This window comes from Gorilla gorilla, chromosome 11, assembly GCF_029281585.2.
Source record: "Gorilla gorilla gorilla isolate KB3781 chromosome 11, NHGRI_mGorGor1-v2.1_pri, whole genome shotgun sequence".
Classification (NCBI taxonomy): Eukaryota; Metazoa; Chordata; class Mammalia; order Primates; family Hominidae; genus Gorilla; species Gorilla gorilla.
Window position 1 is genome coordinate 137,643,833 of NC_073235.2, and position 142,636 is coordinate 137,786,468.

At 49.5% G+C, this 142,636-nt stretch overlaps 1 protein-coding gene across 4 annotated transcripts; it reads left to right on the forward strand.

Annotated features, from left to right (window-relative positions):
• Positions 1-2,122: 2,122 nt before the first annotated feature.
• On the forward strand, positions 2,123-106,478 carry SH3BP4 (SH3 domain binding protein 4). Of its 4 annotated transcripts, XM_004033400.5 has the most exons (6): positions 2,123-2,309; positions 46,396-46,469; positions 85,912-86,161; positions 91,940-94,299; positions 103,388-103,576; positions 104,418-106,478. In XM_004033400.5, exons 3-6 carry the CDS (start codon positions 86,044-86,046, stop codon positions 104,640-104,642), a joined length of 2,892 nt encoding a protein of 963 aa, XP_004033448.2. In that variant the 5' UTR covers positions 2,123-2,309; positions 46,396-46,469; positions 85,912-86,043; the 3' UTR covers positions 104,643-106,478. The 4 variants fall into 4 exon arrangements, with proteins under 4 accessions (XP_004033448.2, XP_055236592.1, XP_063551371.1 ...); XM_055380617.2 differs by lacking the exons at positions 2,123-2,309; positions 46,396-46,469 and adding an exon at positions 78,243-78,892; XM_063695301.1 differs by lacking the exons at positions 2,123-2,309; positions 46,396-46,469 and adding an exon at positions 79,040-79,250.
• Positions 106,479-142,636: the final 36,158 nt, after the last annotated feature.

A 142,636-nucleotide genomic window follows, 5' to 3' on the forward strand; every position in this document is an offset into this window, starting at 1 on the left:
GGTTTGAGGATGCTTGAGGCATGACTATAGCAAGCACTGCGCATACATACGTGGACATCGTAAGACACGCTCTCTGCTTCCCCAGGCGAAATCTGTAATGCTTTGTTTATTCACGTTCTATCCTGCGTTTCCACGGCACTTTGTTCTTTGTGGTTTTTAGGGTATCTTTCTCCCTCTCTGCTCAGTGAACTGAGCTGCCTGGACAGGCCTTGAGTTTTCTTATTCGATTGTTTTTTGTGTGTGTATGTTTTGCCGTAGCTCCCTCACTAGTATAGTCAAGGAGCTTTTCATGCTTTGAGCCATTTGTGGCGTTTCAGGAATTACCTTCATAGCTTTTGTCCATTTTCTACTGGCTTGTCTTTTTCAATGCTTTTATAGGCATTTTTTAAAAAACACAGTGTGGATGTCATTTGGGATAGCAGTACTAATAGCAGCTAAAACTTACTGAAAGATACTGTGTGCCAGGCAGTCTGCTGAGCACTTTACATGCTGCCTTTCATTTTTACACTCATTTAGGAAACTGAGTCACAGAGAGGCGAGATAACTTGCCAGAGATTCAAGCACACTCCAGACACATCCCTACACCAATCAGACCTCCTAGCCACCCAGAAACTCTCCTCTGCTCGGAGGCTTCTCTGCTTCCTCCACCTGCCCCTTCGCCTCACTGCCTCCTTTTAAAATCTGCGGCATGTATTTTAGGGATACTCGTATCCATTTTCAGGAATTCCATGATCTACACACAGATGACACCAAAATCGGAACAGCAATGTCCACCCTTCTCCCGAGCCCTAGGTCGGTGCCTCTGTCCACCTGTGTCTCCTGAAACTTCAACACAGACTTCAAATGGAGTGGCAGAAAACCAGATTCCTTAGGGAAAGGAAGGTCTCCCAGACGGCAGGAGCGGCAGGGCTTAGGGGCAGCCGCAGGGGCTCGGGAGTCTGAACATACCCGGTTTGAATTCAGACTCTGGCACGCCCCATGCGATCATAACATAGTGCTGCACGTCTCAAGCCACCTATAAAACAGGGACAATAACAGTATCTGCCTCGGGGTTAATGGTGAGGACTGACTGTGTGTGTCTCGCTCAGGACCAGGTGCAACAAATGTTGGCTTCTTCCCCGGCAAAGACCCGCGCTTTCTCCTGGGCTCCGGGTTCCCGGGGTGGGGGTGGGCGCAGTCCCGAGGGCCCCAGGCAGTGGCGCAGTGGTTAGACCCCAGCCTCTGGAGTCGGCCTCGGTTCAGATTCTGGTTCTACCCTTCTCCTGCTGTGGCGAACCAACCCTCCGAGCTCTAGTTTACTCGTGTGAAATGGACTAGCCAAAATTGGGATTTTTTTTTTTTTTTGGGATTAGATGTGTCGGTCCATAGACGTTGCTGGCCACATAGTTAAGTGGTGCGTTCACTCACTGGGCATTGATGGAGCGCCTACTACGTGCTAGGCCTGTTTTACGCGCCGGGGGCCCAGAGGCGCCCAGGTCAGACAAAGTGTAAACGATTCGGACCAGAGCCCTTCAATCTGCATTCCGCTTCGCAGGAAACTCTCCTCCTTTTATGATTTTCAGCCGGACTGCCTTCCCTGTTGTTAGTTTGTAACTTTCGCGCCGGCCCCCGCAGCCTCGCGCCTGCCTTCCCTCCACTGTCCTCGGCCAAGGTGTAGTAGTAAAGCGTCTCCGAACGCGGCGCGACCCTCGCCCACGCCCGCTCGCGGGGGGACCGCACCGCCCCAGGGGTCCTCGCTAGGGGTTCCCGGAGAAGGGGTGTGAGATGGGGGTGCGAGGGGGCACAGGAGCGCGGGCCAGCACCCAGACCTGCTCGGTACCGGGGACCCAGACCCGAAGATGCCGGGCGGCCAAGGCCCCGCTACCCTGGCCGGCTCCGGGCAGAGGAAGAAGAGGAGGCGCCCAGACTGGATACCCGCCGGGACCCGGAGCCGCGGCACCACCCCCAGCCCGCCCCACGCTCGCCAGCCTCAGACGGCCGCGCCCCGCCCCGCCCCTCTCCCGAAGCCCCGCCCCGGCGCGGGACCACCCCCTCCGCGGCCTCAGCTCCGGTCCCGGCCCCGCCCCCCGCGCCCCCGCCCCCGCCCCCGCCCCCGCCCCCGCCCCCGCCCCCGCCCCGGCTCGGGACCACCCTCCGCCCGCCGAGGCGGGGGCCCAGCGCGCCCGGCACTCTCGGCGGTCCGGGCCCCTCGCCACTACCGCCGCCGCCGCCGCCGTGAGTCCCGCGGAGCCGCGCGCGCCCCCGGCTGGGCCGAGCCGCTGGCCGACGAGCGGAGCCGCAGGAGCCGGCGGGGACGCCATGCGAGCCAGGTAGGCAGGCGGCGGCGGGGAGCGCCTCGGGCGGCAGGGCCCTGGGGGCCGGCGGGGGCGCGGGGTCGTGCTCGGGGGCTTTGCACTCCCTTGCGGGCGCAGATCCTGCCCCGGCGCCGATCGTGCCACCGCCGCCTGAGTTCGGGGCTGCGCGGGTGCCTGGGCGTGGGGCGGCTTCGGGGAAGCCTCGCGCGCCCCTCGCCGCTCCCCCGGGCGCTCGGGTCTCCCTGGTGCTGGTGGGCAGGGACCCGGCCCGGGGTTCCGGGCGCCGCGCCGGAGCCCTCCGCGTGCGCTCGGGCCGCCCCCCAACCCCGGCTCTGGCCACTTCCCGGCGGGCGGCCCTGCGGGGTGGCCTCCCTGGGCAACCGGACGCGTCCTCGGGCGCAAATCGGGGGGCGCGCTCGGCTCACGGGGGCCGTGGGGGCCACGGGAGGGCGTGGAGGGGTCGGGGCGCCCCCCTCGAGCGGCGCTGGGGAGGAGGGAAGGGCGCGCGGTCTCCGGTTAAACTTGTTGGTGACAATGCATATTTCAACTTCTTCGGAGATCCCTCCTGTGAGGATGAAATTGAAAACTCCGGTTTCTGGCTTGGCGATCGGGTGACCGAGCAGCCGCGAGGTGACAGCGCCGGCGGCCCGCGGGTGGGGACCGGCTGGGATAGAGGCGCGTTGTTCTCTGAGCGATGTTTACCGAGAAGCCCGCTCCGCGGCACGGGCGGGTGTCTGTTGGGACCCCAACCCTGGGTCCCGCGGCTCCTAGCCCGGGGCCTGCGGTGTAGACGGGGGTTGGGGACAGGCCCAGCTGACCCTGACCGGGTGTCGGGCGCCCAGAGATGCCGCGCGGGAGGAGCCGCGGGAGAGCCGCCGGACTCAGCGAGCAGAGGGTCGTGGAGCCTGATGGATCGATGAGATCTGAAAAAGAACACTGTGCGAGATTGTATTCCTGCTTATTCTTTCCAAGTTAGTAGGCAGATTGGAACTATAGAATTTATCCGTGATAATAATAAAGTTCGCATAACTTTTGTTCTGATTACAGAAACAATGTATGCTCAGGGCAGAAAGCTAGAGATAAAGAGAAATATAAACAGCAAACAGGAAACCATCCCCAATCCCACATTTTTTACCAGCCTTGTCACAGCCTGGCAGATTTGAACATTAAGTTAGAACTGGAGCCATTCTTGCCTAAACCAGAGAATCCCTGAATGCAGCCGCCCCTTCTCACCCTTGTGACCGTCTGTGAGCTCCAAAGTTTGGGTTTTTTCCTTGCTCCCTACCCGGGCAGAATCTCTGCTGACCACGAGTCCCCTTCCCAGTGGGCTGGGGGCTTTCCTTGAGATCCGTGGCCCAGATGAAATGATGGGAGAGGCCTGGATCCTCACCGCCCTCTGTGGTTTTGGTTCCTTGCCTTGTAAAAATGAAGGTAATGATTCTCAATCTGCTTCTCAGGCCACCATAAAAATTAATGGGTGGTTTGCAGAGCGTTTTGACATCCGTGGATGGACAGCGGCTGTACTTTAAGGCGCTGGGGAACATTCTACTGTTCCTCATTGCAGTGGTCATGCAGTGTAATAGGCTGCCTCTCACCTGGCCGTCCTGCCCAGGAAACAGACTCCAGGAATGTCCAGTGGAGCCCTGAGGACAATATTCCTGGTTCCTTGCTCAGTGCCCTCGGGACTCGGCCAAATCCCTCAGAGTGGGAAGCTTGGGAAGAGGCAGCGCTCTCCAATCCCCCTCCCCCACCTCTGCTTTCTGCATGTAGGCGGATTTCTTAAAGTAAGGGGGCAGTGATATTTAGGCGGGACCCCAGATTGCCCACTGCCTGATGTTTGTGGGTCTGTGGAATGCCCGGGCCGTGCTTATCCAAAAGAACAGTTAGTTCTGGGAGGACGCATAAACTGAACAAACCTGGCTTCCTAGAGATTTGTATGGCTCACTTGTTTACTGAATGAACAATGACCGGCTGCGGAGAAGCCCAGGACACTTCTGTGAGCTTTATTATTATTTTTTTCCTGTTGTCCCAAGACTACATTTTAGTGATCTTATAAAACAATAAATAAGAACCCATGCCATTTGTTAATTCTGGGTACCAAAGGCCCAGGTGGGGAGAGGTACTTCACAGCATGCCTTTTGTCCCCAAGCACCCACGCCACCCCCACAACAACAAAGTAATCAGGGTAGAAGATCCTCTTTCTGTAACCGTCTGTCGTTTGATAGTTTCATTTTTTAAATTGTCCTTTCCACCAGCACGTGGATCTGATCAGGGTCTGCCTAGTTGCAGATCACAGCTCAAGAGGGGGTTTTGGAAAGACCCAGAAAGTGGGCTGAAAAAATTGCTGATAAAGTATCCTTCACCGGGTGCCTTGTCTGTTAGTGTATTGTGCTCTTACTTTTCTCTGCGGAGGGAGGACCTTCCTGGATTTTCTCCCTTGCTCTTGTTTGCTAATCCGGCAGCCTGGAATTATTTCCCTCTGGGCTGCTTGAATAGACTTTCTTCTTATTCTAATGCTGGATTCTAGTCTGATCATAAGATATGCGAATGGTGAATGTGGTTTACGCCCTTGAATCCTGGGAGGTGTTCCTGGTTTTAAATCCTGGGATCCTGGCCAGTTAAGAGCCCTTGGCTCCCCTGAAATTGCGTGGGAGGTGTGTGTGCTTTCTCTTCCTGGGGAGCTTCTTACAGAGCCCTTGACCCAAACAAGGTTGAGAGCTCCAGAGTGCGGCCCTGGCAGACCTCGTCCCTGGTCCCTGGCTCCAGGCAGACCTCCCAGTTCCAGCCTTGTTTCAGGTACCAGCCTTGTTTTGACCGAGTAGGAGCTGCTGTTTACAACTGGCCAGCCATGTGGATTTCCCTTAGCTTTATTATTTTCAAATTCCACACCTAAATTGGGCTGTGTTGTGATTTTTCTTCTGAAAATTGGAGTCAGGCCCCTGGGACATTTCCTAAGGCCCTGGAGGTGGGCATCAGGTCTTCTCTGTTGCGAGATAGCCGCCTGACAACCAGGAATCCGAAAAGGTCACCGATCACTAAACAGAGTTCTCAGAGCACTCTCAGTGCGCGGGTCAGCTTTGCTCCTGGCCAGGAGCGAGCCTCAGGCCAAGCAACGTTTACACTCAGCTTCTGGGGAGCTGGGCTAGGTCTCTGGGCTCCCCAGCTATTTGCACGGAAGAAGCCTCACATTCTGCCACCACCCTGTGGAGCAGTGACAGAAAATCAATTCATCTAGCCCCCAAATACCCAGGGAACAATCCAGCTACTTGATTCAGTATCCTCCAGGAAGCCGAAACCAGCTCCTCGGTGGGCCCTGAGGGCGTCCGCGTGTTACATAACCCAGCACCTGATGCCACCGTGACCTCGCTAAAGGGAAAAAGTCTCAATAATCAGTCTTCAGAGGGCGAGGGAGTGCAGAATACGCTTTAGAAAGAGGCTGTGTGCCGTGTTTTAAGAAGGGTAAAATCCCATGTAGAACATCGCAGCCTCCCATCTTCCAGGTGAACAGTGCCTCCTGAAGTCATCAGGAAGCATGCGGATTTGAGGAAGTAGAACTGCTGTACGGAATTCCTCTAATTTAAGGTTTGGGGTATTTTGAGGGATGGAAATAGGTACCACTCGTTGAGGGCTTACCATATGCTAGGCTGCGTGTGTGCCCTTTTGAATCCTCACGAAAACTACCAGGGGTTTCATTTTACAGGGAAGCTACAAGAATTTAAGAAACTCCTCCCACCTTAGACTTTAATGAGTGCTTGAGTTGGGATTTGAACCTGGATCTGTCCAAGTCCAGAGCTCGTCATCACATCTCCCAGGGTGCTGAAATTAAAGAAACAAACGGCTCTCAGTCACACATTGGAGCCTGAAGATACAGGCATGCAAATAGCAGAGTGCCAGCCTTCCTCACACAATTAGAAAATAGCTTTTACTCTGAAGGTGATGAGATCTTTAAAACATGTGACGCTTTCTCAGCCTAAATGGAAGGCAGCCATTTTGCACCTCTGTTCGTGAAACCCTCACCCCGTCACCAGGGCGAAGCAAGGTTTATTTGGAAGATTGTGACTTTGAAGTTGGGATAACCCAGGATTTGGTACGACGTCTTTCCTTGTCCCGTGAAAAGAGGGTGTTTGGGCACATGGGGTCACTAGAATGAGATTAAGATTATAGGAAGGCGGTTAAGTAAATGAACAATAAGGGTTCCACCTTCCTCTTTACAATCAAATAAATGACATACTAATGAGATTATTCTTATCTGCGCAATAAAAGCTTATCTCAGGGGAGCTCTCTTTGCTGAAGCCTGTTAGCCCAACTCTTCTGTAGAGATTGAGAAGAATACTTCCTTTGAAAGGATTTTATGGTTCCAAGTTTTTATTAAATGTGCATAACTGAGGACAACCCTGCCTCTCTTTTTTTTTTTGAGTTGAGATTTCTCTGTTGCCCAGGCTGGAGTGCAGTGGCTCAATCATAGCTCACTGCAGCCTTCAACTCCTGGGCTCAAGCAATCCTTCTTCCTCAGCCTCCTGAGTAGCTGGAACTACAGGTGCACACCAGCACGCCCGGGTAGTTTTTTTTTTTTAATTCTTGTAGAAATGGGGTCTCGCTATGTTGTCCAGGCTGGTCTTGAACTCGTGGTTTCAAGTGATCCTCCAGCCTTGGTCTCCCAAAGCACTGGGCTTACAGGTGTGAGGTATGTTGCCCTGCCCTTGCCCCATTTTTATGAGCAGGCAGGAAGCTTTTCTAGCCCCTCCAATGTAGGAGGTCCCTGAGCTCATAGTGTGCCGGTAAACCTGCTCTCTGAGGAGAAAGCAGAGCTTCGATTGCAGTATCTGCCAATGTGACGTAAATATTCCCACCATGGCTAATTTCTTTTTCTTTTCTTTTTTTTTTTTTTTTGAGTCTCACTCTGTCACCCAGGCTGGCTGGAGTGCAGTGGTGCAATCTTGGCTCACTGCAACCTCCACCTCCCAGATTCAAGCTGTTCTCCTACCTCAGCCTCCTGAGTAGCTGGGACAACAGGCATGCGCCACCACGCCCAGGAAGTTTTTGTATTTTTAGTAGAGACCGGCTTCCCCATGTTGGCTAGGCTGGTCTTGAACTCCTGACCTCAGGTGATCGGCCCACCTTGGCCTCCCAAAGTGCTGGGATTACAGATGCGAGCCACCATGCCCAGCCTGATTTCAAACTGCCAGTTTGGGCTGGGAACATTACTAAATAGTTAACAATCTGTGTGAGCCAAGAAGAGCTGGGTCCTGCTCACCATTCATTGCACTGAGCCCACCCACACGACACCCCTGCTTCCCCTTCCGTCACCCCCATCACTTTAATGGAAGAAATTGTGGCTTCACTTCTGCTTGGTCCATGTCTGCCTAGGAGCAGTACTGAAAAAAGGATTTGGGTACTACTGAGTAACCGAATTTGGCCAGCAAGAGTAGAAGGCTTCAAAACTCAGGCTGCATTTTAAAATCACCCGGGGGGCTTAAAAAAACAACAATCTATGTTCCAGGCCCATCCCCAGTTGAATCAGAATGTCTGGGTGTGGGGCCAGACGTCTGTAGATTTGGAAAGCTTCCCGGGTGACTGTAATGTATATCCACGTTGAACACCAGGGATGTGGTGATGAATTTGTTCAAGAAGAAAGTTGAGGGGGTGCAATTTGGGGCAGGGCGTGGCAGACCCTGTATTTGAGCCCAAGGAGGTGAGATCTCCCTTGCAGAGCAGGGAATGTTTTTCCTTGAAGCCTCGTAGAGGGTGAGGAAGTGCTGGGCTAGGAGGGGCAGGCGGAGCCCATCTTCCCCCCAACAGTTCTGTCCTCCTCCAGGGGCACGTGTCCTATACTGATGAGGTCCACATACTTGTTTGGCTTTGGTTGCTTCTGCTGGTCTAGAAAGGAAAAGAGTCTTCCTTCCAGGAAGTCAGGGGGTCAGGATGAAGCCAGGCAGACCCCCTGGGTGGGTGTGATGAGCTGTTCTCAGATATTAAAGCAGAGGGGCTTACTGGGACCACCCAGATGAAGGAAAGAGAAACCCTACTGCTTAAGGACCATAGCCGAACACTTCGTAAGAGTCCTTGAGCTTGGGTGCACACATAAGCTGATTATTTTTTCTCCATCATAATTACCAGTAAAATTATTTTAAAATGTGAGAGCTTTCTTTGGAGGCAGTAAGCATGTGGGAGGGAAAAGTCATTCAACTTCAGAGCCAGCCATGGTGAGCGGGGCTGGGACTGGGGAGAGGCACACGAGGCCCCTGGGGTGCAGGATTCAAGGAGGTGCTCGCCCTGAGGGGGTGTCTGGGGAAGGGTCTGTCCTGCTGGCCAGAAGAGGGCTGCTTGAGAGAGGGCGGTCCTGGGCTCACTTCCTTAGAGTTGGGCAGTGAATGTGGAAGAGCTCATACATGGGAACCTAGAGCGAAGAGCAGGGGCCAGGATCACACTGCTGGATCACCCCCGGAAGGGGCAGGAAGGCTAAGGGGGAGCCAGTGGAGGAGCAGCTGGGATGGGAGAACAAGTGCCCTGCGGGGCCCTGAAGTCAAGGAGGAGAAAGATGGGGGTAGCGGGAGAGGGGGTTGAGAGCTCAAAGGAGACGGGACAGTTCTGGGTCTATCATGTGCAGAGGATTTATGAACGGGAGGACTGGAACCCTGTCACTGTGGTAGTGGAGAAACTCCTATAATAGAAGAAATAGCGCAGAGTGGCGGCCACGCAGAAGAACGTTGGTGATAAAAGAAATTGGACTGTATTTGATGGTGTGGAGACAGGGCAGGAGGGAGCCAGGGTTGGGTCAGAGGGACTGGGATTCTAGCAGGGGCGGAAAATTCTCCTTGGGGTACCCGTGCAGTGGGGAGTGGCCGCAGGTGCTGAGAGGGAAGCATTGGGTGTGAATAGCTGATCACCAGGAGCAGCTGGTTAAAAGACCTTCCCCAAATGCTTTTTCAGATCATAACATCTGCAACTTTTTCCCACTAGCCTTTGTGGAGGGCTGGCTGGGGGGCCCATTTGTCCTTAAGACACAGTTCAGTGGACTCACTTGCTCTTCCAGGCCCAGTTCACACTCCCTTCTCAGACACACCTGAGTGATCGTGCCCCTGGGTCTGCGGTGTCCTAGCTTTCTTACCTGTCTGTTGTCCCCCTAGGCAGGGTGCTGCTTGGGGGCGGTTGCATTTTATTATCTCTGCATCCTCCATACACAGGAGCCCCTCAGACACCATGCCCAGTGCATGAAGGAGCTGGCAGAGAGAGAGAGAGAGAGAGCCTGGGCACGGTGAAAACTTAGGGTGGTGACTTCATACAGCCATGTAGTGACAACTCCAATATTCTCTTCTTGACATCTTGGCAGTAAAACTTACAATATATGATAGAAGTAATTCCTCCCTATGAATAATAAACAGCTTACTTATAAATACTGTCAAGTGGCCGTCCCCGTAGTTCTATGCAATTTAATTTTTAATTCAGGTAGGTTTACCTTGCCTTTGTTTACCCATTTTCTACTGTTGCCCTTTGTAAGAGGATATGATTTTTTTTTTTTTTTTTTTTTTTTGAGACGGAATCTCACTCTTGCCCACACTAGAGTGCAATGGCACGATCTCGGCTGATTGCAACCTCTGCCTCTTGGGTTCAAGTGATTCTCCTGCCTCAGTCCCCCAAGTAGCTGGGATTATAGGCGCATGCCACCATGCCTGGCTAATTTTTGTGTTTTTAGTAGAGATGGGGTTTTACCATGTTGGCCAGGCTGGTCTTGAACTCCTGACCTCAGTTTATCTGCCCACCTCGGCCTCCCAAAGTGCTGGGATTACAGGCATGAGCCACCTTGCCCGGCGAGGATTTGGTTTTTTAATAGCTTTAAGATTAAGAGATAAATGGAGTATTATTAAAATGCATGTACATTTAAGCATTTTTAAATCCTCCTAACAATCATAGTTGATGTACAAGTGCCGTCAAATATTTGTATGTGTCCTGGGCATAAATGGGCAATAAGGTTACTGTGTTCAGATCTAACTGAAAAGAATGATTGGAGCTGATGTAACACTTATACATAATTCATGTAGAATGCTAGGCCCAGGGCCTATGCCCCATTGCAAAGTGGTGAATACAGATATGGTTGTGGTTCTTCCTGCTGTGGTCTGGTCTCACGTTTCCTTACCCCTGTCCCAAATATCCCCTCGAGAAAGTTGGGTTTTTGTTTTTATCTCGTGGTTTGGGGAATCGATATTTCAAATGTTTGTAAGAGGAATGCTCTGTTCCGGTTCAGTACAGAGCAGCAGCCATTGGTTCTCTCCTTTACAGTGTGGGACTAGGACATCAACACAATTTTGAATTTTCGTCTCATTTCAGGCCTGTGTGAGGGGGTGCTGACTCTGGGTGACATCAGGAGATCAGGCACTGGCTAGTCATCACAAACAGAATCCCAAGAGTTCACTTAGTGCCCATTTTAGCTTATATGTGTATCTTATTGGAGCCACCTGTGATTTTCAGAACTGCTGAATTGGGGGAAAGCAGACGCTACTGTTTGGGGCCACATGCACACACACTTGAAATGCTCAGTTGCACTGTGTAATGTAGGATTTTTCCGTGGTTTTGGATTCTTCCCATTTTTGTTGGCCTTTTCCCTGTGTTATGCACTGAGACACTTCTGTACACAGCTGTTTCTTCGAAATCAATCAAATATGAAACAGCCTGATTTGCAAAACTGAAAGGTGTTGCATGGAGGAAGATCCTTGGTAAGAATTACATGGCTCACGTATCATGTTCTTCTTACATTGTTTTTTGTTTCCCAGCCATTGTCAGGGAACAATAGCTGGAATGACGTTTTCACAGACCGCAATATGAGAAGTTCCTTTTTCCAGTGGCAGCTCCATGGCTCTTTGTTGGGACCTGGTTCATTGCGGGGACATCACAGTGGGAAAGAGCAGGGGGTGTCTCAGCCCCACACACCTGTCTGTGTCCGAATATTTGGCTTCTCTTCCTGTTATGACCTCGGTCACGTTTTTGGACATCTTTGAGGCTCAGCCTTCTGATCTCTAAAATGATGACTATCGTACTTCGCTCCTGGAGTTGGGCAGTTTAAACGAGATCACACTCAATGCCACTGTACTGCTAGCTGTGGATTTGGCTGCATCATTGTCCCTGTGGTTTTTGTTTGTTTGTTTGTTTTTGAGATGGAGTTTTGCTCTGTCGCCCAGGCTGGAGTGCAGTGGTGCGATCTTGGCTCACTGAAATCTCCACCCACTGAGTTCAGGTGATTCTCCTGCTTCAGCCTCCCAAGTAGCTGGGATTACAAGTGTGCGCCACCATGCCCAGCTAATTTTTGTATTTTTAGTAGAGACGGGGTTTTACCATGTTGGCCAGGCTGGTCTCGAACTTCCAACCTCAGGTGATCCACCTGCCACAGCCTCCCCGGGTGCTGGGATTCCAGGTGTGAGCCACTGCGCCCGGCCCCCATGTTGGTTTTGAGCCCCGTGCTTGTCAGCGTGCAGTTCTTCATGCCTTGCTTCTTTTGTCTTGTGTACATGTACCATAGTTTATTCTTAGATACTGAGTTAATAGAATTTCTGTGATGTTCCAGCATCTGAGTTGAACAGAGTGTAAGGGTTTGATATTCTTTTGATGCTCAACTTGACCTTTAAAAAGCTCGTAGGTGTGGACCAGGGGCTTGATGCAGTCCTAAGTGTCTAAATAAGGTTTAGGGCTCATCCATGCCGACTTTGCCCAGTTCCTGAAGTTCCTGGAGGAAGTAGGGTGGTGGGGGTGGGGGTGAGGAGGGGGATGTGTTTGATGAGGCTACAGGTCCCTAGACCTGGGGTGGAGTGTGGCTCTGGCAGGTAGCATAGAAGGACCAGCAGCAAGTGCTGGAGGCCCCTGTGCCTTTGTTTGCAAGAGGTCTTTACCTGCCCTGACTTCTTGGGTGGGGTGGGGAGGTGATAAGCATCTTTTGTTCACTGTAAGTACTTTATAGACATATGAGTTGTTTTCAGAATTGTTCCTTGTGATTTTCTTTCAGCTTTTGGTTTTTTTGGAGACAGTCTCTCCCTCTCTCACCCAGACTGGAGTGCAGTGGCCCAATGTCAGCTCACCACAACCTCCGCCTCCCAGGTTCAAGCGATTCTTGTGCCTCAGCCTCCCTAGTAGCTGGGATTAGAGGTGCATGCTACCAGGCTCGGGTAATTTTTGTATTTGTAGTAGAGATGGGGGTTTCACTGTGTTGGCCAGGCTGATCTTGAACTCCTGACCTCAAGTGATCTGCCCGCCTTGGCCTCCCAAAGTGCTGGGATTACAGGTGTGAGCTACTGTGCCTGGCCTCTTCTTTTCAAAAAAAAAAAATAATAATAAAAAAAACTTTTCTGCTTATGTATTTTAAATTACTGAATAAATTACATGTTCGTACATGTTTGTTTTAGAAACACTAGAAAATGTAAAAAGAAAAAAAATCACATCAGTGGAATTCTACCACCCATGATGACCACTCTGGACACTTTCATATGCGTCTTTCAGATATTTTCACTTGAAGTATAGAGCTTCCAAACAAAAACAGGCTGAGACAGTGAGTGGTCTTGCCTGTGTACCTGGTACATAGCAATTTTTCAATAAGTATTTATTGAATGAATACTATGCTTTTTTTTTTTTTGAGACTTTTTAGGCTGGAGTGCAGTGATGTAATCTCAGCTGACTGCAACCTCCACCTCCTAGGTTCAAGCGATTCTCCCGCCTCAGCCTCCCTAGTAGCTGGGATTACAGGCACTTGCCAGTAATTTTAATATTTTAGTAGAGACACAGTTTATACTAATTTTAATATTTTAGTAGAGACACAGTTTCACCACGTTGGCCAGGCTGGTCTCAAACTCCTGATCCCAAGCAATCCATCTGCCTCAACCTCCCAAAGTGCTGGGATTACAGGCGTGAGCCACCACTCCCAGCAATACTGTGCTTTTAAAAACAGCTTTTTATCTAAAATTGTTGACATATTTTCAGATCAATAAATACAGATTTACATCCTCATTTTTCATGTCAGGTTTGTATAGGTACAGTACCCTGTTTGTTTAACAAGTGTTTATGAATAGATACTTCCCAGTTATTCTGAAATTATAAACAACACTGCAATGAACATCTTTGATATATAGATTTTTCCATGCATGTTAAGTTTCTCATTTGAATGAATCTTTTACTTTTATTGTGCTTAAAATCTATGAAGAACTTGTAATTATATTAATTGTTGGGTGACTGTATAATTACTATACAGAAAAGCACCTCAAAAGGGAGTGACGTTGGGAAGAGTTCCAGAATCTGTTGTATAAAACTTGGTGAACTTTAAGAGCAGCCATACTTGTTCCCATCCTTTTTTGGGGAAGGCTTTCTGTTTCTCCAGATCCTGAAGTGCTTTGCGTCCTGCGCTTTTGGAGTAGGAGGGTGGGTCAACAGAGTAATGTTGATGCCTTAAGCGCATACTTCAGTTTCAGGATGCACACATACATGCCAGCTTCAGAAGCATTAACATCTGGGAGTAACTGTATATTCTAGAGTCCAGGAGGTGTTTCTGTTGGGAGGTCTTCAGGGCCCACTCCCTCCTAGAAGGGGATGAGTGATGGTTTTCATGCATTCAGCTTCGGAACTGTTGTTGTAAGCTTCTCCAGGGTCATGTCGTCATGGGTGTCCAGAGTGATTTTGTGGCTGTGTCACTTGATCAGCTGTGACAAGACGGACTGCAGTTGGATCTGGCATCTGGTAAAAGCACAGACTTGGTTTTCAGGACCTCTGGGTTCACTAAGGGGAGAGTTTGTCATGCCTCCTGCTGATTGCAAGACTGTAATTTGGATCTTTGACTGCGGTCTGGTGTCGCAAGCCTTCTTTCTGGCAACAGAGGAAAACTAATTTATGGGCGGAATATTTTTTGGCCTGTCTCCTGTAGTTTTGCACAGGGGCCTGGCTGCCTCCTCAGGTCTTGGCACCGCAGTATTTGTGAGTCATCCACCTATAGGTAACATGAGGCAGCACTTTGGGGCTTCGTGAAACCCCAGCTAGGGGGATAAGGGACTGGCCAGCATTCCCAGCATGCCCTAGGGGCTGCTTAGAAGCAGGAAACTGTCCATGAGTTCTGGTTTTTTGTTCTGAGTGTGGAGGACACCTTCAGGAGGCTGGGGAGGGGCCCTGACATCAAGCCTGAGAGCTGACCCCTTTTCTAACTCTCTGGGACATGGTCCTGGCTCTTTCCCTCTTCTTGTTCACGCTTTAATGCCTTTTAATTCCTTGACTCACTGCTGAGCCCCTCTGCATTCCGGGTGGGGGAGATAAATGGGGAGCCCACCAGATGCAGCATATGCCCACAGGGAGTTCACTGCCCAGCAGGGGAGAAGGGGCATTCAAGTGCACCAGGGGAAAGGTCAGGGTTCATGAGGTTGTACTGGGGGTCAGGACAGGATCCCTAAAGAAGCCCCACTAAGTAGGGGGGCCTGAAAAATGAGCAGGCCAGGAAGTGCATGGTGATTTAGGGGGGCAGTGGACTGGTGGGTTCTGGGCATGGTGGCTTGGTGAGTCCAAGGAACCAAAAGAGGGCCATAGTGAGACCCCCTTCCCAAGAGCACGTGGGAGGGATTCCGGGGCAGGTGGCTGGATAGGACAGGTCCTTCTGCACTTCCCTCGCTTTGAACTTGTATCTAAGGGCACCGAGAAGACGCGATTAGATGTGTAAGCGTGACTTGAAAGGGGCCGGGTGACCTGCCTGGGGTTCCCTGGCACAGGGGGTGACCCATCCATCATCGAGGCCTGGCAGGGAGGCTACCCTGTGCACCACATCCTGTTCCAGACCCCCGTCTTCACAGCCCTGGCACTACGTGTAGCAGAGTCGGTCTCCCAGCCTGGTGCTCCCGTGACCCACATGTGGTACTTCTCCCTCCCGGCCTGCTGTGAGATTCTTATAAAATTGTCTCCTGATTAATCACCCTGTACAGCTTTTAAAAGTTACTTTTATTACCCAAAACAACACTTCAGAAACTAAGCTGACGGTTGAATCACTGAAGGAGTCGCAGCATTCTTTCATCCCAGAGAGAAAAAAGGTAATGAAGAAGAGGAGACTGTCCAGTGAAAACCACGTGAGAGGCACCCAGCATCAATGCACCTCTCTCTGGTCAGCTGAGTCCTTGAACTCCTCGGCAGTTCCCCCTCAGGGAAGGTCAGCGGACAGGCTGTGTCCTGGCTTTAATTGTCAGTTTGTGAAACTCACCAGGCTGGGTAGTCAGACTCCTGACAGCCACTGCCTCTGCACCCCGGTGAGCTGCTGAGTTTACTGGCCATCCGGAGAGACTTCTGTATTGAACCCACATTAACCTGGCTAATCCCATCTCTTCTGTGAAAACTTGAATACAACCTTTTGCAATAGGAAAACCGGCTGTCCTCAACTGGCTCAGAGGAAAACCATTAGTTTTTCAGGGTGAAAAGGAAATAGTGAAAAGCTGGGAGATGATGTCATAAACACTGATTTTTTTGTCATTAGTCAAATTGTCTAGAAATTGGCTGCTTGCTAAATTGGGAGTGGGATCGTTATTCTGGGAAGATGGGGGTTATTTTCATGAGCAAGAAGATGGGTAAAATGGCAGTGATTTCCACAGCGAACCTGTGTTGGAGGGCTGCGACTAACAGGTGAGTAACATTCGGGACAAAATTCTGATTTACTGCTCAGCCGATGATTGCCAATTAAGCATGATGGGAAAAACTTGCGCTTGTGTGACTTCGAATGTCAGGTTGTTTGTGGCTGTCCTCTTGTGCTACTAGGAATTACAAATAGGCAATGCAGTAGAGCTTGCAAATGGGGTCTGGAAGGGAATGTACAAAAATAACAATTGTTGTTTGGGTTGAGATTTGGCCTGGCGAGGTTGAGGATGGTCATCTCCTGCTCACTACACCTGACCCCTCCCATTGTCTTTAAGGAAACAAAATAAACTTCGGGAGAAAGAGGAGAAAGAGGCTGGGCACGGTGGCTCACACCTGTAATCCCAACACTTTGGGAGGCCGAGGCAGGTGGATCACTTGAGGTCAGGAGTTCCAGACCAGCCTGGCCAACATGGTGAATGCCCATCTTTACTAAAAATACAAAATTAACCGGGCCTGGCCTGTAATCCCAGCTACTTGGGAGGCTAAGGCAGGAGAATCGCTTGAGCCCAGGAGGTCGAAGTTGCAGTGAGCCGAGATTGCGCCACTGCACTCCAGCCTGGGCAACCAGAGCGAAACTCCGTTTAAAAAAATGGTAATTAAAAAAAGAGGAGAACGGGAGGTGGTGGGTAACATTTGTAGAGCAGCTACAGGCAGTCACTGTGCTAGGTTATTTCACTTTCTTAATCCTCAGGAAACTCAGTGGAGTAAATGGTTTTGTTTCCATTTTATGATGAAACTAAAGCCAAGAGGATAATTAATGTGTCCGTGAACATAGCAAGTATCTGAAATACCATGCAGTAAATCTTGTGTGTGGCACTTAGGTCTGGATATTAACCGAGGGGAACTGGAGACACAAGGCACCGGCATGTTGATTTTAATTTTCTGCAAACTCTATTTCACATTCTGCATTTGAGGATGCCTGTGACTTGGACACCATTTTGACTCTCTGATATTCCTTTGAATTATAAGGGTCTTTTGAAACTTTGGAAATAGTTATTTTCATTGGCGGCAAATGGTCCTGGTGTCAAACTAATGTGAACATTGCCTGTCTGGCAGAAAATGTAAAAAAAGCTTTGCTTAATTAAGGTAACATTATTCTTGATAGTAGAAATATTAAAAATACATAATCCTGCTTCGCTAACTAATCACATTTATGTATTCCCTCTTTCTGATTCTTGTTTGGTGTTCATGCATAACACATATATTATGCTTACAGTAATAATAGTAATAGAATAGGGCTGCATGCCATCCTGTGTTTTCAGTGCTTTACAACCTTACAACCATAGGAGGGGAGGGACTCTTACTGTCTCTGTTTAACAGATCGGGAAACTGAGGAACCATGGGGTTTAGGGACTTGTGTGAGCTGGGAAGTGCAGAAGCCAGGAGTTAAGTCCAGGCTGTCTCAACTGTGATACTGTTCTCCCCTACACGGGGGGCCAGGTCTCAATTCCAGGGTGAACAAGGTGCTTAACCGGGACCAGACTGGGGAGCAGGATGGGGCTGTGTTGTGGGAGGTAGGGAACCTGAGGTCGCAGATGACGTGTGAGGGTGGGCGGGAGGTTCCCAGGTGGGTAATCAGGAGGATGAGTTCAGACCTACAGCAGGAGCCACTCCTTGGAGGATGAGGGGAAGGCCCTAACACCAAGAGGGTGTGGAGCCGCGGTCTCACCACTACACCCTGACACATGGGCTCCCCATCTTCCCTGCCTGCTTGGAGTCTCCTGCAGCAGTCCTCGACCTTCCAGCCCTGCAGCTTCTGCTGCAGCCTTGCACTTCCCTAAGTGGTATTGGAGCTGCGCTCATTGCACAAGGAATTATTCTCATGGCTCCATATCCGTGTCAGGTTACCTCCTTCCCGTGCCTCCCTGGCTCCCTGGGTCCTTGGTTCTTGGTGCTCACCTCTGCACAGACAGGTGTCACTGAAGCCCCTCACCCAGTGACCCGGTGATGCTGAGTCCTGCTTTGGGAGGTGTGGCACAGGGGCAGCCACAGTGGACCCTTGGTGGAGAGGATCAGAGCCAGGATCCCTGCCACCCTGAGTGGCGGATGCTGCAGAGACAACTCTTTATACCTGAGAAGCTTGCCCTCAGGTATCTGTACTTTGTGGGGCTTCTCTGATTGGCCGTTGTGTGTTCATCTTAGAGTTAGTGCAGGACGGGAAGCTCCCACCCAGATGGTGAAGGCACCTGCTGGGTTTCCTGCCACCTGTGGAGAAGCCCGCTCCTTCCCTTGCTCAGGTGAGGGCGACCACACCCAGGTCCACCTGGTTCCACCAACCAGTCCGTAGCTGATGGAATGAAGGGAGCAGCTGGGCTGTAGCCAGGTGGTTAGCGATCTGGTCAGCTCGGTGGTAGCAATGATAATAGATGGAGTGGTCTAGGTTTTCCCCTTTGGAAATCTGAACTCTACTCAGGGAATATTTGTTAGTAGCAACATCAGTAGACTCATGAGGTGGGGACTGGGGGCTTGTGTTTCCATGAGGGGCTGCAGAAACATGGCCACCTGATGCCCAGTGAGTTTGTAGAACCGGATGGACCCTGGGGTGTTCTCCGTGTACCTTCTAAGGAGTCTTTAACTCAACAGAGTTGTTCTTTTTTTTTTTCAAGTTGTTTACTCTTATTTTCTAGTTACCTTCTAGAATTATTGCATTGGGGCCAGGTGGTGTCTAGTACAGTTTTTTACTTTGGAGAATTTATTGAAATTTTCTTTGGCTGAGAATGCCTTCAGTGTTTGTGGTTATTCCTTGGATACTTGCAAATCGATTGTATTTTCTCTGGGACACGGGGTTTCAGATAGATCAGTTAAATGAAGCTTGATTATATCGTATTTCACGTCGCATGCCATGTGTCTTGTCTGTTGGACTGTCAGGTCTCAAGAGACGGGCTTGGGTTTCCCTGTGTGGCTGCTGCCTTGCCCCTTCCCCGATCCACACTCACGGCTTTTACCATATGTTTTAGTCGTTCTTTCGGCATAATTGGATGTTTCCGTTGCTTTGCAATTTTACCAGTAGAGAAATCCTGTGTGTGTGTATTTCATACTTTTCCTGATACCCTTTTATTGCCTCCCTTTCTAGGTCATTTCATTGTGGTTTTATTTTATGCAAACAGTGTGCAAGTGATTCTTTCTGCCGGTTTTCATATTTGGTGTTGTAACTCACACAGTTGATCACTGCCCTCTTCTTTGAAGATGCTGTCTTCTAGAGCTCTTTCTTCCTTTATGATTTGGAAGTGAGACCAGCCACCCTGGTTCCAGGCGACTTTGCTGTTAGCTTTAGAAAGGAGAGCATTCAAGCTAGTCCTAGCCCAGGGCTACTTCCCCCAGGGCGCCTCTTCCCCGTAGCCACAGGGGAGCTTTCATTTGAGAGGTTCTAATTTTGTGTTGTTGAAGTTGCCAGTCTTGTTAGGCAGACTGACAGCTTAGGCTATCTCACTTACTGGCTTTTTGCAGAATTTTGTGGGTGGTTTTGGTTTTGTACGTTCAGTGCTCTGATGTGCGGGTGGCTTTGGGGAACGGTAGAGTCTGGGTCTATGCTCCTTCCTCATGGTCAGAGTCCCCTCCCCTGAAGTTTGGAAGTTGCATGTCATCACGTGCAGCCCTGGGACGTCCCAGTGTGTGCTGGCTCTGAGTAAGTGGCTCTGTGACCCTGACCTCTGACTGGGAGGCCACCCTTGTTCCTCCTGCCCATTCATTCATTGATTCGCTCAGCAGACACGCACAGGCTGCCTTCAGCGCCAGTTGTCGCCTTCCAGCTATTCCAAGGACTGAAAACACAGATCTGATCGTGCCTCTTCCTGGCCTGCAGACTTCCAAGGGCTTCGTGGTTCTACAGAAGAAGCCTCTGCTTCTTCTCCACACAGCACACGGACTTTTTTCTCCACACAGCACACGGAGCCTGGCAGGCTGAACTTGGAGGGTTTTATCCCGAGCCTGCTCCTGCCCTGCCTCCTCTGGTGGGCCCCTAGGATGCCTGTGGGTCCCCTCAGGGAAGCGTGTGTGTACCCCAGCCTTTCCCTTACTGCCTCTGCCCAGCGGGACCTTCCTTCTCAGCTTTCAGGCTGAGACACGTGCGTGCGCGTGCGCGTGCGCGCACACACACACACCCTCTTTCTCTGTCTCTCTCACACACTCGCTGTTTCTCTCACACACACACACACTCACACACACACTGTCACACACTCACACACATTTACGTACACACACTCTCGCTCACACACTCACACTCTCACACACTCCCACATACACACACTCGCTGTCACACACACACACACAGTCACTCTCACACACTCACAAATACACTCACACACTCTCACACTCATACACACTGTCACTCTCACACTCACAAATACACTCACACACACTCACACTCTTACACACACACTCTCACACTCACTCACACTCCCCCTTTGTTTCTAGAGCGCTTCTGCTTTAGTTGTAGCCGTGTTGGTCAGAACTCAAAACATTTGGGAACGCTGATGCCGAAGGACTGGCCGGATGGAATCTTAAATGTAGAGAAGCCTTAACCCCTCTGTAAACCTTGGCAGGACTTCTCCTTCTGTGCATCAGAATCAACTGTGAAGGTTAAAGATACTGCTCAGGTCCTTCCCCTAGAGATTCCATTGGCCTGGAGCTGGGACCTCTGGCTTTTTAATTTTAAAAGCATCCTAGGTGACTCGATAGGCCCAACTGGGATTGAAAATGAGCAGTTTAGACAGTTACCTCCTTTGGAATACGTGTCTTGAGTGGTATCATTTCTGAGATCATGGTTTTACAAAACTTCGGGTGTGCATAACTCTTTTTATTGTAGGAATAATAAAAGCCTTTGTAGTCATTCCAAACATTACAGACACATAGAAAGTGAACAGTGAGTCACCGTCCTTTCCTGGAGCGCCTTCCCTCGGGGCGCCCGCCTTGCATTCCGCCGCTAATTCCAGCTAATTGGGGTGCACTCTTCAGCTGACTTCTGTTGCGTAGGTTTCCATGTCTGTATTCCCAGATGGGATTTATGTGTCGTTTTCTTTTTTGTTTATTAGCGCTGGGGATCAGGATCACTTTTTGCCTCGTAAAAGCAATTGGAGAGAGGGCTGACTTTTTTTTTTAACTGCTTTGGAGTTGTTCTGTAGGTTATCAGGCCCAAATTGAAAGAAGGTAGATGTGGTGATGGCTGCAGCGTGAGTTACCGGACACAAATTTCTTCAGAGACTACATGAAGACAACAAAATAGGCTACTCATTATGGCCTTCCCCCACTGCCTTTAAAAAAATTCTAAAATTGTGGTAAAAGACATAATATAAATGTTATCATCTTAACCATCTGGAGCATACAGTTCAGTTGCCTTAGTGTTGTGCAGCAGAATCTTCACACCTTTTTCATCTTGCAGAATGAAAATTCTGTCCCCGTTTCCTCCTCCCCCAGCTCTTGGCACCCACCATTCCACTTTCTGTTGCTATGAATTTGATTACTACAGGTACCTCGCATAGGTGGAATCATACAATATTTGTCTTTTTGTGATTGGTATGTTTCACTTAGCATAGTGTCTTCAAGGTTCATCCATGCTGTGGCCTATCATGTTACAGTTGAAGGCTGCATAATATTCCATTATATGTATATGTTATATTTTATTTATCCATTCATCTGTCCATGGACATTTGAGTTGTACCTCATGGCTATTGCGAATAATGCTGCCGGGAACCTGGGTGTGCAGATATCTCTTCGAGACCCTGCTCTCAGCTCTTTTGGGTATATTCCCAGAGGTGGAATTGCTGGATTATATGGTAATTCTATTTTTAATTTTTTGAGGAACTTCCATATTGTTTTCCGTAGCAGTCACTCCATTTGGCATTTCCGTCGACAGTGTACAAGGGTTCCGGTTCCTTCACATCCTCACCAGCGTTTGTTATTTTCTGGTTTTTTGACAGTAGCCGTCTCAGCAGGTGTGTGGTGGTCTCTCACAGTGTTTTTGATTTGCATCTCTCTGATGACTCATGATGTTGGCCAGCTTCCCTTCCTTAAACTGCATTTATTAACTTAAATTTTCTGTAAAGTTTTCCTTTTTCTTTTTTTCTTTTCTTTTTTTTTGAGACGGAGTCTCGCTCTGTCGCTAGGCTGGAGTGCAGTGGCGTGATTTTGGCTCACTGCAACCTCTGCCTCCCGGGTTCAAGCGATTCTCCTGCCTCCGCCTCCAGAGTAGCTGAGACTACAGGCGTGTGCCACCATGCCCAGCTAATTTTTGTATTTTTAGTAGAGACGGGGTTTCACCATGTTGGCCAGGATGGTCTCCATCTCTTGACCTCATGATCCACCCGTCTCAGCCTCCCAAAGTGCTGGGATTACAGGTGTGAGCCACCGTGCCTGGCCTTTTTTTTTTTTTGAGACAGTGTCTCAATCTGTCGCCCAGGCTGGAGGGCAGTGGCGCCATCTTGGCTCACTGCAACCTCTGCCTCCTGGGTTCAGGTGATTCTCATGCCTCAGCCTCCTGAGTAGCTGGGATTATAGGCACGCACCACCATGCCTGGCTAATTTTTGTATTTTTTTAGTAGAGACAGGGCTTTGCCATGTGGCCAGGCTGGTCTCGGACCCCTGACCTCAGGTAATCCACCTGCCTAGGCTTCCCAAAGTGCTGGGAAGCATGGTGGCTCATACCTGTAATCCCTTCAGTTTTTTTGTATTTTTTCTTTTTTTTTGGTAGAGATGGAGGAGGGAGGAGGGAAGCTGAGGCAGGAGGATCGCTTGAGCCCATCATTCTGAGACCAGCATGGGCAACATAGTGAAACCCTGTCTCTACAAAAAAATACAAAAAATTAGCTGGGCATGGTGGCATGCACCTGTAGTCCCAGCTACTGGGGAGACTGAGGCAGGAGGATGGCTGAGCCCAGGAGGTGAAGCCTGCAGTGAACTGTGATCATGCTGCTGCACTCCAGCCTGGGTACAGAGCAAGACCTTATTAAAAAAAAAAAAATTAAAGCTCAAGTGAATTGTTTTAGATAGTGTGTGTTTTCTTTCATTGCATGTTTGCTTGGGGAGCTTATTTCTGAACAGACTGCAGAGAGAAGTTCCTTCCGTGGAAAGTGGGAACAAGCCTTTTTCCCGGCTTCACTCTTCCAAAGCCACCTTTACCTTCGCAGATTGTTGAGAGTGAATGTAGTTGAAGTATGCTGTGTTGAAAAACACGTGCAGAACACAGACATCACCGCAGACCTGAGGGCTGAGACTCAAGCCTCCTGGTGACTCTAAAGTATGGCCAGCCATTGTCCTTTTGTCTGTTGGTGAGTCACATGTGTATCATAGAAGATGTAGAAAATAGAGCCTCGGAAAGAAATTAAAAATCACCTGACTTCCCTTAAGTCCATTACTGTGAGCTAAATCACAGAGACATTCTTTTTAGATGGGGTCATTTGTGTTCGTATCTGCACCCTGCTTCCTTCACTGGGTGGGTTCACTGGCAGTGCTGACGTCGCCCACACACCATCCACCTGTGAGCCATCCCTGGCGGGAGGTGGAAGGCCATCTTCTGGGGAAATTATTTTCAGTGCTGTTTCGTGATCCCTCGCTGATGGAACACAGTGGTTCACCTACCCCTGTGCCCTCCCGGTTTTAACATTTCCCTTCCAATCTTCCTTGCTAAGATTGGCATCTTTGCAGCATTTCTAAGCAGTATGTACAGCCTCACTTTGAAGAAGTCATTCCAGTGCTCTGTCCTGAAATCAAGTCATCGAGGATTTGTTGACCACTTCTTATGCAGGAGGCACCAGTCCCAAAGCAATTTGACTTTCTGAGGCAGTCGTATGCAATACGTACCCCCCTGAACAGACAGTACCTGCCCTTTCTCACTTAATTCAGCTGTAGGCTCCCAGAAGCCCTTCTATGTAAAGCCTGGATTTTTTCTTTTTAGGCACGGTCTTGCTCTGTTGCCCAGGCTGGAGTGGAGGGCACAAGGATGAGTGACTTCTGGGCTCAAGGGATCCTCCTGCCTCAGCCTCCTGAGTAGCTGGGCCCACAGGCGTGTGCCACCACACCCAGCTAAGTTTTACAACTGTTTTTGTAGAGAGTTCCCTATGTCGCCCAGGCTAGTCTCAAACTCCTGGGGTCAAGGGATCCTCCTGCCTCAGCTTCCCAAAGTGCCGGGACTATAGATGTGAGCCACTGCACCTGGCCAAGCCTGGATTTTTGGGGGGCTGTGAGGCTGCACTGCCAACATGAGCCAGTCTCCAAGTGCTCCGGGTCTAGTAAGTCAACAGGGGAGGCTTTCAGAACTCAGCAGCTCCTCACTGGCTCTGGGAAAACTCATTTAGCGATTTGTGAAGGACCTGGCGCAGTGGCTCACCCCTGTAATCCCAGCACTTTGGGAGGCCGAGGCAGGTGGATCACCTGAGGTCAGGAGTTCGAGACCAGCCTGGCCAACGTGGTGAAGCCCCATCTCTAATAAAAATACAAAATTAGCCAGGCATGGTGGCGCACACCTGTAATCCCAACTACTCAGGAGGCTGAAGCAGGAGAATCACTTGAACCCGGGAGGCTGGGGTTGCAGTGAGCCAAGATCGCGCTATTGCACTCCAGCCTGAGCAAAGAGCGAAACTCTGTTTAAAAAAAAAAAAAAAAAAAAGAGAGAAAGAGAGATTTGTGAAGGTCATGAGCTCCAGCCCATTTCACTGCTCCATAAAATGCTACGTTGGTGAAATGGGCGGGATGAGTTGCTCTGTGGACATGCAGCTCTGGAGCTAACAGGAGTATCCTGCATCCCACCACAGGATGTGCTGAGTCCACTCGGAAGCCCAGAAAAAGCCTCTGTGTTTAGCCCTTCAGTTTCTTGCCTTAGTGTTAGGCTGGCGCGGGCCTTCTGGTGCTCAGGGCCCCCGTTCCCTGGTCGCATTTTACACTAACAAGGGCTTCATGCAGCCCGCGGCCCAGGGCGTTCACAAGCTCTCTTAGCTCCGAAAAATCGAGGGGTTCCTTGCCAGCTTCTCTGGCTCCTCTCTGCCTCCTCTTTGTTCCCTGGCTGGTGTTGGGGTGCTTTCTGGACAAGGGTGAGGGGAGGGGAAGGAATCTGAGTCAGTCAGTGTGCCCACACTGGGGGTGCTGCAGGTCGCGTTTCACCCTGGCACGCCCTGCCTGCCCCGTGACATGTGGCGATTTGTGATGGGGATCATAATAAAACTTAGCCTGATTAGAGGCATGTGGGAAGCATGCCCAGCACACGTCTCAGTCCCGTCCCTCGGAGCAGGCCAAGCTCGGGCGGCAGGCAGCTGCCTTGCAATTCTCGGAGTTTCAGGAACTGGACAGGGGAAGGTTGGCTTGCGATGTATTTCTCTGGGTTTGTTTGGTGCCGGGATTGAGTATTTCTGGTGGAGACAGTTGTTGGAGAGCTCCCGGGGAGACAGGCATTTTGTGGTTGGTTGCATTGTTATCCCACAGGGAATTGGTTTCTTGCCTCCAGGAAATGGCAGTAACATCGGGGACAGCAGCAGTTGCAGGACGACAGACGTGTCACTGAGGGTGCAGGGTGCTATGGCTGGAGCTGCTGCTGTTCTCCCTTTCACTGGTGGAGAAGCCAGGCCTGGCGAGGTGCAGGCACTTGCTGAGGTCACAGCAGCCAGACTGGAGCCCAGAACTCTGTCTGCACCTAAGCACAGTGTCTCTTACCTCCAGCATCTGAGTCCCATCGTCTAATATGGCTTTAACCTCAGGATCGGGCCTAATTCTAGAATCCTACCTGCGAGACAAGCACTGTAAGTGGCTTCATTTCATATATGGGGAAACTGAGGCACCGAGCAGTTCGCTCAAGCTTTGAGGGTCAAAAATTGAATGAAAGTTGTTTGAGCCTGGGCGCCGTGGTTCATGTCTGTAATCCCAGCACTTCAGGAGACTGAAACAGGAGGATTCCTTGAGTCCAGGAGTTCAAATCCAGCCTGAGCAACATGGTGAAACCCCGTCTCTGCAAAAAACATGAAAATTAGCTGGGCATGGTGATGCATGCCTGTAGACTCAGCTACCCGGGAGGCTGAGGTGGGAAGATCACCTGAGCCCAGGAGATTGAGGCTGCAGTGAGCTGCAGTCATGCCATTGTACTCCAGCCTGGGCAACACAGCAAGACCCTCTCTCAAAACAATAAAAAATAAATAAAAGTAGTTTGACCAGAAACATTCAACCTTAGCTTCCCTCTAACCTCCAGTGGCTTCCCCACTTCTCTGCTTAAAAGAAGCTATTTCTTTTCTCCAGCCTCAGCTTCCTGTCTCGTCAGCCCCATAGAAACTGAGCTCTCCAAATTGAACGAGGACCCCAGAACACGGGAGTCTGTGCCGAGTTTGGCGCCAGGGATGATGTGTGTGGTTGTATCTTCTAGGGACAGGGGCCCTGGCTTTCATCTAGTGACCCCTGTGGAGGACTCCTGCGGATTCCCCATCTACCCATGAAGAGCGGCTCCTGCGGGGCGGCCCGGGTTACCCCAGCAGCAGCCCACCTGGCCAGGTTTGAAGGGCTTGGGCAGGACAGGTGGTATCTGGGCCCTTCTCCTAAAAATTGCCTTTTTATAAATGCAGGCCAGGCTGTCACCTTTATTTATTTATTCATTCAGTCACTTAGATTTTAAACTTGTGTTGACCTTATAGTCAACTGATAGTTCTCAGTAGTTGTTAGATCCTTATGGGGTGACAGGGCAGGTGTGTACCAGGTTAAGGTCTCTCTTGCATTTTGTGGGTGGCTGCCTGCAGTTAAGCAGGGCTACCGTCTCTCGGCCCGGGGCTTCTTGTTTCATGATAAGTACAGAAGCCGATGTTTACCCGCCTCTGGTAGCGGACATAGGGGCATCTCTGAGCAGAGAGCAAGCAGGGGCCTGCGGAAGGGGTTAAGAGGGGCTGGGCAGGTGACCAAGGTCACCATGGCAGGGATAAGTCACGCTGATGGCATTGTGTGGTGAGAAGGACACTTGCCTCTGGTCTTCCTCTCAGTAACACACAACCCAGTCTAACTGGGAGAAAAACATAAGACAAACCCCAGCTGAGGGGCGTCTTACAGAATACCTAACCAGGCCTCCTCTACTGTCAAGGTCACCCAAAACACACAATGTCTGGGGAGATGCCCTAGACAAGAGGAGCTTAAAGAGACACGACACCTAATGTCATGTGGTGATCTGGATGGGATCCTAGAACAGAAAAAAGGACCTCAGGGACAAACATAGGAGACCCGGATGAAGGACAGGCTTTATTGTTTGATGATAGTGCACCGACCTCCATTGTGACAAAGGTGCCGTCCTCCTGTAAGACACTCACAGGGAAGCCGGGTGGCGGGAGGCCTGTGGGAATTCTCTGTATTATCTCCACGACTTTTCTATGAATTTAAATCTATCCTAAAAGAAAAAGCTTATTTAAGAAAATAGGTAAGAGTGGTTAGGAAGGCTCGTTGGAGGCTGGGGTTCCAGGCCTGACCCTCTGCACCCATGTCTGCTTCAGGCAGGTGACACTGGGCACCTCCTGCCGGGGAGAAGCTCAGGGTCCCCATTTCCTGGCCGGGAACTTCCCTTTCCTACAGACCCTCGCTTGGTGCGCCATGGCAGCTGGGCCCAGGCCTCCCAGTTGGGCCGAGGGCCATCTGTTTTCCCAACAGCACATCCTTTGTTCTCTCCAGCCCAGACGTGTAGAGGTGAGCCACCCTCCTGGCCAGTGAGGAGCTTCTAAACACGGAGGCAGATCAGCTTTTTGCCGAGTGAACTTGAGAACCGGAGCAGAGCTGCAGGGACAATGGTGCATTATTAAACTGCTCTGAAACTCAGAGCCTAGAGCACCCGGCTCTGGGGTGATTGGCAGGTGTTGGACCTGTGGCCGTGGCGCCAGCCCCTACTAATCCCATTAGCGACTTAGGGGTGAGTGGATGGAAAACAGGATGAGAGTGTCTCTCCCCCAAAGAGGGCTGGTTCAAGTATGAATATTCACAGCCACACCGAGGCACCTGCTCCTTAGATGTTTTTTTTGCTTATGCAGTTAGTGCACAGAGTGAGCCCTGCGCTGGGAAAGACACGCACACGCATATGCACACACATGGGCACACACACGCAGACCCTGAGACCCTGCACTTGAGTTTCTAGTCTTAAGCAAGAAGGGTGTCACTGAGGTTGTGTCCTGCAGCTGCTAGTGGCAACTGTCTGTCCCACTTGGATGGTCTGTTTCTATTTTATTTTATTTTTTACTTTTTTTGAGACAGAGTTTGGCTCTTGTTGGCCAGGCTGGAGTGCAGTGGCGCCATCTCTGCTCACTGCAACCTCTGTCTCCTGGGTTTAAGCAATTCTCCTGCCTCAGCCTCCCGAGTAGCTGGGATTACAGGCATGAGCCACTATGCCGGCTAATTTTTGTATTTTTTAGTAGAGAAGGGGTTTTACCATGTTGGCCAGGCTGGAATCGAACTCCCGACCTCAGGTGATCCGCCTGCCTCAGCCTCCCAAAGTGCTGGGATTACAGGCGTGAGCCACCATGCTGGCAGTCTGTTTCTATTTTGGCATTTCCTCACTGCACCTGGAGAAGAGCTTCATTCATTCATTCATCCATTCATTCATTCATTCAACAAGTACCTGACAGCCTGTACAGCAGTGGTGCCAGGTGAGGAGGGTGGGTAAAAATGCAGGGTCCCCCTCACTGCAGTCACTGTGGGACCAGGTACTCTTTTCCTGCGCCCCACACCGCCCCAAGGCCCCACTGGTCATCCGTCCAGCACTCTGTGCTCGCTGACTGGTGCGGTGAACTCTCCTGCTGGGCTCCTTTCCTGCTGCAGGTGCCGCATCTCTTTCTTAAGCCTGTGTAGAAAGTTCTTTTGTCCGGGTGACATTGGCATGATTGAATCAGTGCCAGAGCCAAACAGGATGTGGTTCTGGGCGACTCCCAACTTCCAGCAAATCCGTGGTTGTTTTCAGTTACCTTAAGAGGGACAACTGAAACAGAGACAAGCACCCCAACAGTAGGGTGCTTCGAGGTCCTGGAGGGGAGCCCTGGCCCTGTGGAGAGAGACCGAGTCGTGCAGCATCCGTGGCCTGCATTTGAAACTGAAGGGCAAGAAGCTGGTGAGATCTGAGAGTCATGCCGCGGCGCGGAGGAACAGGCTGAACCTCTGGAGGAACGGCTCTACCTCCAGGTCAGGCTGGAGGCTTTTGCATTTGGTTTGGCGAGGAGAGACAGCAGGATTTCTGGGTGCTGGACATGCTTCTGGGTCAGAGCTGGTGCGTTTCTTTGCAGGGCAAGGTGGACAGGAGGCGGGGATGCCGGGGAGGCATCTGCTGCATTTCTTGAGGTTTCACAGGGTGCAGAGCCCCTGTCCTCACTGTTCCGTGGGGTGCCAAGGGAGCAAGCCATGTGGTCCCTGAACTTTGAGTAGATACAGGTAATATTTGAAAATATTTGGGAATGTTTACACAATCACAAAAACAATGAACACTTGTGTAGCCACTACTCAGGCCAAGAAATGGAACTTAACTTTGAAATTCCCTTTGCCCCTCCCAATCCCAGCTTCCAGCTCCCGATCCTCTCCCCTTCCTGCAAAAATGTGTTTATCAGATAAACCTGAAGCATTTAAGGGAGTCCCTGTCCTGAATTTCGCAGTTGTCATTCTCTGCTGTTTTTTAGTTTTATCACATGCGGTTGTGTTTCTAAGCAACATCATTTGTTTTTGTTTTTAACTTTTATATACATGGAGTCATGCAGTATCTTTTGTGGCTGGCAGACTCTGAGATGGCCTTCAGTGATCCACACCTCCTGGTGTTCATATCCTGTGAAGTCCCCTCCCTTTGGCGTGAGCCGAGCTAGCAACTTGCTTCTAACCAGTAGGATGCATCCAAGTTGATGCTGTGCCTTCCTCCCGTGATTACGTTATGTGGGCTTAGAACTTCTTCCTTGACAACAGATGGTCTCCCCTGCTGGCTGTGGTGGAGCAGGCTGCCATATAGAGAGGCCATGTGGCAAGGAACTGAGGGTGGCCTCCCCCGGCAGCCAGCATGCAGTTGAAGCCTCAGTCCCATGGCCACGAGGAACTGGATGCTACAACAAGCAGGTGACCCTGGAGGACCCCTCCCCAGTCTAGCCTTGAGATGAGACCCCAGCCTGGGCCGAGACTTTGATGGCAGCTCTGTGAGAGGCCCTGAAGAAGAGAGTCTCTTCTTCACCAGTTAAGCCACATCTGGATTCCTGACCTACAGAAACTGTGCGATAATAGAAGTCTGTTGTTTGGGGCGATTTGTTACACAGCATTAGGTAGCTAATACATAGTCTTGCAAGAGTTCCTTTTTTGGCTGAGCATTATGTTCTTGAGGTTCATCTGTGTTGATATCTGTAGTTGTAGTTATCTGTTTTCATTACTATGTGCCTTTCCCCTGTAAGTAGTCTCCCCCTTATCTGCAGGGGATACAGGGCCCCCAGAAGGTGCCTGAAACTTCAGATAGTACCAAACCCTATATGTACTATTTATTTTTTCCTATGTATACATGCCTATGATAAAGTTTAGTTTGTAAATTAGGCACACTGAGAGATGAACAATAATGAATAATAAAATAGAACAATTATAGCACTATATTGTAATAAAAGTTGTGTGAATGTGTTTTCTCCCTGCCAGAATATCTTATTGTACTGTAGCACCTGTTTTGGGACCACAGTTGGCCAGGGGTAACTGAAACCATGGAAACTTGGGGTGAGGGGGGACTGCTGTATGTTAATGCCTTAGCTTAATTATTCTTTCTGCTCCTGAAGGACAATAGGTTGTTTACAGCCTTTGCTATCAAAAACCACACTTGCTGTGAAGGTCTTTGTACATGACTTCCAGCTCAGCGTGCAAATGTTTATCTAGGGAGTGCGGCTGGGCCTTGGCTGCCAGTCCAGCTCCACTTCCCACAGCAGCCTTCAGGTTCGCCCAGGCTCCTCCGCATGCTCCCCTCCCTCAATATTGTCCGCCTTTTTTTCACTTGGGGGGATGGTCTGATGGGTGTGAGATGGTATCTGAGTGTTTTTATGTTCTGCCAGAAGCTAATGTTCACTGACCATTCTGATTTCCTCCCGTGCGGAAATCCTTTTTGTGGTTTTTGCCCGTTTTTCTTACTGAATTGTAGGAGTGCTTTTTGTTTTTGTTTTTTTGAGACAGGGTCTCACTGTGTCGCCCAGGCTGGAGTGCAGTGGCGCACAAGCTCTGCCCACTGCAACCTCTGCCTCCTGGGTAGCTGGGATTACAGCCTTGTGCCACCAGGCCTGGCTAATTGTAGGAGTGCTTTGAATTTTCTGGAAAATAAGCCTCTCTTAGTTACGAGCATTGCAGACACTGCATCCCAGTTTGTCCCTTGCCCTCATGGGCTTTTAAAATCAAATCAGGCACAATTCTGAATTTTTCTGTCCCGGGAGGATAATTTGCAGAATTACACTTTTGCGGCATTCCTAGTCCTGGCCTGTGTGTCCTGGTCTTTGGGTCATGGACTGGTGCCTGTGGACTCGGCCCCTGTTTATCGCTCTTGCTTGATGCTGCCTTCCTGAGGTGGAGACTGCTGGGCTCTGTTCCCGTCTGTGGCTCACCCTCTAGTCTGGGAGTGCTTTCCTGTTCAGATAGCTCATTCCAGCCTCTTAGTCACTTTGGAGAGCCTCGTTCAGTGACTCAGCACGGGACCTGGAGCCCAGGGACCCCTCACAGCCAGGCCAGTGCGCACTTGGAATCTGCAGTTTGTCTTAGGCCCCTGAAGGTGATTGCTTGACCGCAGAGGAATGCACGGGTCTGGGGAGAATTTGCCCAGCGTGTTTAGAAGGAATGCATTCCTGGAGAAAGTTAAAATTAGAAAAAGCTGCTACATTTCCTGCCATTCAGTCGCAGTTGGCTGGTGTTTGTTTGCACAAGGATTCTTTGGTAACAATCTGTAGTCGGTTTCTGGCGGAATGTGAGGTGAAGTCACGATTTTCGGGATGGAGGTGAGCGGTTTCCACCGGGATCTTTATTGTGGGAGTGACTGCTTTGTTTTCCGAGTTGTTGCAGAATCATACCGGAATGGAAAAATATTACCGAAACAATCCCTTGTTGATAGTTAGCAAGAAGATTATTTTATTTATTCTAGAAAACAGCTCTTTAGTGGGAAGCACATATCGTGGAGCGCATCTCTTTGTAAGCTCGGCTGCCATTTTCCCGTCCCCACCTCCTTCCTGGGTGGCCACCTCTGATGTCGCCTCCTGAGGCTGGGCTTTTTGGGAAACTCCCTCTGACTGGCACAGGCAGTGGGGTCCAGGTTGAGCAAATACAAATGCAGAATACCCGGGTCCATTTGAATATCTGGGGTGATGTACACTAAAACATTATTAGTTGTGCACCTGAAAATTCGATGTAACCGGGTGTTCTGGGTTTTGTCTAGAGACCTCTCCCGGCCCAGCTACACTTTGAAGCCCCCTCTGTCCTGGTCTCTGGTGGTGCCTGGGCCTCTCCCAGCTGAGCTGGGCATCGCTGGCACCAGGCGGGCTATTGGCACCAGTGGGCACACCTGTGGCTTTGCAGGGTTTTGTCCACTTCTGTGTTGGTGCCCTCCTCCTGCTGGTGCTGGGCTGGGGTCGTGTGCCCACTTTATGGAGGCGGAATGGAGAGGCCGGAGGGTTACCAGCCTGTCCAGTAGTGTGCAGCTCGTAAATGGAACTCTTAGTCTGTAGGTTTCAAAGCCCAGCAGCTGGAGGGCACAGGAGAAATTAAACCATCTTCTTCCCTGGGGAGCAAAAAAAGATGGTCAGAAACTCACGCACAGGGAGGAGGTGCTGTGGGACTGAGAGTCTGGGTGGCAGGTGGGCTATCCCCGAGACCTGGGAACACAGGCTGCGGGGAAGCCTCAGTGTGGGGCTTGAGGGAGAGGCAGTTTTTGCACAGGCAGGGAGGGGACCAAGGAGGCATTCCCTAGTCACAGGGGCAGTGGGCAAATGGGAGGAGGTGGGATATGTATAGGGGAGTTTGAGGGTGGGGCCGCTGACCTGGCTGGAGTGACCAGTGGATGCCATGGAGTCTGTCCACGTGGGGTAGGGCAAACTGCAGAGAACCCCGAAATGGGGCAGGGAAGCCTGGCTCCAAGGGAGGAAGGGGCAGGAAGGAGCAGGGCACCCTGTGCTCTTGAGCCGGGGATAATACAATGATGGTGAGGCAGTGGGGCTGTAAATTTGGTGGAGAGATGCAGCTGAGACCAGCGGGGAGGTGGTGGATCGGTGGACCTGAGACCAAACTGTCGATTACAGGTGCTTGGGAAGCTTCCTTTTCTGTTCAGGCAGCAGGTGCTATTGATGCAGCTGCTGCTGAGCACTAGTGCAGGCCTAGGGGCTGGTGGGGATACAGAAGTGAGCAGGACAGGTGGGTTCCTGCCCGCAGGCCATACAGGCCAACTTGCCAAACACCCGGATGCCAATTCCCCAGGGCACTCCACACAGCCCGTTCAAGGTGCTTCTTGTTCTTGTCCACAGATTTGTGCTTGAGAAGCTCTGAGTTCCCGTCTGTCCACCTGCATTGGCGTATGGGTACTCTATAAATCATCCATCCATTCAAACATTGGCTGACTGCACCTGCTATGTTCCAGGTTGTTCCTGGTGAACAGGACAAAGTCCTTGCATTCATGGAGCCTGTTCTGGTGGGAGAAAAAGGAGAGAAGTAAATGATAGATACAAGAATGTCAAAAGCGGTGGACGAGACCAGGGGAGGGAGTGGGCAGCAATGGTGTGCTTGTGTTTTTGATACGGTGTGGTCAGCTGAGTAATCTCTTCCACAAAAAACATATTTCTATCCTAATGCTCAGAACCTGTAGGTGTTACCTTATTTGGCAAAAGGGACTTTGCAGGTGTGATTCATTGAAGGCTGTTGAGATGGTGAGATACCCTGGATTACCCAGATGGACCCTAAATGTTATCACGAGTCTTTTAAGAGGGAGATGGAGATCTTACCACAGCAGGAGGCCCTGGAATGGTGGGAGCAGAAACTGGAGTCCCGAGCTTTGAAGATGGAGGAGGGGCCCTGAGCCAGGAATCCAGGCAGCCATGGGATGCAGGAAAGGGCAGGGCCACAGAAGCAGCTCGCCCCTTCGGAGCCTCCAGAAGGCACTGGCCCTGACGTCAGCCCAGTGGGCCTGGTTTCAGATTTCCGGCCTCCAGAACTGTTGGAGAGTCAATGTGTGTTTTAAGCCACTAAGTTTGTGGTGATTTGTTACAACATCGATAGGAAAGTCATGCAGGGTTCTGCGGCTTTGAGGGAGTTAGGTTTGAGCAGAGCCGTCTGAGGTTGGGGCTGGGCTTCCCTGCTGACACGTGGGCTGGGGCCACACAGAGCCTGAACCAGGATCCAGGCCTAGCTAAGGGTCAGGAATCCCTGCTCTGGCAGTTGTCCTCAGCCTGGAAGTGACCCACAGTGCATATACATGTGTATGAGTTTTTGTTTGTTTGTTTGTTTGGTGCGGGGCAGGGTCTCATTCTGTCTCCAGGCTGGAGTGCAGTGGTGCAATCATGGCTCACTGCAACCTCGACCTCTGGGCTCAAGTGATCCTCCCACCCCAGCCTCCCGAGTAGCTGGGACTGCAGGCACACATCACCATGCGTAGCTGATTTTTTTTTTTTTAACTTTTTGTAGAGACGAAGTCTTGCTGTATTGCCCGGGCTGGTCTCAAACTCCTGGGCTCAAGCAATCCCCCTGCTTTGGCTGTCCAAGGTGTAGAAATTACAGGCATGAGCCACTAAGCCCTGTCCTTTTCAATGTAAAAATGTCAGATGAGGAATCAATCCCCTTTGCTGAGTATAAGTGTATCTTATTGACAGAAGAAAATATTTGCTTGGCTTTCTAAATTGGGAATTTCTAACAATCCGTAACAGCCCACTGGCTTTGACCAGAACCGACTGAGTGCTCAGGACCAGAACAGACCGAGTGCTCAGTTACATCACTCAGCTGAGTGCCTGTGTCGTGGACAGAAAACCCAGTGGTCTAGCACCATTTACCATCTGTCCTGGTTTACAACCCCTGAAAGCAGAGCCTGAGACAAGGACTTGGGTGCTGATGTTTTCGGGGAGATGACTGGTCCCAGCAGTCCATCCAAATAGAAGAGGGTGAGAAGAGGGAAGAGGAAAAGCTAATCGGGGGTCAGCTACTGAGCTAGTGGCCACTGTTAACCAACTATTAGGGCTCCATCATGCTGGAGACGCATTTGAGGAGCCATGAGACTATGCGCTAGAATTGTCTTTCTGGAGGCCAGGAGGCGGGGGCGTCGACCCCAGGGCAGCCCCGGGGGCTATATGTCTGCAGCGCATCCTCCATCCTGCAGGCTGACCCGGGCTTGGGGCTGTGGTGTGCTGGGATAGCGGAGCACCTGCAGATCACAACCCCCATTTGGAGAATATCTTGACAGCGCAGCAACAGAGTAGTGAGTGTACAAAGATCTACTATAGCTGGCCTTCCACTTCCACGAAGTCCTCACTTTGTGGCTGTCCCCTGGGAGTCATAAGAAAGGCACATAGTTTAGCTCCATCCACCAAGACTTGAGTCACCTGCCAACATCTGCCTTAATGACTTCACAGACAGTCAGTGTGGCGGAAGCTGTTTAGAAGAATATGGGAGAAAGTCAAAAGTGTGCATGAATGAAGGGGAATGAAGTGGGAAAATGCATCTCACCTGCACACACATTTTTGACTCTTGTGCACAAGCATTTTTGACCCTCTGTGCACAGCTGTTTTTGACTCTTGTGCATAAGCATTTTTGACCCAATGCACACAGTCGTTTTTCACTCTGCGCACAGGTGTTTTTGACCCTCTGTGTGCAGTCATTTTGACTCTCCGCGCACAGGTATTTTTGACCCTCTGCGCGCAGATATTTTTGACTCTCTGCACACAGGTGTTTTGACTGTCTGTTTGTAGCATCCTCCCTTGATGTATGTTCGGGTGAAGCAGCCCTCGATGCACACCTATGAACTCAGGGACTGTGCGCAGGTGAACCAGCATGTGACACACGCCTACGAGCTCAAGGAGCACGGTGCAGGTGAACCAGCCTGTGACACAAGCCTACGAGCTCAAGGAGCACGGTGCAGGTGAACCAGCCTGTGACACACGCCTACGAGCTCAAGGAGCACGATGCAGGTGAACCAGCCTGTGACACATGCCTACGAAGCTCAAGGAGCATGGTGCAGGTGAACCAGCCCTTGATATACGCCTATGAGCTCAGGGTCCATGTGCAGGTGAACCAGCCCTTGACACACACATAGAACAGGGACCATGTTCAGGTGAACCAGCCCTTGATATACACCTATGAGCTCAAGGACCATGTGCAGGTGAACCAGCCCTTGATATACACCTATGAGAACAGGGACCATGTGCAGGTGAACCAACCCTTGATATACACCTATGAGAACAGAGACCACAGTGAAGGTGAACCAGCCTCTGACACTCATCTACGAGAACAGGGACCATGTGCAGGTGAACCAGCCCTTGATATACACCTGTGAGCTCAGGGTCCATGTGCAGGTGAACCAGCCCTCGATATATACCTATGAGCTCAGGGTCCGTGTACAGGTGAACCAGCCCTTGATATACACCTATGAGCTCAGGGTCCCTGTGCAGGTGAACCAGCCCTTGACACACATCTATGAGAACAGGGACCATTTGCAGGTGAACCAGCCCTTGATATACACCTGTGAGCTCAGGGTCCATGTGCAGGTGAACCAGCCCTCGATATACACCTATGAGAACAGGGACCATGTGCAGGTGAACCAGCCCTTAATATACACCTATGAGCTTAGGGTCCATGTGCAGGTGAACCAGCCCTCCACTCACATCTATGAGCACAGAGACCACGGTGCAGGCGTTATCTCTCTTATTCCTGAGGAGGCCCAGTCGTTCCCTCCCTACCCTGAGTTGAGGAGGAAGGATAAGACTTAACTGTGGTCCCAGCATTTAGTGGCAGAGCCAGGATTTGAGTCCATATTTAAATAAGGTCCAAGTCTTCAACATACTGATGTTTCCCAGATATTTTCAGCCTCCTAAAGGTTTATTAGGGGGACAAAACTCTTTCAAGACTCCATCACAAACATTCTTAGTCTGATTCAGGCAGGAATGTTAACTTCTACTTTTAAAGACTTGTGATTTTATAACCTGCCATGGGAAAAGGAAATGCAGGATTGGAGCCTGGTCTGGAATCTTACACCCTCACTTATCCACGTCCTGTCTTACTGCAGCCTGTGTGGTCTTGGGATTGTTCTGTTTGTGTTTGTCGTTACTCTGCATATCATGGCTGGTGGCTTTGGGTTAGGATCCCAGCTTTTCACTTCCTGATCTCGGGTGAGTCTTTGAAACCTGGTCAGCCTCAGTTCTCTTATCTGCTAAATGATGGCATGATGATACCTGTCTGGTCTACCTCATAGGGTTGTGAAAAGCGACCGAGAGGCCAGATGGGAAAGTATGTTATCAACTAGGATACATTATGCTAATGATTTTATTTTATTTTTTTTGTGATGAAGTTTCACTCTTGTTGTCCAGGCTGGAGTGCAATGGCTCAATCTTGGCTTACTGCAACCTCAGCCCCCCAAGTAGCTGGGATTACAGGCATGTGCCTCCATGCCCGGCTAATTTTTTGTATTTAGTAGAGATGAGGTTTCATCATGTTGGTCAGGCTGGTCTCTAACTCTTGACCTCAAGGGATCCACCCGTCTCGGTCTCCCAAATTGCTCGGATTACAGGCATGAGCCACCCCGCCCGGCCTGCTAATGGTTTTCAGAGGTAGCATCAACATCAGCTGGGAGCATGTTAGAAATGCACATTCTCAGGCCCACCCCAGACCTACAGAATCAGAAACTGAGCGTTGTTGGGCCCAGCAACCTGTGTTGTAATCAGCCCTCCAGGTAATTCCAGTGAATGCTGGTGTTTGAGAACTACTGCCTTAGTCACAGAATTTCACGGGTGTTGTATGCAATTTCTACTATGTATTTGGCACTCAGTGTCTGGTATGTTTCAAAGAAAAAAGAAAAAAGACAGGGTCCCTGCCCTCAACATGGTCTACAGGCTGGAAGAAAAATTAAAGCAAGAGAAACCCACATGAACTGGATGTACGGTAGAGCCCCATGTTACAGTTGAGGAAAACGAGGCCCAGGAAAGATGAGTCATTTAGCAAAGGTCGTGGAGCTGGTGTGAGAAACGTGAACCCACACGTTTGACTCATGACAATCTCCAGACCCTTCATTCCCCAGGCCGCCTCCCCCCAACATGGGTGGCTCATGGTGTCCCCCTACTTATTCATGCGAGAGAGTTCCGAGGTCAGAATCAAAGCCTAGGACGCCTTCCTTGAGACGCTCTCCTTGGCTCGCTTTTAGGTGGTGATTTTCGAAACCTTGGATTAAAACCTTCACCCCCCACAGCCACGGTAGAGTCCAGAATGATGAACTAGATCTTGTGAGGCTCCAGAAGTGATTGGTCAGTGAGCTGAAAAAGTCAAAGTCTAGAAGAATCATTAAAAATACAAGGAAAAGCCGAGTGTGCGTGGGTCTTCCAGTCTTTCTGTTGGGTGCAGGTCTTTTCTGAGTGTGGGTTTGGCCATGGTGTCTCCTGTGTGACCCACATGCATGATGATGTCATTGATTTCCAGTCCAAGATGGCGCCATGACACAGGGACACTGGTGAAGCCATCCATGCCCAGAGTTCTCCTAGAGTTGACTGCATTTTCCTCAGGTGTTTAATGTCATTTAGCTTGCCAGCCACATTTTTTTTTCTTTGAGTCAGAGTCTCACTCTGTCGCCCAGGCTGGAGTGCGATGGTGTAATCCCAGCTCACTGCATCCTTCGCCTTCCGGGTTCAAGCAGTTCTCCTGCCTCAGCCTCCCAAGTAGCTGGGAGCCCACCACCACGCCTGGCTAATTTTTTGTATTTTTAGTAGAGACGGAGTTTCACCGTGTTAGCCAGGATAGTCTCGATCTCCTGACCTTATGATCTGCCTACCTTGGCCTCCCAAAGTGCTGGGATTACAGGCGTTAGCCACCACGCCCGGCCCGCCAGCTACATTTTTAAGTGATTCACCTTTAGCGAGTCTTTCTGAAACATTCCACTTGAATTGCCAAGGGAGCTGCCCTTGTCTCACCCCTGGCCATCAGTTTATGTAGTAATTAAATATGTAAAATTTCCACAACAAGGACCCCAGCTCCAGCCAGGGGAGCAGAGCCCAAAGGGGAATGAGAAAGTGGTCTTCCGGCCACACAGGTATAGTGGGCCCTGTGTCTCATTGTCGTCCCGTCTTCATACTCAAAGGCAGGGGGCCTCCGCCTCCTCCACCGCCCTGCCAGGGAGGAAGGGCGTTCGGAGAAGGCAGCCACTTGGTGCTGCGCGGGTGCCAGGAGGAGCTCACGGTGTGTAGGGGGGACGCATGAACAGGTGAACAAAGCCGTTGTGGGTGCTGGGTGGGTGGTTGTCTCAACGCCCCTCCTCCATTTTTATGCTTAGTATTCATTCTAGGTTTAACACAGGAGAGAGGAAGGTTATATCCCATTCCTTATCACATTCTCTGTAAAATTGGAAATTTTATGTAATTACAGGAAAGGTAAGTGAAGCAGTTCTGTGTTCTGCATAAGAAAATGTAACGTCCATCAGGTGAGATTTCAGGCCCTCTCACTTGGCTGCTTCATCCATCTGTTGCCCAAATACGTTGTCAGTGTGTAAGTTTTAATAGTGTTGATTTTGATAGCATGAAGTATAAAGGCTTTTGTCCGTCTATCAGAGTGTCGCTTTCTCAGTTCTGTAAATTGGTTGTCTCGGAGTGGAATGATCTACCCTCATAGAGAATGAAAAACCTGGGGTTGGGTCCATGGCCAGGCCGTGAAGTCTCTGTGTAGTCTTGGACGTGCTGTGCATGAGGACTGATTGTGCGAACCCGAAGCTGGAGGAGGATGGCGTCACTGTGCTGCCAGAGTGGGGCCAGAGATGCCTCCCCTCTTTGTGAGGTTGGAGCCACCTCTAGAAAGAAACCTTGAAATGGATGTTGGGCCCGTTCCCGTCTCCCTTTCTGACCACACCTACGTCTGCTTTTCTTTCCTTCCCTCTTGCCATCTCCTACCCTAGCTGGTCTCTTGGCAAACACTCCTGGCATGCAGCCATGTACCCGGGTGAATGCCCACTTCCGTTTGGCCTGAGCCTACATCCCGCCTGGCCCTTTGCCCACTGCGTAAGTAGGAAGGGTAGAGAACAGGGCTTGGCACACTTTTCTCTGTAAAAAGCCAGAGAGTAAATATTTTCCGCCTTGTGGGCCATGAGGTCTGTGTCACAGCTACACTGTTTTGGTTGCACAGAAGAGCTATTGATAAACTGGTGGGGCTGGGCTCTGTGCAACTTAGGTAAGGATACTGCGACTTAAATTTCCTATCATTTTCACGTCGTGAAATATTACTCTTTTTATTTTCCCCCCAACTGTTTAAAAATAGAAAGACATTCTTTGTTCATGGGCCATACAAAGATAGGTGGCCAGGTTGGATTTGGCCAGCGAGCTGTAGTTTGCCTCTGGTTTGGACAAGAATTTTCAGGGTGAACACCCCTCATCCAAAAATTTGAAATCCAAAATGCTGCAAACTCTGAAACTTTTTCAGCACTGACATGATGCCACAACTGGAAAATTTCTCACCTAATCTCACATGACAGGTTGCAGTCAAAACTCCAGAACAAAATTATGTAAAATGTTATATAAAATCACCTTTGGACTATGTGTATAAGGTACGGATGAAACATAAATGAATTTAGTGTTTAGACTGGGGTCCCATCTGCAAGATATCTCATTGTGTATGTGCAGATGTTCCAAAATCTGAAATCCAAAGCACTTCTGGTCCCAGGGATTTTGGATAAATGGTACTCAGTGTGTATTTAGTTCTACTTTGTAGTTTGGTTCTACTGACTGGCTCTGATGTATGGTGGTGGGTGAGGCTGGAGCGACCCCAGTCATCCAGCTGTCGGGGATGCAGGCTGTAGAGGTTCCTCTGGCCGATGGCTCCATTGATGTCCACTGTGGAGGCTTAAAAAATCTAAGAAATAGGCTTACACGTTTTCCAATTTACTCAACACCAGCCTAACATTGCTTCACCTCAACCCTTCAAGAATGTGTCCCATAGCTAAGTGGGTTGGACTTTTGGGCCCATACCTGAAGTTGTTGGAACAAAATTAGTTTTGTGTGTTCCTGCATATTCCCTGGGAACTCATGCGGGTCTGGCCCTGAAAGACTCAGCTCTGCAGTGTGGACCAGCTCTTGGTGTGGTCAGCACAGGCCAGCCTGTAGGTTGAGTTGGGTGAAGAGTTCACGGAGCATTTTCAGATCTGTCACTCCCTCAGCAACCTCTGAGATGGGCAGAGCCGTGAGAATTCCTTTTCCCAATTTGCAGATGAAGACTCTGAGGTCTGATGAATTACTTTGACGGGGCTATTGTCAATGAACCACAAACTGCTGGGTGGTTTGCACAGTGGAAAGGGATTGTCTTACAGGTCAGGAGGCTGGAAGTCCAAGATGAGTGTCAGCAGGGCCGGTTCCTTCTGAGGCTGAGGGAGAATCAGTTCCAGCCCTTTCTCCCTTAGCATCTGGGGGTTTGCAGGTAGCTGTTGGCTTGTAGAAGCCTCACCCCCCATCTTAGTCATCCTGTCACCTGTCCCTCTCTGTGTGCATGTCTGTTGAAACTCCCCCCTTTTATAAAGTCACTGGGTCATATTGGATTGGGGCCCACCCTGGTAATCTCACTTTAGCTTGATTGCACCTTGAACACTCTGTCTCCAAATAAGGTCACTTTCTGAGGTACTGGTGATGCATACAAATTTAGGGGGTGCAATTCCATCTATACCATTGGGAAATGGGGTGAATAGCTGTCTTGGTGACTGTCCTGGAATGAGGATTTAGGATACGATGGTCATCTCTGTGTGTGAATATAGCTTCCTGTCTGGATGTGGTAGGGTGAGGACCATGAGCCTCATATCACTTATCCACTCGCCCTCCCAGACCCACTGAGGTGGGATGAACTCTGCAGATTTGTCATCAGCTGAGACTGTCAACCATTGTTAAAACAGCTACTCAGATGGACAGAGTGACATAACTGCCCTTCTCTCTGCACCGTGGGAGAAGACACTTGTGTTTTGAGCTGCTGAAAACAACAGAATCTTGTCTTCTTGGCATTGTGGTTTTTGGAGATTTGCCCCAAATCATGGTTAATGACAACACTGATGTTTCTTGAAACAACCGGAGAATAAGGCATCCTCTAGACTTTATGCTAATTCCATCTACCCACGCTAAACTATGTGGTTTTCTTGGGGCCCCTGAAGACTGACGGGTCCACACTGGTGTCTGGTGGTGCCCACAGGAGAACAGTGCTTGACTGAAAGATCGTACCCCCCTCTTCTCAGCAAGGTGGTCCTTGTCCAGAGACCTTGGGCCTCTGGAGAGGTTGATCAGGAGTTGGGGAGGTGGAAAGGGGCCAGCGGTCTTGTCCACTGAATCCATCGACTGGGACCTCCCGGACATGACGAGCCAGATTCTCTCCTCCCTCCACTCCAGCACTGAGGGGCTAGTGGTGCCACATGTGCACCTGTCCCCGCCCAGGGTCCAGTTCTGGCGTCTCTGAGCCCCCTGTCAGGGCAGCTGGGTCCTCCCATACTTAGGCATGAGGTATGAGTTTACCCAATCATCCCTCTGTCCAGGGAGCCTGTCGGGCTCAGCTTCAGGACCACAAGGCTGTTAAGTAAAGATGCTGCCTAAAGAACCTGCCAGAAGGAAAGCTCCAGAGGGCTTGCAGGGCCCTTATCCAAAAATGTGAAAATAATCAGTGCTGAAAGCCACAGTGACGGAGGGTGTTGTCAGCGCAGCCTCTCTTTAAATAGAGAAAGGAGCACGGCAGCTTTTTGGAGTTGGGGCGAGGTGGCATCTGGAGTTTCCAGCGAAGATTTATTTTGTGCCTTGGGGGGCAGGAGCTGGGCAGCCTGGGGAGGGCTGGGCAGCAGCGAGGATGGCGAGGCTGAGGCCCTGGGCCACATGCAGGTCGTTTTCTTCGGGGTGGCTGGAGGGCGGCTCTCCAGGCAGCTCCATGGCCTCAGTAGCCCCCATGACCAAGTGGAGTGGAGTGAGCTGGGGGAGGAGTGTCACAAGGAGGAAGGCATTGTGGGCCCCTGGAGATGGATGCGTTCCTGCCATGTAGCTCTGGGTCTGGAGCCCCTGGAGATGGACGCATTCCTGCTGCGTGGCTCTAGGTCTGGAGCCCCTGGAGATGGACACGTTCCTGCTGTGTGGCTCTGGGTCTGGGCAGCACCTGGAGATGGACGCATGCCTGCCGTGTGGCTCTGGGTCTGGAGCCCCTGGAGATGGACGCATTCCTGCTGCGTGGCTCTGGGTCTGGAGCCCCTGGAGATGGACGCATTCCTGCTGCGTGGCTCTAGGTCTGGAGCCCCTGGAGATGGACAGGTTCCTGCTGCGTGGCTCTGGGTCTGGGCAGCACCTGGAGATGGACGCATTCCTGCCGTGTGGCTCTGGGTCTGGAGCCCCTGGAGATGGACGCATTCCTGCTGCTTGGCTCTGGATCTGGAGCCCCTGGAGATGGACGCATTCCTGCTGCGTGGCTCTGGATCTGGAGCCCCTGGAGATGGACGCATTCCTGCTGCGTGGCTCTGGGTCTGGGCAGCACCTGGAGATGGATGCGTTCCTGCCATGTGGCTCTGGGTCTGGGCAGCACCTGGAGATGGACGCATTCCTGCCGTGTGGCTCTGCATCAGGAGCCCCTGGAGATGGACATGTTCCTGCTGCGTGGCTCTGGGTCTGGGCAGCACCTGGAGATGGACGCATTCCTGCCGTGTGGCTCTGGGTCTGGAGCCCCTGGAGATGGACGCATTCCTGCTGCGTGGCTCTGGGTCTGGAGACCCTGGAGATGGACGCATTCCTGCTGCGTGGCTCTGGGTCTGGGCAGCACCTGGAGATGGATGCGTTCCTGCCATGTGGCTCTGGGTCTGGGCAGCACCTGGAGATGGACGCATTCCTGCCGTGTGGCTCTGCATCAGGAGCCCCTAGAGATGGACACATTCCTGCCGTGTGGCTCTGGGTCTGGGCAGCACCTGGAGATGGACGCGTTCCTGCCGCGTGGCTGTGGGTCTGGAGCCCCTGGAGATGGACGCATTCCTGCCACGTGGCTCTGGGTCTGGGCAGCACCTGGAGATGGATGTGCTCCTGCCATGTGGGCTCTGGGTCTGGGCAGCACCTGGCAGGCTTTGGGGTAGGCCTTGCCCACAGCCTGGGAGGCTGGGGAGTTCCTGTGAAGGGAGCTGGGTCCTTCTGGGGAGCGCCCGGTGGGGCTTGTTGTCCCTGCCTTGGGCTTGTCTCAGGAAGTGCCCCCGGCAGAGTGAGGAGGCTGAGATGAGCCCCGGGGGTCGGTTTCTCGAAGCCCCCGTCAGAGCTGATGTTCGGGCCACACGTTCTCTTGGGGTGATCCGTTCTGTGTCACTGGACTCGCCCCCCCCCCCATTTCCTCACTGGCCCAGTAGTAACTGCGGCCACTGGAGGCGGGTCCCTACTGAGGCTGTTCCCATCTGTCCTTTATGACGGCTTGCGATGGACCCGCCTGATGAAGGGGCCCAGTAGTGCTGGTGCCTGCCTAGAATTCAGGATGGAGATTCCGAGAACCCTGACCACGGCATAGGGGCTTGGGGTACAAAGGAAAGAAGAGGCACTAGGTTCTCAGAGATGCTGGTGCAGTGGCTTTTAGAATCAGAAAGAAAAAATGGGAAATGCACGCTCACGGTAGAGGAAGTGGGAGAAGTTGCGGAAGTCTGAAAAAGGCAGGGACACATACCATGAAGCCAGCCTCATTCGTAGTTTCACTTCCCCCAGGTTTTTTTCAGTGCCCTTTTATTTCTTTTAAGATGATGAGATTTTCAACTGTTCTGTCTTGACATGACTCTTTGGAGAACGAGTACTTTGAGAGACATTCTGAAGAGCTCTGAGCAACATGGTAGACCCATTTCAAAGGAGAGGGATGGACGGATGGCGGCGTCCTGCCTTCTCTGCCGAGAACGGGGCCGCCTTGTGATTCCTGTCCAGAAAATCAGCCTGGGTGCAGGTGGCTGTGTTGGAGCTGTGGTGGCACCTGCAGTCCCGCCTGTCTCTTCCCACCCTTTGTTTTTGTCTTCTCTGGTTTCAGATCTTTTGTGTTTGTGCATATATTTTGTCACATTGTTGCAGCCTTTTTCGTAGCGTTCATTGATTCTTTTCATTTTGCCTGTGTGATTTTGCACATCGCTTGTACCCTTAGAAGGTCCGTGTCTACGTAGAGATCAACTATACAACCAGATTTTCTATTACCTATTGGGCGGTTTCCTTTCCTCCCTCCCTCTTCCCCTCCACACCCTTCTATTGATCTGGAATTCATTTTGTCTTTGGGTGTGAGTTGAAGCCCTGAAGGGGGGGGATCTGTGCTCTGAACACCAGCCAGTTGTCCTAGCATCACAGGGAATGATTCTTTCCTTCTTGGGTGATTGTGACGCTCCTTTTAATTGCATGTTAAATATTTACGTGGATGGAGGTCTGTTCTGGGCTGTCTGGTTCCTGCGGAGGATGAGTGGCCATGATTGAGGGAAGGTGTCCAGAAGGAAGTTCCCACTCCTTCTTTCACAGTCTGATGAGGTCCTGGATTCCTCTGAAGGCCCCAGGGCCCACTCTGTTATTCCTGTGGAGGAAGTCAGCCTGAGGGGGAGGGCGTCGTGGTGGCACCTGCAGTTCCGTCTGTCGCATTGATGTAGGCTGGTTCTGCTCTCAAAGGCGCCGGCTCTGTAGTGATGTCAGCGCCGTGTGACTTGAGGAGGAGACCCCACTGCTGCGGTGTGTCTGGGGTTCATCTTCAGGGCGCAGCTGATAAGATGCTTCTGTTGCGCTCACAATGCCAGTCATTGCAGCAGAAGTAATGGCAGGTGACGGGAGACTCAGTGTTGGGGTGAGAAAAGGCACAATAAGCTATTGTCACAGGCAGGGCTCCCTGTGAAGTGGAACGTGACACAGAGGCCACTGGGCAGGACGTTTAGGTTTGCTGGGGAGCACAGCAGCAGGGGAAGAGGACAGTGAGGCTGGGATGCAGCCTCCATGCAGCCTGTCGCTTTCTCCACAGGAGCTCTGGCCTGGGCCGGACTGCCGAGTCACCCTGATTCAGGAGTAGGGTGAGGGGCAGGCTTTGTTACCCCGCGCTGGTCACTGGCCTGGTCATTGGGTGCAGGCTGGCCCAGGAAGGGGGCTGATGTGGCCTCAAAAGGGCTCTTTCCAGTGAGACAGTTCTGGGTGGCCCCCGGTGAAGGTCCTTCCGCTGGCCACTCTCCAGAGTTGGCTTCAGAAGGGGACCTGGGGGCCGCGTGGCAGCGTCCACCACCATCCTCACCTGCCGTGGAAATGCACTGCAGAGCCCGTCTGTCCTCCAGGATGTGAAGGGGCCCTGGCGGGAAGCAGGCCTGAGTTCTGCGCTGGACGGGACTGAAGCTCACTCGTGTTTCCTTCTTGTTTTGCAGCATCTCCCTTCTCTCCTGGACAGAAGGCCGTGTCCTGGGACTTCTCTGATGGCGGGAGGCTGCGGCTGTACCAGGTAGGCAGTGCAGGCATGGTGTGAGTGGGTTGCCGTACCTGGACCCGCTTTACCATGTCATGACCAAGGTGCCGGACTCATGGGGACACAGGCCCCAAACGTGTGCAGAGCAGCTGCAGGAGGGAGAATGCTTCTGGAAGCTTCTGGTGACACTTGACCTTTCTCAGGCACTGCAGGCCTGTCCCTCATGGCGCTCTCCTCCTGTCCTCGAAGCCCACAGTGTTCCATCCTGGCATCCAGAAGCCCGGCCCCAGCGCATTCCCAGAACAGCCCCGTGTTTCTCTTTTCAGCGAATCCACTTTCTGTTGCCACCCGTGGAACGTTCTCACTCTTCCAAGAAGCCAGGCTAGCAGCTCCCCCGCCCCAGCAGCCGCGGGACAGAGCCCAGGTTGGGTGGTGTGTACACAAAGGAGGGATTGTTCTCACGTCGGTCGCAGGGACCTGCGATGAGATGGGGATGGACCCGCGGTTAGAGGTCACCCTCCCTGGGGCGTCAGGGGAGCATTTGTCCTTGAAACACGCTGGCAAAAAATGTTCCAAGGAAGCCTCAGCTGGTGTTCGTGAGGAAGAGCTGGATTAAATGGTGTTCTGGTAAAATGTTCCTGGAGGTTTTCTTGGCTGTTCTTGGCTTTTATACTCCTGGTTGGCAATAGAAGGAACACCCTCCTTTGTAAAGTCGGTTGGATAGGATCACCTACCTCATAGGGCGGGCACAGCCTCCAGTTTTTTAAAAAAGCAACATACAAGTCTTTCCCCACCAAGTAGAAAGGATTGGATCTAAGTAAACGCTACATTTGGATGCTCAAGGCCAAAGGGGGAGTTGAGAAGCCGCAGCTCACAGTGGGATTCCTTTTTGGGCCACGTTGGAATTTTAAAAGCCCTTCTAAATAAAGCAGGCAGCTACTTGCACTGTTTCAGGTTTTTCTTTAAATCCTGTAAACTGAGGGTAGCTGATTGGATTTTATTTCAACTTCTCCCCCCACCCTTTCTGTCCTGTCTCTTTGTTTTCCAGTATCTGCCTGTGCCTTAGGATGGAGAGAAGGTTTGAGATGTTCAGGAGGAGGCTCAGGGCTTTTCACAGTGACGTGAGGAATTCAGGAGTTCTCTGGTCCCAGGGTCAGTCCTCCGCCCACTGGGGCCTCAGCGACTTGAAACACTTCAGCCCAGGCAGAGGCCACCAGCAGGCCTTTCCTTATAAGTGCAGCCCCTGGCCCTGGAGGCTGTGGTCTCTTTGGGCTGTGGTGAACCCTCCTGAAAGGCATCCACATTCCTGGCATTCTTTCGGCCTGGCATTGGTCAGAAAGCAGGGGTTTCTAAAATCAAAGGCGAGCACTGCAGCTTGGTTCTTGTCTGTAGATAAACTGGAGAGACACCAGGGGGTTGTGCGGCGTGGTTCTCTTTGGGCCCCCACATGGACTGGCCTCGCTGGACTTTGCATTTGGGGCATCGCCAGAGCAGGCCCCATCCTGAGCAAAGCAGGAGGAGGTTAATGGGGGTCCCTCTCGGGCTCCAGCAGTTCCTTGGGCGGCACGCCTGTGGTTTGCTTTTTCTGACCCTGTGCCAGAGTTACTGGGGCAGCAAGATGTCTGGGAAGAGGAACGGGAGGGTGGGACGGGTGCCGCCATCCCACAGCGGTGCCCGCTTGTCTCCGTGGCTTGCACACAGGCTTCCGGGAGCCCGGTGAGGGAGGTGCACCCAGACTTGCCCTGGATACAGCGGGCAGAGCGTTGCATGTGCCTCTGGGTGGGGTGTAGGGGTGCTTGGGGGCGTGGGTCCCCACAGCAGTTAGAGACCATCCACAGGCCACCGCACTTTAAGCTGATTTTCGTTTTGCCTTGTTTTCCCAGAGGCATACATGCAGTGTTTTCTTGGTGCCTCTGAATAGTCACAGTCTGATTTGCCTGGGGGTCAGTGAGAGACACGGCTACCCAGGGCTTCCATTTCCAGGCCCCGAGTTTTGCCCGTGGCAAATTTTGTGATTTGCACATAGTTCCCGCCTCATGGGTTCAAGTTGTTAACCTGATCCTGCTCCCACTGTCATCACCATCAGAGGTAGTTTATCCTGGTGCCTGGTGTCCTTCAGGATGAAGGAGGCAGCAGAAATGCCCCCTGACTCAGTTCCTGAGACCAGAATGACTGAGGAAACGGAGGCCTGCAGCAGACCACGGCTGATTGCTCCTTCGGGGAGTGTCAGCTAGGGGACGGAGCCGGTGCGGAGATCGAGGCCCCACAAGGCCTGCCCCTGTGGTTGTTCCCACTGTCCCACTGATGTCTGGGAAGGGTGAGCTCCAGCCCCCGGTGGCTTGAACACCCTCTGTAGTTGTGTCTGCTCAAGGCCTGGGAACACCCTGCCTGTTTCACAGATGAGAAACTCATCTCAGAGTACTCAGAAACCCAGAATACTTCATTCAAGTTCAAGTTCAGAGGGTGATTAAGAAGAATCGGAAGACTGGGTGCAGTGGCTGATGCCTGTAATCCCAGCACTTTGGGAGGCCGAGGCGGGCGGATCACGAGATCAGGAGATCAAGACCATCCTGTCTAACATGGTGAAACCCTGTCTCTACTAAAAATACAAAAAAATTAGCCAGACATGGTGGTGGGCACCTATAGTCCCAGCTACTTGGGAGGCTGAGGCAGGAGAATCGCCTGAACCCAGGAGGCAGAGATTGCAGTGAGCTGAGATTGCACCACTGCACTCCAGCCTGGGTGACAGAGCGAGACTCCATCTCCAAAAAAAAATAAAAAATAGAAAGGTCTCGGAGCCCATCCTGCAGACCGGCTGCATTTGTGTGTCCCCTAAACCACTCCTCTGTTCCTTTAGCTTAGCTGGGTGCCTGGTGGGGCACGTGAACCATGTGGGCTGGTACCACACCCCCTCTAGACTGGCCAAGGGGAATAAATCATGAGCCACAAACAGGAGACATAAAAATGAACAGGTAAACATGATTTTTTTTCTTGGGATTGTAAATTCACACGACAGTTGAAGGTGCAGTGAAGAAATGGATGGTAGCGGAGTCACCCACTCTTCGCAGGGCTACTGGCCACGCAGGCTCTGCCTGCACACCTCCTGCCTGGACCGTGTGGAAAGTCTTCAGGGGTCACGTCAGACTGAGGGTCTCCAAAGTTCCTATCCCTTTGTGTGTTTGTTTGGTGAGCTTTTTGTTTGTTGGTTTTGGTTTCGAGGTGAAAGTCACATAACCTCCAGCTGACCACTGCAGTGGGCATTGAGTACATTCTTGGTCCTGTGTCACCACCGCCTCTCTCTCGTTTCAAAACTTCGTCATCACCCTGGAAGAGCACCCTGTACTCACTACGTGACCACACCCGTTGCCCCTGCCCCCACCTCTGGCAACCGCTAATTGGTTTACTTTTGAGGTTTGCATTGGGCTATGTCCCCATGGCCTTCAATCTGTGACAGAGATCCTGGCTTTCATACATCCTTGGGACAGAGAAACCAAGGCCAGCGTCCTTAATAGCATGACCAAGTCTGCTTTTACTGTCCATTGAGGTGTCCTGCAGGCACTGATTCTGCACCCGCCAAGGCCTGACCTCCCTGTTATCAGCAGATAATCCAATAGAGGAGAAGGGCACTTGAGGCCATGCAGCAGCTGAACGGGAAGCTGTGCTCAGTGTGTCTCCAAGCCTCTGCATTCCAGTGACAACGTCCGCAGGGCCTCAGTGAATAAACCGCTGCAAATGCACGTTGGTGAGGCCATCAGCTGCCGAAGGGAAGCTGGGGAATCTGGACGGAGGAGAAAGAAACGTGAGCTGCACTCCCGGCGACACACTGGACTAAGAACGGCGCCTGCCTTCTTGAGAGGCTTGTTTTGTGGTGTCTTAACTAGCCTGCCTTACACCTTTCTTAAAGCAAGCATGTTGTGAGTTCACAGGAGGGATTTTTAACATACTTGAGGCTTTGGGGACAAAAGACATCAGTCAAAGAAAGATTCCGCTATTATTTATTTCAAGAGCCTTTGAATCTCTTGCTGAAATCTGCTCCCATTTTGAAGAAGCTTCCTATCAAATCAGAAAAGCCCTGATTTTCCTGTCTCTGTGTTTGGAATTGTCCCCCACCCTGTTGTTAGTTCATTCCTTAAAGTTGTCTGGGCAGACTGCAATTGCAGAAGGGCACCTGGATGCGTTTCATTCTTGGGTCAGAAAAATACCTATGCAAAGAGCTTCTGACTAAGCATAGACAGATTTCAGTTATTGGCACAATAGCATGTTACATAAATCAATTTCCTTGGGCCTCAGTTTCCTCCTTGGTAAAGATGGAACCTGGGTCTCTGAAGGTTCTCAAAGACTAAAAAGGAATCTAAGACACCCTCAGACTTGCTCAAGAAGAAAACGGGGCAGGATTATTGGAATGATCCAGAAAGAGAGCACAGTGAGTCTTCTCAAACTTTGAGAAATGAATTGGTCATCAAAAATTAGACTTTCCTCTCACCTGTGCAGCTGGCTCTGTCACCCGGCCTCTGCTGCTCACCACCAGCACACACCTGGCCCAGGAGTGGCTGCCAGTCAATGCTCAGCAGCCCTTTGCAGGACCTGCCCTTGGGCTGCTTTTGAGTTTCTGAGCATCCAAGTCTCAGAAGCAGCTGGTTGGGCCAGCTCAAGCTCTGGGTCCGCTGTGCATTGATTCACCTGTACCTGGTCTCCACCACTGATCCATCTGGAGAGGGGTGAGGCCACGGGGGTTTCCAGGCTGGGGGTGTGCCTGGGCCAGGCAGCGACAGCCACTGGGAACCCCAGGCAATAGGGGAAGTGGCACTCACTTATCCTCAGCTGGGCTTCTCTACAGGCTCCCTCCCTCCTTCCCTTCTTCCTTCCTTTCGGAACTCCCTACAACCCTATCACGTTAAGCAAGTCCTGTAGGCTCTCTGGGCCTCACTTCTCTCACCTGCTTATGGAGGGCCCCCGAGCCTCAGCTGTGTGATTCACTGTTAACATGTTATTGATGTGACTGGGGGGCTGCCCCTGTCTGTGACATTTCATTCATGCCGTTCTCCCATGCAGGTTGCTCTCCTGATCTGGGCTCCGCCCTTTGGTTCCAGGGGATATGAAGGTCAGAGGAGGGATTAGCATGATCCACTGGCCAGAGTCAGTAACACGGGGCCCCTCCTTCCAAGAGGGGCTTAGCCAGAAGGGGAAGCCTGGATCTTGGGGTCGGGCTCTGATGCTTTGTCTCTGAGCCGCTGACACGGAGGACGTCAAGCCGCGATGTTCATGTCCCCATTGCGTAGAGGTGGGTCCTGTAGTCCCACATGTGGTGTTCTCTGAATCTCCTTTCCACTCTGTTGGAGGGTCAGAGGGACTTGAAAGATCACAGAGCCCAGCCTTGCATTTGGCAGAGGAGAAAGCAGAGACATAAAGGCCAGGGACTTGTGCCGGGTCCTACCCGCCATCTGGTGCCCCACACACTGGGGCCTGTCCCCACTACCAGCAACCTCTGTGTGGGTTCTGCCTTTTTCTGCACTGGTGGTGTCTCCCCATCGCCCCAGCTGCTTGTGGGCAGGTGTCACCTTGTTCTGACCTCTTTCCTTCCCCCAGGCAGCTCTGGACTTTGCTCTCAGTAAACACAACTTGATTCTTTTCCTTCTTACCTTATCATTGCCCATAAATCCCGTTTACACGGTGCCCACTTTTGTGTCTGAGCTGGGACGTACAACCTCGTCTCTGCCTCCAGTTTTTGAGAAATTAATTATAAACAGTGTTGACAGAGGCTCTGGCTTGACTTGGGGCATCTGCTGCTCTTCCCGGCCTTGGTCTTCTGAAGGTAACTGTTATCAGTAACGGAACAGATGTGTTTATCCTGGGCTCCCGGGCCCTTGGCGTGGCCCTTTCAGGGGGTCTGTGAAACCCCTGAAACTGCATGCGGAACTTTACAGATGGAGGTAGTTTTCTAAAGAGAGGGTCCAGAGACTTTGTCAGATTCCTTAGAGGATTTGCACCCTCAAAAAACGTTAACAACCTCTGAGCTGGAGGAAGGCCTAAGACAAGCCTATCGCACTTGGAGATAAGATAAGCCGAGGCGGGACCTAATGGGGCCTGAATGTCTTGGCCAGAGTGCGCAGCTGAAACGGAGATGACACTTGACAGAAACCAGTGTAAAACTCTCCTTCCCTTTATTTAGCTTTTATTTCTTGTGCTTTTCATTAAGTACAGATATTCTTTGCTCGCTTACAGAACAGGGAAGACCTGGCTTCTGAAAATTATCTTTAGGTTTTTCATTGAATTTGGTCTTATTCTGAACAATGCCTGAACGTCGAAGGTGCTCTCCTAGATAGGTTAATAGAAACCCACAGTCCAGGGCAAGAGGCCGCATCCAGGGAGCCTGTGTACAGGTGACTGGAGAGATGAGTTCTCACGGACCGTTCGGGCAACTTGGTGTTCAGGCCTGGACATTTCAGTGCTGCATTTGAAGAGGAATTATGAACTGGCTTTCAAAGGAGGGTGAGGTGTTTTGTTTTTTGTTTTTTATTTTTTTTGACATGGAGTCTTACTCTGTTGTCCAGGCTGGAGTGTGGTGGCACAATCTCACCTCACTGCAACCTTCGCCTCCCGGGTTCAAGTGATTCTCCTGCCTCAGACTCCAGAGTAGCTGGGATTACAGGTGTGCGCCACCACGCCTGGCCAATTTTTGTATTTTTAGCAGAGACAGCGTTTCACCACGTTGGCCAGGCTGATCTCAAACTCCTGACCTCAGGCGACCTGCCCGCCTCGGCCTCCCCAGAGTGCTGGGATTACAGGTGTGAGCCACCATGCTGGGCTGGAGGGTACATTTTTAAACGATGCAATTCTGGGGCCATCGTCAGATTTGGCGAAGAGGAAGCTGCGGGAGAGAACTGTTACTATACAGGATTTGAAGAACTCTCCTGCAGGCTTATTTTATATTTAAATTGTGCACAGTGGTTTATAGTTTTCCAAGCTGTCTTGGGTTTGTTATGTTGCGTAATCTTCTCAAGGACAGGTGGGTTGAGCCAAATATTCATTAGCAGCCTCCTTTTACAGATGAGGAAACTTGTGCCTCAGAGAAGCTGAAGTCATCAAACCAAGGTCAAGCTGGATGTGGTGGCTCATGCCTGTAATTCAAGGGAGGCTGAAGCGGGCGGATCACTTGAGTCCAGGAGTTCAAGACCAGCCTGGGCAACATAGCAAAACCTGGTCTCTATAAAAAATACAAAAAATTAGCCAGTTGTGCTGGTGACACTTGTATCCCCAACTACTCAGGAGGCTGAGGTGGGAGGATTGATTGAGCCCGGGAGGTCAAGGCTGCAGTGAGCTGTGATCACGCCACTGCACCGCAGCCTGCATGACAGAGCGAGACCCTGTCTCAAAAACAAAACAAGTAAAACAAAAAGGGTCAGGCATTTGGCAGGGATGGACCCCAGTAGAATCTTCTGATCCCAGTGCCGTGACATAGGGTCCCCAGAGCAGATGGGCTGGGTTCAGATAACGGAAGGCCACGCAAGATTCTAGAATTGTCAGCAGAGGGAGGAGTTGCCTGACAGCAGCAGATTCCAAGGAGGGCCCGGATGAACCTCCAACAGGAATGCTGATTCCGTTCTGCCTTTGATCTCTTGATTTCAAAAGAACTTGAAGTAACTTGAACCTGGCTGCCATCTGCCCAGGCATAGATGTGTGCCAGGAGGCAGGTCTGCCTCTAAGTTGCTATGAAATAGTTTGCCCAACTTGGATGCTACGTTTCTTTAGAAAATCTTCAAGCTATCACACGTGAATAGGCTTCTGATCGAATAAGCCCAGGGCTTCGGTGGATGGGGCATGGCTGGCAGCAGGGCCAGCGTGGCCCTGTCCTTTCGGTCCTCTGTGGCAGGGACCCACGAAGCAGTACCCAAGGGCTGGAACCAGCGTGACCGAGGAGAACTCTCCCCTGGCCAGGGCCTGGCTCTCAAACACCAGATTCTGGGGTGGACTTAGATCCTACAAACCCAGGCCACAGAGGCCAGGGTACCAATGTATTCATTTGACAGGAAAAAAGGGGATTCTTTGGAGGTGCAGATAATGCATCCTCACTGTACAGGTCAGGGGCATGAGAGCAGAATGAGGGTCATTCGAAGGATAGAGTGTCTGTTTACTGTTTTATCTGCTGAGAAGCAGACCCTGTTTTCTTCCCATTTTGCCAGCACCTGTGTGTAGCCTGGACTCTGGAACTAAACTCTCTGGTCTGAGGGGTGGAGGGGTCAAATCTTGGTGAGGAACAGTTGCATGGCTCTGCTCACTGACCTCTGTTGGGCCTTAGTTTGCTCATCTGTAAAACGGGAGTGAGAAGTCGCAGTTATGGGCGTGTGACGCCTTCCCAGTCACGCTCCTATGCAGGGAGATGTGGCTCTGGCATACAGAAGCTGAACTCACAGTGATGGTGACAGAGGCTGGAGGCTGGGGGGCTTGCAGTGTCTGTATCCAGTTGGCTCCAGGGATGGCCCCACCCCTGTCCTCACCTCGGTGTGATTTTAGGGGCCACAGTCTGTTCCTGTTTTTTCTTAGCTGGTTTGAGTTGGGTTTTGAGAGTCCTAAAACCCACCCAAGATGCCCCTAGGTACCTGCCCTCTGTGGGGTACATTGCTTCAGTGGGACTGCAGGCTTTGGGGCTCCCCGTTAGCACCCCAACTGCTCCCGGCTCCTGGCTGTCACTCGGTGAAGTTTGCCACGGCTTCCCCTGTTGGTGGTGTTTTTCCTGTGCCTGACTGACTAGGTACCCTCCTAACTCCTAACTAAACATAGGTTTTCTTTTTCTATGCTTTAGTAGTTATTTCTCATAACAAAAATATGCTCTCAGTGTCACAGTTATTTTTAATAAATGTATCTTTCCAGACTGTTCTCTGCGCATGTGCTTAATATTTTAGCCTCAGGTGGGTTCCTCATGGGCACCTTCTTAAGGTGTCATTGCCTGTAGTCGCCTCGGTGGCACTGGACCTCTTTAGAGTGGCTTTGCTTCTTTACAGGGTTTCATTATTTTTTTAAAAAGTTTTATTGAAATGAAGTTCACATAACATATAATTTACCATTTTGAAATGTCACAATTCTGTGCTGTATAGAATATTCACAAAGTTGTGCAACCACCACCTCTTATCAAATCTCCAGAACATTTTTTTCAACCGTAAAGGGCACCCATTAGCAGTCGCTGCCCCTCCTTCCCGCCCCTGACAACCACTGCTCTGCTTTCGGTTTCTATGGATTCCTATGGATTTGTGTATTCTGGACATGACTTATAAATGGAACCATACAATAGGTGGCCTTTGGTGACTGTCTTCTTTTCACCGCAGAGTGTTTCCAGGGTTCATCCACGTGGCAGCATGTGTCAGAATCCCATTCCTTTTTATGGCTGCATAATATTCCATTGTATGGCTATGTCACATTTTGTTTACACTTTCATTCGTTGATGGACATTTGGGTCGTTGCCACCTTCTGGCTGTTGTGACTGGTGCTACTAGGATTCATGTATTTGATGGTCTAATTCTGTTCTAAGAGCTGTCTTCTCTCATTTCCAAGTTCTTGGAGAGATCCCTGGCTTTTGATTCCTTCTCCTCCACCCCATGCCTATCCCCAGGATTTTATGAATCTCCCAGGAGCTAGGGCTTGGTATGTTGTTGAACTCACTGTTGGCATGGACCAGCAAGGGTCGCTGTCACATAAAGGCCTGTGTTAGGTGCCATCCGCCTGCGGATCACCCTGGGTGTTAACACAGGACTGCAAGGAAGCACTGCTTGTGGAGAGCAGGATAGTCAACAACAGACCTAGGCCAGGTGTCTGCTCAGGTGTCACACAGGAGGCTTGTTGTGGAAAAGCAGCTTCCTGGGCATGCCCTGTGCTGGCCATGTCTGTCTGTCTGTCTGTCTGTCTGTCCAGACCAGGGAGTGGTCTGAATTGGCTGCACCCCAGGGGGCTCCCCTGACTTCTGGCTTGCAGTGGAGAGGGAGGTGTCAGGGGAGCCCCTCGCCTGGGGCTGACTCCGGCTCCCCTGACTGGGGGTCCCTGTCTCCCCTAGGTTCCAATAGAGGCTTCCCCTTTCCCCACTTCCCTGGCGTCACTTCCCCCAGGGGTCCCTTCACTGTTGTAAATTGTCCCTTTCCTGTTGGGGCCTTGAGTGATGTCTCAGCCCTACTGAGTGAAGATCTCCAAGGCAGGCCCAGAACCTGCATTTTAACAAAGCTTCCCCTGACACCTTGAGCCCCTCAGAGCTGCTGAACCCCCGCCTCCGCCACCCCGCTTAGTTGTTGATCTCGGCTTCCTCGTGTCCAGGCTACAGGCTGACCTCTCTTGTGCTTCTGCCTTTCAGAGCTTCAAAGGAAGCACATGTTTGCTGAACCCTCCCAGGGATCCAGGCTTTGCAGGTTTCACACACATCTTACAAAATGCAGTGGGGGCAGAACGAGAGGAGAGCCAGAGCATGCTGGCTTTGGGAGGGGTGGCCCATTGTAAACAAGCCAGCGCTGGCCGTCCCAGGGTCCCAGGCAGGCTGGCTTGGTTGGGGCTACACACAGCCAAGCACTCTTAGCTCCTGCAGTTGGAATCCCGCTCTTGCATGCCCGCCTGTGTTCCTGGCTGTGGGAGGCGCCAGGGGGACGTTTTGATCCCTGGGGGAGTAGGAAGCTGGCCCAGCCCCTGCAGCTGTCTGGCCCCAGCCACTAATCCTGGGCAGGAGCCGCCTGTCCTGGCATGGTGCTGGGCTGGCTGGAGTGGAGTGACCTGAGAATGGGGCCTGCTTTGTACCCAGAGCACATGCCAGCCACGGCTTGTATGACCTAGCGAGCAGGACGGGAAAAGGACAGCAGGTGGGAGATGGGAGTCAGCCTTGGTCTCCTTTGTCTTCGCAGGCTTTGTTCCACGAGGATTTTTTCTTTCCTGCCCTTTTCCTTTGGGCTGGGCGTGGGTGTGTTCAGAAAATCTCAGAGCGGCCACTTGCTGCCCCGGGGGGTATCATACGCATCATGGGTTTGGTCAAGAGTGGATCCATCAAAAATCTGTGGGGTAGCATTTTTTAGGAAACGAAGCATAGTGCCTTTTATTCCTAATGGATTTTTAGCTGTGATATAAAAGCATTCCCGGAAAGAAGCCAGCAGATGAAGGTCCCGATGGTGCTGGGCTGGCTGTAGTCGGGACCACAGGACTCTCAGAAGCAGAGGGCCTGTGCTCTCAGGAGTCTGTGGACTCAGGGGCCCCCCTCGCTCTGCTTTGCCAGGGGCCGCCCAGCCTAGATTTCTGCTGGGCCAGCACCCCGTGGGCTCTCGGATGAGACTGGCAAGGCCAAGCATGTGAGGCCTGTTCCCAAATGGAAGCGTCCGTCTGTACTACTGCACGGCTGCCAAGACCCTCCAGCTCTGACCCTCCATCTGGGTTTTGCCTGGGGATTCAAAGAGGGGCTGGGTTAGGGGAGATAAAGGGAGGGGGACTAGGGCAGGACCTCAGTGACAGCAGCAACATGGCTGATGCACCTGGTGTTTAGTGATGAAGATTGGGGGTGCCACGCTGCATCTGTGTGTCCTTGGACAAGTTCATTCCCCAAATCCATTCCATTTCCTCTACTCATCGGATCTGCTTCAGAGACTTAAACGAGCTGACGGAACATTTAGCACAGGGCCTGGCCACGGGTAAAGGATGTCATCTTACCCCGGTTAGAATGGAAATGAATTCCATTTTCTAGGGTCAGGTGAGCCCACACCTGTGAAATCAAGTAGAGGGGAGGGAGGGGAGGGAGTGGAGGCAGTTGAGTGGGAGAGTCCAGGTGAGACAGGTGAGTCCCTGCAGGAAGGCAGGAGCAGGAGGCACAGAGGGGAGCTGGTCAGAGATGGAGAGATGGCAGGTGGGGTCCAGAGCAGCTCCTCCCTGCTTCCTCCAGGTTGCAGTGGAGACCAAATGGCCTGAAAAGCCCCAGATACTGACTCTCTGATCCTTTACCACAGAGCTTCTCACCTGGGGCGACCTTGCCTCTCCCAGCCCCCCAGGGACACTTGGCAATGTCTGGAGATTTGTGGTTGTCACCAGGCAGGGAGGAGGGAGGAGGTTCCAACCGGCATGGAGTGGGTAGAGCCTGAGGACGCTGCTGCAGATCGTGCAGTGCCCAGGACAGCCCACACAAAGATGGATCCGGCCCCAAATGTCAGCAGTGATAAGGTGGAGAAATGGTTTTCCAGACAGTTTGCTGTTTCACCTAGAAAACTGATTGACTGGTTTTGGAGGAAGGAGGAATTTAGGATGAGAGATTTCTGGGCGCTGCCACTTGCTAAGTGGGGAAGAAGAGACCAGGCGTGCAGTGCTTGAGAGGCTGTGGCCATCCTGAGCCCTGGCTGCGGCCATCCTGAGCCCGTGGGGGCAGTTGTGGGTAGTGCGGAGGAGGCAGGGTAGAGACACGGTTTGGCCATCAGCAGAGATGCCCCTAGCCATGCCCAGGGTGGACTCAGGCACCCGAGGAGAATGCGCCAGCGAGGAGACCAGCAGAGCAGGGATGGGCACCGGAGAGGTTGGACGTCAAGGGCAGGCAGGAGAGGAGACCCTCTGAAGGAGGCCAAGAAGGACCAGCCATGGGGGGTGGAGGATGCCGCGTGAGCTGCACCCCCGCGGGAAAGGGAGAGTCGCAGCTGGGTGGCTTGGAGGTTTCAGAGCTGTCAGGAAACCTGCCCTGGGACTTGGCCCTCTGTGTGGCCTTCCTCTCCAGCCTGGGTGGGAACAGTGTCGTGAGCCATTAGGTGGGAGCTGGTGCCCGGAGAGGTGTGACACAGCTTGAGGGGCCACCGCAGGATGTGTATAAGCTGAAAGGAAGGAGGCCTGTTTGCCAGCCTCACCTCCCAGCTCAGCCAGCCTGAAGCCCTGGGCTGGGACAGCCCCTTGGTGGAAGGGAGGCCCTTTGATGCAGCCGGGGCTGTGTGGTCGCCTGGCATGAGCTCTGGGCTGCAGCCTCCCTGCAGGGCACCAGGAGGTCCGGAGAGAAAACGCCAGGAAGAACCAGCCGAGGCCTGCTCCGGAACCATGGCGAAATAAAGCAGGAGGCGGAGAACGCATGAGGTGCTACCTCTTGTACCGCTTCTCCTTGTAGGTGGGTATTTTCTCCTGATTCTCTTTTTGGTACCCTCTGTGTAGAATAATGCTCCTTAGGTACTTTCTAGTTGGAGACAAGAAAGAATCTTCTCCAAGCTCCCCTTGGTTCTGGCAGTGTCCTCTGGCTCTGGATCACTCTTGGTGCCCTTTCCAAGCACCTCTCCCTACTCACTGTAAAAACTCCAAGGCAAACAAGCTGTGAATTATCAAAAGGCCACCGGCCTCTGGTGAACTCATTCTCCCGCTAGGAAACCTGTTGGGTAGGTTTTGTTCTATTTTATCTCCACCTGGTATGGGCTTGTAGCAGAGGCCCTACTGAAAAACGGGGTGATTCACACACTTTGCTCATTTTTGCTTTGCTTTAAAAAAGAAAGCAATGGGAGCAGCTGGCTGCTGCCTGCCTGTTTTTGTCTGACTGTCCTGTAAGCTCTACCACACCAGCACAACACCGGGGTTCCAGCTGGCTTACAGGGGCTGGGCTGACATTTGCCCAAGGGACAGGTGGACGGACAGCTTGTGTTCTCTGGGATTGTCTAGAAATCAGCTGATTTGCATAAGAATGTTTCCCCATAGCTGAGAGCTTAATGTTCATCACTGACCCATTGGTAAGTTTGTTGAAATAGAAATGGTTCCGGGTAGAATATACTTGCCTCCTTACCACCTGAAGGACTATTACTTGGGATAACCAGGCTTCCCAGAGTGCTGTCTGGGTCCTCCTGCTGCCCAGCTCCCCTCTGAGCTCTGCAGGTGCCATCCGGCCTGCAGTGTGTGTCTGTCTGCCGTGGGCCTCCACTCTGCAAAGGCAGTTCTCCCCTCCACTTCCAAGGAACAAAACTCAGAGGCTCGCTCCAGTATGGCGGGATGGTTGAAAGGACCAAAGTGTCACTGAATGAGCCAGAGATAAGAGGATCTTAAAGGAGAGTTTGGGAGAGGGGCCGTGGTGTGGTGTGCCTGGGACCCTGGAGGACGGAGCTCCTAGGTCATTGTGTCTAAGAGTGCTTTGGGGATTCAGCTCCTTCTGTTGGCCTCCATTATTTCTTGGCTTCTCTGTTGTGTCTCTTCTCTCTCTCCTTGGCCTCTCTCTGCATCTGTGTCTGCTCTTTGCTAGCCGGCCTGCCTTTGATGGTAACTGTTCTCTGGGGTCTTGCCCTTGACTCTTGCCTCCTTCCCATATCCTTGATCTGGATCTCTCTATGGATCTCTCCCCAAATGTCTATTCCAGATCTAATCAAGATTTACCTCTCACTGCCAGAGCCATGTGTTTGCTCCTCACGTGGGTACCCCACGTTGGCATGTCCAGGAGAAAACCCTCTACCTTGCTTTTTCTCCATGCTGCCCACATTCAGCCTATTTTGGAGATCCCAGCTAATAGCGTCTTTGTGGTTTCCGCTCGCCACCTCCATGTCACCCCCAGGACCTGCCTCTTGCTCCTGGGAAAGTGTGTTAGTCTCACCTCTCCTCAAACCTTCCCTGCCATGGTATAGATGCTCAGTCACCTCCTTCTGGTGAGTGCTGGAGCTTCCTGGAGGGTCTTTTTTCAGGGTTACCTCCTGCTTATCTACCCTTCATCCCATCCCCGGGATCCCCCAAACTACTGAGGGTGTATCATCCCCTCCTTGGCAGCCTGACTTGCAGATTAGAGACCCCTCCCCATGGTGCACACGGCCCCTATGGCTCCCACCCCAGGTTTTCTCCATAAACCTTGAGCCAGTACACCTTCATGCACCAGAAATGCTGGGTGTTTCTGTGAGCCCCCTTTGCTCTGTCCCTGGGCCCACCCCACTTCATCTCCAGTTGCCTGTCTGAGTCCTGTGGCACTGACCTCCCGTGCTGGGCTCAGCCTGCTTCATGGGGAGGCCCGCAGGGCAAGATGCACACAGTAGGCCCCAGAACTACTCGGTCCAGCTGTTTGGTGGCTGGAAAACCTTGGACAAGAGGCTTGGCTTCTCTGCATCTCGGTTTCCTCATTTGTGAAATAGAGGTCATAATCCTTATCTGTCTCATAGGGCACTTGTGATACACAAATGAATTAACACATTGAAAGCTTTTAGAATGGTGCCTGACACACACCCAGCAGCCAATGAATGTTGCAGGGCATACTGGTTCCCTAGGGCTGCTGTAACACAGTGCCAAGGACTGCATGCCTTAAAGCAGAAACACATTCTCACAGTCTGGAGGCTGGAGCCTGAAAGCAAGATGTTGGCAGTACTGTGTCTCTCCAAAGACTCTAGGAGAACCCTTCCCCGCTCTCCAAGGAGAACCCTTCCTCCCTCTCCTAGGAGAACCCTTCCTACCTCTCCTAGGAGAACCCTTCCTCCCTCTTCTAGAACTCTTCCTCCCTTTCCTAGGAGGACCCTCCTCCCTCTCCTAGGAGAGCCCTTCCTCCCTCTTCTAGGAGAACCCTTTCTCTCTCTCCTAGAACCCTTCTTCCCTCTTCTAGGAGAACCCTTCCTCTCTCTCCTAGAACCCTTCCTCCCTCTCCTAGGAGAACCCTTCCTCCCTCTTCTAGGAGAACCCTTCCTCTCTCTCCTAGAACCCTTCCTCCCTCTCCTGGAACCCTTCCTCCCTCTTCTAGGAGAACCCTTCCTCTCTCTCCTAGGAGAACCCTTCCTCCCTCTCCTAGAACCCTTCCTCTCTCTCCTAGGAGAACCCTTCCTCTCTCTCCTAGCTTCTGGTGGTTTTTGGCCGTCTTCGTTAGCTTAAAGCCGTGTTCCTTCAAAAAATATCTGCCTCCATTGTTATGTGGCCCTCTTCTGTCTGTGTCTCTGTACTGGCTTTAAATTTCCCTCTTATAAGGACACCAGTGATTGGAGTTAGAGCCCATCCTAATTCCGTATGACCTCATCTTAACTTCGTCACATCTGCAAAGACTGTATTTCCAAATACGGTAAAATGTACAGGTACCAGGAGTTAGGACTTGAACACATCTTTTGGGGTGACTCAGTTCCACCCATAACAGTGGCTCTCGCTGTCTTCCCTGGATCTTAGTCTCCATGATAGCTCTCATCTGTGTCTTTGTCATTTCTGTAAACCTGCTGAGAACAGCGACAGTCTTGCTTTTCTTTGTATTCCTGGCAAAGGCTCAGTACCTGTGTATTTAGGGAATGTCCTTCCTCTCGGCTTACATTAAGGAAGACTCCAGTTCTGATAACTCTCTGGTTGTCAGAACATATGCCTGTACCAGCTGGAAATGAGAAGGATATGAGCATAAGAAGTCTTGCTTTTGGGAAGCAGCCCCATTCATATACAAGGAGATGGATGGGAGCCACCCTGAAGCCCTCCTTGCAGTTGATTAGTGTCCATTGAGTGGTTGCTGCTGCATTCCAGGCTCTGGGTGGGGGATGGGATTCTGAGAGACAGGCATAGCCCTTGCTGACCCGGAGCGCACAGCTTAGCTGGAGAGACACACAATTCAATAAGCTGTTACGATAAAGTGATTAGGTCCTATTATAGGGAAAGCATGGGGCTGGTGCCCGCACACTCAGTGTGGACGCAGGGAGCAGCTTATTGGTTTAAACACTCTGGCATCTTCCCTCCAGCTGCTCATGAGTGTTACGGGGCACTGACAGTGGCTCAGGGTACTGGCAGGGACAGCCAGCCCAGAGGAGACACAAGAACAGTAACTGGGATGGGAAGCGCCCTGACCTCGGCAGACCATCCCTGGGGTCCCTGCTGCACACAGCACAGTTCAGTGACTGACAGCCACAGCCAGCGACCCAGCGTCTTCACCCCACAGACAGGTCATGCTGACCAGGCTCCACTTACACAGGTTGAGAAGGGTGGTGGCTACAAATATGTCCTGTAACGTTCTATAAATTGGAGCCGAGGGGACGCCTGAGTTGTCTGCCAAGTTTTCTTCCTGGTTGTCATGTTTGGATCATTGTACATCCCACCTAAAGAAAGCACACCCTGTGTCTGAGTGGGGACAATAACCAGCCACACCGCAAGGGAGGGCTCTTCCTTTTACTGCTGGGTGACCTGTGTGGCTGCAGGCCTGGCCTGACCCCAAGCCTCGCTCATAGTTCCCTCCTTTCACCTGCCTGGCCGGCTGGGCTGCAGTGCCTGCAGGGTGCAACGGCTCTTGCTATCACCCACCTTACTCCTCGGAGTGCATTACGCACATCTAACCCTAAAATGCGTTTCCATCTCGGAGTGCATTACGCACTTCTAACCCCAACATGCATTTCCAACTCATGCCGTGCCATTGTCCCAACTTAGTCCCCACTGTGGTCCAAGGAGCAGGAGGAAGGAGACAGGGATGAGTTTTTAATATTTTACCAAGGATCAGGTGAGAAAGCCAAGGACCACACCAGATGAGTGCACAGGCCTCCGGGAGCAGGGCTGGCCTTTCTGCGCCTCGGCTGTGGGGCTGGAGGCCGGATGCCGAATGTGCACGCTCCCTAAATGCAGATGGTGACACAGCTTTTCTCCCAGGCTGTGGAAATTTCAGCCCACTCACAATAAAAAGAAATGTTTCCAAAACAGCCTTTCTGTTCCCTGGTCTTTTCCCAGAATGAATCTTGAATCAGCAGAGGTGAGATTCAGTTGTGAGAGAAGACACATTAAAACCCTAAGTGCTGACTCGCAAGGCACATCTGGCCAGCGTGGGAAGGGAGGAGGTCTTCAGGCCTCCGCTGTCCGAGTGGCTTTCTCCCTGGCCTGTGTGGTTCGTTGCCAGCCCTTCCTCCCTTCTGTGCAGAAGGTCCAGCCCGTCTTCCCCACAGTCACGCAGGAACCTTGTGTATGGAGCTGTTCCCCCTTCTCCAGTTGTCCCCGGTGTCTGGGCAGTCCATGTGCTTCCCAGCACTCCTGCAGGCTGGGGTCTCCCGCCCTTGGCTGGTTTTCACTCAGCTCCTACCAGCTGCTGGAAATTTCTCCTTGGAGTTTGATCTTAGAGCTGTGACTAGGGATGGGCATTCATTTGCATTAGTAATTATTTTGTTAGTTGGTGCATATACCGCTACAGACGAGTTGGGCCCCACCAGGAGGAACTTGATTTTCTGGGGAAATCAACACTGCCTCGAGAGCTCCCAAGGTAACTGCTGGACTGAGGGCAAGGGGGTTTTGCCTGCAGTCGCTTCCAGGGTCTCCGTTCTGCTCTGTCCTTTTATTCCCAAGCCCCTCCCCCCATTTTCTAATGGTTTGAGCGCATTCCTAGTTAATTGCAATGTTCAGATAGTTCCAGTATCTTAGTGAAAGTTAGTGTGAAAGCCCCAGTGATTTGGTTGCCATCAAGAAATGCCTTTGCCCAGGGTCACCTGGTGAGTAAGCGGAGTGTGAAGATTAACCTCTTTGTGCCTCAGTTTCCTCAGCTATTAAACAGAATGATAATATTAACCCCCTCCTAGGATTGATTTCAGAAGCAAATGATTACTACTATCTACCATATATAAACAATGTACATATAGAATAGATGTGTATTATGTACTATTGTTTTCTATAAAATTGTTATTTACTAAAAGGTTTATCATAATATTATTAGCTATTAAAGTATATGTTTATCAACTTAAAAAAAAAAAGAAATGCCTTTGCGTGGCTCTTACGGTGACATAGCAGGATTTTGTAAATTGCACTGTGGATATAGAGGTGTAATTACCCGTTGCCTGCCGACGTCAGCCTGATCCTTCAGGAATGTTTGGCGAGCAGGATCGGGCGATGCTGGATACTTTGGGCTCTTAGGAAAGTCCACTCAGTGAGCGTGGAGGCCGGCCGAGTTTTGTGGTGGAGGCCTCGTCCCTCTGTTTTGGGAGCTCGCCCTCTGTGTGCTGTTGGAGTCTGCATTGTGTTAGATGTTGGAGGCGCTGGGGAAGAAGTGCCCACATGGCATTGGGGGAAATGAGTTCTGAGAATAGGGATGTGGCCCAGCCTTCTCAGTTTTAGCCTTTAGGGAAATGTTTGTTTCCTGGGGCCACCATAACAAAGCACCAGCAGCCAGATGTCTTCCCCGTGGACGTCTGTTCTCAGTTCGGGAAGCCTGATGTCCACAATCAAGTGTCAGCAGAGCTGTTCCTCCCGAGGCTGTGAGGGAGAATCTGTCCCATTCTCCGCTCCTGGCTTCCACTCCTTGGCATCCCTTCTTGGCTTGCAGTTGGTCACCTTCTCACTGGGTCTTCACATCACCTTTCCTTGTGTGCATCTCTCTGTGTCCACATTTCCTCTTTGTATAAATGAGGATGCCAGTCCTATTGGATTAGGGCCCCCCAGTCACTTCATCTTAACTTGATCATCGGCAAAGACCTTCTTTCCAAAGACAGTCACATTTACAGCTACTGGGGATGAGGACTTCAGCATCTTTAGAAGGGACAAAGGGTATTAAAACAATGGGAACATAGTGACTTCTCAGTATTATCCTCTCCCTGGCCTGGTGGCATTTAGGTTTTAGCCAAAAGGTGCTTGCTCACAAGCATTTCTGTGTTATCCTTTAACCCCTGGTTTGGGCCTTAAATGGCTCAAACAAATGCAAATAAGGTGCAGTGAATATTGCTAAACCTTCACTATGTGCAGCCCATAGTTGCCACAGCTGTCAGTGGAAGTAAAATTTAGTAATTGATCAGTAGTTAATAAAGAAATCATACTACCCAATTTAATGAAGCACCTGTTAACCCAATCTGGTGTAATTCTTTGCATTCCAGACCACAGTGGAACACTTGGGAAGCAGCAAGGCTGAGTAAAAATAAGAGTATGTCAAACAAACTTTCACAGACTTTGAGCTGTTATTGAGGAAAAATGTAGGGCCTGGGTGTGAGCTGGGTCACGATGAACCTCTGCAGAAGGCTCAACTTCTAACCTCTGCAGAGCATGTCCTGGGCCCGTGCCACACTATCTCACGTGGGAGCCCTCGCTGCTGTTGTCCCTCCCTATGGTCGATGGGGACAGTGAGGCACAGAGGTCAGCAACTTCCCCAGATCATGTGACTGATAACTGCAGTGCTTAGGCATGACTGCAGGGCTCTGTGGGGAATGCAAGGATGGTTTGAGTCCAGTGTTAGCCTGAAGGACCAGCAGTGAGAGGGTTTCAGTGACTGTGATGGGTACAGCTCACTCTGGTGAGCCAGCGTTTCCCAGGCTTGTAGAGGAAGGTTGGGAAGAAAGAGCCTGTGGGCAGGTTCTTGAGGATCTGAGTGGTGGGGGTGGCCAGAGGATGGGGCTGGCTGAGAACAGATAAAGGTGTGAACCATCTGGGAGGCTGGTTATTTAATGTGGTGCCCAGCCTGTCTCAAGAGTAACACGTCATCCAGGGAAGCTCCCTCTCAGGTGTCCTCCTGCATGGTATTGCCAGAAAGAGACCACAGCCATGGGCGCCTTGCTAGTTGATCTTGAGAGTGGCTGAGCTGGGTCAGTATGAGAAAGGTGCAAACGATGGGCCTCGTGGGGTCCCCTGTGCTCATCAGCGTCAGTCACATGGGGGTACGTTGCAGAGATTTGGGGGACACACATTTGGCTGGGATTAAGAAGCTCAGATTAAAGCGATAGTTCTGGGAGAGTTGCTTCCCCACCCAGGGATATTAAATAATGTCTGGAGACATCTTTAGATGTCACAGCAAGGGGTGGGGGGTGGGGGGAGGAGAAGTGAGGGGAGAGGGGTAGATAAGGTGGCCACTGCACTGGGCCCAGGGGAGCTTGCTGTGATGGACGTAACCACATGGACAGAGACTTGGGCCAAAAACACGAGGCACATCTTAGGAATGAAAGTAAGAGGTGCTTTGTTTTCTGCTGCTTCTGTGTAAGAAGAGATTTGGAAGTCCAGGCAAATTTCCTGTAAGTCACCTGAGCATGTGTTGTACTGGGTGCACTGCTGTGTTGTACTTAGAAAGGGAACACTTTCCTCTGTGACTGGAAGTGTCTGGTGATGCTGAATGCTAAGCTGGGCCTGGGGAGTTGACCGCCCTCAGCACCACCGCCCATTCACTCGTCCTTTCTTTTCTTTTCTTTTTTTTTCTTTTTGAGACGGAGTCTCACTCTGTCACCAGGCTGGAGTACAGTGGCGTAATCTCGGCTCACTGCAACCTCCGCCCTCGTGAGTTCAAGCAATTCTCCTGCCTCAGCCTCCCGAGTAGCTGGGACTGCAGGCGCACACCACCATGCTCAGCTAATTTTTTTGTATTTTTATTAGAGATGGGGTTTCACCATGTTGGCCAGGATGGTCTCGATCTTCTGACTTCATGATCCACCCACCTCGGCCTCCCAAAGTGCTGGGATAACAGGTGTGAGCCACCTCAACTCATCTTTTCATTCATCCTTCTATCTATCTGTCCATCCAACCATCCATCCATCCATCCATCCCTTCCGAGCTAATGCAGAGATGTGGGTTTCTGTCTATGGGGGATGGGGATGCCACCTGACACTTCCCTTGAGAGCAAAACACGTTGACTTCAGAAGATACAGGGAACACAGAGAAAATTACAAGCAACAACATCAATCACCCAGATCTCACTTCCGGCAGCGAGTTTCTGTTTGCCTTTCTTTTTTTTTTTTTTTTTTGGTATATAGCCTTCTCATGTACCCAAAGAAAATTGAGACTATGCTATACTATTGTTTGGTAAAATACTTTAAGACTTAATATATTCACATTTCTCATATTTTAAAATCCTCTCCTGGCTGGGTGAGATCCAGCACTTTAGGAGGCCAAGGTGGGTGGATCACAAGGTCAGGAGTTCAAGACCAGCCTGGCCAAGATGGTGAAACCTGTCTCTACTAAAAATACAAAAATTAGCCAAGTGTGGTGGTGGGCACCTGTAATCCCAGCTACTTGGGAGACTGAGCCAGAGAATTGCTTGAACCCAAGAGGCAGAGGTTGCAGTGAGCTGAGATCGTGCCACTGCACTCCAACCTGGGCAACAGAGCGAGACTCAGTCTCAAAAAAAAAAAAAAAAAAAAAAAAGAAATCCTTTCCTAAGCCATATTAATGGCTGCTTGGCATTCTGTCATCCATAGATCAGACTTTAATTAATCAGTTTCACCCTCGTCTGTGGGGTTATCTTGAGCTTTTGTGTCTGGCTTCCCATCCGTCTTCTCAGGATGAGTGACTGGGCATAAGTTGCTTTATCGACATGAGTGAGCATTGATATTTCTGCACATGTGCTTATCTCCCCTGCCCTCCAGGGGCCCAGTGTCATTCACTGGGTGCCGTGTGTCAGGCCCCCTCCCCTGCTTTTTCATATGGGTATAGTGTTATCAGCGTTAAAATCCCTCTCAGGAAATTAGAGGCAGTGCCACGTTAAATCTGTAATGAATTATTTTAGAATGTTGGTTTTAGGTTGAATCACATCAAATGGTTGATATTCACCCAGTTTTTTTGGTTCTTTCTGAAACGCAGCAGGACTCTTGGTGGGTCCACTGGAGCAGAAAGCACTGTAGGTACCTAGTGTCTTGGGTCCTATCAACACCACCTACATAAACATTCTGTATGGAAGTGAGACACAGGCCCTAATTCTGGGGCCCTGGCAGATCTCCATGGCCCAGGGTGAGTGGGGGGCAGACGAGAGCTTACAGGGTCTTGGACTGCCTGTGTTCAAGGGTCTAAGTGGCTTATGGTGTAGCCAAACCCTTGGTGTGGGGCAGGGAGGTTGCAGGAGGAAGGAAGTTGGATGAGGTGATTGTTTCCATGTAATTCGTATCAGACCATGGCCCTGAGTTCATTCTACAGTCTGGGTGCTTGCTGGGAGTGAGGTGCAGTTCCAGAAGCCAGGGGATTGGGCAGGGGGCTTGGTAGAGCAATAAATCAAACAAAACAGCAGTCCCTGTGCCTATTTTAGTCTCATGGGGTACGGGTACAGGCTGTCCCTCCCAGGCCAGTGTGCAATAGCCAGGTTCAGGCCTCTGGGCAGGTGAATAGGAAAAGCTGCCACTTCCCTCTTAAACACCAGTGTTAGTTACCATAGTATCTAGCGTGATTCTGGCATAAGCTTGCCTTCAGGGAGGCTTTATTGAATAGGTAAATCATTCTTCCACCCCTCCATGATCTTTGCAAGCAAACATTCCTGAAAGTTTTGAGCAAAAAAGATATGTATTATTATGAGTAATTTAGATGACTGTTGTTTCCACAGTGAAGTACTTCTGGGAGAAAGGGAGGCAGCACTGGGGTGCTCTGGGGGTCCCCTTTGGTGTGCAATGCTGCCTTTGGGTTCCAGTTACTTTTTTAAACCCATTTTCCTGAGTGACTGAGTCATACCTGGTGCTGTTCTGGGAATTGGGGCACATCTGGGAACAGGGAGTTTGTTCACGGAGCTTACCTTCCAGAGGGAGCCAGGAAATAGACAAGACCTAAAGACAAAGCTGATTGAGGTAAGTCATGTGCCCTCAAGAAAACAGCAAAACCCGCTGAGCAGGGCTGCAGTGGCGAGTGGTCAGATCGACCTTTCTGGAACAGTGACACTGGCCTGAGATCTGGGTGGCAAAAGTTATCAGCCAAGTGACGTTCTGGAGCAGTGCTTGCCTGCCAGAGGGAACAGCTAGTGCAAGGGTCCTGGGGCAGGAACAGTTCCATTGTGCACCAGGAAGGAGCAAGGTCAGGCAGGGCCTCGGGGCCTAGTCAAGAGGTGAAATTTTGTTCTGAATGCAGCGAGATGCCCTTGGAGAGACTTAATTTGCTGGGTGCCCTAAGGAGAATGGTTTTGTTGGTGGGTGGGTGGAGGGAGTGGAACCAGGGAGCCCAGGAGGGCGCTGCAGGGCACTCAGGTGAGTGATGGTGCACACAGCCGGGAGCAGGTAATAGAGAGAGGAGATCAGACTGGAATACACTGGCTGGCAATCACACTGACTGGACACAGTGGGCTGGATTGGGGGCAGAAGAAAGGGAGAGATGCAGGGAAAGTCTCTTGTGTGAGGATGATGGGCTTGACGGTGGGAAGGGTGAATTTTTTTTTTTTTTTTTTTTTTTTTTTTTGAGATGGAGTTTCGATTTTGTTGCCCAGGCTAGAGTGCAATGGCGCGATCTCAGCTCACTGCCACCTCCGCCTCCTAGGTTCAAGCGATTCTCCTGCCTCAGCCTCCTGAGTAGCTGGGATTACAGGCATGCACCACCACACCTGGCTAATTTTTTACTTTTAGTGGAGGCGGGGTTTCACCATGTTGGTCAGTCTGGTCTCGAACTCCTGACCTCAGGTGATTCGCCTGCCTCAGCCTCTTAAAGTGCTGGCATTACAGGTGTGAGCCACCACGCCTGGCCAGGGAAGGGTGAGTTCTATTGTCACCACTGTTTCTGCTGCTGCTACCTTCTCAATTTAGAAGGCGGTCCATTCCATTCCTCCTTTTCCAGATGAGAGATCTGAGGCCAGAGTTCCCAGACTATACTCTAGAGATTCTTAAAAAAATAAAAATAAAAAATAAAAATCTTTAAAAGAGACAAAAGCAAGTTACATGTTCTATATGGAAATGTTGTTGTAAATGATATTTGAATTGACTATTGATCAGATTATGAGAAAGAAACTCAAGCTGGAGCTTGTGGACCCCCCGAGGGACAGCCACCGAATCTAGGAAGATTCTTCTTTGCGACATAAGGGAAAGAATGGGAAAGGCAGTGAAACAGACACCACTGAGCTGGGCAGACTCTGGCTTGCCCTGAAGCAGGTTTGTAGGAATGGGTGTCTTTAAAACAAGATTTTAGTTACTGAATTGAAAATGCCTAGATATAGAAATAAGTGACTTCTTGACCAGGTTCAGTAACTCATGCCTATAATCCCAGCACTTTGGGAGGCCAAGGCAGCAGATCACTTGAGGTCAGGAGTTCAAGATCAGCCTGGACAGCAGGGCGAAACCCTGTCTCTGCCAAAAAATACAAAAATTAGCCAGGTGTGGTGGCGCATGCCTGTAATCCCATCTACTCAGGAGACAGGGGCAGGAGAATTGCTTGAACCCAGGAGGCAGAGGTTGCAGTGAGCCGAAATTGCACCACTGCACTCTAGCCTGGGTGACAGAGCGAGACCCTGTCTGGAAAAAAAAGAGAAGAAAAAATAAGTGACTTCTCTTTTGCAGCAATAATCTCCTGAAAATATAATCGGAAAAAGAGACGGCATTCACGGCGATGACAACATCCAAACCCAAATTTAAAATATCATAATGTATTAAAAATGTTTTCTGCAAAGAAAACATTTTGAGTCCTCTTCCGACTACTACTGTTACTACTACAGCTAGTAGTTGTTAGTGGTAGTGCTGGTGTTACCCAACAGTTATTTTTAGTGCTTTTAGTTAACATCAACCCTAGAAGAAGTGCTTTTTGTGTACCTGTTATCTCATTGTGTTTTCATTGTTTCCATTTTGCAGTTAAGGAGTCCTTTCAAGGGCAAGTGATTTTTGTCCTGAGCCTCCCAGCTGGTGATTGGTAGTGCCAAGGCCCCAAGTCCATCAGCCAGACTCTAGGCAGAGTGTCCCACCCTCATAATCTTGACACCAGGGAGGGGCAAACTGTAGTCTGCCTCCTATTTTTTATAAATACATTTTTGTTGGAACATGATCCTACTCATTTATTTGTATCATCTACAGCTTTTTTTGGACCACAAGGGCAGAGCTGAGTCTTTGTGACAGAGAATATATGGCCCCACAAAGCTTAATTTACTCTCTGTCTCTTTACAGGAAAAGTTTGGCCCTCTCTGCCCTACACTGCTCTGGGACTCATATCTAAACCAATGGGGACCCAACCACATTTGTGGAAGAAAAGATGGAATAGTATAAAGATGTCACTTCTTGTAGAGCAGTACCCAGGGAATCCCAGTGGGAATATGTTTTTGCACATATTAGATGGTGGGAGACATTTTATTAAATTATTCTAAAGTTTATTTGGAAGAGGGCCAGGTGTAGTGGCTCACTCCTGTAATCCCAGCATTTTGGGAGCCTGAGGCATGTGGATCACTTGAGGTCAGGAGTTTGAGACCAGCCTGGCCAGCATGGTGAAACCCTGTCTCTACTAAAAAAAAAAAAATACAAAAAATATTAGCCAGACATGGTGGCACATGCCTGTAATCCCAGTTAGGAGGCTGAGGCAGGAGAATCCCTTGAACTTAGGAGGCAGAGGTTGCAGTGAGCCAAGATCATGCCACTGTGCTCTAGCCTGGGTGAAAGAGTGAGACTTTGTCTCCAAAAAAAAAAAAATGATAATAATAAAGTTTATTTGGAAGAAAAAAAAGGTAAAAATAACTGATAGGACTTTGAAATAGAATAGTGCATAGAAGCCAGACCTTCCATGTAGTCCAACACAGCAGAACTATCATGGTTAAATAAAGGTTGATATTGTGATAAATACAGGCAAACTAATGACACAGAACAGCCCCGATTCAGACCCTAGTGTCTGTACACGTTTAAAAATGCATTAAGATGACATCACATGAGTCAGAAGGGGACAAATTGTTCAGGAATTCATGCAGGAGTAATTGCTCATCTGTTTGCTAGTTAATTTTGTAACATCCCTCCCCGAGAAGCAAAATAAATTCTTTGTACATTAATGTCAGTCCACAAACCTTTTATTTTTAAGTAAAGGAAAATAGATGTGAATGTTTATTGAATTTGTCATCAAGGGAGGCCTTTCTGTGCATCAAGGGGAAATGACAAAGGAAAGATTGATATGATTAAATAATTGAGACTTTATCAAGTTACCAAATGGATTAGTGCAAGCAAGCACAGAGTGGGGGAGATATTTGCAGCCGACCTGCTGAGATTTTAGGATGTAATTGAGCAGAAGGTGCAAAATGATAATCCACAAGGTGGGACATAAGAAGTAGTTGCTACTTGGCTGGGTGCGGTGGCTCACACTTGTGATCCCAGCAGTTTGGGAGGCCGAGGCGGGCAGATCACTGGAGGTCGGGGGTTTGAGACCAGCCTGGCCAACATGGTGAAAACCCGTCTCTAATAAAATACAAAAATTAGCCAGGTGTGGTGGCGCACACCTGTGGTCCCAGCTACTAGGGAGGTGGAGGCTGCAGTGAGCCAAGATCGTGCCACTGCATTCCAGCCTGGGCGATAGAGCGAGACTCTGTCTCCAAAAAAAACAAGTAGTAGTTGATACTTGAACTATTTCTGACTAATGGTCAAAGGAGGGTGGATTGAAATGTTGAAAGCGGGTGAATCGAGACATTGACGGCCCATCCCCTCGTTGTCAGATGAGCAAGGCTTTTCTTGACCTGCTAGTTAGGGGTGAGAACCGGACACCCGCTGCTGTTGAGAGGATGGAGTCACAGTCTTCCAGGACTGCTTTTGGCAACCCTTCCTACTCTACTTGAAAGCAGTCCTAAGAAAATAACCCAAAATACTGAGTATGATTAGATACAAAGATGATCACTGCTGTGCCACTTACACTAGCAAAAATGTGGCAGTCTTGCTGGGAGGAGCAGGGTCAGGGTGGTGCTCCCTCTGCAGAGTTGCAGTTGGGGCCTGATGGGTCTGGTTGGGCCCCACTCCTTGACCTTGTCCCTCCTCACATCTTTCTAGCCAGTAGCCCATGTCTGCTACTTAGTGGAGTAATAAGACCAGGAGAAATAGGTGTACCTTTATTTTCATGTAACGGCAAAATGACTTTGCCCAAATCACAGAGCTGGAATTGGGAATCCTGGAGTTAGATCCACCAGGATTAGTACACAATTAGAGGTGCTCAGTCAAGTATCTGAGAGCGTCCAGAATCAGCTCAGCTGGCCTCCTTTTCACTTGCTCATAGCATGGCCTTACAAAGTTGCAAAGACCTGCTGGAATCAAGGCCTCATATTTCAGAATAATAATGGGAATTCAGGCTGGGCACGGTGGCTCACACCTGTACTCTCAGCACTTTGAGAGGCTGAGGCGGGTGGATCACCTGAGGTCAGGAGTTCAAGACCAGCCTGGCCAACATAGTGAAACCCTGTCTCTACTTAAAATACAAAAAAATAACTGGACATGGTGGTGGAGACCTGTAATCCCAGCTACTTGGGAGGCTGAGGCAGGAAATTGCCTGAACCTGGGTGGTGGAGGTTGCAGTGAGCCGAGATCGCATCACTGCACTCCAGCCTGGGTGACAGAGTGAGACTCCATCTCGGGCAGTGGGGTGCGGGGGGAGAAGAATGGAAATTCATTTTATAAAAAGCATTTTTGATTGTAGAAAAATCTTAGGAAAATTAAGAAAATTTTGAAGAGGAAAAGAGCTCTCCATACACTTGCTACCTAGAGATAAAGTTAGCATTCAGTGTGGAATTTACTCTTCTTTTTCTATAAAAGGTATTTTTTTGAAAACAAAGTAGAAGATTTTATTATACAATCTGTGGATTTAAATTTTTAAATATTATGTTGTAAGTATGGGTTTTCCATTCTATTAAATAGCCTAAGAAGAATTGTAATGGCTGCACAGATGTTTCTGGAGATACGGTGCCCTCAAGCTCTGTGTGAGGAACTAGGTTGCTCCCATCTCCATGTCACCAAGCACTTTATCTACATCTTTGATTTCCTAAAGACGGGTATATTGAGGGACAGTGGGAGGGGGGGAGGGACAGTGGGAGGGGGGGAGGGACAGTGGGAGGGGGGGAGGGACAGTGGGAGGGGGGGAGGGACAGGAATTCTGTCCCCTCTCATTTTCTTAGTAAATATTGGTCAAGGATGGATTTTTCATTGCTTTTTTGCTCTAGATATCTCGATTAGTAATTGATGGACATGTGAGCTCTTCAGTAAGGAAATTCATTCATTCATTCACAAATTGTACTCATTGCTTAGAGGCCAGATTCTTGATAAACTGGTGGTTAAAACTGCAGTTGCTCCCTTTCTTTGTGGCTGAAGGTCTGGCTGAGAGGCAGAGGCTAAAACAATAAACTAAGGAGTGACACCTTGCAAAGTCATCTCTCCTAAGCGACGCCCTGAGGGCCCATCCACAGTTTGCATGCATGGGGTTGGCAGGTCAGGCATCCTGGGGTGTGTTGGCGCTTTTTCAGCAGATCCACTGGGTGGGCTTTGCTTTCTGCTTGTGGCTTTTTGCAACGACTGTGGCATCCTCATGGCTGCTTTGGCTTCAGGGCTCCACTCACGTCCTCACAGTATGAAATTCCTTGAGCCTCAGACATGGCATGTGTGTGTCACTAATGAGAACTGTTGGTAGAATCAGGAACAGTATTAAACCCTAGAAGCCGCCTCCCCCTCTCCAGCCTGTTCAGATCCAGCATTTTCATCAGGGAAAGCCCCTTTCAATAAAAGTGAGGCCTCAGTTTTCTTATCTGTAAGATGTATGTGTGGGGCTGGCTAGCTCTGCAGTTTTCAGAATGGCACCTAAGATGCACTTTAAAACATTCCTTTGAGTTATTGTGTACTAGAAAAGATCTATCAAGTTGTAAAAAGCGGGTTGATTGATAAAGAAGTATTAATAACATTTGATTTTTTTTAAAGAAGATGGTAAGTCAGTGAGTAGTGTTTGGAGGGCACAAATCCTTCCAGTGCCGAAGCTTTGCGGTCTTAAGTGGCAGGTGGGAGCCAGAAGTCTGAGTACAACCCTCTGGCCAGCCCCAGTCAAATGAATGGGCCTCTCTGCTTGCTGCTCTTAAAACGTCTTCAGAGATAGTTGCACTTTTTATTTCTGGTCACTGGCTGGGGACCAGAGCTTGGAAGTATTTCTGGTCTGGGCTGATCACAGGGTCCTGCTTCACAGCCTGTCTGTTGTCAGCCATCTGACACGGGCGGGCCAGCCTTCCCATGTGATTCAAGGGGGCTGACAGCAGCCCATTGCCACAAATGTCTGCCTAAACCCCAGGCTTGATGAGCACTTGACAGGTACACACTGCTGTGTCTGTGAGCTCTTCATGATTCTCAGCGGCAGGGTGAGGGCAGGGAAGGAAGATGTAGGTGAAGAGCTTTGACCTAGGAGCGCGCTAGGGAAGTGAGCCAAGGTGTCTGCGGACTTCCAGTCCCATCCACACCCAGAAGACATGGTGGGGGCCCCCGCTCCTCTCCTGTGGCATTGGTTTCATGTGTGTGTCTTTCCAGCTTAATGATAAGCAGTCGAGGGAAGGTCCGGGTCCTGCTTTCCCTTGTGTATTTACTGGTCCTGAATGCACATGATGCTGAATTAATGTCTGAGTGCAACAGTCATCCGTGCCACAGATGGCACCAAGCACCAAGCTTCGGAGGCCCCCGCAGTCTGTGGGAGACAATCCAAGCTTGGGCTGGGCACTGCACTCAATGCTGGAAAATTATAAAGACAGAGCAGCCAAGTCACCAGCTTTCAAGGAAACGAGTGTAGTTAGGGAACTAAGAAAAAATAACAAGCATGATGAACAGTGCGATGCCCAGGATAAAAGCAGTAAATGCCTAGAGATGATGACGTGTGTCCAGGAGAGCTAGGAAAAGAGGTGGACTTCCATTTGCAAAGGCAAAGGCACTGTTTCAGGGGGTCATTCTCCAATCGGTAGGTTTTGATGTTGTAGAAACGGGGAGCCCTGTTGGGTCTTCAAGAAAGTGGGTGGGAAGAAAGGCACAAGGTCTGGAGATGTTTTGGAAGAAACAGTAGCTGTGTTTGGTGAGCGCATGGGATGTACGGAGGAAGGTGTGAAGAATCTGGAAAGCTTAGAATATCTCCCACAGACTGTGGGGGCCTCTGAAGAGTCTGAAGTAATGGTTGCTTTGAATGCAAGGAGATTCCGGGATCTGTGCAGTGTGCTGAGAACAACCCCACAGAGGGGATGGGGGGAGGGATGGGGCCAGGAAGAGAGGAAGCAGGGGAGAGGGGAGGCAGGAAAGGGAGGAGGCCAGGTAAGAAGAAGCTCAGGCCTTGAAGAGGGATTCGCACGCCCTCCCCTCCTCTTCCTGACCTGTCAGGGGATCCCCAGCCTCAGATGTTCTCAGTCTGGCCAGTGAAAACATCTGGAATCGTGACTCCAGCCGCGCTAGCCATCTCACTTTTTACAATAAAAACTGAGCAAGCAAGGAACACCTAGTGACGACTCATGGCCCTTGTTTTCCCTGCATCTCTGGAATCTGAGTCACCAGCTTGGCACCCACAGTTAATCCTTGAATGTGTGCAAGTTATAACCCGGTGTCTGGCACGGAGAACCTTAGCGCTCCTTCCCCTCCAGGTCTTCCATTCTTTTGCTGATTTGTCTCCAATACGGGTTCCCTCAAAACCAACTCTCTTCCATTTATTTCTGTCCCTAGTTTTGAGCACAGAGCCTCATTGCTAGAGCCTGGCACTCAGTAGATGTTCACTAAGGTGACCTCTGTGCGTAGTCCCAGGTAGATGTGGCACCCAGGATATGCCCACCTTTCTCAAACTCAGACTGGAACGCGTGGTCCTGCCCTCGTTCCTCATTTTTTCACTCTGTGGCGTGGTCTTGGCTCTGAATAACCGCTGCCACCTCCTAAACTGAACTCAGTTGTTTAGGGAAATGCACCCAGAGGGGCACTGTGAGTGAGTCTGATCGGCTGGCGTGCCTGTCGGTGGCTGCCCATGCCTTCCGATGGGCCTTGCTGTTTTCTCCCCCAGGAAGAGGCAGCCCCCCCGAGCCCCAGGCAGCATGTTCCTCCTGTGCCCTGGGTGCATTAGGCGAGATCAGGCGCGTTCAGGGTGGTATGACGCTAGACAGTGCTCCGGGAGCATTAGGAAAGATTCTGCTGATCAGGCTTCTGTAACAGGGCGGGGCATCTGCTAAGGTGGCGGGAAAGGTTTGGATTTCACTGCACCTGGGCTGGTCCTCGCTCTGAGTCGGAGCCTTGCATTCCCTGCCAAGCCACGCCCAGAAGCATCCTGGCAGGGACACCAGTCACGTGTTGACTCTACTTGGGCTGTTGCCCAGACCAGTCGGATCAGGACTAGGAGGCAGATTTCCGCGATTTTGGCTTTGGAGTGAGAGAGGAGGCTGGGGTGTTAACCCCGTGGTCTCCTCGTGGTCCCATCAAGTGACTCTGTGAAAGCCAGGAGTCCCTCCCACCCACCCCAGGCCCCGAAGGCTTCTCCACTATAGCAATGGGGTCCAAAGCTCGGGGTGCTGGGTGTCAGGCCGTCAGTAACAGGAGGACCGACCTGCTGGGGCGGAATGTCTGTGGGTTTTAGGGTCCTCCGGAATGCACTCTTGCTCGCGGAGGGAGATGAGCAGATGTGATGAGTTTCCATCGACAGAGCTGGTGACAGAAATTACAGAGAGCAGGTGGAATCTCCCGCTTTTTGTTTTCTAACCCGGAGGAAATCTGATGAAATCAACAAGATACTCCAGAAATTATCATCAAACGTGGAGAATGAGTCATTCTAAACAAGGCACACAGGGAATTGGCAGGGGAGGAGCAAGGGCAGTATTTATGCCTCGATCCCCTCCAGGCCAGCTGCTTTCCTTCTGCAGCGTTCAGGTTCGTGTCCGCAGGAGAACGGAGGAGAACATGAACGGTCTGTGCGCTCAGCCTGAGGTTCCCGTAAGACCTTCTCCACCCCAGACACGCTCTCGTTAGGTTGGTTTTTCTGGATTGGTTTGTTCTCTAATTGTTCCTTGGGGTAGATCATTGGCAGAGGCCACAGGGAGAATATTCTGTGATCTGGAGTCTGCGCGTGGCGTGACGGCAGCCGTAGCGGAGGGGGTGTGTGCGGCTTCTTGAGTTTGCCGCCGGAATCTGTCAGTGATTCCTTCTGTATGCAGTGATGTTGTCTGTTCAGACGCTGCCCTCTTGGTTCCTGGGGAGGAGCCAAGAGCAGCCTCTTCTGTCTCTGGATGAATCAGCCTTTGCACAGAAAAAGGAAAAACTTATCAGTTATGAGCTCAAATGCGCCTTCCTGTCTTCCTAGACCTGACCCCGGCTGGGAGGTGAAGAGGTGAGATGGAGCCTGCTCTTCTAGGGGGTCTTGAGATCCAGTGGTGGCTGTCCTGCCCAGGGTGGGCCCTGCAACTGCAGGCTGTCCTGGAGAAGTGACCACTGGGACCTGCTGAGTAGACGGTGGTCAAGCTTGTTGGGCTGTCCAGGTAAACCCGAGGTGCCCACCAAGGGAACCTGTTGGTGTTTTGAGAATGTGTGGCTTAGGTTTCAGGAATAGAGTAGAATTCCTAAATTCAGTCTCCTGAGTATAATCCTATCACATCAGCCATTTGGCTCCTTTAAAGATTATCCCAGGGGTACCTACCGAGTTACGTCTGAAACAGTCATCTTTGTTGAAACCGAATTCGTTCATTCATTCGGGTTTGAGAGCCAACCATGCACATGACAGGAACAGAAAAAGACAAACAGATGGTCTTATGTCCTGGGAATGCTCAGATTCTCATGGAGAAATTGGGCCAGGGACAAGTCTGTGCATGGTGTGTCTAGCGGTGGTAAAGGGCAGAGAAAGAGGATGGGGTGAGGGCCGGTTGTGTTGACATTTGAGCAAAGACCTGAGTGAAGTGAGGGGATGAGAGCATCTCGTGTCTAGGCTGGGGCCTTCTGGGCTGCGAGCACTGCATGTGCAAAGGCCCCGTGGTGGGAGGGGCTTGGTACCTGGGGAACTTCATGGAGACCAGAAGAGTCAAGTGGAGGAAGGCAGAGAACAGCAGGAAATGGGACAGGGGCTGATGATGTTGGGCTTCTAGGGCACTGGAAGCTGCTGATGAGAGCCCAGGAGCCTTTGGAGGGTTTCAAACAGAGTGTGGAGGGTGTCTGACTGACTTTTCAAAATGTTCCGGCTGCTAATTGAGGGGTGGACTCCAGGCCGCAGGCAGGCCTGCTGGAGAGGAGCTGATGACTGTAATTGCATCGAGAGATGACGGTGGTGTGGAGGTGCTGGGGAGAGGTCAGCTAGAGGTTGTGTTCTGCAGGTGGAGCCACCAGGAGTGCATGAGAGAGGGATGGGGCAGGGAAGACGGAGAGGGATGCTGGGCTTCTTGGATGGTTGGATGGAGCTGCCGTGCATGGCTGAGATGGGCGAGGCCAGGGGCAGGGGTTTGGGGCAAGCTCCAGAGTTGGCTTTGGATCCAGGAAATTCAAGATGCATCTTAGGTACTGAAGGGAGCACTTGGTGGGCAGGTGGGTGTCTGAGTCTGAGGTTCAGGAGCCACTTGTTAAAAGAATGGGAATGCAGCCATGTCCACCTGTGCTTTGAGGGGGCTCAGGCTGCCTGGGCATTTGAGTTGGTGGCTCCTTAGCAGTTTTCCTAGCCAAGGGGAGATAGCCACACCCATGAACACACCATTCTCTCTCATGGCACGTGCCTGGGAAGGTAGCTAATGTATGTTTCCTAATATTTCCTAATTTTAAAAATGTTTTATTGTACACATTTTCATACAAGTACATAATTTTAGGAAAGATAGCATAATGAACCTTTGGGAGCTCATTATAAAGTCAATCACAGCATTGTGCCTTTTACAATACTCCTTTTCTAATAAAGCAAGGACCAGTTCACGGGTGCGGCACTCGGGATGGGTGAGTCGGATCTGAGGCTCTGGGCCGTGGGCTCTGGGCTACCTGCGCTCCACAGTCCATGCACTGGTGGGTCACTCTAGGACCTCGCAGGGCTGGGAATCAGTGGAGCTAAGAGATGAGGAGAGAGAAGATGGGCTTCCTGGAAGCTTGGGTGAGGTTGAAGGAACAATGCAGAGGTGAATGATGTTGGGCCAGCTGGAGACACAGCAAGTTCCAGCGAATGTGGCCAGTGATTGATTGAAGGGTTGAGATCAGCAATACATAACCCTGGAGATACAGGTGGAGACTGAGTAGTGGGGGGCTTTGCATCTCAGGCCAGGGGAGAGCAGACTGATTTTTTTAAAAGCGGTGAGCACTGTCCAGAGGTGTTGGAGCAGGGCAGCAGTATGGCTTTGAGAAAATCAAGGGCTCACCAGAGGTGGATGGTGAGGAGCTTGAGGAGCTCCAGGGGCCCAGCAGCCACTGGCAGCGAAGGCCTGGGCAACTCTGGGCGTGGGAAGAAATAGTTAGCAAGACTGGTAGCAGAGAGTGTTTTGTCAGGCTCACGTCTTGGCTGCGTTACCCTGGGCAAGTTGCTTTAGTGATCTCTCCAAGCCCGTTTTCATGGAATCTGCAAAGTGCAGCCAAGTCTGGTACCTGCTGCCTAGGGCCCTTGAGGACGCAGTGGGATGGTGCCTGGTGGAGGTTGGAGCGCAGCCTGTGTTGTAAGGGGAGGACACATAACCGTCAGCGTCCACGTCTGTTTGTTAGATGCTGTTAGAATCCATCAGGGGAAGTGGGTGATCCAGGGGAGATTGAGAGGTTATCACCCAGAGGTGGCCAGTGAGCGTGGCCACACCAGGCTGAGCTGGGAGGAGGAGGAGGGGTGGGAGGGGAGAGGATTCTGCTGTAGGAAAGAGGACAGAGCTGACATCCCAGTGAGGAGCACACAGGGCAGCCCTGGGATGCTGGCTGCATTCTCCATCCCTTGCCAGCCCCCTGTAGATGCAGTGGTGTCTGGAGGAGCAGAGCTTCCCTTTCAGCCCTCGGTGTGACTCCACCTGCTCAGGAAGGTTTTGGGAGTGGAGAGCCCTCTGCACTCAGTCCACACCAGGGCTGGCTGCCCTCTTTCTGTACTGTAAAAACGGCCCCAAGGGTGCGGACAGGGGGCACCTCTGTTACTCACCCCTGAATGTCTGGATGGGTGTTACAGCTACACTCAAGGATGGCCTGCCTCTGGCCCTGGGGAGGAAGCTGTCAGTCTGGGGATGTACAGAGCATTGAGGGCCACAGGACACACGTCTCCCACCTGCTATGTGGAGGGGAGGGCTGCCTGTGAGTGAGCTCAGTGGTGCCCGTGGGAACATGATGGCTTCTGAGCCCTGGGAGTGGGACTTCCCTGCTTGGCTTCTCTCGGCCTGAAAAGGGGCGAGGGTGGCAGAGTCCACAGTTGTTGACTCGTCTTCCTTGAATGGTTTCCTCTATGGGGAGAGGACTGCAGATCTCTTTCTAGAACGGCAAACACTTTAGCTTTTTGTCTCATCACTGGTTCAGGGGAGTGGCCATACCCCATCATCAATAATAAATACACACACTGGTGCATCTCCAGAAAGCACGTGTGCAGTTCTGTGACTTCTTTCTTCTGCTCCCAGGGCGCTGGAGGCCATATGTCAGTAGTTTTCAAAGAAAACGACATTGCTGCTTCCATTTTGCCCTTTTCTACAGCCAGAGTTCTCCTCCTCAATCGGAAAGCTGCAGTGGCTTCCCAGGGTCTCCTGGACAAGACTGACCCTTCACCACCGCGTTCCGCCAGCTTACCTGGCCTCCCGCCTTTGCTGTGGGCTCCACCACAGCCCCTCCATCCCTCTAGCCCCTCCACACTCGCAGGGCCAAGTCTTCACTGTGCCCACCTGTTCTTAGGCCTTCCACAGGCCTCTGGGCCTCCCCCTTCTCACTGAACACTCACTGGCATCTCACCTTCTATGGGCAGCTCTCTGGGCCCCACTAGGTGGCCAGTCGTGCTCTCCAGGTAACAGTTCCTGTTACCGCCCTAGGCCCCACCAGGGCTGGCGATGCCCTGAGCAGCCTGCGTGGAGCCCCAGATGCCTGATGCCCATCTCTGCTGACAGCTTTGCAGAGCCAGGACATGCCTGGAAGCTTTTGGGAATGCCTCCCTCTTGTGCCCAGATGGACTTTTTGTTAACCCTCCATGAAATAATTCCTCCTGGCATGAATGTGAAACCAGGCAATGCTATAGTCATGAGGCGGCGGGGTGGCCGAGGTGGCCGAGGCAACCCTTTCCCTTCTGCAGGAGAGTTGTGGACCCAGTGGGAAGAGCACACATTGGTGATTAACAGGAGTCTTCATTCGGCCACTGTGACCAGAGCCTCACCCGGCGCAGTCCTCGGAGTAGCTCTGGACTGGTGGGGGTGGGAGCACCCCAGTCCCTGACAGGATGGGCAGGTGGGCTCCAGTTGCCCTCACAGCTGACACCCCCTGATTTTTCCTCCTCCTCGGGTGTAGTCAGATGGAGACTCTCAGGCAGGAACTGTCACCGTCACACGTGAAAGGCCACATGGCAAGTACCGGTTGTAGGCTGGAGATTGTCCTGAAGCTCCTCCCCTCACCCACTCATGGGTCTCTTCATTTTCTTTCTGCATCGATTCTCTTCAGTAAATGATCCCGCATTTTTGTATGGGAAGGATTTTTACTCCTCACTCAGCCTATTGAAGTCAGGCTGCTCTGGAGGTGGCCATCACTGGGGTCTCCACAGTGGCCTCCAAGCAGCCCGGGGGCTGGCACACGTGGCCCTTGCATTTGGGGGCTGCCGGGCTGCCTGGCTGTGGTAGGGTGGTCTCTCACATGGCGGCAAGACCCCTTCATCCAGCTCTGCACGCAGGCTGTGCATTCAGAGCCACTTGGTCACTGCTTCTGGTAGGGGGCGAGGGTGCTGTGCCGTCAGCGCTGAGCCTCAGCGTCCCAGACCCCAGCAGAGGGGTGGAGTGTGGGGTGGAAGGAGGCCTCCTCCTGGCATGAGCACCATCACTTCCAGCCGGGGAGTCTGGGTCCAGGGCGTCCGGGGTTCTCCCCAACGCATAGTTGTCAGGGGCCGGGAATAGGGAATAAGCGTGCAGACCTGACTGTCGTAACTTCATGGGGAAAGATGGAAACATCTGTGACCACCCAGTTTGGGGAGAACAGCTTCATTCCTTCCTGTGAATAACTGGCCTGGGTGAGTGCTGGCCTCCACTCCGCCCCTCCTTACCCTGCTGGGTAGGAGAGACGGCGGGGCTGGGCTCAGGTGGGTGTTTTTTAAGGGAAGGGCCCCCAGCAGGGCAGCTCTGCCCCTCCCCAGAGAGGTGGCCACCACACCCTCCTCTCCTGCCGCCTGCTGCATTCAAGCACCACAGCCCCGGTGGCCCAGCAAGGGAGGCTCATCTCTCACAGTTCCAGGGGCCGGAAGTCCAAAGTCGAGGCTCTGGCCAACTCTGTTCCTAGGAGGGCCCTCTTCCTGGCTTCATGTGTCCTCATGTGGTAGAGGGAGAGAGAACGGAAGCTCTCTGGTGTCTCAAATAAAGGCGCTGATCTGATCATGAGGACCCCACCTTCATGATCTCTTCTAACTCTAACTACTCCCCACTGCCCCACCTCCCAGTGCCATCACATTAGGGGACAGAGCTTCAACATAGGAGTTTAGGGAAACACAGTTCAGTCCGTAACACATGCCTTCTCTCCAGACAGCGTTCAGGTGCAGAATGCAGCCTTCTGAGGCCTTGAGATGGAAAGGACGCCTCCCTTGAGCCACTATCCGCAGGTCACTCGGAGCTGGGATTGCAGCTTCTGATGCAGTGGTGACAGTGGCTGAGACTTGGCAGGGTTAAATATTGAACACAAGATGGTCCCTATAGCAGCATGTGGACACACGCCTTGCTCTGCTCACTGCACAGGGGCTCTCCAAGCCATGCTCACTGCACATGGAGCCTGGGGGAAGAGTGGGGATGGTCAGGGCTCCCACCCGGCTGCTGCAGAAACGTTGCAAAGGGTGGTGTCAGGGCCTCCGGGTCTCTGCATGGTAAAGGCAGCACACTGGGTCAGAAGCTACATTCTCAGCTGTCCCTGGATAGGGGAATTGAGGAAAAAGGGACCTCAGACCATTGTATATGTGCCCGGTTATGTAGGGGTGAGATTTGCCTGCTCAGAGCTCTAAGTACTGTGGCCAGCTATGAAAGTGTCTGTCAGTTTCTCTTGGAGAGCACATGAAATTCACTGCTTTGAAATCGGCTCACTCCTGTTCCTGTCCCTTCTCCCTGGACCCTGCTGAAGGGCCTGCTCAGAGCCAGTCACCTCATTCATATCCAGAACCCCCCACATGCTTCAGTCCTGTCTGTGCGCCCTTCCAGAAAAAAAAAGCAGAGGCCTTAGGGGTGATTCTTGTGGTCTCTTCCACGGAAAGATCTTTCCTGCTTAGTAACAGTGGTTCAGTAAATATGCCCTGGTTTCATCTGCATACGTTGCATTGAGAATACCTTATGGCCGCTCTGTGTTGTGTTTAGAATTGTTTATTTGGGGTGCAGGGGGATTTCAGGAGCGGATTGGGTAGGGAGCATCACCCTTGGGGCCTCTGCTGGGCTGTGTTCATTGATGGCTGCTTCCCGGGGCCGAGTCACCATGATGACTGCCCCTGCGCTGGGATCAGCCACTCTGAACAAGCAGAGGCCGATTTTTCCTTTTCCGAGCCCTGCAGCTAGCAGCATGAGCTGTACAGTCCTGCGCTGCCCTCCTCTTTGACTGTAATGAATGGACTGGCCAGGTGCTGGAGCACATTTCACAAACACCCTTATGCCCCTAAGAAGAGCAGGTGCAAACAGCCGGCCAGAAAACACTGCTTGGGCTGTGTGTGCCCAGTGTGCCAATGAGACAAGCACAAAGTGGGCACAGAGGCCAAGGAGCAAGCGCTGCTCTGCTCTGTTGGGCCAGGAAAGATGAAATGGGTCTGTCCTCATTGGAACAGCCTGGAAGAAAGAGGATTCCCACTTCCCATAAAATTACCGTTGAACCCATGTTTCGCTTGCTTAAGGGACTTTTTTTTCCTTCTCTACTTTCAGGAAGAAGCATATTGCTGAGTGGATGCCGCCGCGCAGCGTGTTTGCTTGAGGCAGAAGCTTCAGCATCTGCTGGGATAACTGGAGGAAGAAATATGAAGCCTTAGCGGCTTTACCCGGGAAGCGAGTTTCAAGATGGCGGCTCAGCGGATCCGAGCGGCCAACTCCAATGGCCTCCCTCGCTGCAAGTCAGAGGGGACCCTGATTGACCTGAGCGAAGGGTTTTCAGAGACGAGCTTTAATGACGTCAAAGGTGAGCTTCTGGGGAACAGGACTGTGGCAAAGGGAGAACGTTGGGATTTTCAAGTTGGGACCCAAGAACTTTTCTGCTTTAAAGATTGCCAGTTTAGCATTCAGATAATTAAAGTTTAGGTCTTTAAACTTCATCATAGTAATAGATTTAGCCCTGGAATCATAGTCACTTGTCTTATTTTTCGGTTCCCCCTTATTAGTGAAACTCCGTCTTAATACAGGGTATGTTTCTTTTTACCTGATAAAATTCCGTGACAGTGTGGTAGGGAGCTTGGTGGTACAGAAAACCAGGGGAACAGAGAGTGTGGCAAGTAGATGAAATATTGAGAACCACTAGAGAAGAAAAAAGGTAGCTTAGGGGAGGGGTCAGCAAACCTTTTCTCCAAACAGTCTGATAGGAAATATTTGAAGTTTTGCAGGCCGTATACCATCTCTGTCACAACTATTCATTGCTGTCTCGTTGCATGAAAGCATCCATGAAGTAAGTCATTAAATAGCCAAAGTCGTGTTTCCAAGACAACTTTTTTTTGCAGATGGCCCCATTTGGCCCCAGGGCCATGCTTTACCAACCCCTGATCTAGAAGGTGGTTCTAAAGTTTAATAACCCTGGGTCTCTGGGTTTCTCCAGTGGCCTCGTAAAATTGAGTTCATGAGAAAACCTATCTTTTGAACACCAAGGTGAATACTAGCAGGTCATTTTCTTCCTGGACATCTGCCCTAACCTAGGCCACGTTCAATCTCTCTCACATGCTCCGTTGGGGCTTGGCAGTTGCGGTGACAGCACCATCATCATCAATATCATCATCCCTTGGCTTTCTCTTAGCTGTTGAAATTGTCTTGCCTGGAACACAGCTGAAAAGTAGGAACTTGACTTTGACCATTTGTATCCTCAGCCCCAGCCTAAAGTCAGTGCTAAGTAAATGTTTCTTGAACTAAGCTGCTATCCCCCAGATAAAGTTGTAATCCTCTACCCTGATGTACAAAAATTATATGCACTGTATTTATGTCTGTCTAATTGAGTAGCTTCTCCTTCCCCTTTATCCCAAACATCTTCTCCCTGCCTCTGATTGATGCTGGCATCCGTGAGCATTGCTGTAAATGTTCTTTAAAAGAAACGTCTAGCCAGTGTGAGATTTTATTTGTAAGAGAGCAGCAGTGATTGGGTGTTGCCATAAATAACTGAAGCATTTATTTTTCAGATTCTGTTAATGGACTTTTTTTTTACTTTATAGCCCAACTCATCAGAGTCAAAGCTAGAACTTGGGAGCATAAATTGTGTGATTTGGGCAGAGTGTTAAAGTGAGGAGGGCAGAGTCTTAAAGTGAGGTGAATTTTTAAAAATGTCAGTGGGCCGGGCGCGGTGGCTCACGCCTGTAATCCCAGCACTTTAGGAGGCCGAGGCAGGCGGATCACGAGGTCAGGAGTTTGAGACCAGCCTGGCCAACATGGTGAAACCCCGTCTCTACTAAAAATACAAAAAATTAGCCAGGCATGGTGGAGCGTGCCTGTAATCCCAGCTACTCAGGAGGCTGAGGCAGGAGAATCACTTGAACCCAGGAGGCAGAGGTTGCAGTGAGCCGAGATCACACCACTGCACTCTGAGACTCTATATAAAAAATAATAATAATAATAATAATAATGACAGTGCTCTGGAGGAAATATTGGCTGTTATCCCTAAAAGAATCCCAAATTTAGAGGAGGAAGACAAACAAGACAGCCTCAAACGTGAGGAGGAGGACAGCCTCAAACATGAAGGGGAGGGTGTTTTGAGAATCTGAGGTGGACAGAACCATGGGATCTCTGGCCTTGCCCAGAGATCCTGGGGAATCTACCTCCGAGGCGCCACATGTGACCCAGGCAGTTTGCTAGCCAGAAGCTTCACTCACATCCCAGTGATAGACAGACTTCAAGGTGGGAATTTATTTCAGCCAAAGTATCTGCCATGAAACCTTCTACTCTGATGAATGTTTTGCCTGCAGAAGAACGTAGGCAGAGGGATAGGAAATGTATTATTCAGTACATTGAACTTCCCAACACCCAGGGAGATTTTTGTATTAAAATCAAGGTGGCTGTGAATCTGGGTAACACTCCTCAGAATTCATTAAGATAGAATTCGATAGGGATTCTCTGGCATTTGATGGGATGGAAGCCCTTCCCCAGTGTCCCCAGTTGCTTGGTAGCAGTTGACTGATGGAGGGCCTCATCTAGAAGGGGGAATCACACAACAGTCCACCTCCCTAGGGTTCTGGAAAGGAAGAGTGGGGTGATTTCCCTTGGCTAAGCGTGATCCCTTGAGTGAAATCTGTGACCACTTCTCTTCCAAGGAGAGTGCCGGGAATTTTAAGTGAAACCATTCTTATTCTTTAGTTGGATAAAACTGAATGATAATTCTCGTTGATACATTCTAGGCTATGCACAAAGCATTCTTGATTGCTTTGGTTTCTTAATTTTGAAACTACTGTAAGGGAATTATTCTGAGGGAGCATAATAAGGACATAACCTTTGAGGGATTCTAGCAAGATTTTGATGGCCGGCAAACTCTATTTAATTTTCATTTAGTTTTCGTCTTTATGTGACATTTCCAGTAGATTGTGTCAAGGAGATAAAATGGTTTATATTCCTGGAGATCATGACTAGCAAAACAGAAATGAGAGAGAAGAGCTTCTGCATCCTCTGGCCTCAGCCTGACCCACATCAATTCTTCCCACCTCTCCATGAAAGCCATTTTCTTTCACAGGTTTTGGTTCACTCCCATCTCATATTAAATAATTTGTTGGTTTTATGATTTTTTTAGAGCACAAGGGCACAGCCAGGGGGAATTCAGACACTGCTTTCACCAACACCAGGATCCAATAGCATAGATTATGGCTTCTCTGTGTCGTTTATGCATGCACGATGATCATTCATTCCACAAATACTCATTGAGTCCCCGCTACGCGCCAGGCCTTGTACGAGGCCCAGGGATACAACAGCAAACAAAACAGTCTCTAATGGTGCTGATACCCTAATGGGGAGATGGAGGCTCCCCCTGCAAAAGAAACACACACACACACACACACACACATATTTCATATATATACACATATATATAATATATATATAAAGGATATATGTATTTTATTTATATATATGTATATATATATATATATATGAGGTATGCAGAGAAGGAAAAATTCTTAGTTCTTGGCTTGGGCCCCTATAACAAAAGACATTAATAAGAGAAAAGCATGCAAACTTACTTAATATATGTTATATGTATATTACAGATATATCATTTCTTCATAAGGAAATGAAGACTTAAAGAAGTAATTAAACCTGAGGGATTTGATGAGGTGTGGAGAGTCCTGGAAAAATGTGATGGGACAAGAAAAAGCATAAGCAAGTGTCATGAGCTGGAGGACAGCAAGGCCTGGGCATTGCAGATTCCCTGTGTCCTTGGAGATAGTATGCTCTGTCCCCCACAAATAGGGAGGGCCCCTCCCACTTGAGGGTCTATGACCTGCTTCAGGGGGCGGGCAGGGAGTCCTGCCTGCACCTGCGGTTTCTCAAATTCCTCCAGCTTAAAATATGTGTGGTGCTATATTTTGGGGTAGCATGTTCTGAACCTCATCAGGTACATGATGTAGTGGTTGGTGGTAAGAGCTATGGAAAAAGATAACACTGGGGCCAGGAGATGTCTATTTCACATAACATCCTGTGCGTCCTCAAGTTGGGTCAAGCAATATTATGACAAGTGCCTTATCTACGTCTTTGCATTTTGTCCTCTCCAAAGCTCATTGAGGAAATACACTTTTTGTCCACCATGAGTGGAGTCTTAGGCTCTGGAGATCACACAGTTTCTAAGGGCTCCACTCAAGTCTGGGTTTAGTGATCCCAGAGCCGGGTTCTCTGAGACACCCAGATAGACGGCCGGCTGTAATTTCACAGGAGGAGGCAGGTGGGGCTTCAAGGCCCAGGGATGCTCCCAGCTAAGCGCATCTCTGTAACCCAGTTAATGTAAATGAATAGAAACTGTCTACCTGATTTCCTAACACTTTGCCAAGGAAGTGTGATTATTTCCTTTCAAAGGAAAAGGAAACCGGCAGCTGATTTTCTGGGGTGGGGGGCGCAATTTGATAGAATACGATGACTGTGGACTTCATCATATTAGAAAAGATGTAGGTTTAGTTTAACTAAAAACGGATTCCTTTCTTTGGTCATTTGCTTTGGCAACTTAAAAGAAAGAAAGGAAGGAAGGAAGGAAGGAAGGGAAAGAAAGGAAAGAAAGAAAGGAAAGAGAAAGAAAGAAAGAAAAGAAAGAAAAGAAAGAAAGAAGAAAAAGAAAGAAAGAAAGAAAGAAAGAAAGAAAGAAAGAAAGAAAGAAAGAAAGAAAGAAACGTTTCCTTTCTTTCTTTCAATTGTTTATTACAGGAAGCCAGAATGTCAGCAGACTCCGTAAGTGAGGCAGTTTGGGAGGTGGGGGAGGGGAGTCCTGGGGAGAAGTATATATGCTTATTTTCTTCAGAAAGAATGTTCTTCATCTTCTGAATATACCTTCTCATGTATGAGAGGGAGAGAAAATACTTGGATATTTAATCATATCCATTATTTTTCAAAACACACCACTTGTTTAGCTGACTTATTTTTGCGTTTCAATTGCCGTCTACATTGGTAACATACAGAGTTCAATGGCAGGAGCCATGAATTAACTTGATTCACTTTTTAAAGGGTTGGAATTTTTCAGACTGCTTCAACACTTGTTCAATGATAGTATGAGCTATGACTAGGCATAATCTCTCATTTTCAACGTATGTAGAAAGTCTGTTTTCATGTTGTGATTTTGAATGATAATTTAAAAGAAGTTGGGCCGGACGCAGTGGCTCACACCTGTAATCCCATCATTTTGGGAGGCTGAGGCGGGAGGATCACTTGAGGTCAGGAGTTCGAGACCAGCCTGGTCAACATGGTGAAACCCCATTTCTACTAAAAATACAAAAATTAGCCAGGCATGGTGGCACACACCTGTAATCTCAGCTACTTTGGAGGCTGAGGCAGGAGAATCACTTGAATCTGAGCGGCTGAGGTTGCAGTGAGCTGAGATCATGTCAATACACGCCAGCCTGGGTGGTGGAGCGAGACACTGTCTCATAAATAAATAAATAAATAAATAAAATAAGAATAAAAGAGGTTGGAAGGAACTGACTTCAGAATTCTTACTTTATCTGAGGAAACAGTTTGGTGAGGAACAGGTTGAGTTTGGAAATTTAAGAAGCAGGTTGAGGGAACCTTTCCATCCAGAGGCAGAGTTGGAATCAGCTCATACATGTCATTGCGGGAGTTTTTGGAAGCTGTTCATTTCCAGTCCCTGATCACATGCAGTGGTCACCTACCTCACCATGTCACCGTGTTTTCTAAGTTAATCACATTCAGTTTCTCTTTGTATCTAGTAGCAGTTCTTTTAAGAAGAATGTTAACGTTGCCCAGAATGAGATGTTTAGGGCGTAGGGCATGTTAAATATTCCATTGCACTGATTTGCCTTTCTGTGAGTGATGGAGAGGCTCCTCTGTGGTCTTTCTGCCGGACATAGGCTGTCGATTTCAAAGGTGACCAAGTAGCAGGAACCAGTTCGTTGGCCAGGTAAATTACCTACTGAATTTCACTTTGGTTTGTTTCTGTTGGTGACTTGCCTGGGTTATTGTGCACCTGTCTGTTTTACCACCATCCTCTCTCCTTTGGGAAGCTCTCTGGATGCCCCGCCGGCCTTGCCCTCACCATCTGTTTTCTTTGTGTTTTGCACAGTGCCTTCTCCCAGTGCCTTGCTCGTAGACAACCCCACACCTTTCGGAAATGCAAAGGAAGTGATTGCGATCAAGGACTATTGCCCCACCAACTTCACCACACTGAAGTTCTCCAAGGGCGACCATCTCTACGTCTTGGACACATCCGGCGGTGAGTGGTGGTATGCACACAACACCACCGAAATGGGCTACATCCCCTCCTCCTATGTGCAGCCCTTGAACTACCGGAACTCAACACTGAGTGACAGCGGTATGATTGATAATCTTCCAGACAGCCCAGACGAGGTAGCCAAGGAGCTGGAGCTGCTCGGGGGATGGACAGATGACAAAAAAGTACCAGGCAGAACATACAGTAATAACCCTTTCTGGAATGGGGTCCAGACCAATCCGTTTCTGAATGGGAACGTGCCCGTCATGCCCAGCCTGGATGAGCTGAATCCCAAAAGTACTGTGGATTTGCTCCTTTTTGACACAGGTACATCCTCCTTCACTGAATCCAGCTCAGCCACCACGAATAGCACTGGCAACATCTTCGATGAGCTTCCAGTCACAAACGGACTCCACGCAGAGCCACCGGTCAGGCGGGACAACCCCTTCTTCAGAAGCAAGCGCTCCTACAGTCTCTCGGAACTCTCCGTCCTCCAAGCCAACTCCGACGCTCCCACATCGTCGAGTTTCTTCACCGGCTTGAAATCACCTGCCCCCGAGCAATTTCAGAGCCGGGAGGATTTTCGAACTGCCTGGCTAAACCACCGGAAGCTGGCCCGGTCTTGCCATGACCTGGACTTGCTTGGCCAAAGCCCTGGTTGGGGCCAGACCCAAGCCGTGGAGACAAACATCGTGTGCAAGCTGGATAGCTCCGGGGGTGCTGTCCAGCTTCCTGACACCAGCATCAGCATCCACGTGCCCGAGGGCCATGTCGCCCCTGGGGAGACCCAGCAGATCTCCATGAAAGCCCTGCTGGACCCCCCGCTGGAGCTCAACAGTGACAGGTCCTGCAGCATCAGCCCTGTGCTGGAGGTCAAGCTGAGCAACCTGGAAGTGAAAACCTCTATCATCTTGGAGATGAAAGTGTCAGCCGAGATAAAAAATGACCTTTTTAGCAAAAGCACAGTGGGCCTCCAGTGTCTGAGGAGCGACTCGAAGGAAGGGCCATATGTCTCCGTCCCGCTCAACTGCAGCTGTGGGGACACGGTCCAGGCACAGCTGCACAACCTGGAGCCCTGTATGTACGTGGCTATCGTGGCCCATGGCCCAAGCATCCTCTACCCTTCCACCGTGTGGGACTTCATCCATAAAAAAGTCACAGTGGGTCTCTACGGCCCTAAACACATCCACCCATCCTTCAAGACAGTAGTGACCATTTTTGGGCATGACTGTGCCCCAAAGACGCTCCTGGTCAGCGAGGTCACACGCCAGGCACCCAACCCTGCCCCGGTGGCCCTGCAGCTGTGGGGGAAGCACCAGTTCGTTTTGTCCAGGCCCCAGGATCTCAAGGTCTGTATGTTTTCCAATATGACGAATTACGAGGTCAAAGCCAGCGAGCAGGCCAAAGTGGTGCGAGGATTCCAGCTGAAGCTGGGCAAGGTGAGCCGCCTGATCTTCCCCATCACCTCCCAGAACCCCAACGAGCTCTCTGACTTCACGCTGCGGGTTCAGGTGAAGGATGACCAGGAGGCCATCCTCACCCAGTTTTGTGTCCAGACTCCTCAGCCACCCCCTAAAAGTGCCATCAAGCCTTCTGGGCAAAGGAGGTTTCTCAAGAAGAACGAAGTCGGGAAAATCATCCTGTCCCCGTTTGCCACCACTACAAAGTACCCGACTTTCCAGGACCGCCCAGTGTCCAGCCTCAAGTTTGGTAAGTTGCTCAAGACCGTGGTGCGGCAGAACAAGAACCACTACCTGCTGGAGTACAAGAAAGGCGACGGGATCGCCCTGCTCAGCGAGGAGCGGGTCAGGCTCCGGGGCCAGCTGTGGACCAAGGAGTGGTACATCGGCTACTACCAGGGCAGGGTGGGCCTCGTGCACACCAAGAACGTGCTGGTGGTCGGCAGGGCCCGGCCCAGCCTGTGCTCGGGCCCCGAGCTGAGCACCTCGGTGCTGCTGGAGCAGATCCTGCGGCCCTGCAAATTCCTCACGTACATCTATGCCTCCGTGAGGACCCTGCTCATGGAGAACATCAGCAGCTGGCGCTCCTTCGCTGACGCCCTGGGCTACGTGAACCTGCCGCTCACCTTTTTCTGCCGGGCAGAGCTGGATAGTGAGCCCGAGCGGGTGGCATCCGTCCTGGAAAAGCTGAAGGAGGACTGTAACAACACTGAGAACAAAGAACGGAAGTCCTTCCAGAAGGAGCTTGTGATGGTGAGTGCTCAGCAGGTGCCTGGGCGTTCAGGGGTGCTGCTCAGCAAAGCCTTTCCGCCTTCCCAGCGCACGTGGGCGTGGGCCGTGGTGTCGTAAGTCACCAGGACAGTGTCTGTGGCTGATGTCCCGCTGCCTGAGATAGGTGCGGCTCAGCACAGCCTTTCGCCTTCCCAATATGCGTGGGCGTGGGCCGTGGTGTTGTAAGTCACCAGGACAGTGTCTGTGGCTGATGTCCCGCTGCCTGAGGTAGGTGCGGCTCAGCACAGCCTTTCGCCTTCCCAATATGCGTGGGCGTGGGCCGTGGTGTTGTAAGTCACCAGGACAGTGTCTGTGGCTGATGTCCCGCTGCCTGGGATATACGTGTGGGGCTTGAAGTGTGCTTGAAGTGGAGATAGGGGTTTACGGGGGATTCTGGGGGGCCCCAGACAACCCAAGGACCCTGCAAAGAAGAGCATTCCAGTTACTTTTCCCACCGAATCTGTGAGCTCCAAGAGGGTCCCAGAATGGACCCGATGCGGGTGGGGGCAGAAGGAGGCCTGTGCTCTCGCCATTCAGTTTAGATCTCTTGGGAGCAGATGTGTGGTTCGTTAGATTCCCAACAGGGTCTCTGACTCCAGAGTCCCAAGAACCGCTGCCCCAAAGCCTGTGTTCATTGTAATGTGAGTTTTTCTCGCCTTTGCTTCCTTGAAGCTTCCAACATCTCTGTATTGTTTGCACTTCCCCCTCTGTGTTGGTTTGAGTTGGGGCGAGGACAGCATTTGTTTTGCCAGCACAACCGTGAACTGGAATCCAGAGAAATAAAAGGGGGAAGTAAGCATCAGAATGTGGGTTACGCCCTGGCCCACAAGCCAACTGGGGAGCATTTGCTCAACACTTTCTCAGCACCGCTCCCTGCAGGCAGCCCCACCGTCAGCAGATCTGGGTCCTGGCGGTTAACTTGGCTGGGCTTAGCCATACCCGTGTCCTGGCATCCCCAGGGGTGTTTGTGGTGGAGAGTCCCTGTGGACTTCTCCCTGTGATAGAACGGAGTCCACCCCCATCCTCCGGAGAGGGGCGCATTGCTGGTGTTCATTCCTATGGGAAAACCCTGTGACCTTGGCGTGTGCCGCTCTTCCTCGTTCCTCTGAGCCCACAGGCTTTCTTGCATCCTAGCTTTTGAGAGGCGTGGTTCTTGGTGCCCTGCCTTTCTGCCACCTCCCCGGCTCCCCTGGATTGAGTCCTGTTTGTCTGGGAGAGCCCAGAGTGTCCTGTAGACACAGGTGTGCAGGCAAGGGTCACACGTGGCGCATACCCGGCTCGGCTGCCCATGTTGAGCCAGGAGACAGAAGGGACGCAGCCCGGCAGGAGTGGGGCAGGAGTCGGGTGAGACCCTCTCTGGGTGGCCTGCAGTCGTGTGCAGTGCCAGAAGCATGGAGCCACGAGATTGCCCAGGGGAGGGAGATGGAACTGGAAGCGGCCGTCAGGGGGGCCACCTTGGCAACCAGGAAATCACTGCACTTGGGTGGGGAGGAAGCGAACAAACGCAGCAGGGAAGCCTCCGGGCCCCCATGTGGGGTCACCTGCAGGGAGGGGATGGCCTGTGTCCCTCCCATCAGCCATCACCCATGTGTGATTCAGAGCACACCTCCTGGCTCTCCAGAACCTGGTGCCGGGCCGTGGCCTGGTCTCCTCACGGGTGCACCCAGCACAGTGGCAGACAAAGCGCCTCCATCCCGTGAGAGCCTCTGTGCGGGCGGCCCCGAGACCACAGCCGTGGCCGTGCATGCTGTCGTGGAACCTGACAGCGTTGCTGAGCCCAGGACACTCACCTCGACGTTGCACCAGAGGTGGAAAAATGACACAACCAGGAGTACCACACCAGCTGTGGAAAATAACCGCCGAGTAGGTGGCTTTTACACTCATTTTCCTGCTTTTTTATCTTTTTTCCGAAAGACATAAATGATCAAACTCTCTCAATTCGATTGGTGAGCATCTCTGGGAGGGGATTTTTTGGTGGGCCTCCCTGTCCGCTCCAGGGAGGGGTGTGTCCTCTGTGCCCGAGTCCTTCCTCTACCCAGAGAGGAGGAAGTGAAACTTGCCCTTGGCCAGGTCGGCTCCCTGAGGCAAGGTTAGATTTTGTGGTGATAAAGTGAAACTGGTTTTGCAGTGTCCCCACCCGTCCCCCACACCTGTGTCAGTCATCATCTTGGCCAAACTTATAGAAACCGCAGACGGATTTCTCCCAGGGCGTTTATTAAGAGACCCTGAAAACTGGCTATTCTATTCCTCTTGTCATCACAGGGCTGCCACGATTTCTGCGGCCTCTGCCACCGCTTTACCTGCCCCTCCCAGAGAGTCACAGCCAGGCCACCCCCTGCCTCTCATTTTTAGCATAGCTTTGGGTGTCCTTGTTCTGATGCCTTGGGTTGGAAACAGTGTTTAAATGATGGGGAAAGTGTGAGAGTTTGAGACAGTCAGTGTGCAGGGAGATGGGAAGGAAAAAGGAATCAAATGAGACCTGGGTTGTTCCTCTCTCCACTGCTTTTAGAACGGGGTCAGCCTTTGCCCCTGCCCCACAAAGTCCTGTAAGATCTGGCCCTACCCATCCCACCGCTGGGGGCCACTGTGCTCTGTGCACCCCTGCCCTGAACACACCCAGCTCGCCCGGCCTCCAGCTCCTGCAGATGCTATGCTGTTCCTCTTCCTGGAGCTCCCTTTCCCAGACCTCCTCATCTCCCTCAGCTGCCAGCTCAAATGCCATCTCTCCAGGACATCCTTCTCTGCAGCCCCGTGCACTCCATCATCCTCTGTCTCCATGGTGTTTCTTGAATCAGAAGCGGTTTGTTTTGGCCGGGCATGGAGGTTCACACCTGTAATACCAGCACTTTGGGAGGCTGAGACAGGAGAATCGCTTGAGCCCGGGAATTCAAGACCAGCCTGAGCAACATAGTGAGGCTTCATCTCTCCAATTTTTTTTTTTTTTTAAATTAGCCAGGTGTGTTGGTGTGCACCTGTAGTCCCAGCTACTTGGGAGGCTGAGGTGGGAGGATCACTTGAGCCCAGGAGGTCGAGGCTACACTGAGCTATGGTCGCAGCACCGCACTCCAGCCTGGACAACAGAGTGAAACCCCGTCTTGAAAATAAAGGAAAAGAAGAAAAGAAACAAGTTTGTTTATGTTCTTGTGCACTTGTTTCTCATTATTACTCTAACTGAACGTAGGTCCCATGAGAAGAAGGGCCCCGGCACATAAGAAACACTGAGGTACTAGATGGATAAGTGATTGAATGAATGAATGATGGATGAATGAATGAATGATAAATGAATGAATGAATGAATGCAGGCCTTGGGCTGGGCTAAGAATCCAAGCTGGAGGCATTCTTACGTGGCCATACCATGCTTCTGTTCTGTGGTTCCATTTCCTCTTTCCATTCTTTTTGCGCCTGTTTTTGATAGAGTCCATGTGTGAGGCATCCCAGTGCCTCTGCCTGCCCCTTCCCAGCAGCATGGCTGTGGCTGCACTCAGAGCACCCCTCTGTCCTGGCCACCTCTCTCCCACCAGAGCCTCTGTCCGTGATGGTGTCAGCTGAAGAATGACAAGGTTTGTGTATTTGGAAAGGAGAGCCTCATTCCTCATAAAGGGTTGCAGCCTGCGGGTGGCTATTCTGACAGGTTGGGAAGCGGAGCCTCCTGCCAGAAGCCAAAAACAGACACTTCAAGGGAGGGGCAAAGGCAACAAGAATTTATGGATATTGGTGGCCAAATATACATATTCAATAAGCTGTAGGGGGAGTCATGAATATTTATGAAAGGAGAAACGTGCACATTCACATTTAAGCCTTGTGCTCCTTCAGGGGTCCCATGTACAAAAAATGGTGGCGGTGGCATGATTCAAGGGTAGGGTTTTCTTTCAGCCCTCTGACGCGTCAGAGGTGAAGCAGGGGACATGAAACCCTCGCTGTGCATCCTCTGTAGACTGGCCAGAAACACTGCGTGGTCGGTGGACTCCTGTCAGGCAAAGAGGAGGGGCAGCATCTGGCAGTGGTGGAGGCCTTTGAAAGGGAACCCAGCTTTTTAAGAATCAGAAAAGTCATTCAACAGCGCCCTTTTGATGCAAGAGACTATTCCCAATTCTCGGGATACTGTCAGCACTCGGCACATGGTCTCTGTTATGGTGGGGAAGGAAGGGGAGTCAGCTGGAGATAGCCGTGGGCAGTGGCCATCAGCCATGGGAGCAGAAGCAGCCCACGGTGGCGTCAGGCCCAGGGAGAACTTCCTAAGGGGCCAGAGTGAGCTGTCACAACTGGTCCTGGATCCACCGTAAGAACGAAGCCGTGAGGTGTGGTGACCTGGAGCCGTCGGTGATGGCTGTAGCAGGGGCGTTTTGGTCAAGCTGCGGGAGGTAGGGAAATAGGCGAGTCGGGCTCTGTAGAGAAGTTTCTATGAGAAAGAGAAGGAGTTGCTGTGGGATGCAAAGCAAGGGAGGGTGGTTGTTTTAGGAGTGGAGTGGGGGCCGGAATAAGCCCAAAGAGACTTGAAAACTAACAGAAATAAGGAAGCTAGCAAGTGCATGGGGCGCATTGGGGCGGGAAAGAATGCTGTGGTGTGAAGGGACTCTCTGTGGATTGGGAGAAGACCCACTTTAACCTCCAGAAGAGGAGGAGTTGATGGACGGTGTGCGTTGGATGGGGTCCTGAGGGATTCCTCCCAGGCAGCCCCAAAGCCAGAGCCTGTGGCTGTTAATGTGGGAGAGGGAAGGAGGATGGGCCCATTGTCCAGATGCCATGTGCAGAAGGCTTCCCCTCGAGTTTTGGGGCATGTTGGGAAGGAAGCACGATGGAATAAACATGCAGCAAAAAAGCCTAAATTGTATTTCTTTGTACTTTATATTTCCCCCCGCCCCTTTTTTGAGACAAGGTCTCGCTCTGTCTCCTAGGCGGGAGTGCAGTGGTGTGATCACAGCTCACTGCAGCCTTGAACTCCTGGGCTCAAGCAGTCCTCCCACCTCAGCCTCCCAAGTAGCTGGGACTACAGGCAGGTGCCACCACACCCAGCTATTTTTTTTTTTTTTTTGTCTGTAGTAGAGACAAGGTTTGATTGTGTTGCCCAGGCTGGTGTGGAACTCATTGAGCTCAAGCTATCCTCCCACCTCAGCCTACCAAAATGCTGGTATTATAGGGGTGAGCCACCATGGCTGGACAAGAATATCTCTTGAAGCAAGTTGCCAAACTCTGGCCACCAGGCCTGCTATTCCTGTCAATGGCATTTGTTGGAACTCAGCCACACCCATTCCCATATGCATCGTCTGTGGCTTTCAGGCTTCATGTGTCCCACAAAGGCAAAAGTACTATCTGTCCCTTTATAAAGTTCAGTCATCCTGACTGAAATCATGGTGTACTCACTGTAACAAAATTCCAGCTGAAACCAGGGTAGTGCAGCAGTCCATCGAGTGTTTCCTGGTGTACCTGTGTGCCCATAAAAAGAGGAAGCTGCAAGGATCAAGTTCATAGAGCTAGAGCCTCCTGCTGTGAAATTTTTCTATTGCTAAGAATTGGTTGGCACCCAAAATTTGCCCTTTAAAAATATGCATAAATTATGCCTTGTTGATGGTGTGGGTGGTTTGTAACAAACTAAACCAGGGCTGGGCTCAGTAAAAGTTGTGTAAGGGAGTGAGGGAGAGATGCCTTCATTCTTGGTGTTGGAAGTGCCGACCTCTCCTTTCATCTGGGATCCATGGAAATGGGACCTTGGCTGCCCCTGGATGGAGTCCAGGCGCTCTCCTTCCCAGGGGCCAGAAAACACCTGCGTTTCCCAGGACCTTGGGGACCTGTGCCCAGTTCCCCTGGGGAGAGAGCGGTTTTGATCACTCATGCCAGGAATGACTCGAGTCAGAAGCAGGTGACTTTGACATGTTCTGTTACCTAGAAAATGAGGCCGCTTTGGAGCCAGGCAGCTGTGCACACAGCCAGATGAGCTTGGTGTGTGCTGAGTAGCCACGAAAGAGCTGATTTGGGGACATTGAGTGACTTCGTGTCAAACCCTGTGGTGGTCCAGCACACCTTCCCAGGACCACAGACGAGGCTGCCACCACAGCAAGAAAATTAGGATCGGACAGCCTACCAGCTAACTACACACCCTCCTGACACGTGAATACACACCTGTATGCTTTTATCTTCTGAAACAAATCTAGTCAACATTTAATTTTTTAAAACAATTTGTTTTGAATATATCCAAATTCAAATAGAAACAGACCTTCTTCTGAAATATATAAATAGTTGATATGAAGCATAATCCAGACCGGTATTACATTTGGTTCAATTCCCAATGCCATGTGGGGCTCATGGAATTGGGAAGGCCACTGGCCGAGTGCTGAGAAGTTTGCATATTTGCCTCCATGCCTGTCACTTCCAGCTGTGGGACCCGGGACAAGCCTGGGGTCTGCAGGCTTCCTGTGCTTATCTGTAGAACAGATGCCTTGCGGCCCACACAGCAGGGAGGACCTGGGGTTGGGTGCCCAGAGGCAGCTCTGGCTCTGGCATTTCTAGGTGTGAAACCCACTTCCCCTCTCTCAGCTTCTTCTGTAAAGTGGGTTGAACTCAGCCTCTGCTTCATGGGGGGCTCTGGGCAGTGGAGGAGCTGAGTGTCTGGCTTGCAGCAAGCCCTGGGTTTCTTTTTTTTTTTTTTCTTTTTTTTGAGACGGAGTCTTGCTCTGTCACCCAGGCTGGGGTGCAGTGGCGCGATCTCAGCTCACTACAAGCTCCGCCTCCCGGGTTCACGCCATTCTCCTGCCTCAGCCTCCTGAGTAGCTGGGACTACAGGCGCCCGCCACCACACCCGGCTAAATTTTTTTGTACTTTTAGTAGAGACAGGGTTTCACTATGTTATCCAGGATGGTCTCGATCTCCTGACCTCGTGATCCACCTGCCTCAGCCTCCCAAAGTGCTGGGATTACAGGCGTGACCCACCGCTCCTGGCCTAGCCCTGGGTTTCTGGTAACTTCTACAAAAACAGAAACGGCCACCAGGTCCTCAAACCCCCTTCTGGCCAGCCTCGTTGGTAGCCAGCTGTCAGCCTCTCATATCTAGGGAGGCATCAGAATGATCTGTCGCTCCTGGTTCTTTTTAAATTGCACGGATTGAGATGCTGGGGGCCCACCTAGAAGGATCGTGAGTCACCTACTCTGGCTAATGCAGGCCACACGTCGCCAAAAAGGTCACCTTTTTGTATTGTTAGACTCCCCCCAGGTAAACCTAAAGTGTACATTAGAATGCTCAGTCTAAAACAGCTGGGCTTGCTTTGAAGTAAGCAGCCCAGCCGACCGCATGAGCACTAGCAAGATGACCCTGCTATCGGCACAAAATAGTTGGCCAAAGAGCGCCGGTACCAGCGGTGTGGTTGGCGGGGGTGGGGGGTTGTTTGTTTTTTAGCACACTTTGGAGTCCTAAAATGACAACCTCAGGTGCTGAAACAGAGCGTAGAGAGAAAGAACGCCAGGCCTGGTGACTTTCCTCTCCTCTTAGCAACTCGCCTGTCCAAGGGCTCACGGGAGCCTCAGAAACCGTCTCTGGGCTGCCTCGGGCCACTGTGCCCTGGAAGCCAAGCCTTTCCCGTTGTTGGATGAGAGAAAGCTTTAAGGGTGGGGGTGAGCTGTGCCTTCTATGGCAGAGGAGACTCAGACAAGAATCAGACCCAGCATGCGGCTCTCCTGCCTTCCTGGTGACGTCATCCTGACTGGCTCAGAGCCACACGCTAACCATGTGTGGCCTCATTTATAATTAGGATGGCGCCAGAGTCGCTTGCATGACACCCAGTGGCAGTCATGTGACTTGGCACAGTGTACAGGACTAGCAGGCCTGCTGGCTTGTGCTAGCCAATTTGATTTGTTTCTTTAAACCAGAAGTGTGAGTTTGACCCCAGCCTGGGGTCCCCCAGATATATTAGGCTGTTGAGCCATATGTTCAATGCCTGTCCCATCCAGCCCCCGTTTTTAGGAGGGAGTTGAGTCCCAAGGTGGCCACGTGGTTGTTCCAGCCTCAGCTGGGACTTCACTATCCCATCAGGGCTGTCTGTCCTGTTACCTCCCCTCTGACTTCCTCTGTGGTTAGTAATCCCTGTCCTAAAGACACAGTAGAAAGTTCTTGCAGCTTTGACGTGGGAGCAGTACCACCAATTGTGGAAACTGTTTTCTCATGTTGCACAGTCCTGGGGGAGGTCTGTGGATCTCCTGGTCAAGTGGTTCTTGGTGGTACACCCTGTCTCTGTCTTCTTCTCCCTGGGTGGTCCCTGCCTGAGTCCACCAGCCTTCGTCCCTTCTGCCTGCGGTGCTCTCTAACTGGCCAATGTCAGCACCGCATGCTCAGCAGGTCCAGCTCACCCTCCGTCCATCTCGGCCTCAGGCTATGGTGTCTATTTAGTGAAATGCATTCGTTTCTCTCTGGTGTCCCCAGAGAGTGGGAGTGGTGACAACTCTAATCCATATTCACCCTGTCTGTTAGCTTCCTGGGGCTGCCAAGACAAATGACCACAAACCAAGGGGCTTCAAACAACAGACACCTGTCCTGTCACCATTCAGGAGGCCACAGGTCTCAGTCAGGGGTCCCAGGGTGGCCTCCGTCTGGAAGCGGTGGGGGAGAAGGGGTTGCAGGCCTGCCTCTCCTAAGCCCCACTGGCTCAACCCTCCTTCTGTTCCTTGGCTTGTTGCCGCATCTGTCCCGTCTCTGCCTCCGTCTTCACACGGCCTTCTTCTCTCTGCCTCTCTGTCTGCTTTCTCTTCTTATGAAGACGCCAGTCGTTGGTGACTTCCCCTAATCCAGAAGGACCTCATCTTAATTCTATCTGCAAAGACCCCATTTTCAAGTAAGGTCACGTTCTGAGGTTCTGGGTGGATGTGGGCTTTGGAGGGAGACACTGGTGAACCTGGCACGCTCTGCACATCATCTCTTCTCTCCCGTGAGTCCTGGCAGTGATCGATTTCAGGGGACATTTGGTAGGCCAGGGAACATGGAGAATAGAGAGCCCATGGCCATTCCTGCGCCGTCTGCTGGAATTCTGCGGGGAGCAGAGCCTGCCCCACTCCCTACACTGTCTCACGCTGTGCCTCTTCCTCTGCAGGCCCTACTGAAGATGGACTGCCAGGGCCTGGTGGTCAGACTCATCCAGGACTTTGTGCTCCTGACCACAGCTGTAGAGGTGGCCCAGCGCTGGCGGGAGCTGGCTGAGAAGCTGGCCAAGGTCTCCAAGCAGCAGATGGACGCCTACGAGTCTCCCCACCGGGACAGGAACGGGGTTGTGGACAGCGAGGTGAGCAGCGGCTGAGCTTCGAGCTCACCGAGCCCCTCTGTCCCTGGGTTCTGTGGACCCATGCAGTGCAGCCATAAAAAGTCCTGCCTCGCGGCATTTCTGTGAGGGTGCAACAGGTGGAAATGTGCACGCATGTGGCCAGCACTGGGTGCGCCTCACTGAGTGGGAGCCATCCTCTGGGTTGGTTGTCGCGAGCCCTGGCTTTAGGATGTCAAGGCTGTTCCACATGACATGGGAAGGACAAACAGAACTGCCTGTCCGTTGTTCATTTTGATCTTAAATTACCATCCGTAGGATTGAATAATGCAATAACACATACACAGAGGACTTTGTGAGCCGCTCTGGACTGGAGTGATATGTGGTATGTTACATAACTTGGGCCAAAGCCGGTGTGGCTGGGCTCTTGCTCAGAGGTCCTTTGTGTTCTCGCATGTTTGTGGAGGGCACCCTAGTAAGCTTCCTGGAAGAACGTTCAAGCTTGCAAGATCCAGGAAGCAGGAAGTCCCAAGGACAAAGCTGTCTTTTATGAATGGGATGAATTTCCAAACAAATGGCACAGAGAGAAAGTGCCATAAAGACTGTAAGGAAAGAGAAATCCTTTCTGTTTATTCATTTGTTGCGCACCTACTCTTGCACAAAGGCCTGCTTTTCCCTCTGGAATGTGCTGACCCTGGCCCCGAGATGGTTCCACTGTTTCTTCTGTGGGCTTGTCTCACTCGTGAAAGAGTGTCCCAAATAGTGACTACTGAAGCCGCACCAAGTAATAGGAACAAATCTCGTTCTGTCTCCTAATCTTTCTTCCTCTCTCCCTCCTTTTGTTTTTTACAACTCCACCTCCCAGGCCATGTGGAAGCCTGCGTATGACTTCTTACTCACCTGGAGCCATCAGATCGGGGACAGCTACCGGGATGTCATCCAGGAGCTGCACCTGGGCCTGGACAAGATGAAAAACCCCATCACCAAGCGCTGGAAGCACCTCACTGGGACTCTGATCTTGGTGAACTCCCTGGACATTCTGAGAGCAGCTGCCTTCAGCCCTGCGGACCAGGACGACTTCGTGATTTGAATGGGTCCCCTCCGCTCCTGCTGCTCTGGAGTGCAAGCCCTCTTCTGCCCTGTGTGCCCTGCTGTCACCGCGGAGCTGAAGAGGGAGGAAGGGGCGGCTGCTCAGACAGATTTAGGGCCCGCCAGCTAGGCTACACCCATCATGCGCCGCCCTCCTCCATCGAGGGAGAGGCCTGAAGGGACTGCCTACTGCAGGTCGTTGCCAATCACATAGCTTTCTATTTGTTAAGTATAAATTTAAATTTAAAATCACTTTTTTAACGAATGGGGGGAAGGGATCTATGAGAAAGGTGGTATCTAATTTTTTTATGGACCATAAAGGTTTAAAAGAAAACTTAATAGGGGCACAGTCTGTTGAGGTTTTTATGTTGTTATAGACCTTTTTAAATTATGTTAGAGATGTATATAGGTATTTAAAGGTCACTGGGGGCGTTTCTGATTCCCGGCCACACTTTGCGTTTCAACACTCAGCCCGGAAAGATGCTCGTTCGGTTGTTGGACCTCTTTCACTCCCTGTGTGTAAGAAGGTGAATCACGTGGGAAAAAGTGGCTTTTCAGTAAACGGGTACAGCTCATTCTTTCTGAGAAGGCCCCAGGTCCTGCTCCCTCCTCGGATTTGATTGTCTTCCGTGCTTTGCCTCACTCGTAGTAAATGACCATCCATAGAATATGTGAATCTTTGGCGAGCTTCAGTGGGCAGGGTGAAGTCCCGCATTAGCATTTAGGTGCCCTGAGCTGTTTCTGCCAATAGATTAGAAAGCAGCCATGAGTTGACAGTCTTTAGGGCCCCTGCCAGTGTGCAATTAGTCATTGACAAGAACAATGCCATTGAGAGTGAGGTGGTCCCTGCTGCTACGAGGCCATTGTACTGTTTTTTCCTTGGGGTCAAAGCAGTGCTTCCCATAGAGTTTGCTCTCTCTTCTGTGGACAGTAAGAAAACTTCACGACCGAATCAGAGCCTTGGTGGCCACTGACTCTCATGCTTATTGCAGATGCTGTGGTTGTCCTCACAAGCAACGCCTTATGCTGATGTGCAGAGGTGCCAGCTGCCATTTGCCAAACTCTGCACTTCATTTCATCTAAGGCTTAACCACTCTTTCTTCCTGGTGTACCTGTGTCTCCTCGGAAGGAAGTCATAGTTTAGATGAAACCATTTTTTGTACAATGTAAAGATCATCTGAGCAAGATGAGCATTTTGTAAAAATGAAAATGTGATTCACATAAAATCAGGAACTTGGCACAGTGTTGCATTAATAACTTTAGGGTGCAGACATGCTGTGTGAATCTCACAATGCGTCGTAGATGTCGCGTGTTGGAAGGGAGCAGGAGGAAGGACTGATACTGGCAAATCAGTAGAGTGAGGTGATCCTCAGCAACGTGCCAGGACACTTCCTGTGTGCCTGCAGTTGTCAGGGACCATTTGGGATCCCGAATCTCATTCTCTAAAACTGCTTTCTTGAAACATGTTACTTCCTTAGTATAATCAATGTATACTCCCTTACTGGCCTGAAACGTTGTGTAGCTACTTATTCAGATACTGAAGACCAACGGACTGAAAAAAAGAACAAACATTAGCTATTTTATGCTGCAAGAACCAGGACACACAATTCGCCAATCATCCCACCATATAACCTTCGATTGTGCTTCTCAACTCCACCCCATAATTTCTCCCAGAGATCATCTATCACCTTTTCCCCAAAGAAGAAACAAAACCAGTTGCACCTTAAACCATGGATATTTTTTCCTCAGGGGCTTTAAATAGTTTCCTATGCAACGTGTCTTGTAGCACAAATAAAATTCTACAAAAGTTGCAGTAAATTTTATTTGGATATTTTAACCCGTCAAGTGTGTGTGTGTTTTCTGTACCCAACCAGACTTTAAATAAAACAAACATGAAACCTAATGTAAGTATTTATACATACACCAATGGCTGCCTCCCCAAAATAGTCACCCCTAGATGACAGTATGACAGCTGGTGTGGCAGGTGTCTATTTTCTTGCTATTCATTTAATTTGCTCTTGAAACATGAGTCACTCAGTCACCACTAACCAAATGGGAATTGGTGTTATACCAGGCACCCAAAGGAAAGCACATCGATGACTTGCTGTTTTCTGGGTCCCATGAATTGGCAACCCCAGTCCCGAAATAGAAAGTTGAGGATGGAGTCATTTCTGTGTGTCAGGTGTCAGCCTTGAAGTGCTGATTGCGGCAAACAAGGGCAGACCGTGCTTTAGGAAGACCGTGTTGTGGGGGAGAACAGAGTGAAAGACTCCTAATGGAGACCAGCTCTACCTGGAGGTAGGGGGAGGAATGGGGCTAATGGAAATCTTTCTTGGGAACATGACTTTGATGAAAGGCTTGAAGGCTGAGTGGGAGCCAGCTAGACCGCCAACAGACCAGACCTGGGGACCAGTGTGTCGGCAGCGTCGACGACACGGTACGTGGGGCGAGGAGAGGCTAAACCCTCCATGTGGCTGGGACTTGTGGAGTGAGCACAAGCCCTCTGTTACCTGGATGCTTTCCACCGCTTGTACCTGTGTTCATTCCACCCTGCATCACCTACCAGCTGGGTCCTCATACCCATTTTGCAGTTAAGGACAGGGCTCAATGTGGTCCCATAATTTACACAGCCAATAAGAGAGGCAGGGACCTTAACTCAGGACTGCCGTAACAAAGTGCCCTGCATGGCTAAGGACAACAGAAATGTGTGCTGTCACAGTTTTTGAGGCCAGATGTCTGAAATCAAGGTATCACGTGGTCGCTTGTTCTCCATGTCTGTGGCTAAATCTCTCTCTAAGGACACCAGTCGTAGGATTTAGAGCCCACCCTAATCCATCAAGACCTCATCTTAACTTGATCACACCTACGATGACCCTGTTTCTAGGGTCACATTCACAGCGGGGTTTAGGACTTGGACACGTCTTTTTGAGAGGCACAGTTCACCCACCACCCTGCTCCATGCCTGGCCCTTTGGGCGTAGCCTGCTTGGGAAGAACAGTGCACGAATCAGGTTTAATCTATCTTGGTGCCCTCCGCCCAACACAAAGCAAAGCCAGGGTGGAGGAAGGCAATTCTTAAAGGGAGAAAGCTCTTCTGATGGACTGCCGTGTTCCCCCAAGACCCATCCTCTTCCTGAGCCAGCGACTGGGCTGTCTTTCCCCATCTCCCTTGCAGTCAGGTGCGGTCCAGCTAGGAGATGGGAACCAGAATGCTATGGGCCGCCTGCTGTTGAGTCTGGCTCACAGGAACCTTCCAGAAATCCTCCCTTCTTCCAACTGATCAGGAGGAACTCCAAGTCCCTAAAGGTGAGGCACGGGCAGACAGAAGGACCCCAGGTCCCTTAGGAACCCCCAGTAAGCTCTGTTCAGCAAAGTATCTGTCACACGGTATCTAGAGAGATAAAACTGTGATTGGCCACCGAGAAGGTGAGTTACCTGTTAGAGTGGCTGGTGTTGCTTTCCCTCATCTCGGGTACATTAGACCCAGATGATCACTGTAATCCACAAGCTGGCGGGGAATGCAGCTTGTTCTTAACTGGGAAACATCCCTACCACAGCTGGATTATTATTTTTTTAAAATATTATTATTAATTTTATTATTATTCCTATTTTCAGAGAAGGAAACTGAAGCTTAGAATCATGTTATTCATTGCCGAGGGTGCAACCAAGTTAAAGATGCTGTCTTGTTTGTTTGTTTGTTTGTTTTTTATACTTTAATTTCTAGGGTACATGTGCACAACATGCAGGTTTGTTACATATGTATACATGTGCCATGTTGGTGTGCTGCACCCATTAACTCATCATTTACATTAGGTATATCTCCTAATGCTATCCCTCCCCCCTCCCCCCTCCCCCCACTCCACAACAGGCCCCAGTGTGTGATGTTCCCCTTCCTGTGTCCATGTGTTCTCATTGTTCAATTCCCACCTATGAGTGAGGACATGCGATGTTTGGCTTTTTGTCCTTGCAACAGTTTGCTGAGAATGATGGTTTCCAGCTTCATCCATGTCCCTACAAAGGACATGAACTCATCATTTTTTACGGCTGCATAGTATTCCATGGTGTGTATGTGCCACATTTTCTTAATCCAGTCTATCATTGTTGGACATTTGGGTTGGTTCCAAGTCTTTGCTATTGTGAATAGTGCCGCAATAAACATACGTGTTCATGTGTCTTTATAGCAGCATGATTTATAATCCTTTGGGTATATACCCAGTAATGGGATGGCTGAGTCAAATGGTATTTCTAGTTCTAGATCCCTGAGGAATCACCACACTGTCTTCCACAATGGTTGAACTAGTTTACAGTCCCACCAACAGTGTAAAAGTGTTCCTATTTCCCCACATCCTCTCCAGCACCTGTTGTTTCCTGACTTTTTAATGATCACCATTCTAACTGGTGTGAGATGGTCACAGCCAGATTATTTCCGGCAACAAGAACACCCCTTTCACACTATTTTTTCTTGGCCTAAACGTGTTCACAATTGGTCAGTACCAGTCTGAATATAAATGACTTTTCTCCCTAATACTCTGAGGCCAGCCCAAGCAGTTCAGTTAAACCTCCAGTTTTTCATTGATACTGATTTTGACATTGACGTTGTTGAGAATGATAATTAACATAACGTTATGGTATTTGTAGATGTTCTTTAGGACCTCATTCAGGAGAAAAGATTTAGTTAGAAAAGAGTTAGGCTCTGACTTCTCGACGAAAGGACAATTTTGTCCCTGATTAATTCTTGCCTTGATCTGCACCTGGCCATCTTTCTATCAAGTCACTTGGGGCATGTGTCAAGTCAGTTATTTTGTAATCCTCCAGCCCCCAGCCCCTCTGAGTATCCATCACCCCGCAGTAGTGCCCAAGCTCAGACTCGGTCCTGGGACCTTTCCCCATCAGTGGTCCAGATTCCAGCAACTCATAGGTTTCACAACCATTCCTACTGCCATGACCAGAATTAAGACTTTTTTTTCCTGGATGCTCATCCTCTTTCTTTTTGACCAAGCTACTCCAACACCCTCCCCCTGGTCCTCCCTCCAATTCTGTCCTCCCCTATCCATAGGACAAAGGACTCCTTTCACAGGAGCCCTTCCTGCATCCTTCTGTGTGGTCAACTCTGGGCTCACCCCCTTTGCTATGTCCTCGCACACACAGACTTCCTCCAGCACTCCCTTGATCACCTTTTTGTAAACCTCCCTGTGTTGGTCTAAGTTGTGTCCAGGCTGTGGCACCTTTCCTTCCCCACCTGGCAGAGTCACACACTGAGATCCTTGAGGACAGTGACCTTGTCTTGGCTCATCTCTGAATCCCAAGAGCCTAGCACAGTCAATATTGGTTTCTTGAAGGAATTGTTCCTATCTCTGCAATAGAAATGCATCTCCAAATAAGATGGCTTTGGCCCTTGGACTGAATAGAATGGGCTTCATGCTATGTTTACAACCAATGTAAGAGATGAGCGAAAAGTTGTCCACCAATGAATGCATCAAAACCAGCTTGGATTTTAAGAGGTCAAAGAGGAAGCTTGCAGGGATGGAGCTCAATGAAGTGTATACCAAGAACCATTATATTCCTTAATGAATCATTTTCTGGCATGAGGGAAACATTGTCAGTTTGGTCCATGATTTATGCTGCAATAAAATTTGGCTTTATGTAAAATAGATTAAAATGAACAACTTAGCTCTCTCTGTGCCATAGGTCAACCCCTCTGGCAGTTTGAGAAAGGCTATAAACTCCTCAGTATTATGGAAATGCACATAAAAACCCTGAGATCACAGATGAAAGCAATTATGTTTACATACAATTACCAACAATTTTTAGAAATTGTGGTGTAATATATGTACTTCTTTATGCATTAAATAACACAATCTAGTAGTTAATCTTACATCCCCCGGAAACTCAAAATAGTGATGAGCATTTAGATACCTGCAAAAGCATTGATGGAAATAAAAATATCAGAGATTTCTATGTTTGGCACATTACGGGAACTCCTAATATTAGACAGGTTCCTTGCCTAGGTGCATTCTTGAAGGAAGCGCCAATGTTCAGGTTAATGAAAATAAAGATGTAATGTTTTCCCTTTATTAAAGAAAAAAGAGCTTGTCCTAAGGAAACTGAAGTCACCCAGATTTGCTGTACACATTTTTTAAGTGCTTGTATTAGTATTTTCTGCTCCAGGCTAGCAAGAATTGTATTTTTAAAGCTTTGCTTCTCTGATAGAATTTTCTGCTTAATGAGGGAGAAGGAAAATGTGAAGAAATTAATGGGCTGTGCCTGTGACTTTTTAAGTATCTAGAGTCATCTTTCTTAATTTTCCATTTCAATTGGCTTTTTAAAAAATCTGTGTGCTTATATCATATATATATATAACAACTTTCAATGTAATTTTCATTTTGGGAGGGTGCAGCATACATATTAGTGAGCTACAGGCAGCTTGATAGAGGGTCGACTCGCTGCTCGTCAGAGACAGGTCGGCCCATGTCAGTCCTGGGCACACAGAGGGTCCAAGGGACAGCAAGGGAGAAAAGAGATGGTTCCTGGGCCTCCAGGAGTTTGTATCCAATGAGGAAGATCAACACACACAAGCAGACCAGGAGCACTGGTTCATGCCTGTAATCCCAGCACTTTGGGAGGCAGAGGCAGGCAGACCACTTGAGGTCAGGAGTTCGAGACCAGCCTAGCCAACATGGTGAAACCCCGTCTCTACTAAATATACAAAAACTAGCCAGGCGTGGTGGTGAGTGCCTGTAATCCCAGCTACTCAGGAGGCTGAGACATAAGAATCGCTTGAACCATGGAGGTGGAGGTTGCCACCGTGAGCTGAGATTGCACCACTGTACTCCAGCCTGGGTGACAGAGCAAAAACCCCGTCTCAAAAAAAAAAAAAAAAAAAAAGAAAGAAAGAAAGAAGAAAGAAAGAAAGAAAGAAAGAAAGAAAGAAAGAAAGAAAGAAAGAAAGAAAGAAAGAAAGAAAGAAAGACCCAGGAACAAACACCTGAAATTCAAGGGAGATGGCAGCACTGTCATCAGTGGACAGAGAAAGTGCTTGAGGAAGAGGAGAGCGCCTGCTGCTTGATGGAACTTTGGATGCTACTGTGGCTGGGTATGCCGAGGCTGTGAGAAGAGCCTCCCAAGGCAGGGTGGGGTCCTGAGAAGACACAGAAAGGGCAGGGAGAGGTGTTTATTAATTGATAGACAATGATTTTCTATTTGCCAGGCATTGTTCTAGGCCCCGGGTTAGGGTCCCTGTCCCCATGGAGCCCACATGCTAGTGGAGAAATAGGAACAAACTAAATTCATATGATCAGGGAGAGGGAGGTGCTAGGAAGAAAAATCAGTGATGCACTGGCCGGGGCGAGGCTGGGGCAGTGTAGCCAGGAAGGCCTCCCCAGTGAGGTGAAGTCTGGGGAAGAGTGAGCAGCTCAGAGAAGCTGGAGTGTAAGTTGCTTTTAAAAGAGCAAGGGGGGATTAGAGTGGGATGAGCTATGGTTTGGATGTGTCTAGAAACACCAGGTGTTAAAAAGTAATGCCCAGTGCAGTGGGATGGAGAGGTGGGTCTTTAAACAGTGATGAGATCAGGAAGGCTGCTGCCTTCGAGAATGCGATTATGGCCCTTAAAAAAAGAGGCTTTGGCCGGGCACGGTGGCTCACACCTGTAATCCCAACACTTTGGGAGGCCGAGGCAGGCTGATCATCTGAGGTCAGAAGTTCAAGACCAGCCTGGCCAACATGGTGAAACCCCATCTCTGCTAAAAATACAAAAAATTAGCCAGGCATGGTGGAGCGTGCCTGTAATCCCAGCTACTCCGGAGGCTGCAGCAGGAGAATTGCTTGAACCTGGGAGGTGGAGGTTGCGGTGAGCCGAGATCACGCCATTGCACTCCAGCCTAGGCGACAAGAGCGAAGCTCCATCTCAAAAAACAAACAAACAAACAAAAAAATAGGTTTCAAGTAGCGTTTGGCACACTTGCCCCTCTGCCCTGCCCGTGAGGACACAGCATTCCTCCCCTTTGATGGTAGCAAGGCTCCGTCTTGGAAGCAGAGAGCAGCCCTCGCCAGCCCACGAACCTGCCCAAGCTGCGATCTTGGCCTCCCAGCCTCCAAACTAAGAAATACATTTCTGTTGTCTTGACACCACCCAGCGCTGGGCATTCGTTAGAGCAGCGCAAATGGACTAAGAGAGATGAGAAGACGGGCCAGTGGTGAGCAGCCTGGAATGGCAGACAGGGAGGCAGAGGCCGTAGGACCTTCAGGCAGTGCCTGGCTGGGCCCGAAGAGTCCCAGGAATGGGAAGGCAGACAGAGACGGAGGAGGGAGGGTCAACTCAGTCTGCCGTTTGGCTGGACAGGAGCGGGTTGGGCCAAGAGGCTCTGGTGTCCTGAGGGAATGTGACCTAGGCTGTGTTGAATGGCTTTGCTGGACGGGGGGAGAGGAGGGGTGGAGGCTGTGGTGGGGGGAGAAGCTGAGTAAGACACAGATGGGGGAGCAGGAGGGGAAGCAGATCTAGGACTCGGCTCTGAATGGGAGGATGTAAGGTGTAGCTGGAAGATCATGGACCTGAGGGTAAAGGCCTTTGAGAGACGGCCAGTGAGAAGAAAAGGTGAAAATACGTAGAAACCTGGTCAGCAGCTCCTCATGCATCCACCCATTGAGTTGGTCATTAGGCGTCTGATTCAACTGCCTTCCATCGCTTTTCTTCCCTCGCCACGGCTACTGCTGTACTTCTGTGCACTGTCACCTCTCCCTGTAACTGCAATTCCAGCCTTGTCCCATCAGCTGATCCTCCATGGCCCCCAGAAGGGTCCTTCTAAAATGGATTCAGGCCAGGCACGGTGGCTCACACCTGTAATCCCAAGCACTTTGGGAGGCCAAGGTGAGCGGGGCACACAAGGTCAGGAGTTTGAGAGTAGTCTAACTAACATGGTGAAACCCTGTCTCCACTAAAAATATAAAATTAGCTGGGTGTGGTGGTGTGTGCCTATAATCCCAGCTACTTGGGAGGCTGAGGCAGGAGAATCGCTTGAACTCGAGAGGCGGAGGTTGCAGTGAGCAGAGATCATGCCACTGCACTCCAGCCTGGGCGACAAGAGCAAGACTCCATCTTAAAATAAAATAAAATACAAAATAAGTTAAAAATTGGATTCAGGCCAGGAGCAATGGCTCACACCTATGATCCCAGCACTTTGGGAGGCTGAGGTGGGTGGATCACTTGAGGTCAGGAATTCAAGACCAACCTAGCCAACATGGTGAAACCTCATCTCTACTAAAAGCACAAAAAGTTAGATGGGTGTGATAGCACACTCCTGTAATCCCAGCTACTAGGAGGCTGAAGTGGGAGGATCGCTTGAACCCAGGAGGCAGAGGCTGCAGGGAGTCGAGACTGCGCCACTGCACTCCAGCCTAGGCAACAGAACAAGACTCTGTCTCAAAAAAAAAAAAAGGATTCATACCCCTCTCCTGCTTAGCCTCTGCCATCAGCAGTCCCCTGGTTTCAGCCGATGAATGGAGGCTCCCAAATGCCAGCTTGGAGGTCACTGTGGGTCCCGATGAAGCTTTCACTGGTACATGAAAAATGAGAGAAGAAAAGACAGCGCACAGAGGATTTTCATGAGGCCACATTGATGCAAATTAAATAACTGTCTCTGATCCTGAGATTAAGCCCTTCACTCCTTTCTCGTGTTAAAATGTCCTATATCCTGGTGACTGAAGGTGACAGGGGATTGTAGTGGCAGGAGTTGTTTTGGTGTTTTAATGCCTTGCTTGGCAAGGTGAAAGGCTGGCCGATAATACATCACACATTGTTCTAGACTTGTGTTGTTGAACACAGGGAGGGAGAAACGGGACGCCTGCCTGCAGCATGTCCATGGCTGTCTGCCCTTGTGGCTATTTCTGCCCTCACTGGGAGGGTGGCCTTTGTCATATCGTCTGTGTGCTCAGCATCTTGGAAACGCTATATTTGGGACCCTTAAAACATAAACTCACAGCTTCCCTAGCAGCTAAATATAAGCCTATGACCAGAGTCCACCACGTGGAGCTTGGACTCTGAGGCTCTGATTCATGCAGAAGGAGGGAAGAGAGCCGGCGGGAGCGTCAGGGCAGCAGTGGTCACGGGGGTGAGCTCCTGACCCGGCCGAGAGTCTGTGGGGGACACACAGCCATGGCAGTTTGCTCTAGTGCCAGGCACGCCCACTGCAGCCACACTTTTGTCACCAGGCCAGTTCTGGACAGGGTTCCTGGAAGCTTAGCACTGAGTGTGGGGCTCAGCTCTCCCAACCCTGTTGTGAATCGCCCAGGTCTCCTTTAATAAGCCCCTTTGGTGAAGAATCAACACTTGGCAATTTTGTTGCCTTCAAATGAACACCTTGACTTCCTGCTCTGTTTACTCCTTCAGGATTCAGCTCTGCAAATCACGCTCCTAGGTGAGTCTTCTCAGATGCTCCCTCTGCGAAAGGTCCTTCCTTTGTTTTCCCATAGCTCTCTGACCTCACCACAAATAGAACTTGAATCTCTCTGTATCACAGCTGAGTCTTTGCCTGGTGTACCCCACAGACTGTGAACTGGACAAGGAGGATGTCACAGCGCTGGACTCACACTCAATAAATTCAACCTCACACTCAATACATTCTTGGATGAATGAAATCTTCAGAGAAATTTCCTCAGGGGCATGGAGGCCAGGTCCCAGTGCCTGAATAGCTTTGTGAGTACCTTGTGGTGCTCCTTTCTTTTTTTTATTGAGACGGATTCTCGCACTGTCGCCCGGGCTGGAGTGCAGTGGCACAATCTCGGCTCACTGCAACTTCTGCCTCCTGGGTCCAAGCGATTCTTCTGCCTCAGCCTCCGGAGTAGCTGGGATTACAGGTGCCCACCACCACGCCTGGATAATTTTTTGTACTTTTAGTAGAGACGGGGTTTTACTAGGTTGGCCAGGCTGGTCTTGAACTCCTGACCTTGTGATCTCCCCACCTCGACCTCCCAAAGTGCTGGGATTACAGGCGTGAGCCACCACCCCCAGCCGACTCCTTCTTTCTTAATCTAACAAATACATGTTTTGTGGGTGAATCCAGACCGTGTTCTAGAAAGTTTCGTCTCTACTCGTTTTTAGTTTGTTGGTCTTCCCGCTATAATGTTACGTATGTTTAACTCAGCTGAAGCTCACACTTTAGAATAACAAGTGCTTGCTTTATTTTTCACACACCCACATATTTTTCTGCACTCGAAGTGCAAAATCAGTTCACACCCAGGGTGTAGATGATCCCACGTAGACGAGAATGGCAAGTATGGGTACGCTTGGTGGACATCTGTAGCCTCAGGTGAGCTTTCTGGGGGTTGAAAGTTCTCTCTGAACAGTCCCCTGACACCTGAGCCAGCCCAAGGCAGGTAGAGGGGGAGGGTAGGGAGGTTGCCTGGCAACTCCAGGAGGCTCAGAGCCATCCTTTTTGTCTAGGAGAGAAAAGATCCAGAGAACTGAGTCACTTACATTTTTTATCCTGAGCCTGGTTAGAACCAACATACACAGAATGAGGAATTTACAGCAAAATTCACACCGACAGATCAGCATAACAACCTGTAACATTGACAGGTACAAACGCAATTCTGTGCCTGTTTATGGGAGTGCTGGACAGCGTGGATTCTTTGCACAGCCAGTGAATTCATAAGTATATAATTATGCGTTAAAAATCTCTTTAGAAAGTCAGATTCCAGTTCTTCCAGGAGCTTTGTACAACACCTTTATATATTCCTCATTATCACATTTTCCATGGATAGATGAGCTGAGATATTAAAGACAGGAAAGGGGATGTGTGTTGAGGGACTCAGGGCACTCGACCTACTTAAAAATAATTCACACGGACCCTGGAGATTTATGGATTTTTTCCCAGGACCTGGGAGATAGCTATCATTTTTCAAATATTAGGTTTATACAGAATAAACCATAAATATTAGGTTTATACAGAATATTAGGTTTATACAGAGATATACCAAAGGCGATGTCACTATGCCAGGCACAAGAATATCAAAAAAGGATAATTTTTTTGCATTCAGAAATTCATATCCAAGCAAAAACAACTCCATTTTCTGTTTGTGACGTGCATGTAACAATATTCCAAAATTCTACTTCAAATATTATTAAAGTACTTTGCTGTAGTCAGGCAGCTTTCTCTCCGTCAATGAAAGAGCTTTGTATGGTTACTCACACTTCACTTCAAACAAAGCAGTTTCTTAGTGTCATTACTAGTATCACTATTTTCAAAATGTCTTAAAAATATGTTTTCTAAGCCAGGCACAGTGGTTCATGCCTGTAATCCCAACACTTTGGGAGGCTGAGATGGGAGCATCGCTTGAAGCCAGGAGTTCGAGGCCAGTCTGGGCAACATAACGAGACCCCATCTTAAAATAAATAAATAAATACATTTTTTAAAAAAATATGGTTTCCTTACATTATTGAATTTTTTTTTTTTTTTTGGCAACCTCTTTCTTGTTACCCATGCTGGAGTGCAGTGGTAACATCACAGCTCACTGCAGCCTCAACCTCCTGGGCTCAAGTGATCCTACCACTGCAGCCTCCCAAGTAGCTGGGACCACAGCTGTGTGCCACCACCATGCCCGGCTATTTTTTTTCTTTTTTAACTTTTAGTGGAGATGAGGTCTTGCCATGTTGCCTAGGCTGGTCTCGAACTACTGGCCTCAAGCCATCCTCCTACCTCGAACCCCCAAAGTTCTGGGATTACAAGCATGAGCCATGGCACCCAGCCACATTATAGAAATTTTTATAAAAGTATCTTATTTGGGCATTTTGCAAGTCAGCCAGATCACAACAGAGCTCTGGTTGAAATATAATTATTATCTTGGATTTCCGTGTATTTTCTTTCATTCACAGCTCTGAGAGGAGGCCGACTGGCTACCAGCCTAGTAATCTGGAGAAAATGAAAGAATTCCACTATTTAATATCATTCTGAAAACATAGTTGCTGTGACCACTCGTCTGTGTCTTTAAGTGTAGCCCATGGAGCTCCTGAAGAAAACTCAGCAGGAGAAAGCCTGCTAAAAATGCAGCTTCCGAGGCCTTCCCAGGCCTCCTGAATCCGATGCCTGTGGAGGCCCAGGAATCTGCATTTTAGCAAGCTTTCCATCGGACTCTTCCGTGTCCTAAAGTGTGAGGACAAGCTCCATTTTTAATTTTTTTTTGGTAAAATTCTAGACAGAAAAGAAACAAATGACTTCCGTGTCTGGAGAGGAGGGGAGGAGGGGGGATTCTGTTTGTGATTTCTAAATATTTCAGCAGCCACAGCTCCAGCCTCTTCCCTCTGCACCTCCTGGCTTCCAATCATCGTTGGACTTGCAGTCACCTCCTGCTGAACTTTAATTAAAATCCAGGCAGTTGTGTTCAGGCAGCCTGCTTGATGCAGACCACGTGACTGGGACCTGTTGGGCTGCCCCTGCTGAGAGGGATAAAGAAGCCAGCCAGGGCTTAGTGATGGACCCCTCTCTCTACCCAGTGTCTGTCTCAGGCTTTCTGTGCATCACAGAGTGATTTTTTTTTTTTTTTTTTTTTGAGACGGAGTTTTGCTCTTGTTGCCCAGGCTGGAGCGTAATGGCGCGATCTCGGCTCACCGCAACCTCCGCCTCCCGGGTTCAAGCAATTCTCCTGCCTCAGCCTCCTGAGTAGCTGGGATTATAGGCATGTGCCACCACACCCAGCTAATTTTTTGTATTTTTAGTAGATATGGAGTCTCTCCATGTTGATTAGGCTGGTCTTGAACCCCCGACCTCCCGTGATCCGCCCGTCTCGGCCTCCCAAAGTGCTGGGTTTACAGGCATAAGCCACAGCGCCTGGCCTGAGAGAGTGATTTTTATCCCCTTGCTGGAAACTCCGAAACAGGACAGCGTGTGCCCCTGGCCAGGCTAAGGCCTGGGGCTGACCTGAGGCTATGTGTTCAGGGACTAAGGGCCATGGCTGTTTGGATGGACAGAGGCTCCCTGTCTCTGTGGAAGGTACCACACGGGCAGATCCACAGTCCTCACATCTGGCTGATGCCAATCTTCAGACAGGACTTTGCTCAGGTCCCTTTTGCACACTGGTACCTGTGTAGTAGGCCTCTGTAAGTCCCTGGGAGGTATGCAGGTGAGGTATTCGTGTGTGTGTGTGTGTCTCCACCAGGGTCAAGGAGGGTTCTGAGACATGCCCAGTTCCTGGCATTCCTTACCCTGGGCAACACCATGACTACAGAAGCAAAAGCGGCTCCAGTTTTATTCCTAGGCCACCTGGACTAATAACAGCCAAGGCTCACTTAGCACTTACCCTGTGCCCATCACAGTCCTAAGCACTTTAGAGATTTTTAGCTCATTTGACTCTGGCAATAGGCTGTAAAGTAGACAGAATTAACAAAACTGTACGTTCTGCACATGTACCCCAGAACTTAAAGTATAATTTTAAAAAAATGAGGCACAGAGGGGTTAAGTAACTTTCCCAAGGTCACACAGCTAGGAAGTGTGGAGCTGAAATCTAAATGCAGCTCCAAGGCTCTAATGTGCATGCAGTATCCTGCTGCCATCATGCTCAGGTGATAGTTTTCTGAGTCAAAAACCCCAGCAAGAGAAATAAATAGTGACTTAATTCAAAGTGGTAAATAGCAAAAATTGTAATTTCTCACTCCTGACATGAAGAGGACAGTAAGAAGTGGAGAAAGATTTGCCATCGGCTTGATGCTTTTTGTTTTTAATTTCCTTTGGCCAAGCAGATATAATTAGTTTGTATTCTCTCTGCACACTTGGACGGCTGGCATGGAGACAGCCCACAGACCTCCTGAACCAAGAGTGATTTTAAAATTTGCTGCAACGTAAATGTCTATCAATAATGGAGTAGTTAGATAGCTTGCACTACATTTATACAATGGCATCCTGTTCCACCATTAAAAGGGAAAAGGCAACTCTATCATTATTGGTGTGAAAGGCTTTCCAAGATACAGTAAGGGGAAAAAAGAGAGCAGTGAGTATAAAATATCTCATTTATAATGAAAGAAAAAAAATAGAGCTGTACGTGAAGTATTTCTAAAATGGCACTCAAGAAACTTAGTGATGGGTTTGCTGGGACCTGCAGATCAACATTTGGAGAAGGACCCAGTTTCCATTGTGTATCCTTTTATGTTGTTTAGCATCTTTCTCAGTGCCAATGTAATTTTCATAATTCTACAGACTTTTTTTGCGACAGATAATTTATGAAATGAGAGCAATTTAGAATTGGCTGTAAGTACCGAAGGAATAGAGCAAATATCCCAATTTGCAAAATTAAAAATCAAACAAGTACCTAATTAACATGTTGTTAATCAACAAAGTGGGCATATACAGACAGATAATCAAAGCTAATTGTGTATGCCTACAAGACTTTTGCAGCCAGGGTCCATGGATGGGTTTTAGGGGGTGTATTAGTCCATTTTCATGCTGCTGATAAAGACACACCTGAGACTGGGTAATTTATAAATAAAAAGAGATTTAATGGACTCACAGTTCCACATGGCTGGGGAGGCCTCACAACCATGGTGGAAGGCAAAAGGCACATCTTACATGGCAACAGACAAGAGAGAGAATGAGAACCAAGCTAAAGGAGTTTCCCCTCTAAAACCATCAGATCTTATAAGACTTATTAACTACCATGAGAACAGTATGGGGGAAACCACTCCCACGATTCAATTATCTCCCGCCAGGTCCCTCCCATGACACATGGGAATTATGGGAGCTATAATTCAAGGTGAGATTTGGGTGGGGACATAGACAAACCATATCACGGGGTCTATGAAACCCTCAAAATGATGCACAAGTGTTTTGTTAATTTTGGCCTGTGCATCTTCCGAGGAGGTTATCCAGAGTTTTTTATAGATTCTCACACAGGTTCGTGATCCACAAGAGTTTTTAATAGAGTCTCACACACGCCCGTGATCCACAAAAGCTTAATAACCATTAGCCTGGAGGTAGGCAAAGGAGGATGCCAGTATATTGTTCAAAGGTTAATGAGTGTTGGTGAGGGACTGTCTTGTACAAAGCTAAACAAAATGAAGGCGTGAGGCCATTAGTCTCCAGGGACCAACTCACTGGCTGTGATGCCCAGGCACACCTTGCCCAGATGTTCTCAGCAAATACACATCAGGCAAAGCACACCCACAACAGGCACCTGCACCTCTACCAGTCTGCAGGATTGCATTCCACAGGCTGCAGCAGGAACCCAACCAAGAGCAGATGTGGCAAAGAAAGGGTTTCATTTTCTCACCTAATGTGTTGTCCAGGGTGGGTGAGCATCCCTTTCTCAGAATGCATAGCCTCCCTTAGAGTGTAGCTTTGTCCCACAGTCAAGACAGTTGCTGTACCTCTGGGTGTCAGGTCCATTTTTCAGGCAGGAGGAAGGGGAGGGGGCTCTGCCAGCTCAGTCTGTCTCTTTGTGAAAGGGAAACAAAGACTTTGCAGGTGACTGCATTCAGTGGAATTCTGTTGCATTGCATTAGCAGAGCTGTGCCCCATGGCTGCCCCTGGTTATAGGGAGCCTGGGGTGAGGTGGGGAGGATTTTGTTCACTCATTGGTTACAATCTAACCATGTACCCCTAGGGGTACTGCTTGTTGGGAAGAATAGAAGTGGAGAGAAATTATTCAGGCCCCAAGTGGAGTCTGCCATGTATGGCTTTGTTTCCCCTGTGAGCTGGCAAGCACAGATTCCTGGATCAACTGGGGCTAAAAACTGGCCTAATATCCCATTGTGAAGGTGCAGCCAGGGGGTGTGACTCACAATCTGCATTCTCTAGTGCCACTGGAATCTAAGATGAATGTACTGGCACGATTTCTAACTACTCAAGTTTTATTTTGATAAAACTACATGACACAGGTGGAGCAGAGAATGAGTCTGGTGGATTGACGGAGAAAGTGGGAGCTGAATTGACAAGAAATGATCTTGAACCAAATGACCAAATAAGTCTTTAAGAGTGTAGAGAGTGACTGCATGTGGGGCATAAGACTTCCATCTACACAGAGTTCAAGTCGAATGAAGTAAGATCAACTTTATTCCTGTGAGTTTCCTTGAATTTTAACTGAAAGCCTTTTCTATGCAGGATAACTGCATGGATCAACCCCTTTTACAATAGCTGCAAAAAAATAAAATACTTAGGAATATACCTAACCAAGGAGGTGAAAGACCTCTACAAGGAATAGTACAAAACACTGCTGAAAGAAATCATAGATGACACAAACAAATGGAAACACATCACATGCTCATGGATAGGTAGAATCAATATTGTGAAAATGACCATACTGACAAAAGCAATTTACAAATTCAACACAATTCCTATCAAAATACCATCAACATTCTTCACAGAATTAGAAGAAAACAATCCTAAAATTCATATGGAACCAAAAAAGAGCCCACATAGCCAAAGGAAGAATAAGCAAAAAGAATACATCTGGAGGCATCACGTTATCTGATTTCAAACTATACTATAAGGCCATAGTCACCAAAACAGCATGGTACTGGTATAAAAATAGGCACATAGACCTATGGAACAGAATACAGAATCCACAAATAAACCCAAATACTTACAGCCAACTGATCTTCAACAAAGCAAACAAAACAGAAAGTGGGGAAAGGACACCTTTTTCAACAAATGGTGCTGGGATAATTGGCAAGCCACATGTAGGAGAATGAAACTGGATCCTCATCTCTCACCTTATTTAAAAATCAACTCAAGATGGATCAAGGACTTAAATCTAAGGCCTGAAACTATAAAAATTCTGGAAGATAACATTGGAAAACCCCTTCTAGACATTGGCTTAGGCAAGGATTTCATGACCAAGAACCCAAAAGCAAATGCAATAAAAACAATGACAAATAGCTGGGACTTAATTAAACTAAAGAGCTTTTGCACAGCAAAAGGAACAGTCAGCCGAGTAAACAGACAGCCCACATAGTGGGAGAAAATCTTCACAATCTATACATCTGACAAAGGACTAATATCCAGAATCTACAACAAACAAATTAGCAAGAAAAAATAAATCCATCAAAATGTGGGCTAAGGACATGAATAGACAATTCTCAAAAGAAGATATACAAATGAATATCAAACATATGAAAAAATGCTCAACATCACTAATGATCAGGGAAATGCAAATCAAAACCACAATGCAATACCACCTCACTCCTGCAAGAATGGCCACAATCAAAAAATCAAAAAATAATAGGTATTGGCATGGATGTGATGTACAGGGAACATTTCTACACTGCTGGTGGGAATATAAACTAGTACAGCCACTATGGAAAACAGTGTGGAGATTCCTTAAAAAACTAAAAGGAGAACTACCATTTGATCCTGTAATCCCACTACTGGGTATCTACCCAGAGGAAAAGAAGTCAGTACATGAAAAAGATACTTGCACACACATGTTTATAGCAACACAATTCACAATTGCAAAAACATGGAACCAACCCAAATGCCCATCAATCAATGAGTGGAAAAAGAAACTGTGAGATACATACATGTATCTCATATATATACATATACTACTCAGCCATAAAAAGGAATGAATTAATGGCATTCACAGTGATATGGACAGATTGGAGATTATTATTCTGAGGGAAGTAACTCAGGAATGGAAAACCTTATACATCATATGTTCTCACTCAAAAGGGGGAGCTAAACTATGAGAATGCAAAGGTATAAGAATAACACAATGGACTTTGGGGACTCAGGGGGAAAGGGCGGGAAGGGGATGAGGGATAAAAGACCACAAACTGGCCGGGCGCGGTGGCTCACACCTGTAATCCCACCACTTTGGGAGGCCGAGGCAGGTGGATCATGAGGTCGGGAGATCGAGACCATCTTGGCTAACACGGTGAAACCCCATCTCTACTAGATATATAAAAAATTAGCCGGGCGTAGTGGCGGGCGTCTGTATTCCCAGCTACTCGGGAGGCTGAGGCAGGACAATGGCCTGAACCCGGGAGGCGGAGCTTGCAGTGAGCCGAGATCGCGCCACTGCACTCCAGCCTGGGTAACAGGGCGAGACTCCGTCTCAAAAAAAAAAAAAAAGACCACAAATTGTGTGCAGTGTATACTGCTCAGGTGATGATGGGTGCACCAAAATCACACAAATCACCACTAAAGAACTTATTCATGTAACCAAACACCACCTCTTCCCCAATAACCTATGGAAATAAAAAAACTTAATTAAAAAAAGAAGCCAGTCATGGTGGCTAACACCTGTAGTTCCAGCTAGTGGGGAGGCTGAGAGGTGAAGATCCCCTGAGCCCAGGAGTTCAAGGCTGCAGTGAGCTATGATAGTGCCACTGCATTCCAGCTTGGGTGACAGAATAAGACCCCACCTCAAAAAGAAAAAAAAAAAGAAAGCAAGAATGGAATATTTGCAGTGTGATATTTCTCCAAAGGACAATAACTTACTAATTGATAGTAACATTTCACCAGAAACTATTATGAATATAAACTTAAAAGCATTCTCTTCCTTGGAAATTTTCCATGTTCTTTACATTAATTCCAAAATTTTAACTTGAGACCTTTGTATTTTAAACAGATGTTACTGGAAAGTATAGTCTCCAAATTTTCCCTCTTGTTTATTGCAATAAAATGATTGTCCTGAATGCGGTGTAAATTGCAGGAATCAGAAAATTTATATGACTTAATACATAAGGAAAAATAATTGAGTATATCTTTGCAAAAACCCACAGTCTAAGAAAAAAAGGAAGGTTTTTTTTTTGTTTTTTTTTTAGTTTCCAACAGAGAAAATCCAAAATACACAGATACTTGTTCAGCCTTTTATGAGAAATTACTGGAGAATGATTTTGGATCATAGCTTCTCTTTCATTGTTACACAGGATGGTATTTTAAAAAATCATGTGAAGTACCTTTGATTTACGTTTTCTATACACCCAAAGAAATAGCCGTAAGGCAATTCAAAAGCTGTAATTTGGGAAAATATTAGTCCTTCCATTAAGGTTCTGAGGATAAATTGAAAGCCATGTTTCTTTAACATATGCTTTGTTTATCACAGCTCTCTCTACAATATTTTAAAACAGGTATATTTCACGTAGTCTGATGCTTTCGAGTATCTTGAGGCATCCTGCGCACAGCTTGTAAAGCTTTAAAGTGTCCTTGTGGGAGCTGCATAAAAAATTAAAGAGATATGCAATCAAAAATGCAGGGGCCCGCAAGTGCCATTGTTAAAGTCAGCCTACATTTACTGGGTGACTGGCTGGCCCGGTCACTCTGATTAGAGGCAGCCAGAATCTCTTATCTGGGTGGACTGCAGAGGACTCAAAATAACATCTTGTCAAGCTGGATGTCACTTCCTTAGCAGAGGCCTCTGTGAGAACAAGATGAACGGGAGGGTCACATTTCACACATGAAAAAGCACATCTGGGAGGTGCTCTTGGTTCTCTGGCTGTCGGTGGGGTCCCCTCCTCGGAGATGACTCTCTCCATCACACCCCTTCCTCCTGCTCCCCTGGGTCACTCCCTCTAACACTTCCCTAGGGATGCCCTCTGAACCCCTGGAGGCTTCTTTGTTAAAGTGTCACAGGCCCCATAACCCTTTACTCTGGACAACTTACCTTGTTTTATAATTACGTCGTCTTTCTTTTCTCTTTCTTTGAGACAGTGTCTCGCTCTGTCACCCAGGCTGGAGTGCAGTGGCGCCATCATAGATCACTGCAGCCATAGTCTCCTGGTCTCAAGATATCCTCCCATTGCTCAGCCTCCTGAGTAGCTGGGACTACAGGCATGCACCATCACGCCCAGCTAATTTTTAAAATCTTTTGTAGAGATACGGTCTCACTATGCTGACCAGGCTGATCTCAAACTTCTGGCCTCAAGCCTTCCTCTTGCCTTGGCCTCCCAAAGTGCTGGGATTACAGGCATGAGCCACCACACCCAGCCTACACCATCTTTAATATAACTATTTCCTTAATGCTACCTCCCCACAAGATTCTGGGTGGTGTCCCACCTGGCTGTGCTCACCATTGCATCCCTGGCAGGCAGTATAGGGGTTGGTGCACTGAACATCGAGTAGGAAAGAAGGAATGGAAGAGAAGGCAAGGAAAGTGGGAAGGAAGGATCCCATTGCTGGGCCATCCAAATTCTCATTTGGACAGTCTGATTTGACAATCCCATGGAACTCAAAATTGGAGCTGGACACAGTGTTTATTTGGCTGATTACATCCAAATGCAAACAGTCAGCCATTGTCGGTGCTAGAGTGAGGGCTTCCCCCATTTGGAGAAGTCAGCCAGCTCTTGGGGCTCATTCACCTTTTTTAATGTCACTTTTAAGCAGCATCCTCTACTGGTGCTTAGAGTCGCTTAAAGGAACAAAACTACTATCATATCTGATAAAACAATTTCATACCCAGAGTCCTGGATGTATGGTGGGTTCCTGAAAATGCCTGCAGGTGCCTGGTTCTAGTATTATTACCTGTGGCTTAATAGCCCAACTTTGTCAAAATGAAAGGCCACCATAAGCCCCCAAGAGCTCGGCTGAAGTTCCTGTTAGTCTCCTGGGAAAACTCACGGCCTTTAACTGCACTTGCTACAGTTTGCTCTGCAGCAGATACCATCCATCGGTGCTTTTTCTGCCTGAGTTACATATACATATCCAGAGTCGAATGAAGAAAGACAAAACGTTATCTAGCCTTGGAGAAGTCAACCCGAACCTTACATAAGGAGAAATGATTTGACTCTTGGTGTTTCGAGTGGAAATCAGCAAGGAGGCAGGCCTGGCATGTTGGAGGTATGGCCGCATTCACGACAGCAACTGGCTACAGCTGGCTGGCATCCCCCGGCCTGACCTTCACTTCAGGCCATGCCATTGTCCACCCTGGAAGATCCGATGTGATCTCAGCCAGGCCAACAACTCACCCAGCACCTAGGGAAGCCTGCCTGGCTCTGGACCTGAGGGCCTGAGAGAGAGAGGGCAGTTTCCTAAAAGAAAAATGTCTGGGGATTTTCCTCCCCCTCCTCTCCATCTGCGTCCACTGCTCTTGAACAGGCTCATTTATTTTGCATTCGCACTCTTAATAAAAGTGGTGTTATGCCAATACCTACCCACTCAAGTGCTGTTGGTGAAAATTCAAAGCCCTCCAGACATGGCATGAGACGATGCACGTTTACAAGGTATTGAATCCCGACGTGATTACAAGTGGGTAACAGACCGCGTCCTCTGGACCTACTGTTGGCAGGGGCTGGGGAGGAAGGATGCATCAGCTTTTCACTAGTTAACTTGCTCACTGTTCATTCTAAGGAACTCATTTTCTTCAAAAGTCTTTCAGGCCTATAGGAACCTGTTTCCTTTCCTATTCTTGTTTATTGTTTTATGTTTCTTTTTTTATTTTTCCATTTTTTTTTCCTACAAAGGTAACTGCTGAAGAAATAAGAGCATGTTGTGAGTAATAGTCGCCTCTTCCCTTAGATATTCCTCACACTGGCTGAAAACCAGCCTCTTCCCTTAGATATTCCTCATACCGGCTGGAAACCACTGACCCTTTTTTTGTCAAGACTTCATTTCTGCCTTGTTCATTTAGTAGAAACTTCTAGACTGGCAAATGATTTTTTTTTGAGGCAGAGTCTCGCTCTGTCGCCCAGGCTGGAGTGCAGTGGCGCGATCTCGGCTCACTGCAACCTCCGCCTCCCGAGTTCACGCGGTTCTCCTGCCTCAGCCTCCCGAGTAGCTGGGACTACAGGCACGTGCCACCACGCCCGGCTAATTTTTTGTATTTTTTAGTAGAGATGGGGTTTCACCGTGTTAGCCAGGATGGTCTCTATCTCCTGACCTCGTGATCCACCCGCCTTGGCCTCCCAAAGTGCTGGGATTACAGGCATGAGCCACCGCGCCCGGCCATGATTTTTTTTTAAGACATGGTAAAAGTTGGATCCTTGCTTCCAGCCATGAGGAATAATAATTTTATCACCCCTGGAAGGTTCCTCCTGGCCCCTGCAATTAATCTTATTCCCCGACTCCAGCCCTGGGCAACCACCAATCAGTTTCTTGTAATATAGCTAAGTATTATCATTCTAAAAGTTCTTGTAAACGAAATCATTATTTTTGCTCAGAAGGAAGTTTTAAAGTTTTATCCACATTGTCCATGTGTCAGTAGTTTATTACTTTCTGTTGCGGTAGGGTGTCTTTCTGTATGAATATACTACAATTTATCTGTTTCTCTGCTGATTACATTTGCCATTTGGAGTGTCCCTGAGTCCAGGCTATCATGAGTAACACTGCTGTGAACATTCATGGACAAGTCTTTGTATGGACAAATGCTTCCATCTTTCTAGGGTAAATAACTAGGAACAGAATTGCTGGGTGATGCGGGTTCTGTTCTCTGCCCTTGTCATTCTCACCCTATTCTCCTGATTGTTCTACATGTGGCTTATGGACCAAATACGGTCTTCTTAAAATGTGTTAGTCACACAATTAGCCTCTCAGTCTCAATCATGAATCACTTGGTGAGAGGATAGAGGAAAAAACAGACTCCATTTCCCCTACTCTCTACTCACCACAGCACAGTCAGCACAGAATACTTCTGTGACCCTTGTTCATCAAAATGTGTGGGGATTTCTTTCCACCAGCAACCAAGTCTGCAGTGGACGCCAGCTGGGTGTCCCTAATGCAATTAAATTCTAACACTCTCTACTGGGAGGTAGCGTCAGATCTCACAGGTTGAAGGCTCAGTCCCACAAGGCTTCTCCCCCACGCCACTTCAGATGCCAGTTGCAAGCACAGGTTGTGTCTGTGCTTCTGACCTACTGACTATAAATTGAGGTTCCCATGATTCCCTCTTCTGGTTCAATTAATTTGCTATAGCAGCTCACAGAACTCAGGGAGACACATGTACTGGTATACAGTCATGCGTTGATTAACAACAGCAATACATTCTGAGACATGTGTCATTAGGTAATTTTGTCATTGTGCAAACATCATAGAGTTTGCACAGATTGTGTAGCCTACTACACACCTAGGCTGTATGGTATAACCCGTTGCTCCGAGGCTACAAGCCTGTACAGCATGTTAGTGTACTGAACACTGTAGGCAACTATAACACAATGGTGAGTGTACGTGTATCTAAACATATCAAAACACGGAAAAGGTACAGTAAAAACACAGTGTGATAATCTTAGGGCACCACTCTTCTACATGTGGTCTATCATTATGTGGCATATGACTGTATTATAAAGGATATTACAAAGAATACCAATGAACAGATGCACAGGGCAAGGGGTGGGGGAACAGGTGCCGAGCTTCCAGGCCCTCCACAGGCGCACCACCTTTCAGGAACCTCCACGTGCTCAGTTATCGGGAAGTTCCTGAACCCAGTCCTTCTGGGTTTTAATGGAGGCTTCATTGCATAGACATGATTGATGAATCATTGGCCATTGGTGATCAACTCGACCTTCAGCCTTTCTCCCCTCCCTGGAGGTTGCAGGCTGAGGTTGAAAGTCCCAACCTTCAATCACACCTTGGTCTTTCCTGTGACCAGCTCCCATCCTGAAGCCATCTAGGGACTGCCAGCCGCTGGTCATCTCATTAGCATACAAAAGACACTCTTATCACTCTGGAGATTCCAAGGATTTTAGGAGCTGTGTGTTAGGAAACAGTGAGGAAGACCAAATGTATATTTCACAACATCACACTTGGTTTCTAGAAAGAAGCCCATTCAACCAGGTGAGTCAAGAGAGCCTTACAATGTAGACAAAGGTACCTTATGCAGCCTAAAGGCAAGAAACATGGTCAGGACTCAGGAACGACTGAACAGGGAAAGCTGTCAGGAACAAAGGCAGCGGTGACATCACGTTGTGTCTGGTCAATTCCCTTCACCACCATCTCCGTCATTGTTCCCTGCTACCAACCAGGCCACACATTTGCACGTGGTCCTGCGTGGCTATCCTCAAATGGGTGGCCCAGCCTTCAAGTCAACAGGATATTCCTGTTCTGTCCCTGGTAGGTTAGTTTTAGTGTCCACAAATTTAAAGATCCCAGGAAAGAGAATCTGATGGGTCAGCTTGTGGCAACTGTCATCCCCTAGTTCAGTTAGCTTGTAAGTGTGTGTGAGTGTGTGTATGCATGTGAATGTGTGTATGCGAGTGTATATGCATGAGTATGTGCATTTGTGAGTGTGTGTGTGTACATATGTGTTGTGTATGTGTGTGTATGTATGTGTGGATGTGAGTGTGTCGTGTGTGTGTATGTGAATGTGTGTGTATGAGTATGTATATGTGTGTGGTGTGTGTATGTGAATGTGTGTATAAATGTGTATGTGTGTATGTGTGAATGTGTGTGCATGTGTGTGTGAACGTGTATGAGTGTGCATGTATGTGTGATGTGTGTTTATGTGCAAGTGTGTGTATGTGAGTGTGTATATGTGAGAGTGTGTGTGGTGTGTGTATGTGAATGTGTGTATGTGTGGTGTATGTGAATGTGTGTATGAGTGTACGAGTGTGTATGTGTGTATGCTGTGTGTATGTGAGAGTGTGTGTGTGTGATGTGTGTGTATGTGCGAGTGTGTGTATATGTGAGAGTGGGTGTGTGTGTGAGTGTGTGTGCATGCATGTGTGTGTGTCAGGCATTCGTGGATTGATGTAGCACAGTGGATTATCCAAATGGACTGAGAACAAGGCAGTTTCTCTGCGCACACGTGTGGTTGGCAGAACCTAGAGCAATGCCTTATGATGAGCATTTCTCGTTGAACCCCTTCCACCTGTAGAACGGCTCTGGCAGCTGGCAGCCTCTGGTAGGCAGCTGACTGTCACCATGTCCATGCCAGCAGTTTGGGTCTTTACTAATGCAATTGATTCTGTGCATAATTAATCATTGAAAAAGTGAGCAACTCAAATTTAATTTCACTAAAAGTGCATCACAAAGCATGGGTATTAGGACCCCTGTCTCCAAAGAGATAGGTATGAATGAAACCTTCATATGTCTTTGACTGATATTTGAGTCACACTCACTTCAGTCCTGAATTTGCATCACTTTCTGAAAGACTTATAGTTTTATATGTTTCATTTTGTATATTTTTAATAGTTTATTGTTGACATATCACACAATTTATCCATTAAAAGTATACGATTGAATGATTTTTAGTATATCCACAAATATATGCAAGTACCATTACAATTTTAGGACATTTTCATCACCTCCAGAAGAAACCCCATAAGCTTTAGCTATCGAACTCTGCTCTCCCAGCTCCCTCCCTCGGCCCTAGGCAAACACTAATCTGCTTTCTGCCTCTGTAGAAATGTTCTGGACATTTCATATAAATGGAATCATATAATATGTGGTCTTTTGGGACTAGCATCTTTCACTTAGCATAACGTTTAATGTTTTTGAGATTCATCCATGCAGTAGCATGTGTTAATGCTTCCTTCTTTTTTAAACCTGAGTAACTTTGCACTGTATGTATTAATATATTCTGCATTTGTTTATCCATTCATCTGTTGACAGATACTTGGGTTACTTCTGCCTTTTGGCTATTGTGAGTAATGCTGCTGTGAACTTGGGTGTGCAACTATCTCTCAGAGACTCTGCATTCTTTTCTTTTGAATATATACCCAGAAATGGAGTAGTTGAATCATATACTAATTTGATCTTTGTATTTTGGTGAAACTGCCACATTGTTTTCCATAGTGGCTGCACTGTTTTCTGTTTCCACCAACAGTGCACATGGGTTCAATTTCTCCACATTTTTGTCAGCACTTGTTATTATCTCACTTTGGTTCTAGCCATCCTAGTGGGTGTGAAGTGGCATCTCTTTGTAGTTTTGAAGACTCACCGGCATTTTCAACTAGCTACGTCCAAACAGAACTATCTTTTTCCTCTCAAAATCTGCTTCTCTCCTTATGAGTCCCATTTACATCAAAGGCATTGGGATTCACCCACAAACCAGTGTGTGTTTCCAGCACCTTCTTTCTAATGTAGCACCCATGTCCATGCTTGACATTGTCACCCTGAGCCAGCCGTACTCTCAGCATGCTGGGTGTTGCATTAAGTTTTAAAAATCTATATTATGTATCTTTCATCATTTTTCTTCAATTACAATATACACTCATTATTGAGAATCTGCAAAAGTATAAAGATGAAAATTTAAAATACCTCCCTCACCTAGGGAAAACAACGGAACAGTGAATTGACTTCCTAGTGTGGTTGCCATGTGTAAACACTCCACATGTATAATTTAAGAATAAACACTCTTTACCCCTGACTGAGGCAACTCTAAAGTATGAGCTCCCCTTCCTCTGGAGTTCTTCTGTGGGGTGGAGCCAAAGTTTGTATTAGCCCGTTTTCACTCTGCCATAAAGATACAATTCAAGAGGAGATTTGGGAGGGGACATAGCCAAACCATATCATTTACCCTCCAGGGGATTTTGTTGGATATTGCTCCCCCCTACCTCCCATCCCTGGTGCCAGTTCCCTTCCCCCACTAGTCTTTTCTGAGACATGTCTTGTTCCATCACCCTCATATGATCTGCTTCTCAACATCTGCTATAGGAAAGCCTGACACATCCTGATATGGTTTGGCTCTGTGTCTCCACCCAAATCTCATCTTAAATTGTAGCTCCCATAATTCCTATGTGTTGTGGGAGGGACCTGGTGGGAGATAATTGAATCATAGGGGCGATTTCCCCCATATTGTTCTCATGGTAGTGAATAATTCTCACAAGATCTGATGTTTTTATAAGGGGAAACCCCTTTCTCTTGGCTCTCATTCTCTTCTCTTGTCTGCCGCCATATGAGATGTGCCTTTCACCTTCTGCCATGATTGTGAGGCCTCCCCAGCCACGTGGAACTGTGAGTCCATTAAACCTCTTTGTTTTGTAGATTGCCCAGTCTTGAGTGTGTCTTTATCAGCAGCGTGAAAACGGACTAATACAGGTCTTTCCGCACCTTTGCTAATCCAGGGTGACATTTAAAAACAATCTTTTAATATAAAACAATTTCAAGGTCAGGCACGGTGGCTCACGCCTGTAATCTCAGCACTTTGGGAGGCTGAGGTAGGCAGATCACCTAAGGTCAGGAGTTCAAGACCAGCTTGTCCAACATGGGAAAACCCAATCACTACTAAAAATACAAAAATTAGTTGGGCGTGGTGGCATGTGCCTATTAATTCCAGCTACTCCGTAGGCTGAGGCACAAGAATCGCTTGAACTGAGGAGGCGGTGGTTGCAGTGAGCTGAGATGGCACCACTGTCCTCCAGCCTGGGCAACAGAGAGAGACTCCATCTCAAAAAACAACAACAACAACAACAACAACAACAAAAAATTTGAAGCATACACAAAAGTGTAGAGAATAGTATAATGAACCCCTAGTGCCCATCACTCGTTCCAACAATTACCCACATTCTGTCCTTTGTGTTGCATCTGTCCTCCCAAAACTGTTTTGGCTTTTCTTCTGGTGCATGTACAACAAATTCCAGATGCCATATCATTCACTGAAAAATACTCCAGTGCTTCTCTCTAACAGATAAATGATGAATGCTGAAATGCACACACAACACCATTCTTATATCCAAAAGATTTGTAATCATTCCTTAGTATTATCTAATAACCAGTCTATCTTCAGTTTTCCTGATTGTTGTCTCAAAAGTGTCTTTTTCCGGTTCATTTGCGCTAGTTGTTGCTCTTAGCTGATATGTCTCTTAATTCTCCTGTAATCTTAACAGTTTCAACTCTTCTTCTGGTTTCTCCATGCCAGCTATTTGTTGGAAACAATCAGCTCATTTTCCAGGTCATTTATCTTACAGAATGTCTTGCTTTGGATTGGGCTGGTTGAATCGTTGAGGAATCATTTAAGGCTGTCTTCCAACCCTCATATTTCCTGTGGATGGATAGTTAGATTTAGAGGCTCAATTTGGCTCAGGCTGTTCAATTTACGGACAATAAAACATTACAGGTGACACTAGAAACTTATTGCCGAGAGTCAAGAGGCACAGGATGTCTGGGGTCCCACCTTTGGTGACATTAAGATAAATGAGAGGAATCAGGTATTGTCAGCCTGATCCATCCATTATAAAGTTTCCCATCAACTTTTCACCTCATGGTTTTAGCTCTCCCTTGGGATTATAAATTTAAAATATCTTTGTGAACTTGATCGCTGATAAAATAGACTTGTGTGTGTTAGTTGGTAAATTGATTGCTCATTTGGCAGCTCTGGGGATTCTTTGATTTAGTGCCCTGACTCCTGGTCAGGCCTCCCCATCGGGTCTTGATCTGGTCTGGTCTGGTCCTGGCCTTGCCCTTCCCATCAAGCCCTTTGGACTGTTTGATGCAGAAATCATCCCATACACTACTCCTGGGGATTGTCCCCACATTCCAGGCTACAGGGAGTTGTGAGATCCGTGTGCTACCTGGATTCCGGCTCCATGCTGAGGTGTCTGCTGCCACATCAAGATCAACATCTTTGAAGCCACCAGCGCTGCAAGAGAGCTGCAGCAGTCACCACGAAACCTCCATGAAACCACCTGCAGGGCCACCAGTTCAACATGCTTTCCCTGCCACAGTCAACATTGCAGAATGAGAGTTGAGTGAAACAGTTAATCTGTTCATTCTTACTCACTTTTTTTCACTTGTTTATTTCAGAACTCTCTTCCTAAGGCACAGACATGAGTCTGTGTGGGCTGGGCCACAGAGCAGTTTGTGGGATAGATGCTGTCCAGAACCAAAATGAGCCCTTGATCCTCACCTGGCTCACTCACTAGGTACCCTTGTGTGCTCTTCAACCCTCCTTCCTCTTAGGATGAGTTACTTCCCAGGAAGCTCCAAAGTCTCTCAGCAAATATGTCTTTGATAAGGTCAGTCCATAGGCCACATAGACAAGACATACAGACCTGTCAGACCCATCTGAATCATGGTATGAGGACAGGGAACCCCACCCACTGGAGCTCTGCTCCTGCCTAAACAGCAGCAGAAAGCAGAGGGATTGGAACCTTCAGGGAGGTACAAACCATGGGCTACCAAAGGGGTGTTCTTCCAAAAGGCCTTTTAAAAATATGAAAAATCATTTTAGTAATCCAAGTATCTCTCTTTGTGGAATATGTTTAGGAATTGGGTAGGAAACAAAGACTTGAACAGCTGCTCAGGGACTGGGGAGGACTCTCAATTGGCGTTATTTCTGTTTTCCTCTCAGAGAAACTCCCTTGAGTCTCAGGTCTTGATCAAGGATGCATGTAGGACTCTGGTGAATTTTTTAACTGGTTCTTGTCCTTCACTTATCTGAGGGGAATTCCAACACTAGTCACCCACTATCTTCTGATGAGTGGCCAGGGACAGGCCCAAGCTAGATCTGTGACCATCGCAGCAATGATGTTCAACCATTCTGGGAACCCCCCTGGGGATCATGATGACATTGGAATACTGTTAAGGTGGAATTTTGCCCCCAGTACAAGCCCGGGATCCCAGACACCTCTCAGAAAGGTCCCCAAGGGAGAAATATACACACCTTGAAAACAAGCAGCCCAAAGATAGTGTTCTCTTACTAAGCATTCACATCATGTTTTTATTTTATTTTTGGGGTAGCATTGTAGTGGCACCTGTTTCTGTTTTCGCAATTAGGAAACCATCATTCCTACTCAGCTCCTGAGCCCACAGCTGTATTGGAGTTCTCTGGACACCACTCCCTTCCTCTGACTTCCCCTCTGCCAGCTTCCCATGTGGTTTTCTTCTCTCCAACCAAGAGTCAGTGGATCCCAAGCACTATTTTATCACAGTTAAAGACTGTCTTCTTTCTCATTAGAATAGATTCCAAGTGAATTCCAACCCATTTGATCTTAGGGAGGAGCTGCCAAGTCCCAGTGACAGTTAGTGATGACATTAGAAGAAACTGAACCGCTCAGCAATTTTGCATCTCAATAGTCAGCCCTTCTCCACACACGGCTGAGTTAGAGGTGCTGGATCCAGCTCTCGTGCCCTGCAAGAACATGACCAGTGGGATCAAGTCTTTAGAGTTCTTCAGGCCAAATGTGATGCTGTGTGGCTTCCGAAGCCAGGGCTAAAAGGCCATGTGGTTTCTGCCTTGTTCACTGGAGCATTTGCTCTTGAAGTCCTGACTGCCTGGTAAAAAGACCAATGCCTCTGAAGCTGCCATGCTCTGAGGAAGCCCACGCCACATGGGGAGGCTGTGTGGAAACACTCTGATCAGCAGTCCCAGCCGAGCTCAGGCACCAGAGATGTGAGTGAAGAAGCTTCTAGAAGATTGCAGTCATTCAAGTCTTTTACATTGTGGAACAGAGAACAGAGACAAGCCAACTCTACAGTACCCTGCCCAAATTCTCAACCCACAAAATCCATGATAATAATAAAATGATGGTGGTTTTCCTCCTGTAAGTTTTGGGGAATTTTGTTCCTTAGCAACTAATAGCTGAAACACTGAGAACTCTGCTCCTTGCGTCCATGCAAGGATAGAAAATCTTTATTTTGTATCTTTTCTTTTATGTTGTTTTCCTTCTGTTTCACTTGACATCTATTATTGTGGGAGAAATCCTGAACTCTTCCAATTCCTTCTAGAAAAGACAAAGAAGCATCTTTCGATACTAATCAGCAATAAATAGTCAATTATTTGCAGATCTACACAAATATGCCAAACAGAGAACCCACAGTGGCATGATATGGTTTGGCTCTGTGTCCCCACCCAAATCTCACCTTGAATTATAATCCCGAGAATCCCCAAATGTTAAGGGTGAGATCAGGTGGAGGTAATTTGAGTCACAGGGGCAGTTTCCTCCATGCTGTTCTCATGATAGTGAGTGAGTCTCATGAGATCTGTTGGTTTTATAAGTGTCTGGCATTTCCCCTGCTTGCACTCACTCTGTCCTGCCGCTCTGTGAAGAAGGGGCCTTGCTTCCCCTTGGCCGTCTGCCATGATTGTAAGTTTCCTAAGGCCTCCTCAGGAATGCAGAACTGTGGATCAATTAAACCTTGTAAATACTCCAGTCTCGGGTATTTCTTCATAGCAGTGTGAGAATGGATGAATACAAGGCACATGCAGTGAAGGTGGCTGAAAGATTTCCATTTGGCCACTGACTTCACTTACTCTACTTTTCAGTGATCTGTGATGACATAGGAAGAAAGGCAAAACAAATCTGAAGACAAAGGAAGTCACATAATCAGGACACTCATGGTGGAATCATTGCATCGGCCATAAGCCCTGCAGTAGGGAGGCCACCAGGTCAATGGCTACACGTATGATGGAGGATGTGACCACTTACAGTGATGGCAGAGAGCACAGGAGAGATGGGGGAAATGCTGAGATACACTTGTTGTGGAAAACAACAGACATGTGTGCACTGAAAGCAGCTCTGGATAAAGTAATTTTAAAAGAAGAGAGAAAAACCCAGGAGATAACAGTCACATACCACTGGAAACATGTACAAGGATGTTCATTGCAGCCCTGCTGGTTTTAGCAAAAACATGGAAACAACCTCATGCCTCAGTCAAAAGACAAGTGGGCAGATGAAGTCTTCATTGGCATAAATACAAGCAATAAAACTGTATGAAAAAGAAAGCAGGCCAGTGAAAGTCAGGACTCAGGCGATGATTAGCCTCAGGTAGAGAAATGCAGGAGGGTCAAAGGAGAACCATCTGGATACAGGAAGGTAGTTGTCAGAGTTAGAGCTTTTGTTTTGGGTGGTGAATTTTCTGGTGCTTAAAAATAACTAGATAAGTAAAAATCCAAATGTGCACCATCCATGAGTCAGTGATGAGGGCATGTCAGGGAGCAAGGACTGTGGTTAATCCAGCCTGGTACAGGAGGCCCAGCCGAGCAAAGAAAGGGAGACTATGACACGGGAGGACAGGTGCAGGAGCAGGAAGAGGCGGCTCCTCCAAGCAGCTGAGCTGCAGAGGGGGAAGAAAGTGAAGGCAGCAGCAGAGGGGCGTGAACAGGGCCAGGATGTTGTTTTGTGTGTTTGTTTGTTTTTAGTGCATTTGCTAATGGAAACAATCCAGGAACTGATGATGCAGAAGCGAGGGAGAATCCTGGGTCTGGCACTGTGAGAAAGCAGGAGGGAATGTGAAGTGGTATCAAACGAGCTTTTCTCTGTGGAACAGAATGTCCTGTCCTTGTAGAAGGGGCAGCTGCCTGCTTGCCTGGCAAGGCGTCACCTCAAACAAAAGGAATGTGGTTGCCAAGTGTAACCTAAGACATCCACCTTGCACCCACACGCTGTGTGTCTCACAGACCCGCCTACCTTCCCACAGAGGCATCTTCTTATTTGCAGAAAGCCATGGACCCAAACAATCCCCCTCCACCTGCCTGCCTTTCCTCAAAATCCTGCCTTTATCTCCATTCTCTGGGAGAAGGAAGATACTGCATGTTTTCCAAGGGAGGCACATTTCGCAGCTGTCATGCCCCTGCCTGGTTTCTGGGCTCCCCTGCCTGGTTTCTGGGCTCCCCTGCCTATCAACAGTGACTGCAGGCTCTTTAAAACTGCTCAGGCCCACCCCATGGCTTCCACCTTCACAGACCCTGAGCTGCAGACACCTGGGCATTCAACTTCCCCCACCATGCTGTTCCCGGGGGGTCTTTCTTCCTTCTCATTTGTAAGAAACAGTCGATACGATTTCAGGCGTAGTTTAATGCTGCTTCCCACATCATACATCCCCACCTGCAGTGGATGTGCTCCCCTTCACACCCCTGCCTCGTGTCATCTGGACATTTCTGATGGGCTCTGCCCACCCGCCCCCTCCACACCTGCTCTGGGCTGGGCTCTCCCCGGGACCCAGCCATGTCCTGGTCATCATTATGTGCCCCACAGTAGGCAGGCTCCCAAAGGCCTCTTTTACCCTCTTAGGCAGTGAGAGTCCTGATGCTGCCCCCCAAATCTTTGTCCCTTCTATGAGAAGAGTTGGGGGAACCAAGCATTATGCCTGATGCCAAATCCAACTCGGGCCAATGGAGCTGAGTTATACACAGTTTTACTTTCCTGAAAATCTTGGTGCTTTCTCTCAAAAGTGGAGTCATGCATTTTGTGAGGAGCCTTCTCTCCCTGAGCTACAGAGTGAGACCTCTGACTCCTGGACCTTCCTCCTGGGCTCATCCCGGGAGCACCCTTCTCTGCACCTGCCCCTCCTCCCCATGGGTCCTCCCGCCAGCACGGGTGAACGCTGCTAACTCAGAAGTCCCACCCCTGCCTTGGACAAGTGCCCACTCCTGCGCGTACATGGCCAGCTGGGTCTCCGCATAGCTCTCTCCACCTCGCCTCTCCCACTCCCTGTTCCCATTCCCATCTCTGTCCTCCTCCTGCCGGTCCCCGCTGGTGGGGCAGCTTTTCAGTGGTCCTGGCCCTGCCGAGTTCCTAGGGCCCCTGCTGTACCATCTGACCAGATGCTGACCTTAGCTGCTACATTCAGTTCTGTTGCCTGGGGACTTGGAGGAGCTGAGCCCTGGCTGGAGGGGATGGGAGAGGCTTTAATTTAGTTCTTTCTTTTGAGGCTTTCCCTCTCCCGACCGGCTTTCATTTCCTCCCTGTGGCATTAGCGGTTCCTTGTCTCCACCCCTGGCCTTTTCCCACAACCAGGAAGGTGGGCTGGGGCAGGAGAGGGTGGGGCCGGGTTTTGCAGGCTTGGTTTCCATTAATTATTGGGATAACAATAAGAAACTGAGAAGAGAGAGAGAGAGACAGAGACGCAGAGACTCACAGTGCCACACTGCATTGCAACTACCACACACTGCCCTGCCTGTACATTTTCCGAAAGTTTCCATCTCCAGCTGGGCTGGAGGAGGCTGTGAGTGAGGGCTGGGCCTCCAGGGGAGAGAACTCGTAGCTCCCTCATCCGGCGGCGTGAGGAATCCTAACAAGAGGGCAGGGGACAAAACCCAGTGGGTGGAGGATGGAAGCACCTGAAGATCCTCCTATTCAGGGCAGGTCTTGTCTTCAAAAATTTCTAGATATGGTTTTGTTCCTGGCATAGGCATCTTCACTCCCGGAACCAAAATAAGAGAGACAGGTTTCCTCAGCAACCGAGGAAACATCTCTAGAGAAGGGTTATATTGTTTTGAAGTGTTTTGAAATCTTATCAATGGTTTCCAGGGAAACACGAGATGATGAATAGAGGCCTTGCTAGGTGAATTTAAGAAGAAACACAGGGGAACATATTTGGATTCACAGTGTGCAAGTATTCAGCTGTATATCAAGGCAGAAAAGTATATTTCACTCTCATCTGACATTTTAATTTTATTACTAGTTCAGCTTCATGTACAGTAACTCCTCAGGGAGGTCAGCATTATTTGAATCCCAATTAAAGAAATTACACAAAGTTTTTAAATTATGAAATTTGTGAATCCCACGGGAATCAACATTTTAATTAACATTATGTATTAGACATAGGGAAAATAAAGATTTAAAGTAGCAACTGAGCAGCCAAACTGTGGGCAGAACAGTTTGCGAATCAAACGGCAGTGGAGTCTCCAGCAGAAACAGCAGAACGGCAAATGAGCTCAGGGAGAAATGGCCAGAACTGTGACTCCAGCTCACCTGTCACTCCTACTCTGTTTGCCGGTGAAAAACGCCTGGCAAGTCTGACTGTCCAATGGTGTGGAGTTTTAATCTTTTTTTGTTTTGTTAAGCTACTGAAATCACCAGGTGCCTTTGTGTTCTTTCAGCAGGTAATATTTTGTCTTGGTTGATCCATGATTACATCTCAGGGTTCATCTTTGACCTTATTGATTGTGTGACTATTTTTGATTGATTGTGTGACTATTTTTGTTTGTTTGTTTTTGAGACAGTCTTGCTCTGTCATCCAGGTTGGAATGCAGTGGCACGATCACGGCTCACTGCAGCCTCAACTTCCCGGGCTCAAGCGATCCTCCCACATCAGCCTCCTGAGTAGCTGGGACCGCAGGTGTGTGACCACACTCAGCTAATTTTTAAAATTGTTTTTGTAGAGATGGGGTCTCACTATTTTGCCCAAACTGCTGTTGAATTCCTGCGCCCAAGCAATCCACCCGCCACAGCCTCCCAAAGTGCTAGGATTACAGGCATAAACCACCGCACCTGGCCCTATTTAAGTCTTCCTAGCTCTCTGAGGATTGCCCAAGAAAACAATGAAGGAAAAATCAAAGTACCAATGTCCTCTAAGTCCAGATAATTTCATATCACTACATCTCTTGAGAAACATCTTCCCTTTAATTGAAATTGAAATTTGCACTTTAATATCTTGAGTAATATTTTCCATTGTCACGGTGCTCTATACATGCTTTATGTAAGGTGACACTCTTCTATTTTTCCTTGGCTTTTGTTATTGGAATCAAATGCAATTGATTACAAGCAAAAACAGATGAGCCAAGCGGGCTCTGTGGCTCACGCCTGTAATCCCAGCACTTTGGGAGGTCTAGGCGGGTAGGTCACCTGAGGTCAGGAGTTCAAAACCAGCCTGGTCAACATGGTGAAACTCCGTCTCTACTGAAAAATGCTAAATTAGCTGGGCGTGGTGGCAGGCACCTGTCATCCCAGCTACTCAGGAGGCTGAGGCAGGGAGAATTACTTGAACCCAGGAGGTGGAGATTGCAGTGAGCCGAGATCAAGCACTGCACTCCAGCCTGGCTGACAGAGCGAGACTCCATCTCAATAATAATAATAATAAAAACAAAAAACCCAGATGAGCCTAACTATATGCCAAATTGATATTCTAACCACACAGGAAAATAACAATTAATTCAGGTAACTTTTGAAAAGTGTACTTTGATTGTGCACCTTCCAGTGGGATAGATTTTAAGGACAAAAGAGCTTCAAAGAAATGTTGACATTTACTTAATAGGTTTGCTTTCAGCAGTGACATTGGTGTAGTAATTACAAAACTATTTTGTGGGTTTGTAGGACTGGGCAAATGAAGAAATATGTAGTTATTGGAAATCCAGGTCCTCACAGTGCGAGAGATAAACATATATGAGGTGCAGGAATGTGAAGAAGAACCTATTGGTGTGGGATTGGAGGTAGGAGGTAAAGGCATCATCACATGAACTCATGATTTTAATTTAAAAAAAAAGTTTCGTATCTCTGCCCATTGAAAGGGAGAAACAGTGACAGAATAGCAGCAAAGAGCACACTTGCCACCCAGATTTTGGTTGGTTTTCTTCCTTCCTTCCTTCTTTCTTTCTTTCTTCTTTCTCTTTCCTCTTTCTTTCTTTCTTTCTCTCCCTTCCTTCTTTCCTTCCCTCCCCCTCCTCCCCCATCCATCCATCCATCTTTCCTTCCTTCCTTCCTTCCTTCCTTCCTTCCTTCTTGTCTGCCTTTCTGTCTTTCTTTTTTTTTTCTTTTTCTTCTTTTTTTAAGACAGAGTCTCACTCTGCTGGATTGCAGGGGCGTGCACGATCATAGCTCATGCAGCTTTGAAGCTTTGAATTCCTGGGCTTAAGTGATCCTCCCGCCTCAGCCTCCCAACTACAGGTGCCCACCACCACCACACCTGGCTCATTTTTTTTTTTTAAATTTTCGTAGAGACAGGGATCTCACTGTGTTGCCCAGGCTGGTCTTGAACTCATGGGCTCAAGCGATCCTCCTGCCTCGGACTCCCAAAGTGTTGGGATCACAGGTGTGAGCCACTGTGCCCAGTCTCATTGGTGGAGAATGGTGTTTAGAAACCAGGCCTTGGTTTGGTTTCTCCACCAAAGGGGAAAAGGGTGATTCCAGGCCTGGAGCACGGAAAGTATGAGGTCAGCCTGAAATGTCTTCTAGTGTCAGAAGGAAGGGTGTACCCAAAGACTAGGCAAAGAATGTGAAATTAGGAGACTTAAAGGGCCTCCAGCTGGCGGCATTTGGGATGGTTTGAGTGTTTTCTAAAAATGGGTTACAACACATTGCATTTCTAAAAAAGCATTCACAGATCCAAAATAATTCCAAAAAGTGATGTTGGGGGCAGATCTTCTTTACAGAACAATTCAGGTAATAAATAGATAAGAAACAATAGAATTAGAAAAAAGTTACCATTTTGTAGCCACCAATGTCATAGTATATTCAGATAAGAATATATTCAGGGCATGGCTGGAGGAG

Bases quoted from the DNA above. Each gene is read 5' to 3' on its own strand.
- SH3BP4 (XM_004033400.5), top strand. From the start codon at position 86,044: ATGGCGGCTCAGCGGATCCGAGCGGCCAACTCCAATGGCCTCCCTCGC. The intron at 86,162-91,939 runs GTGAGCTTCTGG...TGTTTTGCACAG, and splicing joins GAGCTTTAATGACGTCAAAG to TGCCTTCTCCCAGTGCCTTG. The intron at 94,300-103,387 runs GTGAGTGCTCAG...CTTCCTCTGCAG, and splicing joins TCCAGAAGGAGCTTGTGATG to GCCCTACTGAAGATGGACTG.